This window comes from Stigmatopora argus, chromosome 4, assembly GCF_051989625.1.
Source record: "Stigmatopora argus isolate UIUO_Sarg chromosome 4, RoL_Sarg_1.0, whole genome shotgun sequence".
Lineage (NCBI taxonomy): Eukaryota > Metazoa > Chordata > Actinopteri > Syngnathiformes > Syngnathidae > Stigmatopora > Stigmatopora argus.
The window spans coordinates 4,496,159-4,640,337 of NC_135390.1; the positions used below are offsets into that span (position 1 = coordinate 4,496,159).

Below are 144,179 nucleotides of genomic sequence, written 5' to 3' on the forward strand. Positions count from 1 at the left end.
GGCAAAACCACCTCTACATCAACACCAGTAAGACAAAGGAAATGGTAATCGATTTTAGGAGGAATCCTCAACAGACCACTCAGGTGAACATCCAGGGTACAGACATTGAAATTGTGGAGAATTTTAAGTACCTGGGTGTTCCCCTCATTAACAAACTAGACCGGTCCACAAACATAGTTGCCCTGTATAAAAGGGGCCAGAGCCGCCTCTACCTACTGAGAAGACTACGGTCCTTTGGAGTGTGCAGGACACTGCTGAGGACCTTTTACGAGACTGTGGTGGCATCTACAGTGTTTTATGCAGTGGTCTGTTGGGGATGCGGGAGCACGGAGAGGGACAGGATCAGGCTGAATAAGCTGGTCAGGAGGGCCAGCTCTGTTCTGGGCTGTCCTTTGGACTCTGGAGGAAGTGGGAGAGCGGATGATGCTGACCAGGATGATGTCCATCATGTACAGCACCTCCCACCCCCTGCATGAGTCTGGAGTCCGTCCAAAGCTCCTTCAGCAATAGCACCCTCATTGCAGAAAGGTGTGCTTCCGCAGATCATTCCTCCCATCAGCTGTCAGGCTCTTTAACAAAACAAATGGCTGAGTGTTAAGACCTACCATATGTACAGTTGTGGTCAAAAGTTTACATACACTTGTGAAGAACATAATGTCATGGCTCTCTTGAGTTTCCAGTTATTTCTACAACTGATTTTTCTCTGATAGAGTGATTGGAACAGATACTTCTTTGTCACAAAATACATTCATGAAGTTTGGTTCTTTTATGACTTTATCATAGGTGAACAGAAAAAAATGATCAAATCTGCTGGGTCAAAAATATACATACAGCAGCGCTAATATTTGGTAACATGTCCCTTGGCCATTTTCACTTCAATTAGGTGCTTTTGGTAGCCATCCACAAGCTTCTGGCAAGCTTCTGGCTGAATCTTTGACCACTACTCTTGACAGAATTGGTGCAGTTCAGTTAAATTTGATGGCTTTCTGATATGGACTTGTTTCTTCAGCAATGTCCACAAGTTCTCAATGGAGTTTAAGTCAGGACTTTGGGAAGGCCATTCGAAAACATTAATTCTAGCCTGATTTAGCCATTCCATTACCACTTTTGATGTGTGTTTGGGGTCATTGTTCTGTTGGAACACCCAACTGCGCCCAAGACCCAATCTTCGGGCTGATGACTTTAGGTTATCTTGAAGAATTTGAAGGTAATCCTCCTTTTTCATTTTCCCATTTACTCTCTGTAAAGCACCAGTTCCATTGGCAGCAAAACAGCCCCACAGCATAATACTACCACCACCGTGCTTGACGGTAGGCATGGTGTACTTGGGGTTAAAGGCCTCACGTTTTCTCCTCCAAACATATTGCAGGGCATTGTGGCCAAACAGCTCGATTTTTGTTTCGTCTGACCACAGAACTTTTCTCCAGAAGGTCTTATCTTTGTCCATGTGATCAGCAGCAAACTTCAGTCGAGCCTTAAGGTGCACGGCAGCCTCTCAGTCCATGGAGATGCAAAACACGCTTGACTGTGGACACTGACACTTGTGTTCCACCAGCTTCTAATTCTTGGCAGATCTGCTTTTTGGTGATTCTCGGTCGAATCTTCACCCTCCTGACCAATTTTCTCTCAGCAGCAGGTGATAGCTTGCGTTTTCTTCCTGATCGTGGCAGTGACAAAACAGTGCCATTCACTTAATACTTACAAACAATTGTTTGCACTGTTGCTCTTGGGACCTGCAGCTGCTTTGAAATGGCTCCAAATGACTTTCCTGACTTGTTCAAGTCAAGGATTCGCTTTTTCAGATCCATGCTGAGCTCCTTTGACTTTCCCATTGTAGCGTTTGTGGGCGTTTGCATCCAATGAGCACTATTTAAATGGCTTCAGAGAAGTCACCAGCTGTAGTCACTCATAATCACTCACAAGAAGTTAAGAGGCCATGCTATGAAACTCATTTCACTGACACAACTTTCTAAGTCACCAAAATTGCTAATTCGTGTTGCTGTATGTATATTTTTGACCCAGCAGATTTGATCACTTTTTCTGTTAACCCATAAAGTCATAAAAGAACCAAACTTCATGAATGTTTTTTGTGACAAAGATTGTATCTGTTCCAATCATTCACTTTTGACCACAACTGTACATCTATGTGTATGTATGTATATGTATGTATGTGTATATGTGTGTATGTATGTGTGTATATATATATATATGTATAAATGTATGTATATATGTGTGTGTGTATATATATATGTATATATATATAGACATATATATAGACATATATATATACAGTGGTACCTCGTCATACAAAATTCTTGTCTTATGGCGGAAATTTCGATCGAATAATTCGCCCGTCATGCGATCAAAATTTCGTGATGCGACCAAGCCAGGTGGCCATGGCACTGTCTTTTTTGCATATCTTTCGTTATAACAATATCTACGAGCACGAACGATTAATTCAGACGAGTTTCTCATACGACCAGGAAACGCACAATGCGCATGCGCGGGCAAAAAGAGGGCTTTCTGGGTAATGAAGTATACTCGTGCACACAACACCCATAGGCAATGGCAACCTTTCTCAGAATATAACTTCATTACCCACTATCAATACGTGGGTAAGCTCAACTATTGTATTTCCTGTCATTCTTTCTAAGGAAAGAAGCTCCCGCGATCATTCTTTAAAGACTATTTCTCGTTGGCAAGTGGCCGTGCGTTATCCTATTGTGAGGACATTTGTGTGCATCATTTTGGGAATATTTTGAAGGCAATACAACAGCAAACAGTCCATCGATAGCGAACGTGAGGGTAGAGGCGTGGCAAACCGCCAACCCGGAAAACGAAGGTAACAAAAGATTACAACAAAATTAGAATTCAGTTTTGTGTAAAGTTACATTAAACGTATGTTTGAGTGTCTGTATATATTAATCCAAGTTAATTTAAATTTGTTTGTTCCGTTTACGAGTGCGTTGTCGTGGAAAAAAAAAGAACCCCAGCCCCCCACGCCCCCAAACGTCTCTGTCTCCTGTCGGCGAAATCTGCCCAATTTTAGTTAGATTAAACACATTTTATTACTATTAAACCACTAGTTATGTGTTACTTTGTTAATAGATGGCGAATTAGAAGAAATAAAACATTTTTTCCAATCCAATATCCTGTTTTTGGTGTTTTTTCAGAGGGCTGGAACGAATTAATTTGTTTTCCATTCATTTCAATGGAAAACGTCCGCTCGAGTTACGAGAATCTCGTCATACGATCTCAGTCTCGGAACGGATTACGATCGTATGTCGAGGTACCACTATATATATATATATATGTATATGTGTATATATATATGTATATATATATATGTATATATATGCATGTATATAAATATGTATATATATGTATGTATATATGTATATATGTATATATATATATATATATATATATATGTATATATATATATATATATGTATATATATATATATATATATATATATGTATATATGTATGTATATGTATGGATATATGTATATATATATATATATATGTATATGTATATATGTATATATGTATACATATATGTATATATGTATGTATATATATGTATATATGTATGTATATATGTATATATATGTATATATATGTGTATATATGTATATATGTATGTATATATATATGTATGTATATATGCATGTATGTATATATATATATATATATATATATATATATACTTACACATACATACATACATACACATACATACACACATACATACATACACATACATATACACACACACACATACACATACATACATATATACATACACACATGTATACATACACACATATACATACATATATACATACATATACATATATATATATTTGTGTATGTGTGTGTATGTATGTGTGTGTATGTATGTGTATGTATGTGTATGTATGTATATATATTATGTGTATGTATGTGTATAGATAGAGATAGAGAGAGAGAGAAAGATATATGTATATGTATATGTATGTATATGTATATATATATATATATATATATATACATATACATATATACATATATATATACATATATATATATATATATATATATATATATATATATATATTTCAGCAACACACTTATTTATTTATATATTTATTCATGTATTGATTGATTTATGAACTTACTTATTACCTATCTATTTATGTCTAAAATGCCTTTCCTGTATCTGCATTTTCACCCTCTTGCTACTGTGACAATGAAATTTCCCAAATACGGGATAAATAAAGTTATCCAATCCAATCCAACATTTAGGTTTGTATTTAACCCTTAAAATTACATTTTTTTATTTAACATTTAAAAGATCACTTATTTGACAAATCTTGTTAATGTGAAAAAAGGGTGACTCAAATATTCACATTGCTCGACGCTAAATGTGGCAAAATGTCACTGTTATTTTCATCCTGAGCCACTTTTCCAAATGGCACTTTATGGGTATGAAACTAACGATTAACTGTGCCTCCGCTAGATGGCAGGATTCGAGATCCGTTTCTATTCATAAATGAATTCATTTGCTGCGAATCGTTATTTCTCCTTGTTAACTATATTGAACGGCTTGAATTTGTCAATGGCAAGAAATTAGTTAAGTTTTGTGTTTGACTTGACACATTTTATATAAATAATATATATAATATTAACTAGTTTTACTTTCTAATTATAAAAGATCATATATAATATTTGCCCATTTTTTATTTTAAAAAAAGTAAATAAATTTAAAAATCAAAATTAGAACAGAATAGTTGCTAATAGGAGGCTCAAAAAAGGGATTTGGAAAAAAAATAATCCTATAAATGATTTATCGCCTAGCAGAAAAACCTGTCAATTCCATAGTCGATCAATATCTGTAACCACGACGTGGCGTGTCACAAAAATTAGTCCAACACCGCTGGTCTATGCCAAATGTGTTGGCTTAATAAGATGGGGAGAGATGTGTAATTTCACTCCAGTATAATTTAATTTCACTGAAACATGATCATTCACTGTCAGGCTTCCTACATCAACTGTTTTAGACACTGTCAATGGCAGCCTTGCATTTAGTGTACTTTTTCCATTTTTGAGAAATTGGTGTGTTCCGTGACAATTTGTAAATACGTATCCCTTTGCCTCTGTGAAGATTAGGAAACAGAATAATGCCGTGCTGAAATCTCAACAAATACATACAGACTTCGGTAACTGTGTGTGCCAAACACACAATGTTAACTCATTGGCTATCATAGATGGCGAGAAATGAGCCCGAGTTGCTTTTACCCATTAAAGGGCACTCGCTATACTCATTTTGACCGTTAATCCAAATAGATTTGTTGTCTAGCTCCAAAGAGTTAAGTGACAAAAACAATCCTTGAGCTCATCTTGTGACTATGGTATCATATTTGCTGAGGTCTGTCCATTTTGGAGATGTAAAACTGGACCGACAGGTTGTGTGAACAAGTGCAATCTTCCGTTTCACCCTGAAGACAAATACCACAAGCTCACACCTCTTACCACAGGAAACATACCACAACTTGAAAGTGCAGCTCTACAGACGATCTTTGTAGCCTGTAAAGAGACACAATGCAAAAATCAAAAGGACAAACCAAGTAGCAGATATTACTTCTGTATTGGATGTGGACATTTTTCCCCCTAAGTACAAAGGATTATGTTACACAACACGAGTTTTAACCTTTACCTATTCGTCGCTTGTCACCCAAAGTCTTTGTATTCCCTAACGAACTCTCCGGTATATTAAATATTAATACATTGCTGCATATAATACCATGTGAACGACATAAGTGATATAACTGCAGAGGGCATGTTGACCGTTTCCACACTTAGTATTTTTCAAGATAAAGTCATGCTCATCATTTCATCACTAGATAGTCAAGTAGCTAATGCACATTCTGTGTGTGACTGTGTGTGAATGAGATTAAAGGAATTGAAACTGGTTTAACTGGTCAATTATCATTCCCTGACTAAAGCTCTTTTGTCTTTTTCTGAAAATTCCCTTTCTTTCTCATGGAACCATGCCTTGACAAGTAACACGAGGGGTTCTTTTACGCAACATTCCTTTCCTTTTTAACACTGCTTAGACTTGTTAGGGTCGTGGGTCGCTGGAACCAATCCCATCTGATTTTGGGCAAAAAGCAGACTGCACCTTAAACTGGTCGCCAGTCAGTCACACAATCCTTTGCACTCACAATCACACTTTCAGGTGAATGAACTACGACACCATCAGGTGTCTTAAAGCAAGATTTTGTGTTTAAAATTTTGCCCAAGTAATGTGGGCTTGTCTTATATTGCAAATAATTACTTCTTATTACCCTTAGAGGTCAGGCAGAATGCTAAAAAATATATTAAAATGAAACCTTGACTACTTTTTTGTCTCATCTCATCTTCCACTTATCCAAGTTCAGGTTTGCCGGGCCAGCCAGGAGACAGTCTCTCCAACGTGTCCTAGGTCAGCCCCGTGGCCTCCTCCCGGGGGACGGGCCCGGAACATCTCCCGAGAGTGGCGTCCGGGCAGCGGCGGGCCGTGAATTTCAAACCGACGCCTTCAGTGCCATGTCTGAATCAATTCAACCCTCAAAAACTATTTTATGGCTATAAACTTTACTGCAGCTACAGCTGCAACTCATAAAAAAGCATCAATAATAACCTCATACAATTGAAATATTATTCAGGAATACAGCCATATTTTACTCACCAAAAATCATTTTTATTTGTACACAAAATCCATCCTCCTTTCTTTCCTATCGCCATCAAAGCTAATGCTGAAAGTCGAGCCTGTCCTGTCGTATTTCTGGCATAGGTTTTTATTCGATTTAGTACTGAAAATGTTTGTTCCCGGTTGTGACAGGATGTCCAGCTTTTCTTGAAAAGTCCGTCTTGAAAATGGCTTTGACAGTAAATCTGCAAACAAATCAACTTCTTCTCCTCCTTCAGCCATCGCGGGTTGACAAAACCACTATTAAATCAACGCAACAATATATTTGCTTTTGCAGCTCGCTCCAGATACAGTTTGGTAGCTCTGGCTAGTCCACTCTATCACTAGCCAATCATAGTTGGTGAAAGCAATGACGTATCCCTACGGCTGTGAGAAGGCCTTTGTGTCGCCAACTCGAAATCTGATTGGTTAAAGCAACAGTTATCGACGCTTGTTTTATGCAGCAGAGGCTGCAGAACTGATTGTGAAGGCCTTAAGGCAGTTTTGTGACCCTGGCAACAAATAATGGCTGAAATGTGATTGTTAGATGCTTAAATATGAAAACACTCATCTGGAAGCAGCGCAACCAGGGGAAAAGCAATGAAAGGAAGCTGACAGACAATTCGGAATTATTTAATAAGTATACATGGACAAAACATAATTAACATCGGTCTGTGATTCAGATATTTTTTAGGCCAGCACAGAAGGCCTTGCAGGCCCCGACGGTCCACCACTGCGTCCAGGGGATTCCTTGATCAGATGCCCGAGCCAACTCATCTGGCTCCTCTCTACTCCGAGTCCCTCCCAGATGACTGAGCTTTTCACCTTATCTCTAAGGGAGAGTCCAGACATCCTGCGGAGGAAAATGATTTCATCCACTTGTATCCGGGAACTTGTTCTTTCGGCTACAACCCACCCCACAGCACGTGACCATAGATGAGGGTGGGATTGCAGATCGACCGAAAGAGGGCTTCAGATTTTGGCTCAGCTTCTTCACCACAACGGACCGATGCAGATTCCGCATCACTGGAGACTGCATCGATCCACCTGTCAATCTCCCGCTCCATTTTTCACTCACTCGTAAACAAGACCCCAAGAAATTTAAACTCCTCTACCTGGGGAAGGACCTCATCTCTGAGGGCATGCCACCTTTTTCTGACTGAAGACCATGGTGTCTGTCACATTTTGTTGGGGTTTTGGGTGGATGTGCAGGTGTGTTTTTCCTTGCGTGTGCTGTCCGGGTGATTGTGTGCGTTTTGCCTTTTGCGTCCCTCGGGGCTCCCCTTTGAAGAGCACAAGGAGACGGACAGACAACAATTCACGCTCACACTGGTACCAATGATTCAACTGGATATTTATTATCTCGCTAGTTTTTATCTCATCATTTTCTAAACCGCTTTATCCTCGCTAGGGTCACAGGGTGTGCTGTAGCCTATCCCAGTTGACTATGGGCCAGAGGCCGGGGACACCCTGAATTGGTGGCCATCCAATCGCAGGGCACAAGGAGACAAACAACCATTCACGCTCACACTCATACCTAGGCGCAATCTAGAGTGTTCAACCAGCCTAATCTGCATGTTTTTTAGATGTGGGAGGGAACCGGAGTTCCCAAAGAAAACACACATAAGCCCAGGGAGAACATGCAAACTCCACAGTGAGGACCGAACCCCAGAAATGTGAGGCCAATGCGATAACCACTTAACCGCCGAGCTGCCTTGAGGCAAATGATATTACATATTTATTAAAAAGATAAGGCGGCCCGGCGGATGAGTGGTTAACACGTCGGCCTCACAGCTCTGGGGTCCTGGGTTCAAATCCAGGTCGGTTCACCTGTGTGGAATTTGCATGTTCTCCATAGGTCTGTGTGGGTTACCTCCCGGTACTCCAGTTTCTTCCCACATTCCAAAAACACGCAGGGTAGGTTGATTGGACACTCTAAATTACCCCTAGGTATGGGCGTGAGTGTGCATGGTTGCCCTGCAATCGGCTCAGCTGGGATAGGCTCCAGCACCCCCTGCGACCCTAATGAGGATAAAGCGGTTCAGGAAATGAATGAATGAATGAAAATAAAAATAAAGCGACCCCTGGTCTTTCAAGTACGTGCCTCACTCAGCTGGCCGTTCGTGAATCGTAGACATTCAGAGGGTTGTCTATCTAAACTACATCTCCCATGAGTTCTACCAACCAGTTGCCATGGTGATGTTGACGTCAGCCACACTTGCACGGGCAGCGCCTTCAAACTAACCATACAACCCCGTCGACTGTTCACACCGACGACGCTAGTGTGAGAAACAGCTGGAAGTCTAAAGCCAAAACCCCTCTTCTATCTACTCTCACACAGGTAGGATTGGACATAAACCTTTTGCGACCGTTTGACTTTAGTCGTTTAACAAATCTTTGTCCTCGCTGTCTGTTACTGACCTTGGGTTTGCTGCCAAAGCGCCGTCTGAACTACGAACAATGACTTGCCTTACTACAGTTGAGACGTGTCTATTAGCTGCTTTCGACAATAGCATGACTTAAGGAAGGCGTGTCATGTCGAAACTTGGAACTAATAGTTCCTACATAGTTTCCCCCCGATCATCTAACTATAAACTTGTTGTGCTGTGTTTACTGTTATTCTTTGGTAAATCGAGTGGTAATTCATGACAAGATTCTGTTGTTAGTTACCTGTAGTAATCAGGGGTGGCCAAACTATTCCACAAAGGGCCGCAGTGGGTGCAGGTTTCCATTCCAACCCACAAAGAGGCCACCTTTTCACCAATCTGGTGTCCTAAAATGCAATCAGTGGATTGCAGTCATGTGCTTCTTGTTTTCTGCCGAAATCTCATTGGTTAAAGTGTCTTTGCCGGATTGGTTGCATCAAAAACCTGCACCCACAGTGGCCCTCGAGGACCGGTTTGCCCACCCTTGCTGTAGTTCATTAGGTTGGTTGGTTGCTTGCTTGGTTTAATGACTACAAAAACCTGACAAAAATTATGGAATCGCCACCCTATGGAGTTGTTAACTTAGTTGGATACTTACACAGACCAAGAAAAGGTGGATCATGAATGACATGGCCCCAAAATAAAGTAATTTGAAATGGCAACTCTAAACATAGGAAACACAAAATAAATGTGTGAAATAGGGATGCCCCGATCACAAATTTTTGCATGTGTCCAAGTCACCAGATTTTGAGGATCTAACGATACCGATTTTTTTCTTCTTATACCAATTTGAACAATGTACCCCAACATTATAACTAGATGGATAGTATAGTGGTTAAATAAGTTAATACATAAAATTAAAAACTCACTAATCCCCTAACCAATTGCATAAGCTAAAAAGATAAGGTTGCTCAACCAATGTGATACATTGAACTATCTTTTTGGACATTTTCTTTATTCTGCAAAGTTTATTTCATTTGTGACTACAGTGGTATGTCGATGTACGAGCACCCCTACATACGAGCATTTCGAGATACGAGTAAAATTTCGAGCAAATAATTATCTCTAGATACGAGAAACCCAGGTGGCCAAGACATGAGAGGCTGTTTATCATTGTAGCGCACTGTCTTTTTTGCCGCATCTCTTTCGTGTATAACAGATATCTACGAGCACTGGGCAGAGCGTTGCATTTTTAAGTGTTTTTTCCGTCACTCAGCGCGAATGCCGGAGCGATCGCTAATACGAGCAGTATATATTACTTCTCGTTGGCTGCTCATAAGAACAACAGGGCCACTGGCTCTCTCCCCCGCAATTCCTCGTGTAATATCTCCGATCCCAACTCCCTCTTTGTAATGTCTCTGCGAGCACTGGGCGGATAGTGAACGTGAGGGTGGAGGCGGGGCAAACAGCTAACCCGGCCAGGAGAAGGTATAAAAATGTAAAACAAAATTAGAATTAATTTTAGTGTAAGGTTAGACTAAACTTATTTTTGTGTCTCTGCATCGTAATCCAAGTTCATTTAAATTTGTTTATGTTATATTACGATTCACCGGTGCAAAAAGTCTCCCCCCTCTCTCTACCCTCCGCGAAATCCGTCTAATTTTAGTTCTATGAAACACATTTTAGTAATATTAAACCACTAGTTATGTGTTACTTTGTTAATAGATGGCGATTAGAAGAAATAAAACATTTTTTTTCCAATCCAATATCCTGTTTTGGTGTTTTTTCAGAAGGTTGGAACGAATTAATTTGTTTTTAGTTCATTTTAATGGGAAACGTTCGTTCGAGTTACGAGAATATCGACATACGAGCTCAGGCCCGGAACGAATTAAGCTCGTATCTCGAGGTAGTACTGTACATATATTGCCATGAATGGCAGCCAATGAGTTAATACCGTATTTTCACGACTATAAGGCGCACATAAAAGTCTTATTTTTTCTCCAAAATAGACAGTGCGCCTTATAATCCAGTGCGCTTTATATATAGACACATACTAAAATTGTTATCACGATAAGATAAAATAAATCAGTCGATAGGACAACTACGGCAAGCAGCCCCCGACTCCACTATTTTCTCGTGGATAAAGTAGTGCGCAGTGACTGCTGGGATATATAGTTTTTTTTTGTCAATACACTCAATGGATTGTGGCCTGGCTATCGGCATCAACAGAAATGCCCCCAAATCAACAGGAAGTGACACAGAAATGCCCCAAAATCAACAGGAAGTGACACAGAAATGCCCCCAAATCAACAGAAAGTTACATAAAATGCCCCAAAATCAACAGAAAGATACACGAAATGCCCCCACATCAACAAAGAGTTACACAAAATGCACTCAAATCAACAGAGTTACACGAAATGCCCAGATACTGTATCGCCAGATCACAAAATATTGATTATCGTGAGTAACCCACAGGTTCCACTTCTAATTCTTTAAGAAGGAAAATAATTACACAATGTTGCAAAGTATGTTGGGCGTTCATAATTACTTGCGATTAAAATCTGGACCAAGTATAAACTATAGGCGAAGGCTGTTAATACATACTGAACAGATATCAAATTGGTAATGATAAAATCTTTCTTTAGATTGCTACTGTACCTTGCAATTGAGCAAAACCTGTGAAAACACACAAGTTCAAAGTTGTGGCTGCAAATAATCTAGCTCTCAAGACAACACAAGAAGAAAATGGTCCATAGCAAGCCTCCAACATGCAAATATGATCTGGCATATTCAATAAGAGAATGGTGAAGCCAGATTGACAAAGAGCACAGTTCATTAAAGCTCATTAAAGTCATCATCACCATCCTTACCGCGCATCCTCGAAAGGGTTGCGGGGGTTGCTGGAGTCTAACCCAGCTGACTTTGGGCAAAAGGCAGGCGACACCCTACTGATCGCCAGTCAGGTGTAGGGCACACAGCGAGACAGACGATCACACGCACTCCCAATCATAGCGCCGCTACCAGCGAGACTCGAGCCCACGCTTGCCCGCACTGAAGTCGGGCGAGTGAACCTCTACACCACGAGGTGGCTCAATAAATTTGACGACTTGTAAAATACAAGATGGTATGAATGCCAGAGGTGGTGCAACAAAGTATTAGGTCTATATTTCAATGATCATTTGATATTTTTGGTGATGCGATTTGAGTCATTCCATAATTTTTGCCTTTGCTTGATCTGTCAAAGTAATTATTAATGGTGTTAGCGCGTCGGCCTCACAGCTCTGGGGTCCTAGATTCAAATCCAGGTCATGTCCATCTGTGTGGAGTTTGCATGTTCTCCCCGTGCCTGCGTGGGTTTACTCCGGTTTACTCCCACATTCCAAAAACATGCACGGTAGGCTGATTGGACACTCAAAATTGCCCCTAGGTATGAGTGTGGTTGTTTGTCTACTTGTGCCCCTGCGATTGGCTGTTTCAGAAATTGAGATGAGAAAAGATTATTTATCCACTTGGTTTCTTCTAGTGTAGTTTTACGTTAATTTTTGTCTTTATCTACTCAATAAAACACCATCACTACTGGTGGTTGCAAAAAAAAGTACTTAATTGATTAATAAATTTTCATTACCACTTTTCCACAAAGACCAAGGGAGAAGCCATTTAAATGTTCTATAAACAATATTAAACGGTTTCTGGGGCAGATTTTTAACAAAATAGGAGGTCCCATATTGCAAACAGGTCCATAATTCTCACTTAAAATTTGTTTTTCAACAGAAAATAGTTTGGATATGTGAAGTATCATCGTTGAGTTCTTTTTTTGCAGGTTAAGCTTGGTTCTAAACGTTTTCTCTTCACACCTTTCTTATGAATAGATTAATGGGTGAGACCGGTATAGGAAGGAATGGGTGTGGTGTACCTTATATATACTGTATTTTCCGCACTATAAGGCACACTGCATTTTTAAGGCGCACCACCAATGAATCACACATTTCAAATTATTTTCCGCATATAAGGCGCACCGCACCGCATTATACGAGTCTACAGTAGAGGCCAAGGTTACGTTATGCATCCACTAGATGGTGCTGCGCTAAAGAGAATGTCAACAAAATAGTCAGAAAGGTCGGTCAAACTTGATTAATAGATTACAAATCAGCTTTCTGAAAACTCCACTCACTCCCCAAATGAATTAACAACTGTTTTGTTATTTTCTCCCAGGTAAAGTATTAGTATTTTCGTGACACGGTTTATCTTTTAACAAGATATAACATGTAAGTGCAACATTTATATCACAAAGGGGAGGGGAACTTTTCCTCCATTCAGTAAACACGTAAAAAACATTCTGATTCTGTTAGTGCAATCACAATATAGTAACACTCGTAATAGTGCAAAACAATAACATTAATAACTCAGTTGTTCACGCGGGTGAAACGTGCGTGCTCTCACGTACACAATGAGGCATTATAACATTCAGCTGTTGACATCCATATTCACGATATGACCAATCTTGTTCAACTGTAAACACAAAAGAAACACGTAAAGCTCACTTTATCCGTTCATTCCTCATCTATGAATCCCTCGACTTCTTCGTCTTCAGTGTCCGAATTGAACAGCTGGGCGAATGCATACACAGAGAAAAGCTTGCCAGGGACACAGAGGTTGAAATGGGGCATCCATCACCCAGGCTCCATTTCATCAAAGTCGTCATTATTTGAGTGTTTGTCGCTTTGGTTGTCTGGCAGCTGAGTGACAATTGCTGCCTTCCTGTAAGCTCGAACCACAGTTGAAATTGATGTATCAGCCCAGGCATTTACGATCCACTGGCAGATAGTGGTGGATGTTGTCCGGTGCTGTCTTCCAAGGAGGATAATGGCCTCGGCGGCTGCTTGCCGTAGTTGCCAGACCTGTTGCGGGTCAATATTGATCCATATATAAAATATAATTCGCAGTCTATAATGAATGCTCTCTTGACGCCAATCTAGCTGCTAGAGTTCTTTTTTCAATCCACCCGGAATGATGCCGAATACCGAATTAGTGTACTCGCCGTTAGCGGGTGGATTGACAAAAGAACTATGTATCCCAGTATTCGCAGCGCACGGGGTGAAAACGGAGTCTCCGGCTGCTTACCGTAGTTGCGAGACCTGTTGCGGCTCAATATTGATCCATATATAAGGCGCACCAGATATGAGGCGCATAGTCAGCTTTTGAAAAAATTGAAGGCTTTTAGGTGCGCCTTATAGTGCGGAAAATATGGTGTGTATATATATATATATATATATATATATATATATATATATATATATATATATATGGAAGAAGAATACATGTGGTTGTGGGCTGATCTGTCTTTGCACAACAGGTTTGTGCGCAATTTGCTATGTATATGGCATCTTCCAGACATATAATACTTTCCAGTCATATCCTTAATTGTAACTATATAAGGTTGAATGTTTTAGACGAGTCCCAATTCCTTCATTACAATGCAGTGTCATCAGACACCAGCTGCAGCCAACACTGTCAAGATTATTAAATCAGACACTGGAATGCTCAGGAAAATTGCTGAACATTTTGCAATGTTGCTAAGTTACCAACACTGAACATACCAACAAAAGAATCACAAATTTTACTTATCTTGATTACATGATGTCTGCAAGAGCCTGTCAGAAAAGGTGCATGAGCTGGGTGCTTGAACACTCTTCCCAGATCCGCCTTTACACTCTGCCAGGGTTGGTGAACAAATTTTTAAATTAATTTCAAACTGAGTCAGAGCCACACCACGCAGTGACCTGCCAAAACAGTCAAACACACACACACACACACACACAAAATACACAATTAAAACCAGATTATTCACCATAACACTTTCTTCCCCTTACAAAACAACAATGTTTTCATTTCAAGGTAAGTGTCCACTCTCAACACACACATCAAATGCAACTTTGCCAGAGTTAACACCGTGTGCGGTCGATTGGTCGCCGGTCTTTTGGTCGCGGTCTTTTGGTCGCCCCGACCGCGACAACGGGCGACCAAAAGACCGGCGACAAAACAAGGTAAAACAACACGGTCTACGCCGCATCAATAAAAGCCAACAATGGCCATGAGCAGTTTCACTGAGCCGACGTGTGAGTGTATAAGAGTTTGTATGTACCGTATTTTCACGCCTATTTGGCGCATCGTTTTTAACGCCGCAGTGTCAGTAACGAGTGCTATTTCTGTATTTTAGACACACAAAGCACGCACCATTTCATTAGACGCATATATATTATATATTATATATGGATTAACACCGAAACGCAATAGCGCTGGCTACCGGAAGCAGCTTATTTCCGGGTTCCGGTGCGCAGTGACTGCTGGGAAATATAGTTCTTGGACGCTACACCCACACGCTAAAAACACGCTTTAAAAAGGCAACGGAAGCAAAACTGAGTTCGGCAGTGCTTTATTTGGACATTTTACAACTTACTCACGTCATCATCACCCACAAATCCATCAAAGTCCTCATTTTCTGTGTCCGAATCAAACAATTGCCCAAATGAGTCTTCCAAAACGCTGGGTCCCGCGGTTGTAGTTCTTAAGCCTCCGGGAATGACGGCAAGCTCCGAGTTATTATATATAATATATATACATAGTTCACAGTCTAGCTTTGAATGCTCTGTTGACGCCAACATTTAGCGGCAGGATTTCTTTTGTAAATACAGCCGAAATGACGGCCAGCACCAAATTAGTGTGGTCGCCAGGGCAATTTGGGTCATTTGGGCAATTGTTTGATTCGGACACAGAAAATGAGGACTTTGATGGATTTGTGGATGATGATGACGTGAGTAAGTTGTAAAATGTCTAAATAAAGTACAACCGAACTCAGTTTTGCTTCCGTTGCCTTTTTAAAGCGTGTTTTTAGCGTGTGGGTGTTGCGCACAAGAACTCTATATCCCAGCAGTCACTGCGCAGTACTTTATCTACGGGAAAATAGTAGAGTCGGGCTGCTTGGCGTAGTTAGTTGTGTGTGTGTATATATATATATATATATATATATATATATATATATATATATATATATATATATATATATATATATATATATATATATATATATATATATATATATACATACATACATACGTATATATATACATATATATATATATATATATATATATATATATATATATATATATACATAGTTCACAGTCTAGCTTTGAATGCTCTGTTGACGCCAACATTTAGCGGCAGGATTTCTTTTGTAAATACAGCCGAAATGACGGCCAGCACCAAATTAGTGTGGTTGCCATCATACTAACTGTATTGAAGAACTGGGTGTATTAAGGACTCTATATCCCTGCAGTCACTGCGCAGTACTTTATCTACGGGAAAATAGTAGAGTCGGGGGCTGGTTTCCGTAGTTGTCCTATTGACTGATTTATTTTATTTTATCGTGATAACAATTTTAGTATTGGTCCATATATAAAGCGCACTGGATTATACGGCGCCCTGTCTATTTTGGAGAATTTTTTTGACTTATGCGCGCCTTATAGGCGTGAAAATACGGTACATGCGTTGTCCTTTTAAGAAGCTACGTCAGTCAGGGTCTTAACAAGTTCTCCAACAAAAAACAATATAAGTCCGGGAAATTTGGCGCTTTTCTTTAGCCTAATAATTACTAGGGCATTAATTATGACTAAATAGTAATTCGCAGTTTGTATTTAGGGAATTTGAGCATTGATTGGTAATTATCACTTACCTTCTGGGCGACCAAAAGACCGGCGACCAAAAGACTGGCGACCAATCGACCGTGTACCAGTTAAAACATCAACTACCCTGTAGGTTGCTGTGGCAAAGAGCCGCCTTCATTTTGGCCAGGAGCCACATGCAGCTCGAGAGCCACGTGTTTTGTCATATTGACATAAAAGGGAGTGATATAACAAAACTACAAAACAGAAAGTTGCCACATGTTTGAGAAGCACAGCATAGTGCCAGTGGTGAAAATTTTAACTGCTGTGTCAATCTGCATTGCTTTGGCTAGTGCTGTTTAAAAGTCAAACACAACTAAAACCAATCTCTGCTGTCATGTCTGTGAAAAACAAATTTACTAGGAATGAGTAAAGGTCTTAAGAAAAACTTGGTTTTCTTCAGACTTTCACCTAGGTGGTTGTCCCATTCCATATTCACTTCAACCATGTTTCTTTTTCTCTTTCCTCGTGCATTTGTTTGTCCAGTGAGCAGGCATGAGTGAGGAATCCAAGGAGCAGTTGATCTTAAAGGCCAAATTGGCCGAGCAAGCAGAGCGATATGAAGACATGGCTGCAGTGATGATGGTGGTTACAAAGATCGATGATGGCAAGGAACTGACCTGTGAGGAGCGCAACCTACTTTCTGTCGCCTACAAAAATGTCGTCGGGGCCTGTCGTTCATCTTGGCGTGTTTTGTCAAGCATCGAGGCAAAAGCTGAAAATGACAGAAATAAAACATTGGCCAAAGATTACCGAGAGAAAATTGAGACACAACTCAATGGAATTTGTAAGGATGTTCTGGTGAGTGTTCATTTGTAGATCTATACCCAATTACATTTATGTGAAGTTTAACTAAGACAACGGTCAGGCTTTCAGGCTTAAACATGCTTGGTTTATCGCATGGTATGTTATTGTGCTCATTCTAAAATGGACGTTATCCTCTCCCCGACCACTTCACGTCTTTCACCTCCTTAAATCTGGATTTACAGTTCTTTTACTCAACACAACTCATTTTCTGAACTGCTTTATCCTCATTAGGGTCGCGGGGGGTGCTGGAGCCTATCCCAGCTGACTCCGGGCCAGAGGCGGGGGACACCCTGAATCGGTGGCCAGCCAATCGCAGGGTACAAGAAGACGGACAACCATGCACACTCAACACCCATACCTTGGGGCAATTTAGAGTGTCCAATCAGCCTACAATGCCTGTTTTTGGAATGTGGGAGGAAACCGGAAACCCACGCAGGCACATGCAAACTCCACACAGATGGATGTGACCTGGATTTGAACCCAGGATCCCAGAGCTGTGAGGCCAACGCGCTAACCACTCGCTCCACCGGGCCGCCCAGTTTTTTTATTTGTATATTTATTTTTTATCTTAATGATTACGGTCAACCCAGCCTCTGGTTGAAAAGACTAACTCAGGCCACCTGCTAAAGTGGAATGCTTTACCTATCGCCCCTTTCACCTTTAATTTGTTTCATTTTATTTATCCACCGCTCCGATTATCCGATGTCGGCAGCACCTTCGGTAGGACGCCCAGACGTATTTTTCCCCAGCCCATTTTTTCAGCTCTTCCGGTAGAACTTCGAGGTAGTCGCAGATCAGCCGGGAGACAGTCTCCTCAGTGTGTCCGTCGTCTGAGCAAGGCTACTTCCCGGTGGGATGTGCCTGGAATACCTCACCTAATAGGTCCAGGTGGCATTCTAATCAGATGCCACAGCCACCTCTTCTGGCTCCTCTCAATGTGGAGGAGCAGCGGGTGTACTCCAAGTAGAGGTAAGATCGGGCCTAAACAATCCAGCCCAACCTGACCCGTCCCGCGGGTATTAAAGCTCTACCCTGTCCGAGCCCGACCGACCAATTAACTTGATTTGCAGGCCCGAGCCCGAAGCAAACCCGAAATTTCATATTTTATTTGTGAGGACTCAGGAGGACGAGGTGTGATTTATGATAACAAATTAAAGCCTGTCTTTTGCAACAAAAGTTAAACAAGCCTGTATAAACATTTACTTTATTTGTGTCTGCAGAGGTTACATTAACATACCTGTCAACCTCTGCCGATAACTGCCCTTATAAATGATTATGATTTCCCCTTACAAACCCCCAAAAAACTGTACGGTGTTTGTAAGTTTTTTGGGGGGTTTGTAAGGGGAAATCATAATCATTTATAAGGGCAGTTATCGGCAGAGGTTGACAGGTATGCATTAACCAACAATTTTCCATCATTGACAGCTTTTTTTTAAAGAATTGACGGGTTGAAAATTGGGCCATAAACCAAAATCAAATCAAATCAAAAGCCTTTATTGTCATCATACACAGCTGCGTATAACGAAATTGGTGGTTCTACTCCACAAAGTGCGTTTTCCCAGTAAAAAAAACATAAATAGTAATATAACAGTATAAAAAGTCACATGCCGGCTAGGTAAATTCTAAAATATTGCACAGTCTAAGATATTGCACATTGTTATTGCACACCCCAAAGTTATTGCCCAGAAGGGATTGTGTGTCGTGCTAACGCAAGTTCAGAGTCCTGATGGCTGTGGGAAAAAACTGTACTTAAGTCTATTTGTCCGTGCTTTGTGAGACCTGTAGCGTCTGCCAGAGGGCAGCAGGTGGAACAAGTTGTGACCAGGGTGGTATTGGTCCCTGACAATGTTCCTGGCTCTGCTGAGGTAGCGAGGGCCGGCAATGCCAGCCATAAACCACAGCAGCAGTACGTCCTTAAGAATCTAGTGCAGCACTTTAAGAGAGAGAGGCAGAGAGACAAAGAAGAACAATGACGGGTTGATGAAGTAACATCTGTCAATTTTGTGGTTTAATCTGGTCCCCTTAGGATAATTTTTTAAACACATGAGCTAGTTTTTCCCAAGAAGTAACAACATTTTTCCAGTCCTTCCATATTAAACACATTTATTTTCTAGCAATTCAAACCAAATTTTACTTTTTGAATTGGATACCAAGGAAATTCCATTCCATTTTTACCCATGTAACCCTTTCCTTCCCAAATCAATTAATGATATTGTAGAAAGCTGTTATTTAGATGCTTATGTGGAAAAGGCACCAGGGGATATATTTTTTACAAATGAATGTGATTATTTTTGTAGACAGCTAAATACTTATTAAAAAACAATATACATTTTGTTTTTGGCTCAGGATCTCTTGAAAGATTATCTCATTCCAAAAGCTTCTGCGCCAGAGAGCAAAGTCTTCTATTTGAAAATGAAAGGTGACTATCACCGCTACCAGGCTGAAGTGGCAACGGGAGACGACAAGCAGGGTATGTAAAGGAATTGTTTATATCATCTGTGGGTTTGCTTGTTTTTCGCTGTTCATATTTCACCATTTGATTGACAATGTGAAAGTTGGGTTGTGTGAATTGATGTCTTTAGAAAATGTTTTAGGCACAAAGACCCTTCCCTCTTGAGGCTTTGTAAGCATTGGCCTTAAGTTGAACAATTGCTTGAAGTTGAAGTAGTAAGGTAAACAACCTCCTTGGTTAAAGTGAGAAAATATTGATATCTTAATTCCTTTAGTTTTCATTTGTAATTTGTTCAAATCACTTTCTTGGCATTAAAATATTTTCTAATAAGTAGTCAGTCCAGTCTTTCCCAACCAATGTGCCACGGCCTTCCAAGAGCTCATACATAGTAATATTCCAAGAGAAAAATTGTAAAATTACGAGATTTAATTTGAAATATGATGAACAATAAGTCCATATTGTAATACTACAAGATGTAAATCGGAATAATACAAGAAGATAAGTGTAAAGTAATCTTCTGAGAAAAAAAATCATAAAATTATGAGAATAAAATCTGTCCAATCCATTTTGACTAGGAGAGGCTGCCAGGGAATAATCGCTGGCAGACCTTCAGGTGAGAAAGTAAAAATGAATGTGATGTCCTTTATTTTCAATGGCAGACAGTAAGGTGATAACAGAAGGAGACAATGGAAGGCTTGCTACTGTAGCCTTGACTGTGTGATGCATTTGTTTAGTTTACCTGGGTGTGACACTGTCTGATAAATTGGCATGAGCAAAAAATGTTTCACAGCAAATGCCTTGGTCGGTTTTATGTTTTATGGGTAAAAACCCAGAATGTAGCGTCGGTGCTATAAAATAAAATTCACATCACTAATTTAAATAGTAAAAACCACAAGCAACTACTTACTACTGGATCAGATCTTGTGACAAAATCTATTGCTGTCCAATACTCAAAAAATGGCGGTATCCGTCGCCGATACCAATATTGAGTATTAAATCGAGACTAGTTGTCACTAGTACCACTATTATCACTAGTTTTCAGTTGTGCTCAAGATAGCACTCAATGCTTAAATTACTTGCGTGTATGCGTTTCTGCGTGCATACAGAAGCATTTACTGATTATTATATATGTCAAACATTTGATCAATATTGAAAATATTATTTTGTGATAAAGGTTTGCAAGTTAACATTATAAGTTTGTGTAGTTTTATCTATCTAGATCTCAAAAATAATTTTCATTCTCTTTGCTTGGAAAGCAGTGTTTGGGACATTTTTACTATTAACCAATTTGGCATTACTAATTTTTTATGTTTGTACATATGGAATAGGATTAGGGTCAGTAAAAAAATAAGAAGAAATTGGTCAGAATTCTTACTTTAAAGTCGAAATTTTAAGAATAAAGTCGAAATTCTAACTTTAAAGAAAAAATACAGACTAGACAGAACTACTTTAGAATCAGAATTCTCACCAGTTGTATTTGTTCTTCACTGGCCATAATTGCCTCCCTAGTTGGTGAATATAACAGGTAAAACATCCTTCATTCAATTTTTCAATCTTTTATGTAACTTCAGAAATCATCAAAGCCTCTGAAGAAGCCTACAAACAGGCTATGGAAACCAGCATAACAGAGATGAAGCCCACAAACCCAATCCTCCTTGGTCTTGCACTCAATTTCTCTGTATTTTACTATGAGATCCTCAACTCACCTGAACAGGCTTGCGAACTGGCAAAAAAAGTATGTACAAAAAATATATTTTCCTGTTGATAATTCTGTTGTTGCTATTCATTATATTAGGGAAGGGGGGGCTAGGGAGGAAGGAAGGGAGGGAAACAAGGAGAGAGCAGGAGAGATCTATCATTAGATATATGGAGATAATACAGTTGTACCTCTACGTACGAAATTAATTGGTTCCAGAACTTTTTCCATAACTTGAACATTTCGTAAGAGCAGTATGTAATATGTAATATGTAAATTTTCTAATTCGTTCCACACAACTACCAACTAAACCCTTTAAAATTGGTCAGTGTCCCAATTTTGTATTAAATCTGTGAGAAACACACAAAAGTGAGAGAAAATTATAAGAAAATGATTTAATGTCTTAAAATGAATAACAAGCATACTAAATCTATCCGTGTTGAAGCATGACATGCGCACGCGCATTTCCTTATGACCCCACGGCGTCAGAAAGTCTTCCACTTTGTAGTACATTTTAGACTTTGACGTGTGCCCTATATGTGTGTGTGTGAGAAAATATGTGCTGCGTTACATTTCTATTTTTTTTTAAATCGCGTAATAAGGGGAATTGCAATCATTAATAAGGGCAGCATTTAGCCGAGGTGGACAGGGCATGATATGTGCAGTCGCATTCCCCTTTGACCCGTCCGTGTCAGAAAGTCGCCTATTTTGTAGTAAATTTTAGACTTTTACATGTGCCTTATGTAAGTAGATATGCGCCCTGTGTGTAAATATGTGCCGTGTTGCATTTCTACATTTTTTTAATCACTTAATAAGGGGAATTGCTATCATTAATAAGGGGACCATTTAGCCGAGGTTGACATGTATGTAAGAGAGAATCTTGGAACATGGATAGTGGTTGTTGTAAGACAGCCAATGAGAGCCCAGTAGACTGTAGCGAGGTTGTAAAGTGAGAATCAATGCATCCGTGACAATATTTTCAAAATAAAATAATGGATAAGGAAATGCATTTTCTTTTGGGGGGATTTCGTAACTTGAATTTTTTTTGTAACTCGAGGCACTCATTTGCATTTATAATATTTTCCATTACTCTGTGATATGTGTTTCTGTTTGACACTCTCCACCCAACATCAGGAGTAAAACAAATCATTCTTAGAATGTAAAAAAGATGGATGAGATAGATGTTTTCATCTGTCAGAAACGTGTTTATTCAATGCTTCAAAGACTTGTTGATGTCATTTAAAAGTCACGGAGGTTATTTAAAATATTAGGAATGGCAGCATTTTTAAGGGGGGTGTTCACTTTTGCACCAGCCAATTTCCATTAAATTGTTCTACTATCCTTTGTTTCATGGTAGGAGTCAAGCAAGAAGCAAGCAGTGTATAAAACTATTATATTGAAATGGTAAAAACTGTTCTAGTATTCATTGAGTCCCTAATTAAAATCCTACTCGCAATGGGTTGCTCATTTATGCTTTGCATTGTAATTTCATTCTTTGCATACTTTGCTATTTTTGCTGCCTCCATGTGCAAATATCAGACGTCAAACAGACACTGCAAGTTATAACCATTATAATCATTCTAATTATAATATAATGTTATTTAATCTTGCAGGCTTTTGATGATGCCATTGCTGAGCTGGATTCACTGAATGATGACTCATACAAAGACAGTACACTTATTATGCAGCTACTGAGAGACAACTTGACAGTAAGTTTCTCAATTTCCAATGCTATGGGCCACAGCGGTGTATTAGCACTAATTTATTATTAATATAATACAAAGCTTTTGAAAAGGAGTAAAATATTTAAGTATCATTGATTGGTTTTGGATTACCAATGTGGTTATTGAGGGAAATTCAAAAGATCGTGTTTAGACAAAGACAGCATAAGTGTGGCCTCTTAAGCCTCTCCCACATGACAGAGCTTCTCACGCTTGCGCCCTATGTAAGAAACTCATTTCAGTTGCTTCTTTAAATTATATAGTGCTTTTTCTGGAAGTTATTCTTCACACCATCGTCCCATACTATACTTTTATCTCTGAAGATCACCAAAATGTTTTATATATTCGCCTGCCAATATACTTTTACTACCATAGGCCAAAAAACTGCTAAATCACTGGTTTCATCTTGGCCACATCCCTCATCATTGGTGGGATTCACTGCCTCGACGGGCACCGTCCTCTTTATAGCCACAGGACCATCAGCCACCTCAAAAGTGGAGCAATATGGGTCATTTGAACTCCATCACCCCTAAAATTGATAAAAAGTTCTTTCTGAGGCTGTACTGTCATCCTTCACCACTACGCAGCTTCAACTTTTTCGGCTTCTTTTTTTATATTAAGTATCCAAATAAAAAATGTTCATGAAAATGTCAAAATTCACGCTGAAACTCGCAAACAGGAGACAGGAGATGAAAAATGGCGGAAATTAGGGCACCGCTTCATCTTCGGTGCTTAGTGCCACCCAACTTGGTGCTGAAGAAGCAAAATTTCACCGTAAAAGTATGACGCGCTGTATTACGAAAAGGCGAGAAGGACGACGCCTTACCTTTTCCTGTTTTCTTCCAATTGAATTTCGTATCGCGCTACTCGTGGAGGAAGACTACGCCAAGCCTATTCCAGCAACAATATCCCTTTGCTAGGTTACCAAGCGAGTGGTAACCCTTGGGAATAACAAATGAACCAGGATTATGAGGGATTTATGCCGTAGATAGGACCATGAAGCTGTCATAAATTGATTTTTCAATTATGGAGTTACATAGGTTGGTTGTGTGGCTGTGCTATTTGGGATGGAAAAAAGAATCTCTGGTATTGCATATTTCATGGAGGTGAAACTTGCGCTATGATAAGAGGGGAAACAAATATTTTTTAATTGCCTGTAGAGAAAAAATTACATCGATATTTTACCCAAGTATTGTTAAATTGTGTTGTCAACAACAGAAATCAAATGCAGTTAAATACAAAAATGGCATATAGTATCTTATGTATGTTATGTAAGTATGTTTAGATATTAATGAGTTGAGTTTAACATTGTCTGCAAAAATTAAATTAAAAGAAATTTTGTATTGTGTTTTTATAAAAAGAATCGTAATATTTTGAATATTTAAAATAGAAACCCTTTAGGTTTTTTATCTGGTTCTGTCACCTCCTTTTTATTTTATTAAACATGTTTTGCTCTGGTACTGGTAATTTATGCAGATATTGTTAGAATTTTAAAATAAATTAGAATTAGGCCACCTTGTGCCTCATCATGGCATTTTTAAGTTTCCGGCTTAGCATAGAAGTCCATTAAACAGGCACCACCAGGTTGAGATCATGGTGGCAGTTCCTTCCAGTCACACCCTTACAAGTTCCACTGTCATTGTTTAGGTAAGCATGAAAGTGTTCCTGAATGACAAGGTAGCGCCTGGGTGGAGAGGTGCACAGCGCAGCTATTTGCTGCATTTAATGTACATTCACAACCCGTCTGTCACCTAAAGCAAAAACTACAGATTATTTGGAACATACTGGTAGAAAGCCTCAGATGTGCATCGAGGAAAGCACAACAGTCAATTTGGATCCTCTCTACCTGGCACACCAGCTCTCGCACCTTCCCTGTCGGAAGGGTGACATTCCAGAGTCCTAGAGTCTGCTGCTGTTGCTGGTGATAGGATTACCTTCTGCTCCCGCCTAGTTTACAATGAACTTGACCTCCTTGCCCCCCCCCCCCCCCCCCCCCTTCTTGTTAGCGTGCCCATGGAAAGGGTTGCTGCTAAATATGAAATAAGATAACTAGAATGGGCGGCCCGACGGATGAGTGGTTAGCGCGTCACCGCCCTGGGGTTCTGGGTTCGAAACCAGGTCGGTCCACCTGTGTGGAGTTTCCATGTTCTCACTGGGCTTGCGTGGGTTTTCTCTGGGTACTCAGGTTTCTTCCCACATTCCAAAAACATGCATGATAGGCTGATTGGAACTCTAAATTGCTCCTAGGTATGAGTGTAAGTGTGAATGGTGGTCCGTCTCCTTGTGCCCTGCGATTGGCTGCCCACCGATTCAGGGTGTCCCCGGAGAGACACCAACACCCCCCGCGACCCCAGTGAGGATAAAGTGGTTCAGAAAATGAATAAATAGTAACTATTATTGCTTTGGAATTAATGTTTTTTTTTTCTTCCTCAACCCTTCACCTCTGCCTTTTCCTCTTATCCTTTCCTTGCACCTATTTTCCCAGTTGTGGAAGTCTGAAGGCCAATGTGAAGATGTCTAGCAACTCAGAGAGAGAGCATACCTCTATGTCATTCCTGCCTACATCATGACTCATCTTCATCAGAAACAAGGATGCTGAGACCACCAAGATGTAATTGTTGTTTCAGCTCACTCCAAAATGACTTTTTTTGTATTCAGCTCTGATTAAAAGCTCACCTCACTTTTGAGTTTACTTTCTTAATTATTTTTCTTTTTTTTTTACATATAGAAATGGAAGATGGGGTTATGTGGTACCTTTTGGAATTTATTCGGTGTTAATATTATAAAACTGACTGCAAATCTGACTACTTTTTTTCCTGTTGGATGTAAATTATATACTGTTTATGGGGTGGTCGGGTAGCAAGCTTTCAACCCTATGAAGTAAGCAGTTAGTCTATGTATCTCAGTCATGTGGTTAGGGCTTGCATATCTTTTTGGGTTAAGGGTGAATATTACAATAAAATGCTTGCAAGAGGATTTCTTTGCGTGTAATTTGAAAAGCGGAATGAAAGCTCACTATGAAACAAAACACAAATAACAGCCAGGTCAGAACTCAAAGTTACATAAGATCCTTGTCAATGCTTGAAATTTCCACTATTTGAAATTACTTTTTCCTTTTAAATGGTTTATCTTTTTATATTTCAATGTACCAGTTGGTCTTTTGGTCGACACTTTCACTTGACTTTTTTTAGGGTGGTGGCGGGGGTACACAAAGAAAATTAGTACTTTTTTCTACTTCAGATTGTACTGCTCTTTCTATTGTCCATCCAATTTGCGTCTGATGAGAGTACAATTTATAATAGAGATTAAAGAATTTTTGTTCTCCGGTTGGCAAGCCTTGTTCACTTGATTTGAAATCTCATTTACTGAATCGCTTTATCCTCACTTGGGTCGCGGGGGTGCTGGAGCCTATCCCTGCTGACTCCGGGCCAGAGGTGGGGGACACCCTGAATCGGTGGCCAGCCAATCGCAGGGCACAAGGGGACAAACAGCCATTCACGCTCACACTCATACCTAGGGGCAATTTAGTGTCCAATCAACCTACCATGCATGTTTTTCGATTGTGGGAGGAAACCGGGTACTCCGGTGAAAACCCATGCAGGCCCGGGGGAACATGCAAACTCCACACAGGTGGACCGACCTGGATTTGAACCCAGAGCTGTGAGGCAGACTCGCTATCCACTCGGCTACCGGGCCTGCTAATATAAGTTCATTAAAGTGAACAGTCCCGGGGAGAACATGCAAACTCCACACAGGTGGACCGACCTGGATTTGAACCCAGGTCCCCCACTGTGAGGTGGACACACAAGTAATGCCTGTTTTACTTGTAGGGAGTATTAGTAAATTGAATAGAATTATTTTTCCACTGGACTATCAATTTAGAAGGGTGACAGGAGCAAAGCAGTGTTTTTATTCCACGGAAGTCTTTGTATTCAAATGGAATCGAACCTAAGGCTCGCAAACCATACATGGCTAAAATGTGGAACCCACTGGTGAGAGTCCTGAATGCATCGTTGGGAGTGTCACTTTGGCGCCGACACGACTTTTAGCGCCACTAGTCATACTTTTTGTAATTTTAAAGTCTTTTTAAAATGCACACATTTTCATATAGTTTTACTTTTAAATTCTGAGTATGGCTCTCAAGCAATGTTCCCTCTAATTTTTCGTTGGTCTGAGCAGAAAGACAACCTCCCTGAGCGCACTGAGTACCAGTGTGAGCGACATCATCGGTACTCAGATGATTTGCCTAAAGACGTTTCGCCGACGGACGTTTGACAGACGGGCAGGTCGCCGAATGGACGTTCCGCCGAACGTTCATTCGGCCGAACGGAGGTTTCGCCGAAACGGGATTCGCGCGCTCGCCCCGCCCCCGGATCGTGTGTGTACAAGTTTTTCAACCTCGGCCCGCGGGCCGTATACGGCCCGTTAGGATTTTTAATCCGGCCTGCCGCCGGTGTTGTCCAAATTATAGTAAAAATCAATGTTAGTCTACCATCAATGGCAGCCCGGAAATAAGCACTCTTGGGGGGGCATGGCAGTCCGGGAATAAGCACTCTTGGGGGGGCATGGCAGTCCGGGAATAAGCACTCTTGGGCGGGCAGATGTAGCAGAACCGAGCCGTAAAATGACAGCAATTGGGTCGAATCCATCCTAAAACAGCATTTAATGATTAAATACAAATACTGGAGCTCTTTGGACATTAGAACCGAGCCCAGGGAAAATAATTCCTCGGTAAAATGTCGCGATGATATTGCGATGGAGGCAAAAAAACGTCCATATATGTCCATTCGCCAAACGGCTCAAAATGCTCTCAAATTCGGTCAAATCCAGCTGAAAACAGTGTTTAATGAAACTAACAAATACTAGTATTTGTATTTAATCATTAAACACTGTTTGAACGAACGTTCATTCGGCGACCTGTTCGTCTGTCAAACGTCTGTCGGCAAAACGTCTTTAGGCGAATCATCCGGTCACGACATCATCATTGCTCGCTATGGGCACACCAGTATCACACCTGCCACAAGCAGGTGCATGTCAATGTTCACTCTAATTTTTCATGTAAAACATGCTGTAAAACACAAAAAACATAAGAGTGGACAGAGCTACTGCCACTGGCTGCCGCTTAAACGGCGCCATCATGGGGAAGGGTAAAAAAAAAAAAAAAAGATTTTTTTTTTTTTACTGCGCGCCATATGATTGCTGCTGTGCAGAGAAGACGAGAGTAGTGTGCAATTGCGCACGCGCGCAGCTTAGAGGGAACATTGCTCTCAAGGAATAACATTAAAATATTAATTGTTTATGGCGCTCACTGTCAAAAAGGTTCCTGACCCCTGAACTTTAGGATTTTAATTTGTACGTTATGTACTGTAATTTCTATTTAATTAATGGCATGATTGAAATACTGGAAACCACAGAAAATGTGTACTATCATAAACATCAGTGTTTTATGTAAAATCTTGAAAGCTGCTTCACTGATAAACTATGGTCGTACGTAAAAGGCAGATGGAACAAAATCTGCTGCTGAAGTTGAATGGCAACTACACCTGTCCCAAACAAACCATATGCCAGGGTTACAATGACAAGAACTTAAATTTAAAATTTTAGTGTAGTACATGTACAAAGGGAGATTTTCCCAGGTTTAAGTGGGAACATATCTTTGCTTCTTAGATTTTGTATATATATTCTGTAGCTCTTTGCCTCATTTCATGTCTCTTATTTTTATTCTCTATTAAAACTCAAATTCATCAGGGGCCATTAAAAACAAATTATATTTTAAAAAAATAATTTGGCAGATTGGATTTTTTTATGCTGGTTCTGATTCAAGGTGTGGCTCTTTCACTCTCACAGTTTAAAATGTATTGATGGACAAAATATAATATATCATTCAGATATTTCTTAGGCCAGCAGAGAAGGCCTTGAAGGTCCTGACGGCCCACCATTGGTGGGTTTCCTCCGGGTACTCCGGTTTCCTCCCACATTCCAAAAACATGCATGATAGGCTGATTGGACACTCTAAATTGCCCCTAGGTATGGGTGTGAGTGTGCATGGTTGTCCGTCTCCTTGTGCCCTGCGATCGGCTGGCCACTGATCCAGGGTGTCCCCCGCCTCTGGCCTGGAGTCAGCTGGGATAGGCTCCAGCACCCCCTGCAACCCTAATGAGGATAAAGCAATCAGAAAATGAGATGAGATGAGATGAGGCTGTGGCATCACATTCTCCCTAGACTGGTTTTCTTTATGAGGTTTATGCTGACCACTGTGCACTGCTCATCACAGACATAAATGAACGTGTGTAATGCATGTCTTTGCGGCCAGCAAAGCTCAATCCCCCTACTAGTATATAAGTAGTCAATACACTTTTTCATGGGAAAAAAATAAATATTAGCAGTTATCCTGACCATGATGTTAACAAGTCATTTGCGGTAGTGCAAGACAGTGTTCTGAAAGAGTCTTATTGTATTACATTAGCTAAATGGAAACGTTTATTCATTTATTGACTAATGAGCCTCAAAGATTTTGGCAGTACTACGGCTTTTCACCTACTTTGCCCAGGAGTCAGTCAAAATATTTTAGGAATAAATAAAAACCAAACCGCGACCTTCGTGAGGATAAAGCGGTTCAGAAAATAAGATGAGATGGGAACATAATGCTGCCACCACCTCCATGCTTTACATTTGGTATGGTTATCTCAGGTCTACAACCTTCCCCAATTTTCTTCTTTTAAATTTTGTGTGCGTGTGTATGTGTGTGTCTTTCCATTTGTATATATAAATACAATGTAATCATAATAATCGCGGTATTTTAAATGCCCAAACTATTGGCAACCATATGCGTCACGGAACTGTATCATCGATGACAAGCGCATCTATTATCTCATGAAAAAGTAATTGGGTGGGGCTCCGTCGAGGTGTCCCACCCGTTATTGGATTTCACATATATAAGGCTAGATGTCAATGCCTGAAAAAAAATGTTGAAAATTATATTAATTTTTCGGTGTTATGTAGTTACTTCACCGCATTCCCTGCCTTTATAAACACGTTTACATTTACAGTTGAAATTGAGAAATTCTTAGGTATTTGAAAGTATACGTTTCATTCACAGTAATGTTATATTTATTGAAGGGCGCCGACGCAAAATGGCCAAAAAAGTGCCAATTCTCCTCCCTGTCGGCTTACCATGAGTATCTGACATCTAGTTTTCTATATATTATAGCCACGTAACCAGCTGCCAATGATGAATGACATTATACAAGATATCGCGAGATGTTTGACGTCATATACGACGTTGGACTAGTATCGGGAAACAACCTCGACCGACCTTCCTTTCATTCCTGTAATCCGTCTGCGTCGGGTGTGCTCCGTAGCTAGCCACGGCACACATTTTATTATGAAACAAACCAAAAGCTAGAGCGCACACGCGGACATATTTTTATAAGAAAAAAAATCGGTGAAGCAGGATTTCATTTGCCAACTAAAGCAACGTGAAGAGGGAAAAGAAGAACCATAGACGTAGCGAGACGGACGGTTTAGCTACAGAACCGCCATTCCTCTAAACGTGGGTGGCAATTCAATCGCACTTTTCGAGCAGCGCTGTCAGTCCTACTTGTTAATCGTTATTAATCACTTAAAAAGCTTGACGGAGCATTTACTTGTTCCCGTAAACGGCGCCGATAGAAATTAGGTACTAGTGTTGCTGGCTAGGCCGCGCTCTCATAGTCCGCTCCGCTAACCAGGCCGGCTAGCCCACGTTGCGCCGTAGGGAGGAAACATTAAAGGAACAGCTAGTTTGGGTGATCGGTCGTTTACGACGGGACAAAGAAGATAACAGCTTAACTTTGAAGACTGGCCTCTTCCAACACACTCAAGAGCGTCTATAGCCATTACGTGTCGTTGTGTCTGAGCACGCGTCGTCGTCATGAACCCCAGCGCGCCTAGCTATCCCATGGCCTCCCTCTATGTGGGGGACCTGCACCCGGACGTGACCGAGGCCATGCTCTACGAGAAATTTAGCCCGGCCGGGCCTATCTTGTCGATCCGGGTTTGCAGAGACATGATCACACGTCGATCTCTGGGTTACGCCTATGTGAACTTCCAGCAACCCGCTGACGGTGAGTCTCCGATTGGGCCAGGCTATCGACTCCATGTTGAATTTCTGTACGTCAGTTGCCTTATGTTCATCACGACTCAGCAAAATGGATGTAATTGCCGATAATTATCGCGCTAATTGTATAATGAATGCGCGCCTCTTTTCAGCTGAACGAGCTCTGGACACCATGAATTTTGACGTGATCAAAGGCAGGCCTCTTCGCATCATGTGGTCTCAGCGGGACCCTTCACTGAGGAAGAGCGGAGTCGGCAACATTTTCATCAAGAACTTAGACAAGTCCATTGATAATAAGGCCCTCTATGACACCTTCTCGGCGTTTGGAAATATCCTGTCCTGTAAGGTAGGTGGAACACCTGCCTTGAGTGCCATTTGGCCTGTGTCTTGATTTTGCATACTCACCACTACTTTGCATGCCATTAAATGCACATCAGAATTCAATTGTTGGTCACCTGTCTTTTGCACGGTGTTCTTGATTGTGACTGAAGTGCTCAAATGTTCCCTCTCCAAGGTGGTTTGTGATGAAAATGGCTCAAAGGGTTACGGCTTTGTGCACTTTGAGACCCACGAGGCTGCTGAGCGGGCCATTGAGAAAATGAATGGCATGTTACTCAATGACAGAAAAGTGTAAGTCGAATTACAATGACACCTTGGATGATGTCCCTATCTAATTATTTTTTTCTAAAATTGAATGAAATGTCAGTAACTGCGTTTTTGTACTAACCTGGAATGCATTTGAGCTATACCTCATAAGTATTTACAACTGTTCTTTCATCGGTTTAACCACACCTAACTTGAAACAGAATTTTTAAAAAAAATGTGTATGCGAGATGTATTAAATGAAACATTACTACTTATTTAACCAGCCAAAATATGGCTTTTTCAATTTAAACGATGCCTAAATTACATAGTTTTATGTACTGAGAAATATTTGCCTATTTTTAAAACAACTTCTCAGTTAATTCCAATTCCAGCAGCTTCTGGTACTTGGCGTGTGTATTTTAGTGGCTCTCGGACTCTTGCCCCTTTTTGCCAATTTTTCTTAGTAGCAGGTGATAGCTTTCAATTTCTCTGACCTTTGCAGTGCCATGCGCTCTGTACTTGTTTGTTTGCTCTTGTCAAATGCAGCTGTTTGCGAGCTTTTCCTGACTTAAGTAAATATTTCACGTTTTTAGGTCTGCCCTGAGCACTTAACTTGCTTACCATTTGAGCATGTGAATCCAGTGAGCCTTATTTAATTTTCCTTCGAGACATCATGAGATGTAGTCACTGATAATAATTCACATAAGTAGCGAGGGCATATGAAGAAACTCGACTTCTTTTATCCAAATTTCTGAAGTGTGGAAGCTACCGTAGTCTAGACCCAGTAGATCTGGTAATGAACCCCACATTATGAATCATCCAATTGCGTCAAGTGAGAAATTTTGCCATTTTGATTTTTTTTTTTTTAATGACAGGTGTGGACAAGGGTCTAGGGGGAAAAAACCTTGTTACCACACGTGAAACTATCACGTTAAGAGAATATTGGGTCCAGTAGAATAAAATCCTTGAAATTTGATGTAATTTGGTCAATGTCACCTTACATCCGTACCTCTACTTACAAAGTTGGTTACAGAACTTTTTTTGTAAATAGAGCAGTACTTTTTTTAAATCTGAATTCTGTAATTTGCTCCACAAAAAAACTACCAACTAAACCCTTTAATAATGACCAGTGTCCCACTTTTCTATGAAAACTGACAAATGATAATCATTTTATAATGTATTAAAATTAATAAAAAGCATGCAAAATCATGTTCTTTGTGTAGTAGTACAATAAGGGAGAAGCTAACTTAAGCGCACAAACATGCATTTTAAACAATTTAGATTGACGAATTCAAAACGATTTAGAATTATATAGAACTCCAAAGTTATACAAGTGTCCATCTCGTCGTTAAGTACAGAGGCCATGCCAAGGAGTCGTCGTTAATGCTTCAGTTTCAATAGTGTAGCGAACGAGGTGGTGGGTTACGTGCGGTCATATTGCCTTGCAATAACAGTCAACCACATGCCACTTATCCTTTGTTTTTTAGTGAATAATGGGACTTCAGGGTTCTACGTTAGCTTAAAGCCTCCTTCCCTTTTATTTTTTGTAAATGTGCCTTCAAACCAAAAGTTGCAGTGAAATGTGATATGAATAAAATAATCAGCTGTAGACGTCACCATTGGCATGCAGACTATTTTCAGCATCACAAAAAGAAACAGTACATTTGCCATTATGGCCTTTTACAAAAAAAAAAGTTGGATGAACTTATTACCCCTGGGATGACAAGTTTTAGATTTTTGCAATGTTTTCAGAACATTAACAAAATGGGAAACATCTTGACATCAAGTAGGAAAAATATTAGTCTGTCTTCAAATGAGTGGGTTAAGGACATTTTCAATAAGGCTGCTCTGTGTGCTCAGATTTTTACGAGGCATTTAAAAAGAGAGAGAATGCCAGGGAGAATTCACTTCAATCTTTTAGTGGGTCGGCTCGGTGTTGTCTTGCATCTCATAATTACCCATTTTAGCCGTTATTGTCCTTTTGGTTCATACTGCGTTTTATCCTCTTGTGAATTTGGTCTGGAACTAGTGTTCATCTTGCGCCGGCGCCCCCGTTCCCTGTAGTGGTCGGGTGGTTTAATTACAGTTTAAAATAATCAATTTTTTTCAAAAGTTTTTAATAGTAGTGTTGACAAAAATTTCACGATAATTATCGTTATCGTTTTATCGCCCAGCTCTACATAACATGATCGAAACGTTACCTACCCTTTCGGGCAGCTGTCAAAACATAAGTTGCTGCCCGGAAAGAGTACTTTGCTCCCCCGGGCATTTGAGCAGTTGTAAATGTCGAGCCCTGGGCCCACTCATTCATCTCATTCACACCAATAATTTTAAATAAGAACTCTGTGATGACAAACGAGCGGCCAAGAGACAGTTGTTCTGAGAGGCTCCAACGGGAAGTAAAATGGCCGCAATAATATTGCATGGAAAATTTCAAAATAAAATAACGTGGGAAATGCATTTACGTTCTGGGGACTTTATAGCTTGGATATTGTTTTCGTAATACGGGAGCATATAAAAGGGAAGTAGAAGTACAACTGTATTTCCTTTTATGATAACCTGTCACAATATGCACACGGCAAGGATGTGTTCTGTTGACCTAGAAAACTGGATAAGAAATAATTCCAAATCGGAGAATACAGCCTGCGATGTAATCGTCTTGCTTTACATTGAATCCATATGATTGGCTAATGTTTTTCCCCCCTGGTTTAACAGATTTGTTGGACGATTCAAATCACGTAAAGAGAGGGAAGCTGAACTTGGTGCCCGAGCAAGAGAGTTCACCAATGTTTATATTAAGAATTTTGGGGAGGATATGGATGATGAAAAGCTCAAAGAATTGTTTGGAAAATATGGTAAGTGTTGTGAATCCAGGATTCAGTGATTGTTAAAAATCATCTAATATTGTTTGGTCGGACAGACGCCCCTCTCCAGTGCCCCTTATTCACTATTGTCTCTAAAGCAGTGACTTCTGATGTGCTTCTATATGAAAAAAATAGAGATGCGCCAAAAACTTAGTTGCCGTAGAATTCATCAGCCTCTCTTGGCAATGAGAGGCACATTTAACTATTTCATTAATAGGAACACAAGGGGAATCTCTATAGAGAATTGTTGTAAACTGGTGTATTTTTAATATAAATGGAAGCTATGACTCAAATTTAGGATTCTATTAAAAACTAGTTGGTAAGCTTGGAGCGTAAGATTGTTGAGTTGGGGCACATCTCATGGTGTGGCAGCCATGAAAACTGGTCCAGTTGCAACTAATTCTGTTTTGTGAATTTGTCTCCATTTTTTGCATTTATTTCCATAGGTCCAGCACTCAGTATCCGTGTTATGACCGATGAGAGTGGCAAATCAAAAGGTTTTGGCTTTGTCAGTTTCGAGCGACATGAAGATGCTCAGAAGGTAGAAATAACATGCCAATTGACAATAGGCTAGGTTTGCCAATGTTGTTGAGTGTCTTATAGAGTATAATTTTTTCCTTTTGACACATTTCTCTTTGTAGGCTGTGGATGATATGAATGGTAAAGAACTGAATGGCAGACAAGTTTATGTGGGTCGTGCACAGAAAAAAGGAGAGCGCCAAAATGAGCTAAAGCGTAAATTTGAACAAATGAAACAAGATCGCATGACCAGATACCAGGTGGGTTTCGAATAGAAATTTTATGACTTGTAGTAAATTTTAAATGTCACTTGATTGTAGCATCTCAAATTTTGTAATGTTTTTCTTTTTGCAGGGTGTTAACCTATATGTGAAGAACTTGGATGATGGTCTTGATGATGAACGGCTACGTAAGGAATTCTCTCCATTTGGAACAATAACAAGTGCTAAGGTGTGGAGTTGAGGCATCTTTTAAAAAAAAGTTTTTATTGAAAACTACAGGCAGTGTATTAAAGAGGAAGGACGCTTGTTTTTTTTCCCCCACCCAGGTTATGATGGAGGGTGGCCGTAGCAAAGGCTTCGGTTTTGTGTGCTTTTCATCTCCAGAAGAGGCTACAAAAGCCGTCACTGAAATGAACGGGCGTATTGTTGCCACTAAACCATTATATGTGGCCCTGGCTCAACGGAAAGAAGAGCGTCAAGCCCATCTAACTAATCAGTACATGCAGAGGATGGCTACAGTCCGTGCTGTTCCCAACCCTGTTCTCAACCCTTATCAAGCAGCTCCACCTTCTGGCTACTTTATGGCAGCTATACCTCAGGTGAGTCAGTGAGAGATGAGAGTTTTGGAATGGGGATTTGTACACTTGGATTCAAGCAAAAATCCTCGTGGTTCCTGCTGAATAAATCACTGTTAAAATGAAACCCCAAACAGATCTGTTTAAACACCTGCATACTTACTGTGTTTGGAGGTTTACAGAAAATTGCTGTCAGCTTAGCTGCGATTGTTTTGTATCCCTCTTGAATCTGTTTTTGTGGCTGACTGCCTCTTCCTTTGGAATTATCTTTTAATGATGTGGTCATATTGCTGTTTGCTCTCAGGCCCAAAACCGTGCTGCATATTACTCAGCCAACCAATTGACCCAGCTGCGCCCCAGCCCTCGATGGGCCACACAGGCAGTTCGCCCACAACGTAAGTGTAAACATTTTTCTTTTAAAAAATGTTTTTGTCAGTAGATTCTAAGATGTCTTCCTGCAGACTTCCAGAACATGCCCAGCGCCATGCGTCCTTCAGCTCCCAGGCCTCAAACTTTTGGCACCATCCGTCCCACTGCCACCACCAACACCCAGGTCCCACGCATGATGGCCTCTCAACGCATGCGTAAGTAGAACGGAAAACAAATGTTGAGGTTTTTTTTTTCTTTTTTTCCGCTTTTGACCAATTTATGTGCCGCAGCCACGCAAGCCCTGAGCCAACGACCTGCCAGTGCTTCGGCCACTGCAGCCCCTGTGCGAGCAATGCCCCACTACAAATATGCCGCCGGTGTTCGCAACCCTCAGCAGCACATGGCCTCCCAGCCACAAGTCGCCATGCAGCAGGTTCATACTGTAGATAAATGTATTTTTTTAAATCACCACAAATCCAATCAAATTGTTTTAAAATGTACTGTTCTTGATATTTTGGGAGTATATGTACATGGAAAAGATGTGTCTAAATGAGTTTTGTTTTTTTTTTTTAGCCTGCTGTCCATGTCCAAGGACAGGAGCCTCTGACTGCATCCATGTTGGCTTCCGCTCCAGCTCAGGAACAGAAGCAGATGCTGGGTCAGTTTTTAAATACGCTCCTTTTTAATTAAATCAATGCTAACAAGTCATGTGTCTCCTTAACTTGTTTCCTCAGGTGAGAGACTGTTCCCCCTGATTCAAAATATGCACCCCACTCTGGCTGGCAAGATCACTGGCATGCTGCTGGAGATTGATAATTCTGAGCTTCTGCACATGCTTGAATCACCCGAATCTCTCCGCTCAAAAGTAAGTTGCCTTCTTAAAATCCACATTGATTACAAACCCACTGTTTTGGGGGATTGTCCATCCCCTACCCCCTCAGCCTATTGACTGATACTGACCGATAAAGCGTTGCTTTTGTCTAGGTGGATGAGGCCGTTGCTGTGCTACAGGCTCACCAGGCCAAAGAGGCTGCTCAGAAGTCCACCACCCCCACTGGTGTTCCCAATGTCTAAGGTGTGCACAAAGTCCTTTCTGGTTTGACTACAATTCCCAAATTCACATATCAATGTGTGACGGTCCATTGATTATTCTTCCCTTCAGATTGAGCCATTTGAAACCTGCTTCACCGATGGAAAAAGAGAAAAAAAATTAAACATTGAAAAACCTAAAACACAGAAAACATTGCAAAATGATAAATTTTTTCTTAAAAAAAGGAAAACCATTTACTCTGCCAGGTCTAGGGATGGTTTGACTAGACCTTGTTTCACATACAAAAAAATTGAAGAAAAAAAGCAAAATGGTAAAAAATGAATTAAATTTGAATTCATTCCTGTTTTATGTCATTTTATTGTGTCAATGCTCAGAATATCAGCTGTGGTAAGGAGTGGAGATACAAGAGCATTTTTGAAAGTTTATAGTTAACTTCTGCTTAATAAATTCATTCAAACTGTGTGAATTCCTGTTTAACTTGAAAACATTTTATTGAGACTTTAACAGCGGTTCACATTTCTGGATTTTTTTTACATTGCAGTGATACCTCAAAATGAGTTTCATGCGTTCCGGGACTGTGCTCATGTCGATTTTACCCGTAACTCAAATGAACATTTCCCATAGAAATAACCTAAAAACTAATTAATTTGATCAAACCCTCTGAAAAAACACCCAAAACAGAATATTGGATCGGAGAAAGTTTTTTTGTATTTGTTCTAATTCACCATCTATTAACAAAGTAACAAATAACTAGTAGTTTAATACTACTAGTGTGTTTAATAGTACTAAAATTTGAACGGATTTCACTGAAGCAGAACAGAGAGACTTTGCATGGCAATGCCCTCGTAGCAAAAAAACAAATTTAAATGAACTTGGATTATGATGCAGATGCAATCAAAAATAAATTAAATCTAACCTACACTATACTTCTAATTTTGTTTTAAATTTTTATACCTTCTTGGCTCTATTTGCCCTGCCTCCACCTTGACACTCATGAGAAGTAGAATATACTCAATAGCAAACAAGTTCTGCCATTTGCACTGACTAATGGGGAAAAAAAAACACTGAAAAAATGCAACACTGCCCAGTGCTCATGGAGGGAGGGGGAGTTGTGACCAGAAAGACAGTGCCCATGATCAATGTTTCCTCTAATTTTTTTGTTTGTCTGGGCAGAAAGACAATCTCCCTGAGCACACTGAGTACCAGTGTGAGCAACAACATCATTGCTCGCTATGGGCACACCAGTATCACACCTGCCATAAGCCGGTGCATGTGTACTACACAAATGATTTAGTAATAATAAATCGTAATGATTAATATCTATGAATGGGTGGCCTGGCGGATGAGTGATTCGCGTGTCGCCCTCAGCTCTGGGGACCTGGGTTCAAATCCAGGTCAGTCCACCTGTGTTGAATTTGCATATTCTCCCTGGGCCTGCATGGGTTTTCTCTGAGTACTCTGTTTTCCTCACACATCCCAAAAAGATGCATTGTAGGCTGATTGGACTCTAAAATTGCCCCTAGGTATGGGTCTGAGTGTGCATGGCTGTCCGTCTCCTTGTGCCCTGCGATCGGCTGGCCACCGATACAGGGTGTCCCCCGCCCCTGGCCCAAAGTCAGCAGGGACAGGCTCCAGCACCACCCCGCGAGTGATAAAGTGGTTCAGAAAATGAATGAAAAAATATCTATGAATAAAACATCTTCATGAATGCCATTAGAATATGCACAAATCCGACTTAAATTTGACCTTATTTTACACATCTGTCCTTCTCACTTCTCGTTCAAATGACTTTTCTGCTGAACGTGTCACTTGAGATAGTCAAGTTTCCATTTACGTATATGCAATATTTTTCCATGATTTTGCTTTGATTTAATTAATAAGGGATAGCACGTATTAATGAACATTTATATTCATGTTAATGAACATAAATATGTAAGATTGTAGCCGAGGGCTAATTTCCATTTATAGTCCATAGTGTAGGTCACGTGTCAAACCGATTCCGCCGAGGGCCGCAGTGGGTCCTGGTCTTTGTTCCAACCGATCCAGTGCCGACATTTTAACCAATCAGGTGTCTTCTAAAATAAGTGGCACCTGACTTTAATTAACTGATTACACTTGCAAAAGGTATCCTCTTTTTGAGTTGGAATGAAAACCTACACCCACTGCGGCCCTTTGAGGACCGGTTTGACACCCCTGGCACTGTGGGTTGAAGACAAATGATCACACATACCAGACACGCACGCACGCACGCACACAACCACACAGTAGATTTAGACAGTTCTCACCCGATTTCACCACTTGTTCTTCTTGTTCTCTTTGCAAAGTAAAGTAAAAAGGAATGTATTAAGAAATATTAAAATGTAATGAAAAAAAGATAGAAGGGCTAAAAAACACGAAAAACAAGAGTGGACAGAGCTACTGCCACTGGCTGCCACGTTAACGGCGCCATCATGGGGGAAAAAAGGTTGGATTTTATTTTGTGCGCTCCATATGATTGGCTGTGCGCGGAGAAGACGAGAGTAGTGCGCAATTGCGGACGTGCGCATCTTAGAGGGAACATTGCTATGAGTGTGAGCATGAATGGTTGTTTTTTTCCTTGTGCCCTGCGATTGGCTGGCCACCAATTCAGGATGTCCCTAGCCTCTGCCCCAAAGTCAGCTGGGATAGGCTCCAGCACCCCCGTGACCCAAGTGAGGATAAAGCAGTTCAGAAAATGAGATCAGATGAGAAATTTACTAGTCGAGGCCCTGTTTATTTCCCACCAAAGCTGGAGGTAACTGCTACCAGCAGTGAAGAATACTAGTTACTTTTCTGAAAATCTTTGCAAAAAAAAGTTGCAATAAGTGATATATGAAATTCATTTATCCCTTTTTGTAACTTTTCTCCTGATTGCCTCCATCTGCTGATCCTATTTAGCTCTGTAAGTAACAGTAGGGAAGGGGCTCTCAACCGTACACAAGGAATTAACAGAGATACAATCATCATAATTAAAAAATGTTGACGTTAATCTGAATATTTATTACTAACTCAAATTCTAGCTCCATTAGATGAAATTTGCATCAGATGTTTTGTGATTAATTTATTTTTCTACAAATTAATTAGGGTGGGGGGGGGGCTAAAGAATATTTTAGGGTTGACTAAAGACCCCCTAAAATAGGTTTAGCGACTTCACTGCCAGTGATTTACTATATTAATTGAACAGCCCCGACACAAATGGCCGACAAGTGGCGACTTCCTTGCTCTTTGGCTCACTGCGTAAATCAAACATCTACGTTTATTTACATCTCTCTAAAATACAAATTATCGCCTGTTCACTCTTAGCAGTGCTATCACATTTACCGCTAGATGCCTGGTGCGCTCTGTGGTTCAATAGGGAGGAGTTTATGAACTGTCGGCCATTTTGTGTCGGTGCCATTCGCTAAACATCACTGTAATCAGGGGAGTGTCTACTTAGACATTTTTTGCTCAATTTCCGACCAATTTCAAAGGGATTGGGTTGTCAGAAACATCAGAGATGTGGTGATTTTAATGAAAAGTATAACAATACACCCTGAATCATACTGAAACTCAGAAATAAGTTAACTTTATGTCCTTGGCAGTAGTAGTAGTATACAACGAAAATATCCTCCGACGCAAGATGGCCGACACTTGCTTATGCGCTAGTTTCACTAGCAGTGACGTCAGCCCAAACGGGATATCAGCGCAAGTATAGTAGGAGGAACTTTGCGGTATTGCAACGGGATTACGCCTTCTTGATTCTTTCCCCCTTTTTGTTACAAAAACCGATTCGCCGTTAGTGTCGGGGGGAAAACGAATGTCACCAGACGGTATGTACCCTCTTTTTTTTATTTTTTTTTATTTTTTGTGGGGAGGGAGGTGTTACCTTGCTTGCTCGATGCTAATGCTATTGGTGGTTGGCAACATTAGCTGTCTCAAACTCAAGCTAATGTCTTTAGTAAGGGCAGCACAGACAGTGCTGTATACTGTTGTATTTAATTACCACAGTTTGATGTATTATATTCCGATGCATTCGTACTCTGTCTCTTAAATCAAAGCAAAGTCAAATTGAATTGTGCGGCTTTTTATGACACTATAAACATTTAGGAGAATACAAAAGCCCGTGAATAGTATAGCACCATTGGTGTTGGCTTACTATTCCGTCATGAATCATGCCATTTACTTCAGAATAATCTTTTTTTTAATTAGTTAGTTTGTATGTATGAGTTTGAGCAAAAATGGTTTTAATGTGGTAAAATTTTGTGCCTCAACTACGCCCATTAAAACTACGACCGGATGAGAGAGACTCAAAATCGGAGGAGACTTTTGAATTCCTGGGTGTAATGTAGAACTTATATTTGTTCTTCGTGTTGGAGTGTAAAGATTTAATGCGACACTTTAAAACCACAAGGATAGAGTTTAAAAACCAGAATAGCTGAAGCATAAGTCACCCAAAGCTCACCCTCCTTTACCATCTAAATATACCGCTATAAGTTCAATATTTAGTATTTAATGGATGAATGAATACGACAATTTCCTGTGTACCATTGCGATTTGAAAATGACATTTCACAAAACCCGTCATTTTTTTTCCAGGCGATTTCCTACTTGCTTTCTTATTTACCGTATTTTCACGACTATAAGGCGCACTAAAAAGTCTTAAATTTTCTCCAAAATAGACAGGGCGCCTTATAATGCGGAGCACCGTGTGTAAGCTCTAAAGCAGGGGTCCCCAAACTTTTTCCTGTGAGGGCCACGTAACTTTTCCCTTCTCTAGTGGGGGGCCGGTGTCAGTTTATAACAGAAAAAGTGTGACGATCGTAGGGGAGCTTAATTTTTTTATTGTTTTCCAGAAAGCCAGATTTTGCGGAGGGGAGAGAGAGACGGACAGAGAGGGGGGGTGGACTTTTTGCACGGCAACGCGCTCGTAACATAACGTAAACAAATTTAAATGAACTTGGATTACGATGCAGACACTCAAAAATAAGTTTAATCTAACCTTACACTAAACAGAATTCTAATTTTGTTTTAAATTTTGATACCTTTCTTCTTCCATTATGGCTCTATTTGCCCCGCCTCCACCCTGACTTTCCGATGCAACCTATCGAGGGTTGTTTGCTTTTGTACTCCCTTCAAAATATTCCGAAAATGATGCACACAAATGTCCTCACAATAGGATAACGCACAACCACTTGCCAACGAGAGAAGTAGTATATACGCCATTGGCACTTGCGACCAGAGAGACAGTGCCCATGATGTTCTTATGAGCAGCCTCTCGCGTCCGCTGTATGCTCGTATATCAAAATTTGTCTCATAACTCAAGATAAATATTTGCCCGAAATTTTACTCGTATCTCAAATTGCTCTTATGTCGGAGCACTCGTATGTTGAGGTACCACTGTAACCATTTGAGGCTCCTAATGCTTTTCAAAGTTTAGGGTTAGGTTGGGGTTTATTTTTAGAGTTAGGCTAACCCTAATGTTGCCTATTGCTTACTTGACTCCATCCAAAGCTATTCGCCTTTTCCTTCAGATGACAGTATTTACTGCCTGAACAGCGGAAGGAATGAGGCGTCTTTGTAAACAAAACCTTGTACTGTCATCTATCATCACATTGCTGTATTTTATATTAGTATCCAAATAAAAAATGTTCATAAAAATGTCAAAATTCACGCTGAAACTTGCAAGCGATAGACAGGAGATAAAAAATGGCGGAAGTCAGGGCACCGCCACCTACGTTGAAGAAGCAGCAAAATTTAGCTGTAGAAGAATGAGGCACCGAATAATATAAAAGGCAGAGAAGAATGACTTTTTGCCTTTTCCTGTTTTGTCCGGATTGGATTTCATATCACGCACATCACTTCGTGGAGGAAGTCGACGTCTTGCCTTTTCCTGTTTTGATTGGATTGGATTTCGCATCGCGCACTCACCTCGTAGAGCAGGGGTAGGGAACCTATGGTTCGGGAGGCATATGTGGCTCTTTTGATATGTGCATGTGGCTCACCGCTAACCTGTGAGCTAAAATATGGAAACCGTTGGTGAGAGAGCTGAGACCTAAACGCACCAATAGGAGCGTCACTCTCGACACTCTCTGGCGCCGCGTTAAACATTTTATTTTCATTAGACTCTTCTGCATGCATACTCCCATTGATACTTATTGATTAGCAACAGTGCGACAATGTTGTCAGAGTCTTTTTGTAATTTAAAAGTGATGAAAGTTCTAAGGAGGGCACAGATTTTTATGTATTTTTACTTTTAAGTTCTGCTCTCAAGTATAGCAACGCTGTAAGTCTTGTACACATATAAGCCGCATCCTTGATTCAGTCATAATTTTTTTTAGTTACAAATACGGCTTATATACGAGAAAATACGGTATTTTATGAAAGGTTAAAGCAAAAAAATCCCAATTAGTGGATACTTGACATGCTCTTATTTTCTATTTGATGTCCGGCGCTTTCAGTTCTGTTTGCGAAGAAGAAATACCAGCAAGCTTACTTCATTTCCTTCTCACTTTAGTAAAGTGAGGCAAAGCCTGAAAGGGCTGGGGATTGGCCGCTACTCGTTGAGCTGGAGACTACGTAGCCATTGTTTTTTTCCCCTCATTTTATCCCAGTCATTTTCTTGCATCTGTTTGTGAAGTGACCTGTCTGTCAATACTGCGTTTGTTGTTAGAATAATACCGTAATTTATTGCACATGTTCACGTTATACATTAGTTGTGTAACATGTTAAGCCCAACTTATAAGTACAATACATACAATCCATTTTACAACCAAAAGAAATTGTGCCTTCTTGTAAATGTACACTGCATGATAATGGAAATATGAATGCATTTCAATGTTACTATAATACAACAGTTAACTCACAGTTTAGTAAAGTGTTTGGGGTTGTTGAGGTCAAAGTCATTTGATGATTTATTTATTTTTTTGTAAAGCAAAATTGTTAGACTAGAGATTAGAATTAGACCTTGCTTCAAATACCGTATTTTCACGACTATAAGGCGCACTAAAAAGTCTTAAATTTTCTCCAAAATAGACAGGGCGCCCTATAATGCGAAGCGCCGTATGTATGCCCCGAGTTCCAAGTTCTGACTGAGCACTTCTGGCTGACACGCTTAATATATAGAGATAAGGCGGATGTGGGTGGGGTCAGGCATGTGGAGGGTGTGTGTGTAAGAAGACGCTAAAGGCACGCCCCTACCAGGTACCCGTATAGTGTGGGCATGTGCTTTATTGCAAAACAATTTCGGTTTGGTTTCTAAGGCCCACCGAAAATGAATAATACAAATAGACACGCTTACGAAGCTCAGTTCAAACTTCAAGCCATCAATTATGCAGGGGAACATGGGAATAGAGCAGCCGCGAGGGAATTTTAGATCAACGAATCCATGGTTAGCAAATGGAGGAAGCATTTGAACTAGCTTCGCCAAGTCAAGAAGAAGCTGAGTTGATTTGCGACTCGAAGCGTGCCCATCTCACAGCAGCGATGAAAAACCATGTCACGAAAATGAACTCTGAGCTCGCCGTCATTCCCGGAGGCTTAACTAAAGAACTCCAACCGCTGGACATCGGCATCAACCGGGCGTTCAAAGCAAAGTTGCGAGCGGGATGGGAACAATGGATGATAGGTGGCGAACACAGCTTTAGGAAGAGTTACGCCACTATTTGCAAATGGATTGTGGCCGCTTGGACTAATGTGTCTGCTTGCACTGTTGTTCGAGCTTTTGCCAAAGCCAGCATCATTTCTGTGTAGCCACATGGCAATGTGAGTGACTCCGACAACGAAGAGAGGGAACCTGGCATTTTTGATGAATCATTTGGAGAATTGTTCAATTCGGACACAGAAAATGAGGACTTTGATGGATTTGTGGGTGATGATTGATAAAAAAAAAACGTGAGTACATTGTGAAATGGCTAAATAAAGTACAACCAAACTCAGTTTTGCTTCCGTTGCCTTTTTAAAAGTGTTTTTAGCCTCTGTCCGTATGTTTAAGCTGGTGTATGTTTTGCCATGCCTGGCTGCGTTTATTAGTGCGGTGCGCCTTGTGTGTGTGTGTCAAATACAGAAATAGCACTTGTTACTGAGACTGCGCCTTTAAATGCGGTGCGCCTTTAAATGCGGTGCGCCATATAGTCATGAAAATACGGTACTAGAGTCGAGAAATAAATCACCATTGCGCTTTTTGCTGTTAAGTAAATTGCACACAGAGTAAAAAAGAGAACAGTTCCAAGTTACTAGTGTAGACCAAAACTTTCCACCAAAGGTAAAGCTCTCTGAGACTGATTACAGTGGTACCTCGACATACGAGCGTAATCCGTTCCGAGACTGAGATCGTATGACGAGGTTCTCGTAACTCGAGCGGATGTTTCCCATTGAAATGAATGGAAAAAAAATTAATTCGTTCCAGCCCTCCGAAAAAACACCAAAAACAGGATATTGGATTGGAAAAATGTTTTATTTCTTCTAATTCCCCATCTATTAACAAAGTAACACATAACTAGTGGTTTAATAGAAATAGTATTTAATCTAACTAAAATTGGGCGGATTTCGCCGAGGGGAGAGGGGCACAAAAGGGGCGGGGGGCTTCGTTTTTTTTTCTCCACACAACGCACTCGTAAACGAAACAAACACTCCACCCTCATGTTCGCTATCGTTGGGCTGTTTGCTGTCGTACTATTCCCTTCAAAATATTCCGAAAATGATGCACACAAATGTCCTCACAATCGGATAACGCACGACCACTTGCCAACGAGCAGCAGTCTTTTATCAGCGATCGCTCCGCTGCTCATGGGAGCTTCGGGGGCACTGGCTAGCGGCTCCTTTTAGCTTGTAGCATCTGTGGTCGCATCCCCTCGAACGGCGAATATGATAGAGTTGCTACCGGGGATGCTGTTGCGAGCCAGTGCCCCTGATGTTCTTATGAGCAGCCAACGAGAAGTAATATAATACTCCTCGTATTAGATAAAAATAACAGGAAATGCAGCAGCTGAGCGTACCCACGTATTGATTGTGGGTAAAGTTTTATTCTGAGTGCCATTGCCTGTCGGCGTTGTGTGCACGAGTATACTTCATTACCCAGAAAGCCCTCTTTTCCCCGCGCATGCGCGTTGTGCGTTTCCTGGTCTGAATAACTCATCCGGTGCTCGTAAATATTGTTATACACGAAATATATGCAAAAAAAATGCCATGGTCACCTGGCTTGGTCGCATCACGAAATTTTGACCGCATCACGGGCGAATTATTCGATCGAAATTTCCCTTGTAAGACGAGCATTTTGTATGACGAGCGGTCGTATGACGAGGTACCACTGTATTTCATGCTTAATATCGATTGTTATCATAAACATTTTCTTCGCACTACGCTTCGTTGCACCTGCTTGCCTTGGATCCATTGTTTTTCCCTTAAATCTCCACTGACTGAACGCAAAAAAATCAGTGCTCCACCCAGTGCTCGTAGATATCTTTACAGGAGGGAGATGTGGCGAGAAAGACAGTGGGCAAAATTTTACTTGTATCTCAAATTTCTCGTATGTTGGGGCACTTGTATGTCAAGGTATTACGATATTCATTCATTTATTTTCTGAACCCCCTATCCTCACAAGGGTTGCTGAGGGTGCTGAAGCCTATCCCAGCTAACAATGGGCACCAGGCAGGGGACACCCTGAATTGGTGGCCAGCCAATCGCAGGGCACAAGGAGACGAACAACCATTCACGCTCACACTCATACCAAGGCCTACCTGTGTTTGGAATGTGGGAGGAAACCGGAGTACCCGGAGGAAACCCACGCAGGCCAAGAGGATAACATGAAAACTCCACACAGGTGGACCGACCTGGATTCGAACCCAGGACCCCAAAACTGTGAGGCCGAAGTGCAAACCTCTCATCCGCCGGGCAACAGTTCATAAAAAAATACCTTACAATAATCTTAATGTATAATTGAAAAGAAAAATGTTTGACCAGCCAACAAAACCGCTAACGCAAAGTTTAAATTCCCCCCCCCTCCCCAATCACTAAGACTAGTCGTGTCATTTCCGAAATCTGAAACACTATCCTCTGTCCTGGATGGCCAATAATCAGGGCATCACTTTTCTTACAGTAAGAAGCAAAACGTTACTGGGCTAAGAATTGCTAACTTAAATATAATTAGTGTCTTATTTACATGAGCTATTAATAGAAATTGGACAAAAATGTTTTGCGTGATGATTTCAATCATAATGTACGCTATGAGTTCATGTACATTTAAGATAGTATTTATTAACACTGTTTTGCTTATCACTCCTCTTTTTATTTATTTCTCGTTAGGTTTTATTGCCGCTGTCTTGGAAGTCACCACTTAGCCACAATCATTTGACATATAAATGCAACCGTGAGGTAGATGAGGAGAAGTTGTCATGTCTTGAGTACAGAAGATCCCTCTGGAGCCCTCTGCTTCCACCCTGGACTACCTTACCCCTCCCCCATCCATCCCCTTAACGCTTCTCCTGCCCTGTGCTACTTAGAGAACTCACTGCCAATGTGAGGAAGGATCAAGCTTCCCTACCGTGGCTCCTCACTGGCCCACACTGCTGGAGGAGATGAGCCTACCTAAGCACCATCAGTTTGCTAATAGTAGTGTCAAGGTAATGGGCTCTGACAGGGATCGCCAATCCACGGCCTCCTCCATTTCCCTGTCCTCCATGAAGAAGGCTCCTAAGAAAAGGCGTTTATCCCTGGCCTCTCTATTTCAATGGAGAGGACGAGAGTCCAAATCAGTACGGAGAAAGTCTCGAGAGTTCCAAAACCCTGGTCCAGGTGGGCTTTCAGGCGTCGATGGCATAGCTAGCATTGAGAGCATCCATTCGGAGATGTGTTATGATAAGAACTCTGCCTTCTCCACTGTGGTTGGGAATGTGGCTCTCTCACCTGCTTTTTTTGGTGCCTCCAACTCATCTGCCTCAGGACCCTGTATGTCTGCCTCCACCCCTTCTTCTTCAAAGCTGGTCGGTGGAGTGGGGTCAGAGCTTTTGGAGTGCCCCCTGTGCCTTCTGCACCACTCTAAGGAGAGTTTCCCTGACATCATGACCTGTCAGCACCGGTCTTGCATTGACTGCTTACGTCAGTACCTGCGCATTGAAATATCTGAGTCGCGTGTCAACATCTGTTGCCCTGAGTGCTCGGAGGGTTTTAACCCACATGACATCTGCATGATTCTTGGTGACCGGGGTCTGATGGAGAAATATGAAGAGTTTATGCTTAGAAGGTGGTTAGTGGCTGACCCTGACTGCCGTTGGTGTCCTGCACCTGATTGCGGGTAAGTTCTTTTCTCTTTATAGGGCACTTTTAGGCCACTTTGGTGTGAAGGGCTCTATTGTAATTCTAAGTATTTTTTATTTTATTTTATTCATGGAAAGCAGTCACCTTTTTGGAGGCCTTAACATATTCAAATGTTCATCCACATTTACCATATCTTTTACTGTTTGCAGAAAAATCGTTAAAAAAATGGCTCAACGGCAAAATTGGGTCGCTCTCCCCTTTTTAACGTGGAGCTACAAAAATCGGTAGACCAACACTTTGTGCCAAACATCCAAACTCAACACAGGTGGACTGACCTGGATTTGATCCCAGGACCCCAGAGCTGTGAGGCCGACGTGCTAACCACTCGTGCCGCCAGGCCGCCTAAATTTCATTCATAGACATCAAAATAAATTTTGTTAAGCATTGTCTTGCGTTTTGGCGTTTCATCTTTGTCACATCGCAGTTCCGTGCATGTCAAGTCTAATTTGTGCGCATCTAAGCCGTATCCTCGATTCAGTCATAATTTTTTTTAGGGGAAAATACTAGCGTATAAGACAATTCCTTTTGATAGCTCTATTTGACTGGGCAGTATATAATGTTATTTTTCTGGTCTATTTTTTTAGGTATGCAGTTATTGCTTTTGGTTGTGCTAGCTGTCCCAAAATCACATGTGGGAGGGAGAGTTGTGGTACGGAGTTCTGTTATCTTTGTAAGCAGCTGTGGCACCCCAACCAAACCTGTGATGCAGCACGACAACAGAGAGCCCAAACCCTTCACCTGAGAACAATACGCTCGTCATCTCTTAGCTCCAGTCAAGAAAGCGGAGCCACAGGTTAGCTAACACGACAGACAAACATCTGTAAGGGCTGTCCAGCAACATATCAATATAATTTACAATATAATATTCCATTTTCAAATACAATTCAATTTTCGTATGACACAGACAACCCAAGGAAAGAGAAATTCTGTTTCTAAATGATTTTATTTACCAAGGCAGAAATAATTACAAATATATTTGGCCCTCTGTGAAAAAGTAATTGCCCTCCTTTGTTAAATCACAAAATAACTGTGACTAATCACCATTGTAGGACGGCTGAGTTCAATTTCACAGGCCACACCCACACCAGATTTCCACCAAATGTGTGGAATCAAGAAAACACTTAAATAGAATGTGTCAGACAAAGTGAAGTAAAATTGGTTTGATGGTCTAAAACCAAAGCTGCCTCGTATTGTAGAGATTCACTCGCCTGACTTCGGTGTGGGCAGGCGCGGGCTCAATTCCCGCTGTTGGCAGTATGATTGGGAGTGCGGATGGTCGTTTGTCTCTGTGTTCCCTACTGCCTACTGGCGACCAGTCTAGGGTGTAGTCTGCCTTTTGCCCGAAGACAGCTGGGTTAGGCTCCAGCAACCCCTTGGAGGATGGGCGGTGTGGAGAATGAATGAATGGTCTAAAACCTTTGTGTGTGATAAATATGCAAGAAACACAGAAATCAGGAAGGGGGCAAATATCTTTTCACGGCACTGTATCCTCACAAAATGAATCCTATTTTCTTACACATTTCGTTTCCAGGTTGCTGGTCAGCCCCCGATTTGCACAAGTCTCGTGCAATGCAATACATCACACGTCTTTAGATTTGTGCTCTAAGCCATATTTTCCTGAAATGTTTGCTATTTAGCAGCACGGTGGTTGGCGCGGTAGCACATCTTCCAAGAGATGACTTCCAGAATAGAGTTTGCATGTTTTTCCGCTACCTCCATGGATTTTTTCCCCAAATACTCGGGCTTCCTTTCAGATCCCCAAAATATGCATTGTAGGTTATTGGAACATCAACACCAATTCTCCTTTAGGTGTGTACACAAAGCTGTGTTGTTTATGCTTGTTCTGTTCAGCATGTTCTCAGCTCCAACGGCGTCGCGAATGCGTTTTTTTCTGTTTTTGTTCTTGCTTTTAGTTTTTTTATGCTTAAAAACTAGCTATTGTCCAGCTGCTTAAACACAGAAAATGGGAATCGGTGAGTATTTTTAAGCTGAACCCCTTTAATGTGCTACATAGAAGTTTGGTGTACTCCCATTGTTTTTTATTGGGTTGTTTATTCAGAGAGCAGCTGGACAACAAAAGGTTTAGAAGGGACGGAGAGAAAGAAAGAATAGTGATACAAAAAAGAAATGAATATATGAACTACATAATAAAAGGAGCTTTGCTGTCTACTTCTACTAAGACAGGGGTCGGCGACCCAAAATGTTGAAATAGCCATATTAGACGAAACAAACAAACAAAAAACAAATATGTCTGGAGTTGCAAAAAAATTGAAAAGCCTTGTATCAGCCGTATAATTAAGGCAACACATGCATGTATTTATATTTGCCTACTATCAAAATGACTGAATTGGCTGCAAATACAACATGAGCATTCTTGATTAAATGTTTATTTTCCAGGCAAAGCATTCTGTAGATAACGACACACCACATGACTGCTCTGTTGTATGATGCTGCCTCAAGTTTAAATTTATTACAATATTAATGAATTATGTTTCATTGCATTGATAAAATCAAGAATGCAATAAAGAAATCCGATTTTTGATGTCGTTTTTATTCGGAGAATTCGACAAAACCACAACAAAATGGAACTTGTACAACGTGCCTCTCCGCCATCTGTGAATGGTTTTCCAAGCTTTATTATCACATGGGTTGCAACAGAACTTTGTTTGGAGATGCAACCCACTTCTTAAATCTATTTTTGCGCTCTATTTTCTCCTGCCAGCAGACATCCTTTACGCCTTTTTCTTTGTTTTTTGACAACTTCTTGGCAATGAATGCAAACGATTCCCCTTGGGATCCATGGCCCATTACACAGTTGCCGGTTTGTTTAGAACAATGACCTGCCTACCATTCGCCCTGCTATTAGAAACGTGTGTCGCAGGCTATGATGCAACTCATTGTTGACAGAAATGTTGAAATTTCAGATTTATTCTACACGCTCTTACAGCATTGGAAAATGTAAACAATGTTTATATCATGTTTGTCCTACAGAAACCATATTACAATATAAATGATATTTCTCTAGGGAGCCATTACGGCAGCATTAAAGAGATGCATGCGGCTCCAGAACCTATGGTTGCCGACCCCAGACCAAGGGCACACTGTGGGTAGGGGATATTGAGTTAATGAAAGAAAGGAAGAAATCCTGCAATGTGTTAATTGGCACCTAAGGATGTGCAAAACCACCCCTTAACGTGTGTGTTAGTCGTGTGGAAAATAAACTGCAGTGCTGGAGCTGAGGGAAGCCAGACACCGCCCAAGCCTCTTCAAAATAAGTGGGATATATAATGTTTGGTCTGTTTCCAAAGTGTATATAACCTTAAGGGTATCAAAATATTGATGTTCCACCAAGTTATGTTTGTTTGATTCGTATTATGATTTTTCTATCCCAGTTTAAAAACAAAAATTCTGATTGTATTCATTTTCTTTTGGTTTGTGCTGCCCACAGCTGATGATATTAAGCCATGCCCACGGTGTGCTGCTTACATTATCAAAATGAATGACGGAAGCTGTAACCACATGACCTGTGCTGTCTGCGGTTGTGAGTTCTGCTGGCTTTGTATGAAAGAGATCTCAGACTTGCATTACTTGAGGTTAGTAACGGCAAACTTAGGACCACTTATATACTTGATTTTTGTTGTTGTTGGGTGAACTTCCTAGATATGTGCAATATTACAATACAGTAGGGCTGGGCAAATTAACAAGTTAATTCACTGTCATTCACATAGATAATTATATATGAACAGCGTATTAAGATCAGAGCCAGCAAAGAAGTAGCTGAAGCACTGCCATCCATTCATTAAAAAAAGGACAATGTATGTGTAGTGATTTTACTAAATAAGACTGAAAACCACCTAAAAATGTTGTTTTGCTTCACTTACCTACTTATATTCATGTTTTATTTTCATGGTCCCACAAGCCTCCGTCATCCATGCCGCTTTATGCAAATGCAGGTTTCAACTGTTATAGCTTTGGTAAATTCTCCAGCACTAAAAATGTTACATTCCGTTGACACAGCTGTTGGGAGTATCGCTGTGAGGTCATTGGCGAACAACAAAAAACGGGCAAAAATTATTGGAAAAACCTTTGCTGTAATCGGTCTGTTCTTGAGGCAATAATCCATGTTTTGTTGGTGAATTTAGTCATTTGAATGTACTGCCATGAATTCACAGATTAAACCAGGATTTTCACACATAGCTAGGTCGAAACTAAATACTTTAAGGCCTGGAGGAAGTACATCATTTATGAAAATATTTGCCTACTTGTGAGAGAGTACCATATTTGAGTTCTGCTTCATCTAAAAAAACATTTGGGATACACTGAAAATGCCCTTGTTTATTACCCCCCTACGTTGGTACGAAACTTATACAAGTTTATTTTGTTTTCCACTTTTAAGGTAACCTATGATAATGACAACTCAATAAAAATATTTCACTTTTTTTTGTGAAAACTGCAAAATTAAAGAAAGAGATACTGTTTCCAGTTAAAGTTGACAGGTCAAATATTTCTTTACGCCAAAGAACTAAGAAAGAGCTATATATGATTTACAGGAAAGCAAACTCCTCATCTATTTTTTGTTTTGTTTACAGTCCGTCAGGCTGTACCTTTTGGGGGAAGAAACCATGGAGCAGAAAGAAGAAGATTCTCTGGCAATTGGGAACACTTGTTGGTGCCCCTGTTGGCATTGCACTGATCGCTGGCATAGCTATCCCTGCCATGGTCGTTGGCATTCCTGTCTATGTGGGAAGAAAAGTGAGATAGCAGAAATTTACATGAACTGATTTGAAAAATGTGACGTTTCACTGCTAATTATGTGAAAAAGAGTTCAAATAAGTTTAAAAGTCAGACCATTTTCTAAATGACGCTATACTGTATATCTTGTACACTGATTTTTCAGTCTTCATTTTGTAACGTATTTTCTGAACCGAGATTACTTTTATAACACAGGATTGTCACGTTGCATTCTCTCTAATTAATACGATTTATCTTGATTTTCCTCAGATTCACAATCGCTACAAAGGTAAAGATATGAGCAAACACAAGCGGAATCTCGTGATTGCAGGTGGCGTGACGCTTTCTGTCATTGTGTCTCCAGTGGTTGCAGCAGTCACTGTTGGTTAGTACATACTTCTGTTTCTTATGTTCTGTTCTTCCTTCTTTGACTTTACTAAGTTGAGTAGTTGGGGCGCCAAAACAAGTTGGATAAAACCTCTTTAAGGCCAAATGACTCACTCTTTTATTACTCATAAATCTGGAAAGATAAAGGTGATAGGAATAACTGATTTTTTTATACCCAGTCTTGTTGGTACTTTTTTAACATGGCATTGTGTGTCTCTTTTTCTGTTGTTGGTTTTTAGGCATTGGAGTTCCCATTATGCTCGCGTATGTTTATGGTGTAGTGCCTATATCGTTGTGCCGGAGTGGGGGCTGTGGTGTTTCCACGGGCAAGGGAAAAGGTGTTCGAATTGAGTTTGATGATGAGAATGACATGAACGTCGCCACTGGGACAGCAGCCACTGGTAAATCCTGGTCACAACTCACCATTCCATCTAACCTGCAAACCATAAACATTATAATTTGAATTATGTTACAAAGAAATTACAGAAGGCCGATAGAAAATATATTACCCATACTGGCATGGACATAGTGAATGTCGCACTCTTAACATTTTACCATTTAATTTTTTTTAAAAATAATAAATAAATAACACGACGCCAATCACAGGCCCTATACAAAGTTAAGAGACAATAGCTTGCGAGGAGCAGCTCTTTTATGGGCCCATCCCGAGGTTCTCCACCAATCTCTACTGGAGGGCCTGTGGAGACAACTCATTTGGGCCACTTTTATTTTGGATGTTGTTCTTTTCAGTCACAACTTAAAGCTTCCTCTCAACAGACTGATATAGAGTCCGTATCCCACAGACGTCATAACAATTGGAGCTGGTAAAACTCGCTCCATTTTTCCATCACTCGACCCCAGGATACTTCAACTTCTCAACTTAGGGCAGGAACTGATTCCTGACCTATAGAGAACATTCTACCTTTTTCCAACTGATGCAATCAAAGATGAAGCCACCAGAACCACAATGGTTGTGAATTGCACAGATACATGCAGTGCTGAAGCCACCAATCTGGAGCCTCTAAATGTTGCAGCTGTTCTTCAAAATGTTGTCTATAAAGGTTTTGGACAGAATTGGAATGGAATAAACTTTAGTAAACTAGGATCCAGGGCACAAAAACCTCTGGAAAATTCACTCCAAGGATAGATGGAGCACATAAACACCTCCCCCATGATACGCTTATGACTCACATATATTTGCCCCCTTGCTTGCCTGACAAGGAATTCTGTATATTTTGTGACTTTGTTAATGTTGAGGCCAAAGCCGGATAATTGTACCTATTTTCTTTCCAAGATCCAAGTACATATCTATGAAAATTTTTCAAGATCAAAGTCTAATTTGGTTACAATCTGTCTAATCCACATTTACTTTACCGATGATATTTGTAGATTCAACATCTGTAGCAGACACAAGAAATAATCCAAGTATCAGTGAAGGCAGTGTTGGGGGTCTCACAGGCAGTTTGAGTGCCAGTGGCAGCCAAATGGACAGACTCGGGGCCATCAGGGACAATCTCAGTGAGACAGCATCCACCATGGCCCTTGCCGGAGCCAGCATCACTGGCAGTCTCTCTGGCAGCGCTATGGTCCATTACTTAAGCAGGTATGTCCACACACGCTGCAGGTTTTTATTTCACTGTTACGGCTTTGTCAAAACGATTCTCCGACACGATGACAGGTTGGAAGTGCAAGCTGATGTGCAAAAGGACCTCTGCAGTCTTAGTGGTGACTCTGCTACTGTCAGCCTTGGAACAATCAGCGACAATGCAAGCACTAAAGCCATGGCCGGATCGATTCTAAATGCTCACATCCCCCTTGAAAGGTAAAAATACAAATGCTTTGTACTGTCATCCTTCACCACTTCGCGGCTTCAGTACATCGTTTTTTTTTTTCATCATCTCATTTTCTGAACCGCCTTATCCTCATTATGGTCGTGGGGGGTGCTGGAGCCTACCCCAGCTGACTCCGGGCCAGAGGTGGGGGACGCCCTGGTCGGTGGCCAGCCGATCGCAGGGCACAAGGAGATGGACAACCATGCACACTCACACAATTACCTATATAAAGTATAATAAAAGTTCATAAAAATGTCAAAATTCATGCTGAAAAAATGGCGGAAGTTAGGGCTCTGCATCTTTGGCGCTGAAGAAGCGATATTTCACCGAGAGAGGAAGAATGACACGCCAAATAATATAAAAGGCAGAGAAGGACTAAGTCTTGCGTTTTCCTGTTTTATTGCGAGGGAATTTCGCATCGTGCAAATCACCTGTGGAGAAAGACTACCCCGACCGAGCCTTTTCCAACTTTTTTGAATTTTGAGTCGCTGTTGAAAATGACTCCTAAGCATCCTGGGCCGTCTAAGCCATCCAATAAGCCCAAGAAAAAACTATACATGATGACATTGACCGAAAAAGTGACGTTCCTAGTTATGCTAAAGGAGTAGCACACCATTGTAGCATAAATGAATTTACTGCGCGTTATACCAAGAAAAAAAAGCGAACATTCGGAAAACGGACACAATATCCTTTTCCAAGGACACCAAGCGAGTGCTATCCACTAGGAATATAAATTCATTACCAGCGTAATGAGGGTTTTACGCCGTAGATCAGGACGTGAAGCTGGCATGATGCGAGAATGTCAGCACACTGCTTGAAAGCCACTCATGAATCCCCCCTCCCCTCCAACCAATATGGACCTCGTCAAAATGATGCCATCGGGGAGTGAGGAAGAAGAGGCAGCGGACAACGACGAGGATGAATAACGTGGTCTACCTTTAAGACATCTTCTGGGGATCTTCAATATGGTAGGCAGTTTGCAACAATGGGTCCAGGGGATTGATGACAACATGGTCGGAGCCATGGAATTTGGCAATCGTCTTGACAGTATCATGTCCTTGTACTAAACCATATTTGTACAAGAAAAGAAACTGCGGTAGCCATGTTCCTTGTGTGCCAAAAACATTTCGCAAAAAGAAGCTCCTCCTGTTGCCTCTAAGGCCTCCCTTGAAGATTTCATTGATGATCCAATGCGTGCCTTTCAAATCTGCTGAAGAGGACTTGGAATAAAGCTCCCAATAACCTGTTTAAAAAAAGAAAATTATATCAAGCAGAGAGGAATTCTTTTCATTGTGAGTACAGTACTTAAATCAGTGTTTCTTAACCTGTGTTCGATCGAACCCTAGGGGTTCGGTGTCTCAGTCTTAGGGGTTTGGTGGAGCCTCTGCCACGGAGGTCAAGACACATCGACTCATGTCTATTCACGATAACATGCCCCGCTTGACCATCACTGGCTGCAGATGTGACATTGCTTGGCCAATCAGTGCTGCGAGGAATTTATATATGTTGAATTTGAAAAATAAATCACATTTTATTTTACACTTAAGTAGGGTTCGGTGAATGCGCATATGAAACTGGTGGGCTTCGGTAGCTCCAACAAGGTTAAGAACCACTGACTTAAAGTATTTACAGGTTATATTTAGATGTTAATACATTACAGTCTTCATATGCATATATAAATGTAATATTTAATAAATACATGTCTTGATAATTTTACTTGTATTTTTGTATAGGTGTGAAAACATAGTATGGTTATAATAATAGCATACCTGTCAACCTCTGCCGATAACTGCCCTTATAAATGATTATGATTCCCCTTACAAACCCCAAAAAAACCTTACAAACACCGTACGACTCGTATGGTGTTTGTAAGGTTTTTGGGGGGTTTGTAAGGGGAATCATAATCATTTATAAGGGGAGTTATCGGCAGAGGTTGACAGGTATGTAATAGGGATGCTCCTACTTTGTTTTACGATTATCGCAGCCATGCCTGGTCTACATCATCCGCGATATTCGAGTGATTACTGAGTGTCTCTTTAGCAGAAAGTCCTCTAAGATATTTAGCTGTTTGGTAGATGGTGTGCCAAATCAATAATCAATGCATGTCTTGTGCTTATTTTCTGTCCTTAGAGATGGCAACAATATGGAAATTCAGGTGGACATTGAATCCAAACCAGCCAAAGTGCGGACCCACAGCGGAAGCAGCAGTGTGGACGATGGCACTCACACGAACCGCTGCGGTTGGACATGCTCCCCGAACGATTCTGTGGCCTTGGAGCATCGCATAACATCTGCCAAGTGTCCATCTTCCACCAATTTGGGAGGCAAAAAGAGCAAAGGCAAACTGCACAAGAAGGCGGACAGAGGCACAAAGATCAACGATACAAGGGAGGACATGGACGCTGAGCTTTTGGAGCAGCGTAGCAACAAATCTTTGAACTTTGACTCCCCTCTGAGTGGCAGCTTGCCATCCGTTTCGGACTCCCACTCCAGCCAGTTTTCTGAGTTGAGCGGCTCGGATCTGGAGGCCGGGAAGACATTGTGCGGCCATGTCTCCGCCGGAGGCGACTACCACGGACGCTTCGCAGTCGTCAGCCCCTTGCCCGAGGTGGAAAATGACTGGCTGGAGACCTGCCCCACCTCACGGATCCCGGGGCGGGTTCTCCGCTTGCCTACATCCTCCCCAGCTCACGCCGCAGAGCTCTCACCTTTCCGCCATCTGACAGAGGAGAATATCAGCTTGGTGTGCTCCACTGAGAGGGAGTTTCATAGATGCGCCGCACATCTTATAAAAGAGACGAACAACAATCACCACTCTCCAGAACATACCACTCAAACCCAGCACAGGAATCCTTGTATACAGACTGACATATAAAAAATATCAATACCACAAGTGCTCCATAAATGCTCCGTTTTGTCCATCATTTCATCATTCATGTAACAATCTCATTAAACCTGTAGTTCACTAAAAACACCTTGGATTCAAAGCCTTGCACCTCAAATGAGTGCAAACTGCCTTCTCATCATTGGTGGAAACCATTGTACTTTTTGGTCTCAAGGTTTTGAGATTAAACCACTCTGTTAGTTTTGGTCCCATTTGTCTGTTATACCTGTGAGGAGATGAACGTCAATTGGGGGCTTCTCTGGAAGCTGCGATTGACAACAAAATTATCATTTTTTTGAACTGGTCATTTGTATGGAAAAATGTTTATAAGTGCTTGGTCTTACCTCACACGGTAACAAGAATGTTTGATATCTGTTTTGTTAACTCATGGTGCCTTTAAAAGCAGCTTGTGTTCTCTGTCTCTCACTCACCAGATTCCACTGTGTCTTACAAAACCTCCCCTTCAGACTATACTAAAGAATGTTGGGGAAGCTAATAAACCGACATATTGAGTGAGGTACAGTCAACATGGTAATCAATACTTTGCAATTGCCTACCAAAGACAACACTCAGGCACCTGTTAATCTTTGACATGTTGCCAGTATACACACTGCATTTTTTTAAAAAACAAAGAATCGTCCAGAAATATTAATATTTCATACACACTTTAATAATCGAGGACACAGCAGCCAAAGGCACCTGCACTGTTACCTGTTTTTATAGATATTAATGTCGCTAAATAAGATTCATAGACATACTGCATACTGTAAAGAGTTATCTTCCCTGAATCCCCTCGTTAACGTTATGTTGCAAATCGGTGCTAGCACACAGATTTTGGGGAAAGAGGTTATTTTGTACAGATAAGCGTCTGCTGTGGCTGCAATTAAATGGATTTGGATGCATGTATGTTGCCATTGGTTAAAGGATAATCCTATGCTGAAGGTGTTTTGTTTCTGTATCACCAAAAATTGCCCAGACTTTACACACTAGTGCCAGATGGATTTGTGGAGGCTATTTGTGTATTCATTTGCTTTATCAAATGCGTGTAAATGCAGATCAAAATTAAAAAATGTTTGGTTCTCATCTTTACTCATGAACTGCTCTTCCTAAATCCATAAATAGTATTTGTCTGAATGTTTTTACTGGTCCACTTTTGGTGACGTGTTGGTCTTTTTTGTTAGCAACACTTTTTTTTTTCATTTGCTCAAAGCAGTCTTCAGTATGATGTTTTGTCCAAAACAACAGGATAGGCTACTTACCAGGTGGTCCACGTCCTATTTTAATCCACTCAGCTCACCTCCTGGTCAGACGAAAACAGAGGCTTAAATCAGTAGAGTTCGTGTTGCGAAGAATGGTAAATATGTGTTGTGTAGGGAATTGCTCCATTTCATTTCTTGGAAAAACACAAAAATGCCAGCCGTCACAGCAACGAAACTAAACGGATGCCTTCTACTACTTCACTTGAGTTTGATTTATTTAATAAGGGACTTTGTGGAATAGCACCACCAATTTTGTTATACGCAGCTCTGTATGATAATAAAGGCTTTTGATTGATTGATTTTACAGCATATATTAATGAACATATTTATATTTATGTTAATGAACATATGTAAATACGTAAGATTGTGGGCGAAGGCTAATTCCCATCTTTAGTAGCTTGTGTAGGTTGAAGATAAACGATGACACATACACACTTAGCAGTTTTGTACAATTTTGTTCATCTAATAGCCCGGCTTTAAGATGATTGGCGAAGAGATTCAGAGCCGGGAGTTCACGTATGTTACTTTGTATTGAATTCCAGGTAAATGCGGCAGGGACAGAGAAGGTGCTTTGGCTGAAAGCGCTCTTTTTGAAAGGAGCTACACAGTCACCTCTAGAGCCAGCCCTTGTTGTGTTGGAATTTTTTTGTACAAAATCTTGCAGTGGAGGAGGAGCTTTGTGTGGGAAGATTTTGTAAACTAAGGGGGAATCTGCATTTTTAACAGTATTGTTCCAGTTCAGGCATTTGTGTTTTTTTAAATGTCCGACAATGGAGGTGCGTTTTTGGCTTTCTGTCAAATACTTTCAATGACAGAGTGACCTGATGTGACTGACCTGACTTCCGATAACAGAATCTGGTTTTCTGCTCAACAGTAAAATGGGATTAAAACTGTTTTGCGCATTGCTTTATTTTATCAATACGACGACTATGGTTTGTGGAAGTGAAGTCCACTCTATACATTTCAGTAAAGTACCCTCAGATGTGTTATTGTGACCTTAAGCCAGTTCATGTCAATGCACGTCCCGTTGGAAGTTTGCGAGAGATCATTTGGGTAATACAAATGGGAGGATGTCTAATGAAACCAAAACATGACTTTTTGTACCGTTGTCTTTTGAGTAAAAACCTCCTTCCATTAGCAAGGCCATAGAAGATGAAATGTTGCCAGGTCTTTCCTAGGATCCCAATCACACCCATATTTTAAAGGTCCTTGATTGGCTTAGGCAGTGTACAGATCTCAAACGACGATATCACTGCTCCAGAAGAGCTCGGCATGGAGGAATTGGCCCAAATACTAACAATAGTGTATAAAAGTCTTGCAGAATCTCGCCAGCAAAGGATAGTCATAACTAAAAACCTTTTTACTATAATTAGCAAATAAATTCTTTAAAATAAGAAAATGTTTTTCTGTATTTTTTCTTCTTTTCTCATAGTTGAGGTATACCTATGAAGAAAATGACCTTTATGTAGAGAATGAATAATTATTATAATACGACTGATACCATGATGCTTGATTTATTTCTTTTTTTCCTCTTATTCCACCTTTTATATCGCAGCTATGGCATTCATAAACATTGCTACAAATGTTGGGACTGCTTGCCGGCTAATCTTAGGCTGATTTGAAAGTGCAGAGTGACCCACTTTACTCCTGAATGTTACTTGGAATTAAAAAAAAAAGTAATTTCAAGGTTCAAATTGTATTTTCACCAGGTTAATAGATACTGTTGCCCTTTACTACACTAAACAGATCTAGGACGTCATTCCAATCCATGTCAATTCATCATACACAGTTGTGTTACTTTATGATCCTCCCCTAAAACAGGAAACTTTTAAATAGTTCCATAATCTCTAAATTGAAAGTATAATCGTGCAGTTTCAGCTGCCTAATCAGCAATCATTCATCAACATTCTGATGTGAAAGGACGAAAACTGCAAGAACCACATGTGCTGTACTAAAATGAGAACAGTTGGCTCATGTTTTGCCAAATTGACCAGCAAGGTCCGCAGTACTGTGCCCTTACTCCATAAATAGTTGTACATGGTGATACAAAATTAATTCTCCATAGCAAAATTGTCTTCAAAGAAAATATATATTTCTTGTACGCTCACTTTAAACATACTGTACAATTTCATCTCATTTCTAACACACAACAGTGAATGTGTTTAATCTGGGACACATTCTTCAGCAATTCGCATCTTTTTTGAAGTTTTGCATAGATCTGAAAGATGTGATGATGCAGCAGCAGCAGCAGCTCATGCGGTCCATCCGGGCTGGGCAGGGAAGATGCTGACAAGTCAAATGTATTTGTTGGCCAGGTTCTGAACATCATTATTGGTGAACTCAGTACTCTTAACAGATGCCAGGTGCTCAAACAATTGGCTCACGTGGCGCCGGTCTTCCTTCTCCAGCAGCATCAGAACAACCTGATGAGAGCACAAAAGCTCATTTTGAACCAAAGCACAGTTTTTTTATTTTTCTGATGTGAAAGGATACAAATGCCAATTCTGTGCATACGTCTCAGTAGTAACATAAGAACTGGACAAACATTGGGTGTGATTGGGTGGCCACCAATTCAGGGTGTCCCCCGCCTAGATCCCTTAGTTGGCTGCGATAGGCTCCAGCACCCCACGCAACCAATGTTCCCTCTAATTTTTTGTTTGTCTGGGCAGAAAGACAACCTCGCTGAGCACACTGAGTACCGGTGTGAGCAACATCATCATTGCTCGCTATGGGCACACACCAGTATCACACCTGCCATAAGCAGGTGCATGTCTACTACACATAAATGATTTAGTAATAATAAAATGTAATGATTAATATCTATGAATGGGCGACCCGGCGGATGAGTGGTTCGTGCGTCGGCCTCACAGCTAAGATAAAAAAAAAGGGATTTTATTTTGTGCGCTCCATATGATTTGCTGTGCGCAGAGAAGACGAGAGTAGTGCGCAATTGCGCACACGCGCAGCTTAGAGGGAACATTGCACGCAACCCTTGTGAGGATAAGCGGTTTAGAAAATGAACGATACTCAACGATACAGGCCAATAAGACAAACTAACCCCCGAGATTGCAATATTTTGTTAAGACTAAAAATGTCTGGCAGCCCAGTGAGGGAGTGGTTAGCAGTCAGGGACCTTTTTAACTGAGAGCCATAACCAATTCATATTTTTACATGTTTAATCCTAGAGAGCCATACCCAGAGTGTAAAAGTAAAAATACATGAAAACGTGTGCATTTTTAATCATTCCACCACTTTTAAAGTACATAAAGTCTCTGAATTCTTTTGACAACATTGTTACACTGTTGCTAATCAATGAGAGAATGGATGCAGAAGAGGTTAATGAAAAAAAGAATTATGATTAAAGCGACGCTACAGGTAGTGTTAGCGCCTGAGTCCTGACGTGACGCTCCTATTGATGCATTCGGGACTCAGCTCTCTCACCAACGGTTTTAATTAGGTTAGCAAAGAGCCATATGCGCCCATCAAAAGAGCCACGTATGGCTCCCGAGCCATAGGTTCCCTACCACTGGGTTAGCGCATCGGCTTCACCGTTCTGAGATCGAAGTTTCAATCCCAGGTTCAGAAACTTCCTGTGTGGAGTTTGCATGTTCTTCTGCGTGGGTTTTCTATGTGTACTCTGTTTTCCTCCCACATCCCAAAAACATGCTTGGTAGGCTAATTGAACACTCTAAATTGCCCCTAGGTGTGAGTACGTGCGTGAATGGTTGTCTGTCTCCTTGTGCCCTGTGATTGGCTGGTCACTAATTCGGGGTGTCCGACGCCCGGACCCATAGTTGGCTGGGATAGGCATCCCCTACGACCCTTGTGAGGATACCTAGAAATGTTGGGTTCTAGGGCTAGTGAAAACTGACACGCTGATTATTGGTCCGGCTAGACATGGGCTAATAATGTTTAAGTACTAAACTTTGATATTAATACTTTTACTTACTTTTGTTCAAAGAGACTCACCTTGACTATTGTGTCTGTATTACAAGTCTGCAATTAGTACAAAATGCAGCAGGACAACTTTTGATTGAACCATTGACCTCAGAACTGTGAGGCTGCAGTGCTAACCACTATCTGACCGTGCCCTTTTTAAATTGAAAATTTCTGTCAACTATTTTTGAGGTCGTTGGCATCTATTTGTATTTTAGTTGGATATAAATAATCTTAGAAGAATTTTACTCTTTACTCTTACCGAGAACCTGTCAGCAGTATGAAGATGACACAGGTGTTTGTAAACGAGGTTGGGGTCCTTTTCCAGCAGGTAGGTGTCTAGCACTTTCACAATGAAGCTGATGGTCTGCCCGTTGAGTTGAGTGCTCAAAAACTGCGGCAGAAGCTCGGGAGCCGTCGACGTCAACATATCGGCGCAAGCCGCCATGTTGCCACTGCTGCAAGCGTTGTTTAAAGCTTGGCCAAACTCATAGGCGTTGTTTGCTTGGAAGTTGTTGCTCAACTCATCTTTCAAGCAACTGTCAGATTTTGCAACCGTTGATGTTTTCTGATCACCGTCCACCTATGGAGGAAAACGAAGCAAAGGCGTTGACTAACTGATTAAACGTCGTGTTAATGTCGATTAGAAGTTAAGCTAATACAGTGGTACCTCGACATACAAGCACCCCGACATACGAGCATTTCGAGATACGAGTAAAATTTCGAGCAAATAATTATCTCTAGATACGAGAAAAAATTCTAGCAAATAATTATCTCTAGATACGAGAAAAATTTCGAGATACGAGAAAGCCAGGTGGCCAAGACATGAGAGGCTGTTTATCATTGTAGCGCACTGTCTTTTTTGCCGCATCTCTTTCGTGTATAACAGATATCTACGAGCACTGGGGAAAGCGTTGCATTTTTTTCAGTGTTTTGTTTTCCGTCACTCAGCGTGAATGGCGTAGCAATCGCTAGTACGAGTATATATTACTTCTCGTTGGCAAGTGGTCGTGCGTTAGTTATCCTATTGTGAGGACATTTGAGTGCATCCTTTTCGGAATATTTTGAAGGGAATACAAAAGCAAACAGCACATCGATAGAGAAAGTCAGGGTGGAGGCGGGGCAAATACAGCCAACCCGGCCGGTATCAAACTTACATACAAAATTAGAATTAAGTTTAGTGTAAGGTTAGATTAAATTTATTTTTGAGTGTCTGCATCGTAATCCAAGTTCATTTAAATTTGTTTGTTATTAAACGAGCGTGTTGCCGTGCAAAAAGCGCCCCCCCCCCCCCCCTCTGCGCCCCCCTCTCTCTGTCCGTCTCTCTCTTCCCCGCTTCGAAAATTAGAATTACGTTTAGTGTAAGGTTAGATTAAATTTATTTTTGAGTGTGTCTTCATCGTAATCCAAGTTCATTTAAATTTATTTGTTATTAAACGAGCGTGTTGCCGTGCAAAAACTGTCCCCACCTCTCTGCCCCCCTTTCTGTCCTTCTCTCTCTTTCCCCCCCTTCAAAATCCGTATAATTTTAGTACTGTTAAACACATTTTAGTAATATTAAACCATTAGTTATGTGTTACTTTGTTAATAGATGGCGAATTAGAAGAAATAAAACATTTTTCCAATCCAATATCCTGTTTTTGGTGTTTTTTCAGAGGGTTGGAACGAATTAATTCGTTTTCAGTTCATTTCAATGGGAAACGTTCGTTCGAGTTGCAAGAATATCGACATAAGAGCTCAGTCCCGGAACGAATTAAGCTCGTATCTCGAGGTACCAGTGTATTCACTGCCAGCTCCTGCCAATTCAGATGAATTTGATGTCAGTCGCTGCCAACAGGATAAGACAGATCAATGAAATGCAAAACTGTACCTCTGTAACGGGGATAATCTTTCTGGATTTGGCAGGTGATTCAATAGCCAGACTTTGTTTGAGCAGAATTGTGACCTCCTCCAATTCTTTCTCTGCCTCCTGCACATTGGGATCTCTCTGCAACACCTCCTGGAGGTCTGTACTGCATGCTAGGTAGTCCTGGTGCAAAGAACAATAAACCAATATAGGCTTTTACATATCCAATCATATTTGACCATCTAACCTCACCTTTAGCCCTTTATTGGCTAATGCTCGTCTGTAATAGGCCTTCTTATTCCCAGGCTCCAGTTTGAGGGCTGCATCACAATCTTGCTTTGCCTCAGCAAACTTGTCCAGCTTCAAGTAGCACAGGGCTCTGCCAATACACACATGCACACCCGTGTTAGAATCTCATCTCTTATGACTCATGTAATCATACAACTATGAACACAACAAAAAAGGAAAGGGCTATTGTTGCAGAACACTCATGCCTTGTGTAATCATGTGTCCAGTGTGTATTTGCTCAGGTGTGGCTTCTAGGTAAAAAACAAACATAATAGAGTAATACTTTGACATACGAGTGCCCCAACGTACGAGGAATTTGAGATACGAGTAAAATTCCGAGCAAATATTTTCCTTGAGATACGAGACAATTTTTCAGATACGAGCATACGAGACAGCCAGGTGGCCGAGATGCGAATTAATTTGTATTTACCGTATTTACTCGCATATAAGCCACCTGCGCGTATTAGCCGCACCCTGAAAATTGCCTTGAAATTTTTAAATTTTGCAATTTCTCGCATATAAGCCGCCCCCTGATTCCCAATTTTCACCTCCATATTCACGGTTTTAAAAGGGAGTACAAATGTGTTACTTTGAAGGGAAAATCTTAAGAAAAATAATCACAAGTGGTATTTCTGAGATACTGTATGAATCAAAAGCACATTATTAGGGTCAATATCAAAAGGAAGTTAATATGCCGTCTTTGTAAATGCAAAATATCAAATTATTCAATTTGAAAAAAGAAATAAGTCTATCTTGATGAGAACCTGATGCTTTCTAATTGCAGAAATTACTATTTTCTTAAGTTTAAGATGTTGTGGCAGCCATATTGCTTCTAATGTCAAAATACCTCAATTATTTCGATGGTTCATATTACTCCAATAGTTATCACTTTCAAACAAGAAATACAATGAAAAAATCAAGGTGGACTTTTGTTTTATTTCAACATCAAAGCTATGCGCGTCGGAACACTCAGAGCATGTTTAACTAGGTTTAGACGGCAATGCCCTAGGTAAGATGTCTTCCTGGGACCTAGGTGAGATGGCTGTGCCCTGAGCGAGCAGTGACGGGAACGTTTTTGTAAGATCTGTACGTTTTTTTTCTTGAATTTCATTCATAGACGTCAAAATAAATTGTGTTTAGCGTTTTATCTGTTTATCTTTTCTCTATTTTGAAATAAATGACCGTATCGGCCGCATTCGCTTGCGTTATGATGTCACGGCGCCATTGCGTCATGACCCAACGCCGCCATTTTGTCGTGACATCATCGTGTCTCGGCGCAGTCAACTTGCAATTTTTTGGTATGTTGTGTTTTTATGCGCATATAAGCCGTACCCTCAATTCAGTCATCATTTTTTTGTCCGACAAAAGAGGCTAATATGCGAGTAAATAGGGTAGTTCATTTCTATGGGAAAAGTGGATGTAAGATACGAGTAAATCGACATACGAGCTCAGTTCAAGAACTCATTAAGATCTTATCTCAAGGTATTACTGTACTAGGTACTATTCCCGTTGGCTGCATCAAAATTTCCCCAATGGCATAAGCTAACATGTTTTCCTGCTTAGCACAATCATTGTATGTGTGCATAAACAGAAGGGGAAAGTGGTTTATCTGGGAATGCAGATTAAATAGGGAATTTGTAAGTAGCACAGCTTTAGTAAAAAGCTGTCTCAACATTTTCAGTGGGAGGATAGTTCACGTCTAAAATTAAATATTTAAAACACAAGCACATTCCTTTCAGCAGAGATTCATGTTCAATAAAGTAAAAAAACATGGAATTTGTTTTTCTGATGTTTACTAGTAGGAACAAATGTAAAAGCAGTGAGACTAAACTACTTTATTTTCATATATGAGGCGGACCTGATTAAAAGGCACATTCCTGCATCAGTGCACTGCATTTCTCATTTGTTTTTATCTTTTCAAATTGTAAATAATGATTAATTTGGCAAGTTATCATTTGTTTTGTTTGCAGGTTTGGTGAATGTCATTTATATGTGGTGAAGTCTTGCACTTTAATGATTAGATACACTACAGGAAAGAAATGAAACATTTGGCATCTATTCAATTTTAAAGAAGATATATGCCAAATAAATTGAAGTGTATCTAACCTGTTGGTGTAGATAGCACATTCCTCAGGCTTTATCTTAAGGCAGTCCGAATACTTTCCAAGGGCATCCTTATATTGGCCTTTTTTCACAAACTCGTTTCCATCTTGCTTCAAATCTGCAAATCGAGCTTCTGCTTTCCTTTCTAGACAAGAACAACAGGAAAAGGGTACTCAGCAAAACCCAAAGAAAAAACCCCACTATATTTTCATGAGAAATCTCTCAAATTATTAATAATAAGAGTATATATAACCAATTCACACTTTACAGTGGGGGAGTGGTGGGATAATGGTTTGAGGGTAAAGGTTTGTGTGACCAAATCTGGTTGATTTCAACAGGGGTGTGTATAAAAGAGGATTACAATAAACTGCAGTCCTACAAATTTGGGACATTTCTAACACACTCTATTCACATCGTGCTAGGGAACTGCTTTAAATTGCGAAATCTTCTATAATATCCATTCATCTTCTGATTATTCTCACGAGGATAATGGGGGTGCTGGAGCCTATCCAAGCCAACTATGGGCCCAGGCGGGGGAGACCCTGAGTCGGTTGCCAACACAATGAAACAGACAATCAGAATCACACCACCAAGGAGTGGGAATGGATCCCATTCTGCCCACACCAGATTCAGGTGGAATTATCACTGGACCATCGGGGTCATATTCATTCATTCATTTATCTTCTCCACCGTGCATCCTCGCAAGGGTTGCTGGAGTTGATCCCAGCTGACTTCGGGCGAAAGCACCGTAGGGCACACAGAGAGACGAACGACCAACCGCACTCATAATTATACAGCCACCTGCGGGAATCGATCCCGTGCCTGTCGGCACCAAAGTCAGGCAAGTGAACCTCTAAACCAGGGGTTCCTCTACAACACCTGTCAGGAGCGCCCCGTTTTGTCCCTCCTGGCCTGCCGTAGAGGCAGAGCAGCTGGAATCAATCTGTTGATGACTTCCTGAGTTAGTATTTAAACACCAATTAGTTCTATTATCATTGTCGGATCGTTCCTGCAAGCTCCTGCACAATTCCTGAATGTTCCTGGAAGTCACTGCATGGACTCAGTAGCCATGGAGCCACGCTACCTTTCTCCTCGATACCTCTCGTTCTCCTGTTTCCGGTTTGGTATCGCTTTCGTTTTCACAAGTCCTCGTTGTGTTGTAAGATCCCTTCTGAGTTATTAAAGATATTGCTTTGAAGCTAATACCTCGTCAAATCCTACTTCCCCACACCTGTGTCCCATTCCATTCCCGATCATGCCACGACGACGCGGCGCGATCGTAACAACACCTAAATCAAATGAAATGATCAACTCATCAGCAAGCTGTCCAGAAGCTTGATACCGATCCAGATTATTTGATTCAGGTGTGTTAGTGGAGGGGGATATGGAAAACCGACCGGAAAGGGGCTCTCGAGGACCCGACTTGGCCACCCCTGCTCTAAACCACAGGCAGTATAGTGTAAATAAAGACATCTCAACTGTACTGTCATCATCTGGCTTTTCAGTGACTTAGTTGATTGTCTGTTGTTTTGATCTAAGTAGCTATGAACAATGTAATTTTGTGTAAAAATTCAAAATAAATTGTGCCTCTTAAAGGTGGGTGGCCCGGTGACTGAGTGGTTAGCGCGTCTGCGTCACACAGGGTTCAAATCCAGGTCGGTCTACCTGTGTGGAGTTTGCATGTTCTCCCCGGGCCTGCGTGGGTTTTCTCCAGGTACTCCGGTTTCCTCCCACATTCCAAAAACATGCATGGTAGGTTGATTGGACACTCTTAATTGCCCCTAGGTATGCGTGAGCGTGAATGGTTGTTTGTCTCCTTGTGCCCTGCGATTGGCTGGCCAACAATTCAGGGTGTCCCCCGCCTCTGGCCCGAAGTCAGCTGGGATAGGCTCCAGCACCCCCCGCAACCCTAATGAGGATGAAGCGGTTCAGAAAATGAGATTAATATTATTGTACTGCTTTAATGATTGCGGTATATACTGTACAGCTAATGTATAATAGCATAAACAAGTAAACAAGTCCTGCTAAGATCATTCAAGCAGAGACAGTCAGTGAATGAATGAATCAATCCCAGCTCAGAACATGCCGACGTAATAGCAGCGAACATTTATAGCCTCCTTTCATACTAAAGAGTTTAATCCACCAGCGTATCTGTGGAAACGTAAGTCACCTTTTATTTTTAAATCACAAACCTGCATCCTTAGCAGCCTTCTCGGCTCGAGCCTGAAGAACCTCGACACTGGGTGGCTCTTCTCTGCGGTGCTGTTGGGCCGAAAGAGGAACCAAAGGAATATCTGGGAGTTTCTCTCTCCACTCTGCACCATCCTGCTCAATCAGCAAGCGAGTGATCCTGAATGAGAGCGAGTGTTAAAAAAAACTGAATGTGTATGGTCATTAGGGCACTATTTTAAAAAGTCTTCAACAATAACTTATGTAAATGAATGTGAGGATATTCCGATGAAACCGACCTCCCAAACAGAGGACTCATTTAATTGATACCTATTCACACTGTCATGGGCTGCCTGCACGCTGACGTCTATCTGCAGAACAGTCTTGTAATCCACGTAGGCCTTGCTGTAGCGCTCCAGGGACTCATAAGCCATGGCCCGGCGCAGGAGGGGCTTGAGGGAGAATGGCTGTAGCTCCAGGGCTCTGGTGAGTATAGATAGATGAGAGGACATAAGAGCAAAGGATCAAGAAATGCTGGTGTGAGAGATTTGTCCAACGGGATATACCTGCTTGGAGTTTAAACGCTTGGAAAAACACTGTACTGTATTTTACGGACTGTAACTCACACTTTTACACACAGTTTGACTGGGCTTGCCACTTATATTATGTTTTATTTTCTCTGACGACCGAAAGTCTGTTATGTTGTTTTTAAGTTATACAGTTAGGTAAATGAAAAACTGTTATGTTATCAGATGTGTGGCCGGATGATTCGCCTAAAGATGTTTCACCGACGGATGTTTGACAGACGGACAGGTCGCCGAATGGACGTTCCACCGAACGGCCGTTCGGCCGAATGACCGTTCGGTGGAACGTCCATTCGGCGACCTGTCCGTCTGTCAAACATCCGTCGGCGAAATGTCTTTAGGCGAATCATCCGAGTACCAACAGATGCCTATTTAGCTTTTTCTTCTCCATTTTACTGTTGTTACTTTAACTTATGTTTGTTCTTGGTTTCTGATTAAATAAAATAAAAATTGAGCTCCAAAAATCCCACACAAAGTTTTGGCCTCAAACATTGATTCTGGTTGTACTTAAAGCGCTCAAAACCTACTTTGTTGAGGCAAAACTATAATACTGTATACTGTTTCAGTAAAATGCTCACGACACATTCATCATTCACCAAATCATTACGTACTTCATTTTCCACACCACTTATTCTCACAAGGTTCGCAGGGTGTGCTGGAGCCTCTTCCAGCCAACTATGGGACCATGAAATGGTGGCCAGCCAATCGCAGGGCACAAGGAGACAGACAACCATTCACCCACTTACTCATACTTAGGGGCAATTTAGACCGTCCAACCAGCTTACCATGGATGTTTTGTGTTGTGGGAGGAAACCATAGTACCCAGAGAAAACCCACACAAGCCCAGGGATTACATGCAAACTCCACACAGGAAGGTCAGAACCTGGTATTGAAACCCTTGACCTCAGAACTGTGGGGACGATGCACTAATGACTCGGCCACCAGGCCGCCCCATTCACTAAATCTATGTTTAAAATAAAAAAACAATAATTACACTGTTAAAGAGAACAAATGGAGTACATTAATGCATCATTGCGGCATATAGTCAAGTGCACCTTTTTTGTCCAAAAAATACGGTAATACTAATGATATGTCATTCCTGGAGGTTACGAATATCACATTGCTACTTCGCAATATTCCCTCAAACTAAATGTCCAAACAAGTGCACCAAGCATTCACGGTATGACTCACTGTGTGCAGTCCTGTATGCAGTCTTGACTGTTACCATCCTTCAGGTAGCAAGCTGCTCTGTTAGAGTACAAAATGCTCAGGTCATCTGGACTATCAATACCTGCAAGGAAAACAAAATAATTTTAGTCCATTTCACAATGTAAATTTGTCAACAATGTGTAATTGTCCACCAAATACAGACATGACAAAAAGGAAAGGCGCTGGTGTATCATAAACGTAAATAATCTTCTGATGCCAAGGACGATGATAGACCCCCAATCATGTGGCCCTTTTAATCATTCTGATGTGAATTGAAATGAGTTTGTTGGCAGCGGTTGTGCAGGCTACCAGGCAAATATCCACACCTTGGTATTTAACCTCTCTCTCTCAGACAGAACACTATACCCCCTGACCAAACAAAATATCATTGTACCTCTCCCCAAGAAGATCCAACCAAGCTGTCTAAATGATTACAGGCCAGTAGTGCTCACTCCAATCATCACAAAGTGCTTAAAGAGAGTAGGTACTGGCTCAGATACAGAGCATCATTCCTAACACATTGGACTCCCTGCATTTTGCACACCGGGCCAACAGATATGTATCACAAGCTTTTCCGCTCTTAACTTGGAAAACAGAGACTACTACATCGTGTACTGGAGGAAGGAAAAGAGACATCATTCATTCACTTTCTGAACCACTTAATCCTCATTAGAGTCGCAGGGGGTGCTGGAGACTATCCCAGGTGACTTCAGGCCAGAGGCGGGGGACACCCTGAATCGGTGACCAGACGATCGCAGGGCACGAGGAGACAAGACAACCATTCACGCACACACTCATACCTAGTGGAAATTTAGAGTGTCCAATTAGCCTACCATGCATGTTTTTTGGAATGTGGAAGGAAACCGGAGTACCCGGAGAAAACCCACGCGGGCCCGGGGAGAACATGCAAACTCCACACAGGTGGACTGACCAGGATTTGAACCCAGGACCCCAGAACTGTGAGGCCGACGTGGTAACCACTCATTCGGTCATTATGAGCTTTGAATGTTGGTCAGGACCTCGTCAGAACATTGAGAATCGATGTTGTTAGGACTACCAGTATTTCACTGCTCTCTCTGCAGAGGATCCACAATCGAGAGTCCACAGGTGAGCAATCTCAGTGGTCAAAGACCCCACAGTGTAGGCTGTTCGCACTTCTACTTTCAGATTTTAATTACAGGAGTGTGAAAATGAAAAAAAATTCCAGAGTAAAACAAAACTCAGTCTTCAGACTCATGAACGATAGACATTAATCATATTCTCTATACTGTATGTGGTATAATTTTCACACCACATATTAATAATTCCCTCGCGACCCTTGAGAGGATAAGCGGTATGGAATATGAATGATTGAAAATGAATAATTCCCTGTGTTTTGGAATTTGCCGAGTGTTTACATAATGACATATTTTGCGATTTGCAGACCCACACCAATGGATCTGCCACATATTCCAGTCGTTTTTGCACATTATTTCAATGGCACATGGGATATTGTTCATTCATTCATTTTCAACACCGCTTATCCTTGTAACCGGGGTGCCAGAGCCTACCTTAGCTGACCTCAGGTCAAAGGCAAACTATATCTCAAACTAGTCCCCAGTCAGTCGTAGGGCATACAGAGACACAGACAACTCTCCGCACTCCCAACCAAATCACCAGTGAGTGGGAATGTATGCCTCTTTATGCCTGCATTGAAGTCAGACGAATGAACCATCACACCATCAGTTACCACGCTGTATAGTTCTTTCTACTTATTCAGTACTTTATTATTTATATGCATGCTGTTGTTTAAACTGTAAAATGCTTGCTTTCCCCTGAACATTCACTCTTATCTACACTACCGCGCTTCCTTGTGAGGGTTGCGGTTGTTGTTGGAGTTGAGTTCGGGTGTAAGGGAGACTACATCCTAGACTGGTTGCCTGCCAGCCATAGGACACACAGAGTGACCATTCACACTCCCAATCATACCGCCCTCCAGGGGAAATCGAACCTACGCCTGGCCGTACCAAAGTCAGGTGAGTGAACCACCACACCACCAGGCAAAATCCCCTGAACATTTAATACATAGCATTTTATTAGCTTTGTGCCACCTAATAGTGGAGGGGTTCACTCGCCTGACTTTGTTCTGTGCAAGCGTGGGATCGATTCCCGCTTGGTATCGATATGATTGTGAGGGCAAATGGTTGTCTGTCTCTCGGTGTGAGACAGACTGGCGACCAGTCTGGGGTGTAGTCCGCCTTTCATCCAAAATCAGCTGAAAAAGACTCCTCCAGCAACCCCCGTAACTCTTGCGAGGATAAGCTGTATTGAAAATGAATGAATGAACAATATACTGTGTGCCGTTGAAATAAGATGATGAAGTATTTGCTAGTTTTGGTACGGATGATGATTTATTTGCTACGTAATTTGGTAATGGTGTAAACAGCAATGTAAGCATTTCATTGTATGCAGACAATTGTTTTTGGAAAAATGACAATAACACTTAAATATGTAATCTTTGGCTGGAGCAACTTAGGTGCAATTCATAGTCCAAAAAACTAGGATACATTTACAAGGCAAAGGGATAGCTGGTCCATTTTAGTTTGCTTTGGTTGGATAAAACTGACGTTTTTCAAGATTTGTAGATGGATATGGAAATATGTGCGAATTTATAATCATTTCTAGTTCATCGATTGTTTTGTGTGGAAAAATGTGAGAACTGAAAGTTGCACATATGCAAATGAAAGCACTGATTTATTAATTGTTAAAATGGCAATAATTTTTGCTAAGCTTTTTTTTAAATAAAAATGTTTGCAACAAGATAATCATCAGTGAATGGAAACATTTAGTACGTGATTGTGCTACTTTAAATGAGCTGTTTATGATATATTTGAAAAATAAATACTGATCTGACCCACTTGAGATCTAACATCAGTAAATGTGCCCTGTTAACCAAAATAAGGTAAGGAGTAGGATTACTGTAGCCTATAGTACCTATTTAACCATCTAACCTTCCGTTTCCTTATCACCTATCCTCATTCGGGTGAGCTGGGGCTTAACCCAGCTGACTTCAGGTGAAAGACAGTGTACATCCCAGACTGACACCAAGCCTAATCACATACAATATAACCTAACCATTCATACTTGGTTGTTTTTTCATGCATACCACCCGGGAACCTTTTTGACAGAGAGCCATAAACAATTCATATTTTCTAATGTTATTTCTTGAGAGGCATTCTCAGAATTGAAAAGTAAAAATAAATGAAAATGTGGGATTTTTTTGTCATTTCACCACTTTGAAAGTACAAAAAGTATTTTGACAACATTGTTATGCTGTTGCTAATAAATCAGTATCAATGACATCATGCATGCAGAGGAGTAATAAAAAAGAAAATTATGATTAAAGTGGTGGTAGAGGTAGTGTCGACGCCACAATGACGCTCTCACCAGTGAGTTCCATATTTCAACTCAGGTTAGTGGAGAGCCATATGCACCCATGGAAAGCCACATATGGCTCCCGAGCCATAGGTTCCCTACCCCTGCTTTATAAATAGTTTTTAGAAAAATGACAGTTTGAAAAATGTAAAAAGACAACACATAATGCTTGAGGAAATTTCCTGCTCTATTTCTGGGGTCAGTCATTACAAGGTTAGCCCTACGCAAAGAAGCGAAATTATGAGGAAGCATCAGTTTCCCTTCATGCATCTATCTTTCTTCCTTATACATTCTCTTGCTTCCTCGGTAAGATTTACAGCAGCCGTCCCATCCAATTTCACAGAGACTGACCGGCAGTCATGTGACCTGGAGAGACCTGAGCAGAGAGGCTTAGTGGTAGACTAAGGCTAAAACCGAAACACCGTCCATTTCGATCAACCCCGAATTGTTGCATCACTCTTGGGTGACAGTCTCTCCATCCACTTGTGCCGATCGAAATTACTACTCTTTTTATGCTGAGTCACATAAGAATTACTTTGTACGTATTTCAATCAAAAGGATGGAAATTCCCATTATGCAAGGTCATGCCACCTAAAATACACAGTTGATCATTTTGAGCTATATTCATTCAGACGTTGCGAAGAATGAAAACATGATGGGACACATACCGGCATCTTCACAACACGTTCACCAGCTAATCAGTACAGTAGTGACTTTAATGTCAATGTGCCATAACAAGCGTTGCTTGGGGGTAAAAACATACTCCGCCTTACCTGCATCACTGTAGCCTTGAATGGCTTGCGAGTATTTTTCCAGTGCATCACCAAACTGTCCATTCTTAAACAGCAGGTTCCCTCCATTCTTTAAGCGGCATAGCGACAATGGGAGGGCTCCACATGGTGCATCGAGATTGACAGGTTCAACATTCGTACCCGCTGAAGTCTCCTTGCTGCTGCTACCGACTTGGTCAGCCTGAGGTGACATTGCCGAGCCCCTCTTAGCTATCCCGTTGGCGACCTTTTCCTTGGATTCTTGCGCAACTTTGTACTTGTCTGAAGTGCCACCTTTACCCCTCCAGTGTCCATGATGGGAATTAGAGGACTCGTTGTGCGGGGCCCCGTCCCCTTTGCCGTGGGGCCGCTTTTGCGCGTTACCCATGTCTCCCCTGTCCGCAGGAACTGATGAGCACCAGTCCCCTCCCACAGGCTGGCTGGCTTCTACCGGGCAATCTTGAAGGGAGAAAGAGAGAGAGGGAGAAAGAGCGTGTGAAGGGAGACAGGATGAAACACACCCACAGGAAGCAGTCAGTGGTTACATCATGGTTGGGGGAGGGTTGGGATTCACGTGACACAGAACCACATAAGAGGAGTTTCAGGAAGCGGCGTTAGGAATTATAGGAGGACTGGTTGGGGGTAGGGCGGAAAGCACATGCGTGCATACAGTACTGTGTCACGTGGCCCTGTGGGAGGGGAGTTGTGGTCAAAATGACAGAAATAAGGTCGCAAACTAAGAGGAGGATTCAACTCAAAGAACTATAACTAAAGGATACATTTTATGTCAATAACATCACAGATGGGCATTCGAGCCTCTGCTGGATTCTACCTTTAGAATATAATATTGTCACTGTCAACACAAAGTAAACACAATGCACAATTGTTGAAAAACATTTAACTATATACAGTCGTAAAAACTGTAGAACTAGGTGTAGTGTCAGGTGCAATGATGAACTGCTGCGAGTATGTGACTGTGTAAGTCACCTTTCATGGTGATACGATATCGATTCTATGGACAACAATAGATATTTGTTGATATTACACAGTCTGTCGCAACTTGACTCAAGAACCTACTATCGATTTACATTAAATATATAAAATATATATACATATATATATACATATGTATATATATATATAATGTATATACATATGTATATACATATATATATACACATACATATATATATATATACATACATATATACATGTATATTCATATATACACACACATACATATATATATATACTATAGATATATATATATATTATATACACATAAATACATATATATAAATATATATATATATATATATATATATATATATATATATATATATATATATATATATATATATATATATATATATATATATATATATATATATATGTAGTTGTGGTCAAAAGTTTACATACACTTGTGAAGAACATAATGTCATGGCTCTCTTGAGTTTCCAGTTATAGTTCTACAACTCTGATAGAGTGATTGCAACAGATACTTCTTTGTCACAAAAAACATTCATGAAGTTTGGTTCTTTTATGACTTTATTATGGGTGAACAGAAAAAAGTGATCAAATCTGCTGGGTCAAAAATATACATACAGCAGCGCTAATATTTGGTAACATGTCCCTTGGCCATTTTCACTTCAATTAGGTGCTTTTGGTAGCCATCCAGCTGGCAAGCTTCTAGTTGAATCTTTGACCACTCCTCTTGACAGAATTAGTGCAGTTCAGTTACATTTGATGGCTTTCTGACATGGACTTGTTTCTTCAGCATTGTCTGAAGTTCTCCATGGGGATTAAGTCAGGACTTTGGGAAGGCCATTCGAAAACCTTAATTATAGCCTGATTTAGCCATTCCATTACCACTTTTGATGAGTGTTTGGGGTCATTGTCCTGTTGGAACACCCAACTGCGCCCACGACCCATAGTTAGCGTTTTCTTCCTGATCGTGGCAGTGACAAAACACAGCCATGCACTTTATACTTACAAACAATTGTTTGCACTGCAGCTGCTTTGAAATGGCTCCAAGTGATTTTCCTGACTTGTTCAAGTCAAGGATTCGCTTTTTCAGATCCATGCTGAGCTCCTTTGACTTTCCTATTGTAGCGTTTGTGGGCGTTTGCATCCAATGAGCCCAATTTAAATGGCCTCAGAGAAGTCACCAGCTGTAGTCACTCATCATCACTCACAAGAAGTTAAGAGGCCATGCTATGAAGCTCATTTCACTGACACAACTTTCTAAGTCACCAAAATTGCTAATTCGTGTTGCTGTATGTATATTTTTGACCCAGCAGATTTGATCACTTTTTCTGTTAACCCATAATAAAGTCATAAACGAACCAAACTTCATGAATGTTTTTGTTACAAAGAAGTATCTGTTCCAATCACTCTATCAGAGAAAAATCAGAGTAGTAGAAATAACTGGAAACTCAAGAGAGCCATGACATTGTTCTTCACAAGTGTATGTAAACTTTTGACCACAACTGTATATATGTGACCCCTGCCTCTGGCCTGAAGTCAGCTGGGATAGCCTCCAGCACCCCCTGTGACCCTAATAAGGATAAAGCGGTTCAGAAAATGAATATAAATATTATGTATATTAATGGTTACTATCTACATATTGACAACGATCAGTTATATTTCACACAATGCTATAAAAATACAAAGCAATTTTGACTTTCAGACGTTCGAATGAAAACCATTCAATTTAGCAAAACGACTTCTCACTGCTGATAAACCAATTGATATATTGATCCTGGTCGATGCTTTGTTACAGCCCATAAATGTATGTGTAATGATGACATACAGTGGGGCAAAAAATATAGTCAGCTGCCGATGCGTGTAAGTGCTCCTTCATAAAATGATGACAGATGTGTCTGTCTATGGGTAAACTTCAACTGTGAAAGACAGAATACGAAAGAATAATCTAGGTTTTCTCATCTCATCTCATTTTCGGAACCGCTTTAGCCTCACTAGGGTCGAGGGGTGTGCTGGAGCCTATCCCAGCTGACTTCAGGACACCCTGAATTGGTGGCCAGCCAATCGTAGGACTCAAGGAGACAAAAGACCATGCACGCTCACACTCATACCTAGGGGCAATTTAGAGTGTCAATCAGCCTATCATGCATCTCTTTGGAATGTGGGAGGAAACCAGAGTACCCGGGGGAAACCCACGCAGACCCGGGGAGAAAATGCAAACTCCACAACGGACGGCCGATCTTGGTTTGATCTCAGGACCCCAGAACAGTCGCCGGGTCACCCTAATTTAAGATATTAAATATTAAAACAATCCAAATATTATACTTTCAAAACAATTCGGTTGGAAATCCTTTTGCTTTAATACCTTTGTAGGTTGAGCCAATCAGAATTATAGGAGCCCATTATTGCATTGTGGAGAGATTCATTTTTAATGGGTTTGCATAACGTTGGCTATTACATCATTTTTGGTGTATTTTGTAAAGATATCTACATTTTAAATTATGCGGTTTAAAACTTAAATGGCATCATTGAGCTTCATCTAATATTTTTGTTTAGTCCTCCCTTAGCAAAAAGGATGACCTATCCCTCGGTATGACACATTTTGTATATATCATTGCATGCATAAAATTAAAATTACGGGTGTCAAAAATAACATAGATCAGTACTAATAGACCATGTTATCTAAAAGCAGAAGTTTGGATCCAGGCCTAACAGAAAGTCGCCAAATTCATAGTAGTTTGTGAATGAATTCTGCAATATTTGGACCACTTTTTTAGACACAGGATTAAATAATTAGCATACCGACACATGTTGCAAAATACAGGAAAAATAATTGATTTCATGAGCGTACCTTACGTCCTCTGGTCCTTCGTGATATGAAAGTCAATATAACTGTTTATACTGTACGAGGGTAAATCTGTAATACCGTTTTTTAAAATGCTGTTTATATATTTAATAACTCTCACCAGTATGATCCGGTGTAGACTCTTCGAAATGATCCTCTTCCTCTTGGATGATGATTTTTCTCCCTTTTTTTGCTTCTCCCTGTCGCGCTTCTGTCATCTTCTTTGTAGTTTCAGACAGAAGTTGCTACATCACAAATAATTTCCCACATCAGAATTTGTTATGACACATGAAGACAGGCTATTACGTCAGCAAATATAACATTTCGGGGGGTCGTTTGGACATTTTTGTCAACAATTTTTCGTTTGCCACAAGACAAGCAGCGACACTTGGTGGACAAATAGTGTAACTGTACTAGGTAAAGGGTTGACTGTTTTGGGACATTAAAAAAACTGTTTTTCTATTAATATTATTATAGTTAGGATTCTATTAATAGTATTATAGTTACGAATAATTTTATAAATTAATACAATGTTAATAAGGAGTACTAAATACTACAATTAAAATTAATAGAACAGAAGTACGCTCTGCTTACGACCCCAAGTGGTAAAACTTTTAGTTGAAAATAAATACATAAATAAATGAATAACAACAATTGTGTATGTCAGGGCTAAAAATATAAACGTTTTCAAAAGTAATTTAAAAAGTAGTGTTTTCTGAAAACAGGAAAGAAATTTAATTCCTAAGAATACATTAGTGAATAGGGTGGCCTGGCGGCTGAGTGGTTAGCACGTCGGCCCCGCAGTGGGGGTCCTGGCTTCAAATCCAGGTCGGTCCACCTGCGTGGAGTTTGCATGTTCACCCTGGGCCTGCGTGGGTTTTGTTCAGGTACTCCAGTTTCCTCCCACATTCCAAAGACATGCATGGTAGGCTGATTGGACACTCTAAATCAGGGGTAGGGAACCTATGGCTCGGGAGCCATATGTGGCTCTATTCATGGGTGTATATGGCTCTCCGCTAACCTATGGTAAAATATGGGAACCGCTGGTGAGAGAGCTAAGTCCCGAACACACCAATGGGAGCGTCACGCCGGCAATGTGGCGCCGACACCGATCTCTAGCACCTTTTTAATCATAATTTTCTTCATTAGACTCTTCTGCATGCATACTCTGATTGATACTCATTGATTAGCAACAGTTGAAAAAATGTACTCAAAAGAATTCAGAGAATTTTTTTTTTACTTCCAAAGTGGTGAAATGATTAATAAATTTCAAACATTTCATGTGTTTTTACTTTTAAATTCTTAGTATGGCTCTCAAGGAATAATGTTTGAAAATATGAATTGTTTATGGCTCTCTTCGTCAAAAAGGTTCCCGACCCCTGCTCTAAATTATCCCTAGGTATGAGTGTGAGCGTGAATGGTTGTTTGTCTCCTTATGCCTTGCAATTGGCTGGCCACCAATTCAGGGTGTCCCCCGCCTCTGGCCCGAAGTCAGCTGGGATAGGCTCCAGCACCCCCCGTGACCCTAGTGAGGATAAAAGCGGTTCTGAAGATGAGCTGAGATGAGACATTGTCAAAAATTATTTTCTATATTCAGTTAAACTGAGCATAAAAGTTAGCAATCACGCCTTGATAAAACATTTCAAACTTCTTTAAAATGACTTACAATGGCTGAAACATTCTGCGGCTCTTGCCTCATCACCACCGCCAGGTCTTCAACAGCCTGTTCGAAGTTCCCCAATTCATTGTGCACAAAAGCCTGGCGTAGCAGAGCTGAAGAAAAGGTACAATGAAAATGACCGTTTCTCAGCAAGGTACTAAAGGCACTTTGTATGTTTGTGACTCAATTACCTTTTACGTTGCAGGGTTCTAGCTCCAATACGCTGTGGCAGTCGTCCATGGCCCTTTTCCACTGCTTGAGCTTGATCTCTGCCTGGGCTCTGTTATTGTACGCAGCCACTGTAGGCCTTATGGATATGCTCCTGTGACGACATAACTTTTATTCCTTGAGGTTAGGCAAAGGCCCAGCATATCAACTAGGAAGATTTTCCAAACCTGACCTAGAGTAGTACGCAATTGCCTCCTCATAATCATTTGCTCTGAAAGCATCGCTTCCTTTGTCTTTTTCACGCTCTGCTAGAAGTTGTCTCATCTCTGTTGTCAGTGCTGGATGTATTGTCACAGGACAATCACGTTAGAAGCAACTTTGTTGTAAACAAATCAAAATCAATGGGTTCAGCGCTAAGCAAATGGAATAGATTGGAATTACATGACGTGTCCAGTGTTGTCTTGAGATCTGACTTGTTAATGGCAGGCTGGTCATTTTTAGTAACATCCTCATCAATTTGCTGACATTCTTTCTCCACATCAAACCTAGAGAAAATTGTTTATGTTAAAGGTGCTATAAAATGCTACAGCAAGTGACTTTAAAATGACAAGACCATCATTTTTTACACAAATCCATTAGTGACAGAAAAGGTTAATTATTCCAAAGAGACTTAATAATGACAGTAGATCTTAATTTTAGTCTCCCAAAAAAAAAAAAATCAGAAGTTTGTCACAACCAGAATAGTGATGTCCTGATCCAATACTTAGTATAGTATCGTCACCCGATCCAAATATTTTGGGAGGATCGGACATTATTATTTTTGGTCACAAGATCCAGCCGTCGCGCGTGTTTTCAGTAGAACTATCATGCTTTTCAACCACTGTAAATCAAACCACCAGGCTAGCATCCACTGAGTGGGGCTACATCTCTTTAGACACTAACAGATCATTGAGTAATATCATAAACAAAGCATATCTTGAATTGACTAATACTACAAACAAAGTGATTTATCATTTACTGGTTACAATATAGGCGGCCTGGTGGGTGAGTGGTTAACGCATCAGTCTCACAGTTCTGGGGTCAAGCGTTCAATCCCAGGTCTGTCCTCGCTGTGTGGAGTTTGCATGTTCTCCGGGCTTACATGGGTTTTCTCCGGAATCTCCGGTTTCGTGGTAGGCTAGTTGAACACTCTAAATTGCCCCTGGGTATCGGAGTGAGCCTGAAAGGTTATCCGTCTCTCTGTCTCTGGCGATTGGCTATCCACCAATTCAGGGTGTACCCCGCCTAGTCCCCATAATTGGCTGGGATGGGATCTAGCACCCCTGAGATCCTTGTGAGGATAAGTGGGTCGAAAAATTCGCGAATGAATGGTTACAGGGCGGCCCGGTGGAGCGAGTGGTTAGCGGGTCGGCCTCACAGCTCTGGAGTCCTGGATTCAAATCCAGGTCATGTCCACCTTTGTGGAGTTTGCATGTTCTCGCCGGGCCTGTGTGGGTTTACTCTGGGTACTCAGGTTTCCTCCCACATTCCAAAAACATGCATGCTAGGCTAATAGGACACTCTAAATTGCCCCTAGGTATGAGTGTGTGTGAATGGTTGTTTGTCTAATTGTGCCCTGCGATTGACTGGCCACCGATTCAGGGTGTCCCCCGCCTCTGGCCCGGAGACAGCTGGGATTGGCACCAGCAACCCCCGCGACCCTAATGAGGATAAAGCGGTTCAGAAAATGAGATGAGATGAGATGGTTACATTAGATATTTTGCATATTCTTACTGGTCTAAAAATATGGTCATCAGTTTGGCATCGGAACGGTATCGGCAAAACAAATCTTGAGAAAAATCGGATTGAAAGTCAAAAAGGCAGGGGGACATTCCGGAATCAGAATGGGCTGCAGATTTTTGCAGTATGCTAACATGCTATCCAGAGGCTTTCCATTCTGTTGCTGTGTCACGGTTCTGTCCAGGGGCGGAAATTAGGGGTTGGGGGCACACCTGGACCTTGGCGTCCAGGGGTCCTGGTTTGAGGGCACAAAGGGGCATTGCGCATTCCTTGATGCATTGTTTCAGACGGAAAAAAAATATGACTGTGAGACTTGACTGTCGAATTTGTTTTCTGACATGTTCACCATTTCCTAGAACACTATGGTTGTGAAATTTAAGCACAAAATCACTCACTTCTCCCATTCTCGATAATCACGGGGCTGGAGACGTTTTTGTTTACGAGCTGAGGTCTGTGCAGAAAGAAAATTCAGTTATCCAAACTTATCAGAAAACATTGATAAGTACTCTTTAGACAGAATGGCATGGCTACCAAGCTAAGTGGAACAGAGCAGTTGGAACCTCTCACTGGTGGCAACATTTGGTCCATAACATCCTCAAACATCAGCTGTCTTTTTAGGGAGGTCTCTGTCATTTTGGTTTCGTCTTGCCAGTTCTGTAAAGTAAAACTTTTTGATTGGTTTTTCATGAGGTAGCCACATCACTAAGTAAAACAGTGTACCCTTAAATCATCTTCAATGTTGCTCCACTCATCTGGTGGAAGGCTAGAGGATGTGGCAAGGGGAATTTCCTTCCTTAGAGCTCGGCTGTGAGGATTCAGTTTTGTCAGTCGGGTCTCGCAGTAATTGATCAGATGGGGATAGATGCCTTCCTTGCCAGACCTGTCCACGATAAGACTTTTTAGAGGCTACAATTGAGATTGAGAAAATGCATATTTTAACTGCATTGTCTTTGGGCAACCACATCGTTAGGTTTTAAAAATCAAATTGTTGTGCACTTTATACTGACAACATTGGCTACATGCATATTGTCAAAAGTTGTATCAATTAGGTTTAAAATGATGCATTTTTTTGTCCTCCAACACTTGCCAGGGAAGGACTGGTTTCCTGATATTTTTGTGATTGTATATACATACACCTGTAATACTGTCACATATCTAGCCATGCAATGAGATAAGGCGGCCCGGTGGAGCGAGTGGTTAGCGCGCCGGCCTCACAGCTCTGGGGTCCTGGGAGAACATGCAAACTCCACACAGGTAGGCGTGACCAAGATTTGAACCCAGGACCCCAGAGCTGTGAGGCCAACACTCCAACCACTTGCTCCACCGGGTCGCCCACTATACTATATACATATATATAATATACTATTTTTACCTGAGTAACATAAGGATTTTCTCCATGTACTTGGCATCCTTGCATTTTTCAATGTAATCATAATCCAGGTGCTCCACTGGTATCTTCGTTGATCCAAAATCAGAATGATTTTGAAAAAAAGATGCTGCACTCATGGTTATAAACCACTGGAATCCGTCCAACTTTTATTTAAAAAAAAAAACCCAAATAAAATATAAATACCCGTTATTGTCTAAAGATACTTTTGTCAGTGTAAATACAAAGACACAACTCTAAAATCTCGTTCTTTCTCTTAGTCCCAGAAATGGCGTTATAAAGAAGAGTGTTTGTAGCGTTGCCCGTGGAGACGGGAGATTGGTGCTACGTCATCAGTGAGCATCAGTGTGAGACTTGGTCAAACCGTAATCTAATATTTCTGTATTTAATAAAAGTAATAAGAAAAATAATGAGTCAAATTTCCTTAACAAAATGTTTCAACCCTGTTTTTTATTTTTTTATTTTTTTAAAGCTAAATAGATTTAACACATCTAAGACTAGATGTATAATGAAAAACGATGGCGTACAACACAACAACAACAATGCAACACCTCTGCGTGTAGCCATTCCATATAATATATGTAACCCACTTTTACGGGCGTCCATCTTTCCCCGGTGCAGTGGACGTAAAGTTAGACATTTTCTTCCCTAAAATAATAGCAACGCGATGATTTCTAGACATATTTATACACAACTTAGTTTATAAAATGTATTTATGTGGCTTTAATTCAAATTGCGTGTTGAAACACAAAATTATTCGAAAATATGCAGTAAAATTGTGATCTCTCTAAAGTTGATAAGAACCCAAACCATTTTTAAATCGCTTGAAAATTGAGCAATCTATATCTATTTTGATAGATGCGCTTCTGTGATTGTAATTATATAGCAGTATGGTTATCGAATGCTTCTGAGGCAAAATGGCCGATAGACAATGACGTTCTTTCTTTTTGGCTTACAGTTCGCACAAGACATCTACTAGCCTTACAGGATATTTATGCTTTTAAAGCCCCTTTCGGTCGCAGCGGTAGATCATCTGACCCAGGGGCGGAAGTACGTAATCTGTGCTAAAGTTGGCTCCAAATTCGAAAACGTGGTGAGCTTCAATTTCAGTCGCAATGTTTGCCAAAATGCAGCTGATTGAAACAAGGTCACACTGAGGTCCAGACGAGCCCGGCTGAGGTATTTTAGAGTGTCTTTTTTAGGTTTTAACTCTCATATTCTTCCGTCCAAGTAAATTTTGGACCAGAACGCTTGTGTTTTTGGCCTAACTTAAATTTTCTCTATAAGCCTCTCTTATGAATTATTTGCTATAAAAATTAACTTAAAGGTTTGTGCCATATTCAAAAGATATTTTGTAAGTTACTTCATATTTGCAGACTAAAGTGATTGCTTCTATCTGAGTATTGTCTGGGCAAAGTCTTCACATCAATGTGTGAAAAACAGCAGATAGCTCTGGGTATTTGGTGTATAAACAATTTAGCTGTGTTCTGGCAGTCGTGAAGCTTTTACTAATTTGATCATTCCTGGCCTGTCTAGAAATCTTCTTTTAGTTCCTTTAGTTGAAAGAAAGGTGTTATACGTATCTTGAGAATATTTTACCTCAACAAATGTTTAGTTTAACCCCCACTGAAAGAATTTAAACATTGAGTCAGATAACACGAGGGTACATTTTCCCCAAACAAAAACCATTGAGAAGTGACCACTGAAACTGATCCATGTCTTGTCTGCGTTCTGTCCAAAATTCTTTCAGAGCAAAGAAAAGAACACTAACAAAGCCTAATAAATGTGAAAGGTAATAGCGAAGTAGACATTTTGCATTTTAATTACTGTATTTATATCTGACCAGAACAGATGGTATACTGCACGGGTGGTCGAACCGGTCCTCGATGGCCGCTGTGGGTGCAGGTTTTTGTTCAAACCGATCCAACACAGACACATTAACCAACAAAGTTTCTGCTGAAACAAGAAGCACCTGATTGACGGTAATGCATTTATTGTACTTCTGAGATACCAGATTGGTGGTGGAACAAAAAGCCCACCCACTGCGGCCCTTTGTGGAATAGTGTTTAACCTTTTCAGAGACTCTACAGGGGACTCGCACATCCCAAAAACATGCATGGTGGGCTGGTTGTACTCTAAATTGGCCCTAGGTGTGAGTGTGAACGGTTGTTCTTAACAGTATGACCTGGAATTGGCTGGAAACGAGTTCAGGTCCCATCTGCCGAGTGGCTCCAGCACCCCTGCGAACCTTGTGAGGATAAGCGGTATGGAAAATTAATGAATTAAATGCATAGAAGGTTTAAACCAAAGAAAAACAATGAAGATGCAATGTAGCAGGATATAACAGTTATACAATGTTGTGACTGAAGCTGTTCCAGTGTGAGTTAAACAGCCACTTAACATGAATTTCATAGTTTTGTTTGGCGGGTTATATGTCTACACATCACCTAACATCTGTAGGGGTCCAGTTCATTGACAGGCATTTTAATGGTGATGCCATTGAAGCCCCAAAGAGTATCTTTTGGGGATGTGGGGGGAAATGGAGTACTTGGAGAAAACCCATGCGAGCCCGGGGAGAACATCCAAACTCCACACAGGAAGCTCTGGATCAGGGTTTGAACCCTTGAGCTCTGAACTGTGAGACTGATGCGCTAAACACTAGGCGCTGGGATCGCCTAACCTGATTATATTGATTAGAATACTATACAGCAGAGGTGGGCAAACCGGTCCTCAAGAGCTGGTGTGGGTGCAGGTTTTTGTTCCAACCGATCCAGCACAGACATTTTAACCAATGAGATTTCTGCAGAAAACAAGAAGCACCTGACTACAATCCACTGATTGCACTTGTAGGAAACTCGATTTGTGAAAAGGTGTCCTCTTTATGGGTTGGTATGAAAACCCGCACCCATTGCGGCCCTTTGTGGAATAGTTTGCCCACCCTTGCTATACAGTATGTGACTTCTGTTGATGAATCAAACTACTTTTTAGTGTCAACTTGACTTCACAAAATTTACCATGTGGAATTGTATCATTTAGTTCCCCAACAAAACATTGTCAGTTGATCCACATAAAATCAGTCACACTTGAGTTCTAATAACACTTAGATAATTCACAGGGTTATACTACATTTTTTCTCAGCAAAATAAATATTTCAGACAATGTTGAGGAATCACATACGCTGTATTCTGTATGCTGTATTCCAAAAAGTTACGTTGGAAATCTCTCACCAGAAAGAGTACAGCTGAAGACTAATGAGCAACATGTAAAAATCTATCTTACATTTATTTGTTGGTCCAAACATCATATTATTAGAACCTGTTTTTAAAATGAATGCTGTTAAGATTTGTGTGATTTTTGGAATGTAAAAGTGAGTGGGGCTTTTATTGTACCTCAAATGGCAGCCATGTTATTAATGAAATATTCTGAAGTTGGACCTCAAACTGAAATAAATCCATGTAGAACAATCTAGAACTTAGCATACAAGTTTTGGAGCCATACAGACTTCTAACATTTCTTAGAACAGTCAATTATCATGCAATTTTTAACCAACATTTCATTTTTGTCATCTGCAGGTCCCTGTTGGGGCGAAACAGGAGGACAACATGCAGTTTACTCCCGAGTCCCAAGACAGCATCAAACACCAACCATGTTATGGGTGTTTTGATAGTGGCTACTCGGGTTCATTCCAAAGTCCACAGAGCATCCGTGGATTTGACTCTGGTGGATCTTATCCTTCTGACAATGGCAAGGACACATGCAAAAAGAACCTCCTCACCCCCTGGGAAACCAGCAGGGGCAGATTTTCACACGCTGACACCAGTGGGGTTCAGCAATCATCCACTCTAAGATTGTGTGAAACTCCAAAAATATGCAAGAGATATGTCCCACTGCGACATAGACTAGTTATGTGCAGTGCCTCTAAATATGTGAAAAGTATCAGCACAAATTCCCCTTGTGATGGACGGATGGAACCATCAACTAGGTCTAATCGGCAGCTCAGTGTGTCCTTTGACTCTTTTGACACTGCGCCACAGACTCCAAGCATTTTAAGTTTGGAGCAGGATTTAGCGTTATCTGTTAAAAAACGTCGCCTGCTCTTCTCTCAGGGAAGGACCTCCACTCTTGAGGATGAAACCTTCAGCTTGGGGGATAGCAACAGTTTGGATAGACAGATTTCACTCTTGAATCTCAGTGAGCACCGTCATGCCTCGGATCAATTACATTCAGAAGCCCACCGCAAATTCCTGCCAGTTTCTTCCAAGGAAAACTTTCAGTCACCAGTGAACAACCTGTCAAGTGACCTGTATTACTCATCCAATGTATTGTGCACGCCATCATCAATGCATACACCTAAATGCATCAGGTATGGGTTCTCTCCAACTCGTTTACAAACAATAACACATTTTCTATATTTATGAAAATCATGGTTTTTATATTGTTTTTGTTTGTTTACTTAACGACTCTCTAACCTGAGAATATGTTTGAACCCCGTCACAGGTTTCTGCGTGAGGACAGTGGCTTCAGCTCTCTCGATAAATCTCAAGACTCTTCTGTTGATCATGACGGTTCGTTCCAGGAGTTGTTGCTTTCTGCCACAAAAAGAAACTCAGAAACGCCCAATCTGACCGATACAAAGCGGCGCTCCCGTTTGCAACGTCAGAAAAGACTGTCCACTTTAGAGGAGGGTGGGTCACTGTCTGATGAAGACCAGTCAGACAGAAAGTATCAACACAGCCACAGTTCTAACAATGAGGTTTTCAAGGAAACCCCTCGCAAGATTTTGTCTGTGAGATGCATCAACACAATCTCTGAGGGGCTGGAGTCAAGTAGTCGAAGTTATACACCACCTCTGCGTGAAGCCATGCCAGACAATAATCCACCTTCTAGTACCCCATCTGTTAAAACCAATACGACTCCCAAGCCCACAAAAACAGCCAACCTCTCGCTGACACCTGCTTTGCAGCTGATACATAATTTGTGTGAGGAGAGGATAAAGATGTTTACCAGCCAAAGTCCAAGTCTCAAAGTCCATCTGAGGACCATAGCAGCACTTGCTGAAACCCCCACAATGTTTGGGACGTCAATGCCCTTGGCGGGGCTGATCGGCCGGAAGATGGGCCTGGGCCAGGTGGACATATTAACGGAGCTGAGGAAGAAGAACCTCAGGCACATCCTGGGTGTTATTTTTAGCCACTTGTCTGCTGAGTGCATCTACAGGTCAGCACTAGTTCTCAGTGGTAAACTCTGCAAGTAGTGTTTTTGTTGTGTTGTAGCTATATTTCAGAATAAAACCCTGACATTTCCATGTCCATCCATATAGACTGCATGCCAGTCTTTTTCACATATAAACAATTTGGATTTTGTGCCATTGCAAGGACATCATTGATTTTTAAAGTGAACATGTGTTGGTTTATGTGTGGTAACTGTAGTAATGTTGAACTTTTATAATTTTATTGAAAAAAAAAAAAAGAATCAGGAATTTGTCCTAAATATTGCCGTTTGATGAAAGCGGCCTGATTTATTCATTTGTTTTTGCAGATGTGGTCAAGTGTGTAAGCACTGGAATGAGATAATCCAGAATGACAAGCAAGCTCACTTGAAGAGAGAAATTCACCGCGGTGCAGTGAAAGGTGCCTTGGAGGTATTGGCCAATATTAAGTTCATCACCACCAAATAGTTTGTCTGTTTGTAAATGTACCTTTTATGTCTTTTATCCCTTTCAAATACAATGGTCACTCCAGGTCCTCGAAAGATGTTAACGACAGCCGTTTCTGACCACCATAACAATATTTCAACTCTCTATGTTGCACGGTTTGGACCAACGTAGCAAGAAAATCTTAACATACACACACGCACACACACATCCATCCATATATCGCGCTATATAAGGAATATAGATAAGCGCCACGGCGTAAGGTTGCATGGGGCTCGCGTTTCTGATAAAAATCCACCCTCACGGCGGCTCCCGGTCGCTCAGAAGCTATATATTCAGATAAAAATGATGGCCGCTGCCCATGTGTTTTTCTTCAGTGCTGAATACTGTCTTTTGCAATTTTCCTAGTGGCAAGCGGAAGACAGGGGAGTGGCTTCTGCTTGCGAGTTTCAGCGTGGATTTTTTACATTTTTGCGAACTTTTTTTTATCCCGAAAAAAATCTGATAGTGAATCCGTGAAAGATGTAGCAGCGTTATTCGAGGGATTACTGTACATCCATTTTTAAGTGTGTATAGTAAGCGAAGTTCGTTTAAGTTAGTTTGTTATGTTACGTAGTGTCACAAAAGTGTAGCGAACTGTCAAGTCTCTCCTCCGCCGTAAGCCGCTACTGTCTGTCTCAAAGGTTAAAACGTGTTTCCATTGTAATATCCTATGTATTTTTTTTCAGAGGATGGGAACGAATTAATTTGTATTTAGTAATTTTATATGTGGGAAGTTGATTTGAGATACGAGTAAATTGACAAAGAGCTCGGTGCCAGAACGCATTAAGCTCATGTCTCAAGGTATTACTGTAGGCATATCAAATGAACATGTATTTAAGACAACTCGGTACAAGTCTTATGTTATGCTATCTTTGGTAACATTTTCCCCAGTTATAATGTCACAAATGATCTTGAAATCTTCACATTTATTTATTTTTTAGCTTTGTGGCAGTGGTTATGTGGCTAATGCTGAGAACAGAATGTCTCTGCATCAAAGGTCAGCCCTTAAGACCGTGCAGGTCCAGTCCAGTACCCCCACTTATAGGACCCCACAGTCGGGAAGCCGCAGTTCGCAATCCAGCACATTACCTTTGGGCAGCAGCAGCAAACGGGACAAGTTCATAGAAGTATGTTAATCTTAGTCTAGACTGTAATTGTCGCTAGGCTTTTTTAGTATTTTATTCATTCATACAAAGATGTTGATCATGGTTAAGGAGACCAATGTCTTTCAGGTGGCCAAAACTCTCTTCAAGGACGAATGCCTCAGAGAATGCCCTTGCTGCCAGCATCCTGCAAAGTGCCATAGAGTTAAAGGTGAAGGTGTTTGCACCAGACCTGACTGCGCATTCCGGTTTTGCACAGCCTGCTTGTGTACCTTCCACGGTTCCAAAGAATGTAGAAGCCAGTCTGCAGGTCGCCACAGAAAAGACATATTACTTCCAGGAAGTGCCCAAAGCAAGCGAAATATTAGGAGATTATGATAAGTCAATGAAGTGTATCACTCATCACTGTTGTGAGAGCATTTTAGAATTCAGTATTTTTTCACACTGATTAGTGAACACTAAATTTAACCATGTATTGTGTGTGGCACATGTGCATCACTCATGCCCTCCCATCAAGTTCGTGTTTTTAATCCCAAATCTGGTAAATTTTACTTCACATAACATCTTTGATGTACCTATCAATTTTATTGTTGTGAGCCTTTTTCCAGTGTCTTTCAGACCGTTTTTAACTTTTATGTTTTTTTTTCTAGGTTTGTATTCTTTTTCTGTTATGATTCAATCCCTACTTTAGTACTACTTCTGTAGTTTGTCATACGTAGATGTTTGGTGACATCTAGTGGTCATGTTCTTGTTTTGAAAATATAAGCAGTAACATCATTTTGGACAGAGGTGCTCGACACGCACACACAGCAAAATTCCTTACCGTATACATTGTGTATTTTCTAAGATAGCCTTCTGGAAGAAAACGTATTGTTTTACATTCCTCCATGCTTTTGTTAAACTTTTCCTATCAACCAACCCCACTTGTGAAAAATGCATCCACTACCATAACAGCCTGCAATGTGCAATTACAGAAAGCTTGGTTGCCCTCAAGTATTGCGTAAGTAGTTTTGTTTTTGGATACACCAGAAATGTATAGTGAAATATCAACAGTTAAGAATAAGAATTTTACGTTTGACATTAATCATTAAACAATTTTCCTACCAACCCTTTACCCCCTGTTTTATATTTGTCTAGCAGAATTTCCCCAAATTACCATTCACAATTTCGTAAGTTCAAGATTTGACATTGATTGTTCAAGTTCTTGAATTTATTCTTTTTTTTTTTTTAAAGAAATAAACATTTTTATACTTTTTACATGCATACAGGAGAACTTCCTTTCTTGTTTGTTCATAGGCTCAACAACTTTTTAGGTCTTGGTAAATTCTGAAATTTAAACAAAAGGCTCTGATGAAAAATATTTTTAGACTCCTGCATATTTCAGCAAAACCATCTCTTGCAGTGTTTCCCGCAGGGTTTACTTTATAATCAGGACATACAGTTGTGGTCAAAAGTTTACATACACTTGTGAAGAACATAATGTCATGGCTCTCTTGAGTTTCCAGTTATTTCTACAACTCTGATTTTTCTCTGATGGAGTGATTGGAACAGATACTTCTTTGTCACAAAAAACATTCATAAAGTTTGGTTCTTGTATGACTTTATTATGGGTGAACAGAAAAAAGTGATCAAATCTGCTGGGTCAAAAATATACATACAGCAGCGCTAATATTTGGTGACATGTCCCTTGGCCATTCTCACTTCAATTAGGTGCTTTTGGTAGCCATCCACAAGCTTCTGGTTGAATCTTTGACCACTACTCTTGACAGAATTGGTGCAGTTCAGTTAAATTTGATGGCTTTCTGACATGAACTTGTTTCTTCAGCATTGTCCACAAGTTCTCAATGGGGTTTAAGTCAGGACTTTGGGAAGGCCATTTGAAAACCTTAATTCTAGCCTTATTTAGCCATTCCATTACCACTTTTGATGTGTGTTTGGGGTCATTGTCCTGTTACAACAGCCAACTGCGCCCAAGACCCAATCTTCGGGCTGATGACTTTAGGTTATCTTGAAGAATTTGAAGGTAATCCTCATTCTGCATTATCCCATTTACTCTCTGTAAAGCACCAGTTCCAATGCCAGCAAAACAGCCCCACAGCATAAAACTACCACCACCATGCTTGACGGTAGGCATGATGTACTTGGGGTTAAAGGCCCCTACCTTTTCTCCTCCAAACATATTGCTGGGCATTGTGGCCAAACGGCTCGATTTTTGTTTCGTCTGACCACAGAACTTTCCTCCAGAAGGTCTTAAATTCAGTCGAGCCTTAAGGTGCCGCGTTTGGAGCAAGGGCTTCCTTTTTGCACGGCAGGCTCTCAGTCCATGGAGATGCAAAACACGCTTGACTGTGGACACTGACACCTGTGTTCCAGCAGCTTCTAATTCTTGGCAGAACTGCTTTTTGGAGATTCTCGGTTGAATCTAAACCCTCCTGACCTATTTTCTCTCAGCAGCAGGGGATAGGTTGTGTTTTCTTCCTGATCGTGGCAGTGACAAAACAGTGCCATGCACTTTATATTTGCAAACAATTGTTTGCACTGTTGCTCTTGGGACCTGCAGCTGCTTTGAAATGTCTCCAAGTGACTGCTGACTTGTTCAAGTCAAGGATTCGCTTTTTCAGATCCATGCTGAGCTCCTTTGACTTTCCCATTGTAGCATTTGTGGGCGTTTACATCCAATGAGCCCTATTTAAATGGCCTCAGAGAAGTCACCAGCTGTAGTCCCTCATAATCACTCACAAGAAGTTAAGAGGCCATGCTATGAAACTCATTTCACTGACACAACCTCTAAGTCACCAAAATTGCTCATTCCTGTTGCTGTATTTATATTTTTGACCCAGCACATTTGATCACTTTTTTCTGTTAACCCATAATAAAGTCATAAAAGAACCAAACTTCATGAATGTTTTTGTGACAAAGAAGTATCTGTTCCAATCACTATCAGAGAAAAATCAGAGTTCTAGAAATAACTGGAAACTTGCCATGACACTATGTTCTTCACAACTGTATGTAAACTTTTGACCACAACTGCAGATCAGTTTGAGTTCCGAGCAAGGCAGCAGAGTTCATCTTTAACAAAATCAGACCTGGACGCGAACAAAGCAAATCACAGGTCCATTGTAACGATGTCAATACACTAGCCAAAACTGCCTTAGTGGACAACCATTAATTACACTGTGTGAGTAATGGATTTTTCCTATTTGCATAGCAAACCAGCGCATAATTAACTGTCTTTGTTCATGGAGCAATGTCTATTTTTTTTAAGTCCCTACATTTCAGTGTTTGGATTGACAACAAGGGATTCAGTGGATCACAAAGGAAAGATTGACATTTTTCCTTCGAAGTAGATTATTCCATGAGTAGAGGTATCTCTCGTCTATCAAATAAATGCATCACAAAGTACTCATCGATTTATACTATTGTTTTAAGTGATTTTTAATGGAATAATTATACAATATTTTATATATTATATTTACTATATTAATTATAAAACCTTTTTTTTTCTCAGTGTGCAACCTGGAATTGATGGGATTTTTTTGATTATATTGTACTTCATCTGGTGTTTGGCAGACTATCAAAGCTGTTGTTTCAGCAGGTTGGACATCTACTAAGAAAATGCAGCTCTCGTCTAGCCTATGCCAAGCTCAGCGACAAAGAAAACAGCAAAGCCTTGGATTCACAAGCAGGATTGTGTGCTCACAACTGCAAAACGTCAGATCAAGGTTTCTGTTTATTTCATGTTTTCCATACATAACATAACCATATTTCTATATGTTTAACAGCTGAAAACTACTTACAGGGACAGACAACACCTTTATCATGTGCATCCCAGTGGAATTTAAAAAATATATAATCAATCAAAAAAGTACATTCATTTTACCTTAGTAGAAAAAAAATCATAAATTTCCAAGCATTGCTTGCCTGACACAGGTAGACATTTTATGAATGCCTCTAGAATCTTAGCGACTATCGCCAATTGCCCTTCCTCACAACATCATTAATACTCATTATCACATGTACAGTTGTGGTCAAAAGTTTACATACACTTGTGAAGAACATAATGTCATAGCTCTATTGAGTTTCCAGTTATTTCTACAACTCTGATAGAGTGATTGGAACAGATACTTCTTTGTCACAAAAACATTCATGAAGTTTTGTTCGTTTATGACTTTATTATGGGTTAACAGAAAAAGTGATTAAATATGCTGGGTCAAAAATATACATATAGCAACACAAATGAGCAATTTTGGTGACTTAGAAAGTAGTGACAGTTAAATGAGCTTCATAACATGTCCTCTTAACTTCTTGTGAGTGATTATGAGTGACTACAGCTGGTGACTTGTCTGAGGCCATTTAAATAGGGCTCATTGGATGCAAACGCCCACAAACGCTACAATGGGAAAGTCAAGGGAGCTCAGCATGGATCTGAAAAAGCGAATCCTTGACTTGAACAAGTCAGGAAAGTCACTTGGAGCCATTTCAAAGCAGCTGCAGGTCCCAAGAACAACAGTGCAAACAAATGTTTGTAAGTATAAAGTGCATGGCACTGTTTTGTCACTGCCATGACCAGGAAGAAAACGCAAGCTATCACCTGCTGCTGAGAGAAAATTGGTCAGGAGGGTGAAGATTCAACCGAGAATCACCAAAAAGCAGATCTGCCAAGAATTTGAAGCTGCTGGAACACAGGTGTCAGTGTCCACAGTCAAGTGTGTTTTGCATCTCCATGGACTGAGAAGCTGCCGTTCAAGAAGGAAGCCCTTGCTCCAAAAGCGGCACCTTAAGGCTCGACTGAAGTTTGCTGCTGATCACATGGACAAAGATAAGACCTTCTGAAGTAAAATTCTGTGGTCAGACGAAACAAAAATCGAGCTGTTTGGCCACAATGCTCAGCAATATGTTTGGAGGAGAAAAGGTAGGGGCCTTTAACCCCAAGTACACCATGCCTACCGTCAAGCACGGTGGTGGTAGTATTATGTTGTGGGGCTATTTTGCTCCCAATGGAACTGTTGCTTTACAGAGAGTAAATGGGATAATGCAGAATGAGGATTACCTTCAAATTCTTCAAGATAACCTAAAGTCATCAGCCCGAAGATTGGGTCTTGGGCGCAGTTGGATGTTCCAACAGGACAATGACCCCAAACACACATCAAAAGTGGTAAAGGAATGGGTAAATCAGGCTAGAATTAAGGTTTTTGAATGGCCTTCCCAAAGTCATGACTTAAACCCCATTTAGAACTTGTGGACAATGCTGAAGAAACAAGTTCATGTCAGAAAGCCATCAAATTTAACTGAACTGCACCAATTCTGTCAAGAGGAGTGGTCAAAGATTCAACCAGAAGCTTGCCAGAAGCTTGTGGATGGCTACCAAAAGTGCCTAATTGAAGTGAAAATGGCCAAGGGACATGTTACCAAATATTAGCGCTGCTGTATGTATATTTTTGACCCAGCAGATTTGATCACTTTTTTTCTGTTCACCCATAATAAAGTCATAAAAGAACCAAACTTCATGAATGTTTTTTGTGACAACAAAGTATCTGTTCCAATCACTCTATCAGAGAAAAATCTGAGTTGCAGAGATAACTGGAAACTCAAGGGAGCCATGACATTATGTTCTTCACAAGTGTATGTAAACTTTTGACCACAACTGTACCTGCCTGAGTCTAGCAGTGGTCGTGCTCAAAGTAAGTGGTGTCTTTTTGTGTGTTTAAAATTTATTTTCGATGAAAAGCTAGTGAAGATATTTATGTTGAGCAGTTATGTATTACTATTTATTGATTATTTATTTATCATTACAATTTATCTTTGTTTGCTTGTTATTGAGTCCATAGACTCAGCAAGTGGTGCGCTCTCAACAACTTGGCGGTGAACATATCCAATTGCTGTGCTGATTGAGACTGCCTACCTCCCCCTGCTGGACAAAGGAAAGATTCTGCTCAGTAGAGCCCAACCTTCTTGAGTCAATCTCCTACTGGTGATATTTTTGTGATGCTGTTTCTTTTTGTATGCATAACTTCTGACTTTAATTAACTCTTATTTCTCTTTCTTCTGCCTCCACAGGGTTCCTCCATACTTGACATCCCGTGTGCAGGTTGACCGTGATTACTATGACATAGAGCGGAAGAGCGAGTGCTGCGTTAGCCCTCATTTTGCCCTGTTGACCCTTCAATCTATTATCCCTGAATCCTGGATGTCCAGATCTCTTCACAAAGAATTTACACAGGTAATTTACATAATCATAATTTTACATCTACATTTTCATAATCACAAATGTACAATCATTTCCTTTAAAAAAAGGAAGTGACGTAAATACAACCAGGAACTGTGTCTTTAGCGGTATAGTGTTCACCAAGTCTCTGGGTGCAATAATGGCATAGGATACACATTACTCAGGTATCAAGGCTGATATTTTAACGATCGACCGCAAGACCTTTGATCAGGATTAACAACTAATTGGGATGTGCTGACCTGATAAACAATACAATCACATGTATCTAGGCCACTTGCGTCTGGCCAGTCAGAGCACGTTTAACTACAGTAAGATGGTGACGCCCTGAGCGAGCAGTGACAGGCACAAGTGAGTTTTTTCACGTTTTATGCAAGATATGTTTTTTTCTTGAATTTCATTCATAGATGTCAAAATTGAAATGAATGCTTTTATTCTCATTATACAAGTATATAATGAGATTTAAAGATTTCACCACATAGTGCACAAATAACAACAGACAGACAATCATATAAATGAGTAGTCCAAGAGAGGCAGAGTAAAGCCGGTCTGAAGTCCAGGATGAGTTCCATGGTTTTTTGGAGACATTCAGCGCCAAGTTGCACCACTCGCTGAGTCTATGGACGCCACAACAAACAAGCAAACACATAGAAAATCAATATATATAGTAATAATAAATAAATAATCATTAAATAGTAATGATAAATAAAAAATAATTAAACAGTAATGGATAAATAAGTGGTCAACATAATAATTTAGTATAATTAGTAGTAATAAGTCTTGATTAGGTCCCAGGTGCAGAACTCGAGTTGAGTACTGTGACAGCTCTTGGGAAGAAACTGTCCTTGAGTCTGTTTGTCTTGGCAGTTATAGCTCTGTAGCGCCTTCCAGAGGGCACCAGGTTGAAGTGGTGCAAGATGGGAGGCGTATTGTCTATTGCGTAATAATGCTCTCTGCCCTTCTAAGCTTTTATCTGTTTATCTTTTCTCTATTTTGAAATAAATGACCGTATCGGCCGCATTGTCTTGCGTTATGGCGTTCCGTCTTTGTCACCTTGCAATTTCGTGCATGTCGTCTTTTTATGTGCATATAAGCTGTACCCTCGATTATACAGCTTATATGCGAGTAAGAAATGATACATCTGGCTGTGTTTCTGGAGTTTGATGTTGTGTAAGAGAAGTCCCGCTCAAGAAGTGAACCACATGGGTCCACAAGACTGGAAGACAATTTTGCAGGCACTATCTGTCGACCCGAATGATGGTTCATACTTCACTCACTTCTGTCAACAGTCTGGAAACCAGGTAGTACCAGATATCATGTGGATCTCATAGTAAACGTGTTTCTATGACAATGGTTTTGTAAATCTGTTCATTTCCCCCCCCCCCCCCCCCCCCCCCCCCCCCCATACACTCCTAGTTATGGGAGAATGCAGTATATTTTTGGAATGATCTCCAGCATTATCATGAGCACTTCTACCAGGATGGGCTACATCCCAAGAGTGCAGAGAGTGGCTCAGGTATACAAACACACCCACAGAACATCCACCACCCTCATGCTATATGTAATACAATGTATGACTTGATCAAGACTATATGCCATTAAAAATGGTGAATATTATCAAAATTGTGTGGTGATAAGGCTTTGGTGATGTTAAAAAAATGATACCAGTACCAGACAAGCAGTTTCAACATGTGACCTTGTGTTGTACAGTGGCACCTCGACATACGAGCACCCCGACATACAAGCATTTCGAGATATGAGTAAAATTTCGAGCAAATAATTATCTCTAGATACGAGACAAAGTTCGAGACACGAGAAAGCCAGGTGGCCCAGACATGAGAGGCTGTTTATGATTTTAGCGCACTGTCTTTTTTGCCGCATCTCTTTCGTGTATAACAGTATCTACGAGCAGTGGACGGAGCGTTGCATTTTTTTCAGTGTTTTTTTTCCGTTACTCAGCGCGAATGGCGGAGCGATCGCTAATACGAGGAATATATATTACTTCTCGTTGGCAAGTGGTCGTGCGTTATCCTATTGTGAGGACATTTGTGTGCATCATTTTCAGAATATTTTGAAGGGGATACAAAAGCAAACCGCCCATCGATAGTGAAAGTCAGCTTGGAGGCGGGGCAAATAGATTCAACCCGGGAGAAGAAGGGTATCAAACTTTAATGCAAAATTAGAATTAAGTTTAGTGTAAGGTTAGATTAAACTTATTTTTGAGTGTCTGCATCGTAATCCTAGTTCATTTAAATTTGTTTATGTTATGAAACGAGCGTGTTGCCGTGCAAAAAGTGCCCCTCTCTCTCTGTCCGTCTCTCTTTCTCACCTCCTTCGAAATCCGTATAATTTTAGTACTATTAAACACATTTTAGTAATATTAAACCACTAGTTATGTGCTACTTTGTTAATACATGGCGACTTAGAAAATAATTAGAATTAGAAATAAAACATTTTTTCCTATCCTGTTTTTGGTGTTTTTTCAGAGGGTTGGAACAAATTAATTTGTTTTTAGTTCATTTCAATGGGAAACGTTAGTCCGAGTTACGAGAATATCGACATACGAGCTCAGTCCCGGAACGAATTAAGCTCGTATCTCGAGGTACCACTGTATTCATTAGGTTGTTACAGCTCGGATAGGTGGGAGAAATGGGAGAAACACCTTTCTTGGGGTATTCCCAATTTCTACTGACACACAGTGGAAACAAAGAGGACTGTTTTTGAAGAGAACAGTAACCTCAATAAATATACAAACCAGAGGATGAAATAACATGTTCCCCACTAAAATACAACTAATGGGAAAAGACTAACTCAGACCAACATTAACTCTTACCACAGCTACTATATGTTTTTTTGGGGTACAGGTTTCATCTCAAAATTTGTGATAGCCTCATCCAAGCTACAACTCTAGGTTCGGCAGTAAAAGCCATCAGGAGTATAAAAACAGCACTGCTGTTTTTGTATAGCAAATATAGGAGGCTATGTTTTTACACAAACATCTCGCTAAAGACATGAAAAGAAATGCTTCAAATGATATCCTTTTTCAAATCTGAAATTACAGGGTAGGAAAAAAGTCTGTCTTTGATGGCAGAATGGTGGAAACTACTAAAATATCAAATAGCTACTGTAATTTTCAGACAATAAACCACTACTTTTCCCCCTCCGCTTTAGGGTGTAGTCTTATCTATAGGTTTTCACAGGCAAAAGAACTCCATGTCATATGCATGTAAATATCCCATATTACCATGTGAATACATCTGTTTTATAGGAGGATGTTTTGTAATTTTTATATTTCTCATTTTGCTTTGTGATAGCGTGGGGCAAGAACGTGTATTTTACATGTACCCTAGTTAGATTGTTTTACATGTTTGGATGAGGATTTTGAGTGGGGCAAATTGTTCATTCTTGCTGTGTGTTTGATCCAATATATGGCATTTTAATGTATTCATTCACTCATTTTCTGAGTCGCTTATCCTCACAAGGGTCACAGGGGGTGCTGGAGCCTATCCCAGTTGACGTAGGGGACACCCAGAAATGGTGGCTAGTCAATCGCATGGTTCGAGGAAATGGACAACCATTCACGCGCACACGCAGAGTGGCAATTTAGAGTGTTCAACCAGCCTACCGTGCATGTTTTTGGCATGTGGGAGGAAATCGGAGAACATGCAAACACGGCCAATGCACTAACCGCTCATCTGCCTCATTTTATTTTATTGAATTTTAATAATATACTTAATACATATTTCATCAATCTGCATTTTAAAAGAAAATACGACTTCTTTGGCTCTTGCAGTCCTGCCACAGAAGAGCAGATTGTTTGAAAAGTCAGAATGCAGAATTTCTATTATACATTAGAATGTCAATTATTACATTTGAGGGAAACTACTCTGGATTGAGGGGTATGAACATGCTGCCTGTGATATGGCAATGCAGATTTGGCCTGTAAGCTCCTGCTGAGATTTCAAATCACATCCAATAACCAGAGAGACCATTGCAGCTCGTGCACATTGATCCACCTCTTCTTTTGTACTTTTATGTAGAATACTGCCGACAGTTCTGACATGGTTTCACTAGAAGATCTGAGGATAAACGACATGGTTGAAATTAAAATGAGTTGGGTTAGAGTTCTGTGGTTTGGATCCACAAGACAAGAGCAGCTGGAGTAGGGCAAAGTCGCTTGTCTAGAGTTAGGTTTTTAAATTGAAGTATAACTGTAGGGGGGCATACTGTGCGAGGACATTTGCCCCTTTGATTTTGCAGATCAAGGGACTTTAGAGTATGTTATTATTTTAAGGCACTGGCTAAAACATTAAATTCAACTACACAATGTAATGCAATGCAGTGCAAAAGCTGCCTCAAGCAATAAACCTTAAAGATGGGTTAAGGAACATTGTTTAAAGTGAGAGGGAGCAATGCAATGGCAAGTGTTTGATGCACATCTGGGGCTGAGTTGAAATTTTCTTTAGACATGGCCACAATTCAGTTTCTAATATTTTATATTGTTTAATTCATACATTAGGTGAAAATTAGAATTAATTAACTAATATATGTAAGTTTGTAACTATTTTAATTCTGATGTTGACCAGCAATCGGGTTGCAAATGTTTTCAGAGAACCCCTTGCCTTTACCCAGGGCCGGTCTGGGAGATTTTATTAAAGCCTAGGGTCCATTCAGGCCACCACCTGCATTGTCCCCACACCAGCACACAAGCATGCACACACTATATATTTTTGGCTAATTGACAGTACACCTGCACTGCAATACAAGCATAAAAAGCACTACTATACTCACCCTAATGTCATATGGATGTTTTCAGATCAGGACTCAGCTGCAAAGGTGTTGACGCGCTATATATTTTGAAACAAAAATAAATTTAAAATAGACTACCATCATCAGTAGGGCTGTGACAATAAATCGAAATTGTGATACATCGTGATCCCAAAAGGTTATCGATAGGCTCCGAGCAGGAATCAATATATCATTTTCAACAGGTGTCGCTGTTCCAAAAACTGTCATTTTTAGTCCAAGTTCCCATAGTGCTAAGTTGGACGAGACGATTTACCTTTATGTTAATTCAATAACATTAGTCATCCACCTTTGACGTGACTTTCCTATGTCTGACACTGGCTTTATAAATTATATGTATGTTTGTGTGTGTGTGTGTTTGTAAATGTGTGTAGATATTGCACCTGGCTGGTGGACTGGAGCGTCTGAAATATGTGTCTCTCAAAGACAGTTACTATGGAGATCCAGAACATCATTAGAGCTCACATTGAGGAAACCTGGTTGCCTCAGTTTTTGGCTACAGCAGAGTTCTCAGAATGTCAAAAAGGCAAACCTAAGGTAGATAACAATTAACCAATCGTAAAATGAATAAACTACTAATAAGTATCAAACTAATAACTACTGATATTTTATATCTCTGAAATGGCAAACACCAATATACCGTGATAACATATGCATTGAAACTACACAACATCTGAAACCCAAACTAAAAACTAATTGTTAACATACTGTATCTTTAAATTAATCACTAACATTGCATATGCCTTAGTGTTCTAAACATAGTCTGGTCTAATGTCACTCTATTTACATCATTGAAATGTTCCCTCTGCTAGTGTGCGACCTCAGAAGCCTTTGTATACATGGGAGTGGGGGGGTTGGAGAGCTTTGTAACTCCTGGCCCCGGAGCTCAGACCCCCTTAATCCATCCTTGCTAAGATGCATTTACAAATTCTAAATTCTATCCATGAAGGTTGTGAACTGAAATGTTGATAAAAGGCAACCTTAGCGCAGCCAAGTCCTGACTGGAAACAAATTGTTTCTATTGTAAGCAATGTGAGCCTAAACCAAACTCTGACAGTCGCCCGACGGGGACTGAGAACTCTTGTGTTTTGTGGTCATGTACATCACACCCTTAGAACACGATCCATAAGACCTCCTGAAGGAAACTGACTGTGACTCAACAAATTTCATGTAGACTCTGGGCAAAACCTCAATCACTTCATGATGATGCAGCATCTGGAGAAACCTGATGTACAATAGCTTGCTCAATGATATTTCAACATGGTCATCAGGATCGGAAATCGAGTCCACAACCTTTGGGTTGGGTTACAACTATACTACCTCAGACCAGTGCCGCTCAAGTAACTAGAAATTAATTGAAGAACACATTACAATGTACTTTTATTTTCTCACTTGACATCTAACATTGGCCAATGTAGCTATCTTAAATGACCTTTGCAGGATGCTCTAAATGAGCAATGAATGTTGTGAGCACTATTTTAATTTCAAATCAGTAGATGGAAAACCAGATAACCCCAAGATGCTGAGATCATATCTTCCGTTTTTTTTTTAAATTTAATTTGGAAGACAAATGATTGCCACCAGCCAGTTTTGCTGCCATACATGTTACTAATATCATTTAACTCACACACATCCTTTTTATTGAGTAGGCTTTTAACATTTGCTGAATGTCTTGCAGTCTTGCCAACCTTAACTTTCTGTACATAAACCATGCATCGTTTTCTTCCTGTTGCCTAAATGGCCTCGAGATAAGACGTCAGGTTCACATTAGCAGCTCTGCTACATGTGCGAAACCACAAAATGCCATCACTACTGCGTCTCACACTCGGGTTACCTCATCAGGTAGCACACGGGATACAGATTCTGCTGCTCTCACTCATTATATTATCAAGCCTACATAGTTTGGCAACATGAATCCTCTCATTACGTAGAAGGAGAAGTTGTGGTAGTTTAGCATAATGTGCCAGTGAAGAGTCGAGTAGAAGGCTGTAAATGACAGGTAGGGGAAGCTTGGATTACCTCGACAAGAGCAAAAGAGAAAAAAAACGCTGACGGTAAGGTATTCAGTAACTCCTCTGGAAGTCATCTCTACAAGACAGTGCTAAAGCATAGAAGTAATTTATATCAAGGGTGTCAGACTCGGGTTGGTTCGCGGGCCGCATTAACATCAACTCAATTTCATGTGGGCCGGACTATTTTAGATGTAATATTTAGATTTGTTTAAATAAATGCATTAAAAGAACTGGATTAAAAGCAACATTAAAAACAATGTTTATTTGAGTTTCTTTTCTTAGTAAGGGAAAATCTCTTTTAATCATTTGTTTTTCATTTCAAAAGGAAACCAAATTTTTCTTTAATTATTTTCCATATTAAAGTGGAAAACAGAATTTTTTTTAGATATTACCAAATGATTTTTGAACTAAAAAAGCAGAAAAAAATGATTAAAAAAATATAAATATAATATACATCTACAATCTTCATTTTGATTTGATCCTAAAACAGAGTCGGCACTCATGATTGACTTTCCCGGGCTACACAAAATGATGCGGCGGGCCAGATTTGGCCCCCGGGCCGCCACTTTGACACCTGTGGTTTATATGTTGACTACTTTTTGCTCTTTCTCAGCCATTTGTGTATCTCTCGCTGTCTTTCTTCTTTTACTATCTCTTTTTTTCAGGAGACCTCTCAAAGGCTAATGACAAGAAAAGACTAGAAGGTGAAGCGACATCCACAATGTTAGAATGCAGAGGCGTAGAGCATTTTGAAACCAGTGATTTACTTCACCACTTGGCTTTCAGCGCTGGCCTTGTCAAACTCCATTTTGGACCAGTGGTTAATTTTCCCTTGTGGTGGCCAGGATAAATAAGATTAAAGCATCAGCATTACGAACCTTGTGATAATGGTCTTTGGATTGTTTTCAACCAGTGGCATGTCACAGATAGAAAACAAGAACATTTGAAACAGGTTGATTGCAAGAGAGAGTTTTCATACATGATTGGGACTTTGATCTTAAACATCATGATGTCACCACTAGACAAGCGCAGCTCCACGAAGGTAGCGTGTCATTATTTGGTGATGAAGAATGCCTTTCCCAGCATGATGGAGCAACTTGCCATAAAGCAAAGGTCATAACAAAATGGCTTAGGGAACAAAACATTAAGATTTTGGGCCCTTGCCCAGGAAACTACATATCTTCATCCCATTGGGAACTTGTGGTCAACTCTCAAGGGGTGGTTGGACAATCAGAAATCCACAAATTCTGACAAACTCAAAACATTGATTATGCAAGAATGGACGCCCATCAGTCAGGATTTGGTTCAGAAGTTGATCAACAGCATGCCAGGAAGAATTGCAGAGGTCTTGAAAAAGAAGGGTCAACACTGGAAACATTGACCTATTGCATGTCCTCATACAATAAAAATATATGGCAAACACCTAAAAAACCTGAAGGAACAGACTGTGAAAATTTAACATTTGTGTCATTCTCAAAACGTTTGGCTATGACTATACATGAAGATCAGCTATTGGAAAGGCTTCTGGACGAACGAGTCAAACACAAAACCAAAGTGCGGAGACAAAGAAGGAAGGAGGAGGAAGAGGAAGCAAGGAGAGCTCAGGTACATTACACCATGATGTTTATGTGCCTGTATGAATTTTAAACAAAAGTTTTCTTGCTGATCTTTTATAGGAAAATGTCAAATGTCTAGATGGCAGTTCCAGTGGGGATGGATATGTGAAAAATGATGAAGGCAGCATAGAAAAATAAGGTGAAAATAGAGATTCAAAGACCCCAAACGGCCAGATGCCATTTTCCCATATACCAGTAAGATCATTTTGTCAAAGAATCATTCCAGCGAAAATCAATTTAGTCCACAGCAGCATTCCAATACTATTTCTGATCAAATAATCATAAAAATAATTTGCCCCCAAAAATCTGTACTATATGATGAAAAAAATCCCTTCTTTATATATTAACATTTAAACTTTCATATATTCGGGGTCCACAATTTCAATTCCTTTTTGTGTGGGTTTTATGAGCTTAAACCCTAAATTGTGTAAAAATAAACACTTGAAACAGTTGAAATTGCGAGCCCTAATTCTAATCTATGAACGTTTTTACATTTTAAATTAATTCACGGAAACTAACTTTCCCATGATATTCAGTGGTTTTGGAAAGGGTCTTTAATTGGACTGCAACTCATTTCCTCAGTTGTAGTGGTCTTACTCAAAATACGTGGCAACTCTCAAGAGAGAGGAGGGGCTACTTAAGCAACGCACTCTAGAGCAGGGGTGGCCAAGTCCGGTCCTTGAGAGCCCCTATAGAGCCTGTTTTCCATATCTCCCTCCTCTACCACACCTGAATCAAATGATCAACTCATCAGCAAGCTGTCCAGAAGCTTAACACTGATCCCGATTATTTGATTCAGGTGTGTTGGTGGAGGCAGACATGGGAAACAGACTGGATAGGGGCTCTCGAGGACCGGACTTGGCCACCCCTGCTCTAGAGGAAGCATCATTCGCAACATACTCGGGTATGTTATATACTCCTACTTCGGTAAGGACTTGTCGGCATGAGGTCAATTCAATGTATAAATGCATATATTTGGGTTAGAATTCAATACCAAAACAATATTTTTAAAGACAACAGTTTAATTATGATTCCATTTCATTTGGAAGCATTACAAAAAATTCAAGGTGTAAGATCTTTTTCACTGGCCACTTAATTAGGCTCACCTATCGAATTGCGCATTAACACAAACTGAACATTGCATGGTTATTGGTGCCAGATGAGCTACTATTTCACAAACTGCTAATCTATTTTCATGAACCACCATCTCAGGGTTTCCAGGGAATGGTCAGAAAAAGAAAAAAGCCAGTGAGTGGCATTCTTTATGTCAGATGAGAATGGCCCAACTGGTTCAAACTAATAGAAAGGCAACAATAACTCAAATAACCACTCATTTCAACAGAGTAGGGGTAGGGAACCTATGGCTCGGGAGCCATAGGTGGCTCTTCGCTAAACTGTGAGGTAAAACATGTATTTAAACCGCTGGTGACAGAGCCGAGTCCCGAATGCACCAAGAGGAGCGTCATGTCGGCACTATGGCGCTGACACTGCCTCTAACTTTCATTCATCTTTTTTTTTTTTCCATTACACTTTTCTGGATGCATATTTTCATTGATTAGCAACTGCGTAACAGTGTTGTCAAAAGAATTCATTTAGTACTTTAAAAGTGTTAAAATGACCCCCCCAAAAATCACATCTAATTTTCAATTTTTTACCTTAAATTACGAGTATGGCTCTCAAGGAATAAAATTTGAAAATTGGAATTGTTTATGGCTCTCTGTGTCAAAAAGATTCCCGACCCCTGCAACAGAGATACGCACACAAATTCTGAGCTCTTTCAACACACAACACGTGGAACCCTATGGCAAATGGGCTACAGTAGCGGAAAACCACACAAAACCTCTCCTGTCAGCTAGGAATAGGAAACTGAAGCTGCAATTTGCACAGGCTCACCACCAAAATTAGACAATAGAAGAATGGAAAAACAGCCTGGTTTGATGGGCCTTGAGTTCTGCTGCAGTATTACGAGGGTAGGATCAAAATTTGGCATTAACAACAAAATGGTATGCAAAAATAAAAGCATTTGATTCCGTATGTATAGTATGAATGAGCTACGAAATATATGTCTGCCAGAACAACCCTGCAGTTGGATCGGACCCGCAGGTGGGCTGTACATTTGATACCCCTGGTTTATACAGTGGAACCTGAATCAAAACATTTGCTGCAGTGAGATTAACGCTACTTCTCCTGTCTCTCAGTATCATCTGACAGCAGTGTGAGATCAACAGGAAGTAATCACTGCCACTTGGCGAACTCCCGGCACTGCTTCAGATCACGTGGAAAACAATGGCAATAATGACACGGTATGTAAAAACAAATTTGCAATGTGGTGTTGCAGGGTTACTCAAATTCATGTATTTGAATCTCTGGGATGTCTGATGGGATACACAAATATGTAAACAGACAAGTGAAAGAAATGTGATTTTTTTTATTAGAAACATTCTTCAAATATAATTTTAAAGGCATAGTCGCAAAATCTTACAGAGAACCCAGAAGTGCAGTAATGTTTTAAAAGGCAAAAACATGATTGCTTGGCATAAATGTGTAGTGACAAACAGCGTTACTGTGAAATATATTACATCATTTGGTTGGCAGCTGGTATTTGTTGCTTAATTTACGTTTGTGTTTTATGTCCTATGTAGGACTACTACTTTATACAAAGTTAGTCTATGTTAAACTCTTTGTACACATGTATGCAATTAGATTGTTTTCTGGTATTTGCTTTCAAGCTCTCTAGGAGCAGTACAGATCTACAAAGGCAGTTTTTAGAGGTATATCAGCACACAAGGTTGACACTTATTGAGCAAACAGTTCTTGACATGAATGTTTTGCATTCATAGGGTAGTTTTAAATAGTGCAGCAGTTCGTCGTTAATATGACAGACACTAATGAAATCCGATTTGCAAGGCTCTATCCTTGACCATGGTAAACTTGCTTACGAACACCTTGGCGAAAGCTGGTTCGACCAGGTAGCGGTACGACTTGCTGACAGAGGGTGGTGGTTCAGCGAGCGTGACCTGAGGCTGCAGCTGCAGTGACGAAGCAGAAGGGGGAAAGTAGTGGGAGGCTCGCTTGATGTATTCCACCAGACGTTGATACTGCAGCTCCGACAGACGCTCTCGCACACCTTCAACCTGAGGGAGGACAGCCCACCACAGTTATGTGAACTTTGGCATTCTAGCATCTGCACATACCCTAAGAAACACTACCCAAGACGGTTGCCTGAAGTTCTGGAATTCCTCAGATACATTATTCATGTAGAACACAGTTCTCTAAACTCCCCCCAAAAAGATGCTCTGGTGGTCTCACCTCTGTCTCACGGGCTACTGTCTGCTGCTGTAATGTGAGAGTGAGCTCCCCTTGCCGCCCCGCTTCCTGATGACACTCCACCTGGACAGGACAGAGCTTCAACATTGAAGACACTCATACCAAACAAGAAAGCATTCCTTCAGTCATGCCGTTCTTTACTTCTGTGATGGGGAAGGCCTGCTGCTGCGTGTCCTCGCTGAGGCTGACCACAAAGAGGACCTCCGAGGTAAGTAGCAGACACCCAGCATGCTCCTGACCGGACCCGCTGACAATAGTCACTTCCAGCGCCATGTGCAGCTCCGGCCGGCCTAATGACTGCAGCATTTTCCTGTGGGCACCGAGAACAGGGAACGAGTTACCATCTGTCATTACACACTTAATCACGATGTAACAAAATATGCAATCATATGCACATATTCGGTTGAAGACCACACAAGATGCTCCAATTGATTCCACACACAGACAAATGACAGCATTTTTGGATACATCTTATAATTGACACGTCTGCAGAACGTGTGGATCCTATTAGAGACATGTTTACTTTGGAGGCAGGTGCTCCAATCGCAAAGCAGATGTGAGAAGCAGCAGGGGACACTTTGTTCCTGTTCAGTGTAACTGGGCTCAAAATGCCTGACCCTTCAAGTGCCTGCGCTACCTGCAGTAGTAAAACAAATTGATGGACACCTGATTGAAACCAGTTTCAGCACAAAGGCATAATTAACAACGCCTACAGGAAGAACTCTCTGCTCTCGTGTAATAACTAACACTTCATACCACAACACCTCTGGTGTCGACATCTACGGCAGAGAGTTCCAAAGGAATATTGGATTTAGATTTTGTCATTTTCCATTCCCAGCTGGTATTTAAAGAACACTTTTCATTACTTTGGGAGCCAAACTACATTGAGGAAAGATCATTATAAAAATGCAATCCAGTCTTCCTCTCTGGAGAAGGGCCTCAGATAATCTTTGTTAATATTAGAAGCATTCCGCTGAGAGGAAAGCGCAGAGCGGAGGCCAAAATGTGATTCGGAGCTGTGTCTCTGATCACGTTTCAATAACACAGAAGCTGAAGGTAAGCACGCCTGCTTGGTGATGTAGGGCCAACGCATCTGGGCCAAAAAGGAGCTGTCCCTCCTCCATGTGAAGGCATCTCTCTGGATCCACTCACACCTTGCGACTTTGACCTGCAAGCTTTGGCAGCGTGCTTATAAAAACCTTTTAACATGGCTTGATGAGAACAAGGAAGGGCAGGCTGGCTACCATGTGTTGAATCAAGGTCAAACAGACTTTTCGGGTAGTGGGGTGGGTGTTAATGAACCCTTCAAGATAGCCAAAATGATGAGAGGTAAGTGGGAGAAAAAGAACACAGGATTCTGGAGAGAATCCAATAAAAACAAAGGCCCACATGGCCCACTTTCAGCACTTGGCTTTAACAGTCAAAAAGGTGTCTCTCTGCAAGAAAGAGCAATGTGGGGGAGCATACCAAACATATTTAAGGTGGCTGTTGAGGGCTTCGGCAGATTTCTCCTCTGTTGGGAGGTAGAGTTGTTTAGGAAGCTGCCACAGTCCTGCTCCATGAAGGATACCTGGCAGGAGACAAAGTAAGAACATCACATATCATTGAGCCTGATTAGACAGAACATACATTCCAATGTGAGGGTGAACCTGTATTAGGTGGTGTGAACTGCTGTAATGCACACTTCTTACATATGCGCATTCGCTGAACCCCACCAGTTTCATATGCGCATTCACTGAACCCTACTTTAGTGTAAAATAAAATATGATTTTTTATTTTTTTAAAGATATATAAATTCCTCGCAGCACTGATGGGCCAAGCAATGTCACGTGATCATCTGCAGCCAGTGATGGTCAAGCGGGGCATGTTATCATGAATAGATATGATGAGTCGATGTGTCTTGACTTCCGTGGTAGACGGTCCACCGAACCCCTAGGGTTCGATCGAACCCAGGTTAGGAACCATTGCTCAAAGGACTAAACATGATATTTTACAAACAAATAAAATTGAAATGAAGGCGAAAGGATATGAACAACCATAACAAAGTCTCCAACGAAAGAAATATCTAAGTCCGAGCTACAAAGCAGAATGACAAAAGTGTGTTGGCATGTGCCCCGTCAGTGAGCCAGGTCCCAGCAGGGGCTTTCATGGAAAGGGGCCAGTACATGTCCAGAGTGGCAACAAATGACTTGAAACCAGGCCGTGTTATAGTCCTTAGGTAGTCATCAGTACGTAAAATATATAGTAGTAGCTGAAATATTTTACATTTGTATGACATTTTAAGATGTTGGCATGTTTCTAAAACCTCTGTACAGTTAATAAAGGTTTTATTATGTCGACACTTTGACTCTGGTTGGGATGACTTTGCTTTTCATTATTGTCTGACGGAGAAAATACATGCGGTTTCTTCGCTTTTCCCAAACAATATCACATTTGCTTTCCCAGGTTAGAAAACAAGACACACTTGGCATCTGAGTTCATGTGCGTGACGCGGGTTTCCCATCATGCCGCTCTCTCATTTCGCAGTGGAAGCAGCAAGCCAGTGAGGTCATTGAGTGAAAAAGAGCCATAAAGAACACAGAGCGCTCCATTGATGATGTCACTACAATGGTACTCATGGTGCAGAGCCGGTGGGCGTTGATGCAAAGCACTGTTAATACGACACAATGCGGACGAGCCCATTACCCTGACTATCAGCTCAGTCCTGCAAGCAAACTTGATACACATTCAATAAATTTAAAACAATACTGTTACATACCACATGCATACTTATAACTAATTAAGCAGAAAAATGATAAACTTAACAATTTACACAGCTTCAGCACTATCATTTTGGATTAAATCCCATGAAAAAAAGCCACCAAAAAGGTCTGCCTGCATGTACAGTACACTAATTGCTTAATACCTCTGAATGGAGATTAGACCAATGGTTCTTAACCTGGGTTCGATGAGTCGGTTTCAGGGGTTCGGTGGCGCCTCTGCCGCAGAGGTCAAGACACATTGACTCATATCTATACACGATAACATGCCCCACTTGACCATCACTGGCTGCAGTTGATCACGTGCCATTGCTCGGCCAATCAGTGCTGCGAGGAATTTATATATCTTGAATTTGAAATGATTTATTTTACACTGAAGTAGAGTTCGGTGAATCCGCATATGAAACTAGTGGGATTTGGTAGCTCCAACAAGGTTAAGAACCGGTGGATTAGACACTGAAATTTCTTGTGATAGCATCATGATGATTTGATTTGATCGTGACTATTAAACAGCACGACAACAAAGTAATTTTCTAAAGGAATCAGTAAGATCAACTTTGAACACACCATATCCAGTTTGGGAGACGAGTTCAGCAGCGCCCCCGATGGGTTTCGTGAAAACTCCCACAATTCCTTTCCCCATGCCAGAGATGACGCCTTTGGCTTTGCTACCAGCTGTGCTTTGCGTCTCCCAATTCTTTTGGAAATTCTGCATGGGCTGGTCCACGATGCCGGCTATTGCTCCTGGAATGAACACAAACAGGCTTTGGTCTTAACATTCACCAATTTCTATACAGCTTGTCCTCATTAGCCTGTGCTGGAGCCTATCCCAGTTGACTTTAGGCAAGAAGCAGGGTACACACTAAACTGGTCCCTCCCTAGCCACAGGACATGTGCTTTTTGAAATATACTGGCATAAAAAAACAGGCCATGTATCCATGTGCTTTTCATAAAATACTGTATTTTATGGACTATAAGTCGCACTTTTTTTTCATAGTTTGGCAAGCCTTGCGACTTTTATGAGTGACATGTTAAAATATAGATTTTTAATTCGTCTCAAATGTTATTTCACATTGGCTCTGAGAGCTAATAACTATTATCAATTTGGAGCTGTGGCATTTAACTTAGTTGTTGAAGTTCTCATTTCTATAATTGGCTAAAACTGACTATCACTAACCAGTCTATTGCTACACAACATTTGGTCTCTTGAAAACAAGAAGGCGGATTAAGTTAAGAAATAACGTAATTATGCAGGGTCTACTATCTTTTGGGAAGGTGTTATTTGGCACCACTTTGACAAGTATACAAAGTACATCCTCACATACCTAGCAAACTAATGCCAAGTCGCGAAAGCCCCTGCCTGAGTCCGTCTCCCAGATTCTCCGGAAGCTGCCGTCTCCATTCCTCTTGCCTCGTGTAGTGCTCCTCATCCAGTGATAGACGGTCCATATTTCGGGCTAGGCTAGTTGCTAAGTTTGTAATGGATGTCAGGGTCCCTGTAAGCAGGTACATGCATTACAATTAGGAGAATATTCTATAGAGAAAAAGAAAGTCTCCTCAAACATTTGTTTTACCTTTTGAGATGTGCTTTACGAAGGAAGTTGTCCCCCTGGAGACGCCACTGACAAAGGCACCAGGTCCGCGAGTGAGACCCTCGTATGGCAAGCGGAAGAAATCTGACACGCCGTTACCAATGCTGCGCACCAGGCTAGCAGGGCTACCAAGGATCTCTAAAGACCCCACTACCCAGCCTAAACCCCAGGAACAAACACAACATGCGGATACTGTAAACTCGGGCTGGGAAATGTGAATTGTGTCACAAAATGAATAATGTAAAAATCTCATATTTAGATATTATTTTGAATTCACTTTCTGCAGCTCCCACCGCTTTCCATTCACTGGCTTGCCATCAAAAGGCAACCAATCTAAATTAAATTGATGAATTGGTTCACTAAATGGCAAATATATTGTTTTGTGTAAAAAAAAAAGCTTTTGGTAACCTTAATTTCTCTTCTTTTAATGAGGAAATTTAGTGCATTTCTGATAAAATTACAGAAATGGACCCGTCTACAAGAACTGCTTCGAACTCGGGCATTGTATTCAACCGGATAATTGCTTCCTTGTCGCGTCTGCTGCCCCTGCCATCCAACCCTGTAACAGCTTGCTGTCCTACACAAGTGTAAAATGTGATGTTGGTGGAAGCTAATACAGTTTTATAAGGGAACAAATAAAGCAACATTACCTGCCCCCAGAAAATAAGCCACCTGAACAGTTTCTTTGCCAAAAACTATTCATAGAGTTTCTATGGAAAATGGTTGACATTTTATAATTTGATCATTACCCACACCTGTGTGAACTAATAGTAGTAAGCCAGCTGTATCTACTGTCTTGTAATGTCTTCCCCAAGTGTTCAACCAAGGGTTTCCTGTATTTAACGACTCACTCGTACTCATACACTATTTAATGTGTTGTTAAAATGTCTTGCCTGGTTTTATGTTCTTCTCAGGTGATCATGTTCAGTAAGGGGCCTTCACGGCTATACTTTGAAACCACAGTTGTTTTAGTCAAGCACGAAGCCCAATCATAAAGTGGATATGAAAAGTGTGCACGCCCTTGTTCAAAACCAAAATAAAAAGGGCAACAAAAAATATTAAGAGTTTTCCACCATTATTATGACTGTGAACAGCTCAATTAAAAAGGGATTGAATTGAAATGATGACCACACCCCCAGGGTATATATAGCGGGTGTGCACATTTGTGCGGCCTGATCACTTCAGTTGTTTATTTTTGCTTTTTAAAATGGGGTTTCAAGTTAAAGGTCATTTTGATGGTGGAGGATGTTTTTCAATGAATTCTTCAGGCCCAAAACCACATTGGCTATATATAGATAAGCATGTGCCTGATATCCATGTGCTTACATTGTGTGCATGTTTAAATGTAGTATTATACATCCTGAAGCTAATCAGTGCCAGAATGCAATGGTTGCCCAACCTATTTGACTCAGGAAGTGGAGAACATGGTAAGGTGTTGAAATACAAGCAGAAACGAGGGCTGTGATGAAACACGTCGGAAAAGGAAGAACCCAGCCAGAACAATCATTTCTGATGTGGAAATGGTCGGTTAAATCAGACCACATGTGGAGGCTTTGACACGACAGGACGAGAGAACAGGCCAGAGGGCCTGATATCCAGACTTCTCCATGGCGAATGGCCTGCTAAGAAGAACCATCATGTATCACAATAACCTGTCAAACATCGGGAACCCTTTGCAAGACACGAAGGGCTTCAGATTTTGTTTCTTTTCTTCAAGACAAGACATGTCAAACCCAAAGCCTGCGTGCCACATCCGGCCTGACTTCCAATTACAGTATTTCTGGCCAGCAAGAGCATTTTAGATTTAATCCTCATTTATAGAAGTTTTTAAAAAAGTAATTCCATCCATCTTCTATATTTTCCATACCATTGATACTACCAATACCCTCAAATACACATCTTCTCCATTTAAATCTTTAAATAAGACCATTAAAGGGCAGGTTGGAGTCTTAAGAAGGAAAAACACATAACTCCACGAGGAACTCTGGCGCTGAGAGAAGCCCTGAATCTTAAAAGTAAAAGGCGAACCTAAGGCTAATGACTTGGATACCAGGCTGCAACTTAGCAAAACTACGCCCAACCCTTTACAAAGCGTTACATGATCATGTGGCATTTCTTACGTCCATACTAGCAATTGCCGGGCAAATTTAAGTTTCAGCAAAAATACTGCTGCTGATCAAGCATGCAAGCTTACCCTTTATTATGTTCATCACTTGCTTTGCATTGGATCAATGGCATGACTGACTGCACAATTGGCCATATTTATCTGTGGAGTTTACTCTGGTTTGTGCATTACAGTTCAATCTTCGAATACTTTTAATACATTGCCTGTCATCATCCCAGCAAAAATATATTTGAAACAATGTGTAAAATGTGAAATGACTTTGGAACAAATTTGTGAGCACTTTCAAAAAGTGTTTTACTTAATCCATAATGAGCAAAGGTTATGTGGCAAGGCTATGATTAAAACAAAGGAAAAAATATTCAAATATAGTTTTCCAATTTGGGTAAATATATGATGAGGAGATGATGAAGGGCTGAACATGTGAAATTAAATGTTAGTTTCGATTCACCATCAACATTTCTCATGACATACTTTATTACAAATTAAAAGACAAAAGAAAGATAGCAATAAAGAACTACATTTGCCTCACCAGGACCTGACTGTTGTTTGCTCTTATGCAGCAAATAACAGCTAAGATACCCACTGATTTTGGAGTCTTTGGAAGGGGTGCTGGAGAGTTCTCCTGGGGACTGCCTTGTTCTGATGGGGGACTTCAAGGCTCATGTGGGCAATGACAGTGTGACCTGGAGGGCTGTGATTGGAAAGAACACCCCTCTGATCAGAATCCGAGCGATGTTCTATTAATGGACTTCTGTACCCTCCGTGGATTGACAATAATGAACACCATGTTCAAGCATAAGGATGTCCATATGAGCACTTGGCACCAGGACACGCTAGGCTGCAGTTCGATGATAGACTTTGTAATCGGACTTACGGCCACATGTCTTGGACACTCAGGTGAAGAGCGTGGCGGAGCTGTCAACCGATCACCACCTGGTAGTCAGTATTCTCCGATGGTGGGGGAAGATGCCAGCCCAGCCTGGAAGGCCCAAATGTTTTGTGAGGGTCTGCTGGGAACGCCTGCTGGGTCGGAAAAAGTGTCAACTCCCACCTCCAGCAGAGCTTCTCCCATGTTCAGTTTTGTGGGGGATGGGGCGTTGCTGACCTCAACTCAGGGTGTTGTGAATCGGTGACCATGGTCCTCTGGCGGAAAAAGGCGGCATGTCCTCTCCGTGTCCGGGATGAGGTTCTCCCCCAAGTAGAGGAGTTTAATTATCTTGGGAGCTTGTTCACAAATGAGGGAACAATGGAGCGGGAGCTCGACAGATGGAGCAGTACAGCGTCTGCAGTGAGGTGGACTATGCATCAGTCCGTTGTGGTGAACAGGGAGCTGAGCCGAAAGGCGAAGCTCTCTATTTACTGGTGTATCTATGTTCTTATCCTCATTATTGGAGCTGTGGGTCATGACTGAAAGAACAGGATCCTGGAAACAAGTGGCTGAAATGAGATTCCTCTGTAGGATGTCCAGACTCTTCCTTAGACATAAGGTGAAAAGCTCGGTCATCCGGGAGGGGCTCGAAGTAGTACTGCTCTTCAGTATCGAGAGGAGCCAAATGAGTTGGCCCGGGCATCTGGTTAGTATGCCTCCTGGACGCCTTCCTGGTGAGGTGTTCCGGACACGTCTCACTGGAAAGAGGCCGCAGGGCCAACCCAGGACACGCTAGGGAGATTATGTCTCCCGGCTGGCCCAGGAAGGCCTTGGGATCCTTCAGGAAGAGGTGATGAAGTGGCTGGGCAGAGGGAAGTCTGGGCACCCCCCTGCTCCTGCCCCCACGTCCCGACCTCGGATAAGCTGAAGATGATTTGTAGGTAAGAAGCTAGCATTGTGTGTTATTACTGAAGTGTTTGGGTTTTGTTTAAAATTCAGCTAATTTATAATTTAAAGGGACAGTTCCCTCTGTTGCGTTGCAATTTACAGGTGACATTTTTGTTTATCATTACATTTCTTGTGCTTGCATGTTATAATAAAAATGTTCTTACTCAGTTGAAAAAGGCACAATGTTTATATTCATTAAATTTGAGGAGCTGAAAATGATCTTTAATTTGGGTTGCAGCTTCTCATGGAAGGGTCCTAGTGGGTCCCAAAGTGGGAGCAGTTTAGCATCATTGAGTTGAACTGTACGATGTAAATTTTTCAGTTTGTCATCATAAATAAACTTACTTTTTAAAGGGTGTGCTCCTTATGCTGACCACTGTACTTTAAAAACGGTATCACAGTTGCAAGTGGTTGTTTAACTCCCATTAGTCTTCTGATCGGATTATAAATTCCCAACTACGCAAACTACAAAGGCCAGGAGTTTGTGGTCCTACTCTTCTCCTGTAGTTAGTCGAAAATAAAATTGCCATACATAACTCACACATTTATGTCCAGGAGCAGATAGAATACAGATTTAACGTCACCTCAGTTATCTTGAGTCAGGTTAAGACAACACAAGTATACAAGGACATACCAGCTCTGAAGAGGGCCCCGGCAGCATAATGCATGGCCAGAGCGTGGACGAGCTGTCTGGCTGTGGTGCAGAGCGGTCGTCTCTCAAACAGCGAGAAGGCAAGTGGAGTGTGGTCGGAAGCAATGTAGAGTTTGAGGGACGCATGGATGCTGACCAGCAGGTTGATTGGCTGAATAGTAAGCCTTTGGATACGCACGGGGTGGACAAGAGCCTGTATTGACTGAAGTACCTGGAGGATATTTGCAAAGCAACACATTAGCGCCTATTGACTAAATTCTACCTTTACTGTTAATAGTGCGGCAGGCACCTGCTCAGGGACAGCACGGGCTAATCCAGGTTCTAAGTTACAGTTGTGAGGCTTGACTGAGGAAAGGGAGGCTACAGGAATGAAGGTGTGGAACAGGGTTTTGACATAGTAAACAAATGTGTCTTCAAGATATAATCGAGCAGGCTGGACTTGGAAGTTGACCTGTAGAGGCACAAGTAGAGACGTTGTCAGACAATAAATTGAAGAGGGACTGATTTTGTATAAAATGTGAGAGACCCAACACGGAAAACCGGTCTTTCTGTGAAAAAAAACAACAACAACCTAAAAGACGCGAAATCTCATCTTGGGCATTAAGTGAGTTAAGAACAAATTCCAACCTCTTCTAGAGTGGATCTGTCCGCATCCAGGACCAGGCTCAGCTGGAGGAAACAGGACTTTTTAAACTCCTCTAGGAGTTCAGAGGTCTCCGTGGGAATGTCGTGGTTACGCCACTGATTTCCGAGCTCGGCCCCCACTCTTTGCTCCTGGCACAGCAGCACGGGGAAGTGGAAACTTGCACGGTTGTACAACTGGTTGTCCACTTGCAGGCACAAGCAGTAAACCTCCAGTAGGGTTGAATCGGGCATCAAAGAATAAATGGACGCTGGAGATGCTCTGGGCTCGAGGGTCACTTCGGGGGTTAAGGAGCTAGATGCTGGGGCCAGTCTTAGGAAAAGGTTGGTGAGTGTGAGTCTTAGCAACTCCACTGAACCTAAGGGGCTAGTGATGTCATCACTCAACACCAGGCTTGCCTCACTCAGAAGGATAGTTAAGGACAGTTTAGTTGAGCTGAAAAAAAAGGAGTGACAAGAAAATCACTTTCTCCATCTCCCACACAGATTGATTAAAGCATTCCGACTGTTTGTAGAGCATAACATAAGTGAGTTTCCTACCAACAGAGCATAATAACAAACAGTGTGTGAGGTAATTTGCTTACATTAACCTGATATTTAATCACATCAATCTCCTGTGATTTAACATCTAATGATGTTTAGTGTTGATGTAATGGAATAAAGTAGTAAGAATCATGTTCTGAAATACAATGTCATGATTACACAGCAGGTTTTTACCCCACTCCTCTGGTGAGAAAGACAGCAGTTTGCATGTCACAGTATTTAATGATTTTTTTTCAGGAGCAGGAAAAATCTATGCCAGGCTCCTATCAGGTTAGACAAAAAATGCATTAAAAGAATCGCCACAAAGCAAGTAAGCACATACCTCCTGTGATGGTCTATTAAAAAATCTACATCGGTCTCTGGTGACAAAGACAGAACCAAAGTTCCTCTCTCATAGCCCACATCAATGTAAAGACAACCAAACCCAGGCAGGAAGACCACCTGAGTGACGGGAACATGAGACAAAAATTGGTTAAAATCAAAACTAAGAAAATAAACAGATTGCCGCAATATGATCAGATTCATAGCAGTCTTTATACGCAGATGTTCTCTAAAAAATGCATGTGTCAGATTTTAACCTCATAACTCCCAGTTCAACATGATCAACTCCTCATGTGACAAAACATAGCACAGCTCACTGAACACTTCACTCAGCAGCCATAACAAGCCTGAACTTTGAGCTCTCACCCCTACCAAAGAGGTCAGATGAGGACCTCATAGTAATCAGAGATGCACGGCCTTAGCCTCAACCTCAGCCTGCGGCTGGCTAGACGCAACACTAAACATTACACACCTTGGTTGCGTTGGTTCCTGCGCATCTGATGAGGATAACCTTCAAACGTTTATCGATCTGATCGGACTAACATTAATACATATTCCCGTTATAATTTCATATTGCCTTTTCATGTAGCTAATGCAAGATTGTGTTTTTAAGTACCAGCCTTACAGAGTTTGTCAAAAATAAAAGACATATGAAGGAAAAATTGTTACAACATAGCTTCATGAATTTTTGAAATTTTTTCATGTGATGACAAATGAGACTTTCACCTACAAATGGGGATTTTACCTGAGTACCAGGGTTGTTGATATCAATAGGGTCAGTCCAGTCTTTGCTGGCTACATCTGCAGTGCTTTTAAGCAACAACGTGGGCAGTGGTTCTTTTTGCCTGCAGTCAGGGAAAGTAGAAAAGTGGTGGTAGAGCTCATGGTACACAGACCTATTTGCAGGAAGAGGGCAACAAAACACCTCGCTCCTTGGAGTATCTGAAAAATATTTTGTTAAATGTTTTAGTAATAACTAGGCAATTCAAAGGGATGGTGGGAAAAGGTAAAACGCATTCTCACCCTTTATGTTTTCTTTTAGCAAAAGTTGGATAGGACATTTGTTGTGCACCAGCATGGGAGGGCAAGGATCCTCATTTAGAGTAATGTATGCCACACCGAGGTGTTCTTGGTACGTCAAGACTATGGCTCTGGAAGACACAAATGTGGATAAAGAGATCCATGATTCATATTATTGGAGTCTGTTATAATAAATTACAATTGTTTTAAGAGGCATCATTGACAGAACTCAATCAGAAGGAAGACTAAAAGGACCAGGTCTTTGAATCCGGCTCACACTTCTGCACATTGTCTAGTGAAGAAGGATCACAGTCATATCAAAGACGCAAAGGCGAAGGATGGTCTGAATTGCCAAAGTCAATCAACAGACCACCAGCAAAAACTAAAATATCATTGCTGACAGAGTGCATCGTTCAATTCAGCGCACTTTGCACAAAGAGAAGGTATGAAGCGTAAGAAGTAATTTTCTGCTCACAAGCCACAAGCTTGAGGTATACAAGAGAATATTTTGATAAGCCACCTTCATTTCAAACTTTCAGAGACTTTTGTATAGTGTTAAAAAATGCCCACATTCGCATGTATTTTAAATTTTAAATTCTGAGGATGGTCTCAAGGAATAACATTTGAAAATATGAATTGTTTATGGCTCTGTCAAAAAGGTTCCCGCCATCTGATCAAGAAGCTCTTATTTTGGCAAAAAGAAAATTGTACTGAATAGTATTTATTTTCTTCTGTTGGGGTGCCCAAATCTTGCACATGTATTATTTGGTTTTGATCGATATTATACGTCTTCTGTTAGTCCATTAACCTTGGTTTCACTTCAAAATATTACTCTGTTAAGCAGTTTTATGATGTATAAAAATGAAGTTGCTGATCAAATAATGATTTATAAATGAACATAATGGAAATTGTTAGGGGTACTCAATCTTTTCATACCACTGGAAATCCAACGCATGAATATTTGGATTATTATTGAAAAATCATAAAGGTTGTGGAAAACCTGGGATAAGATTAAATGAATCAAGACAAACTCATGACTGTTGCTTAGCAAGCAAGCTACACAGTGCTCAGCACCTCCTTTTTTGTCCCGTGCCAAGCTTGTTCAAGCACAATGCTTTAAGTTTGTGGTCACCGAGTCAACCCACCTGCTGCACAGGCCACCTCCAGAGTTTGTTTCACTAGGAACCGATACACACTGCCTGAGGAAGTCTGCTCGGATGAGCGTGGGGAGGCTCCATACTGTAGACCCATGTTTGGCATTGGGCTTTGATAATGAGCTGAAAAGCATGCATTTCACTGGCAAGGGGAATTCCACGTCTTCGTGGTCGCTGACCTGAAGAAGATCCCAGCATGGTAAAGAGTACGGTTTTGTCTGATATGGAGCCAGGGTGAATGCTGTAGTCTCTGGTACGTCACAAGCCTGTGCAAAGGATCGACCAAAAATTTAATATTCAAATCAGTGAAACACAAAAGCTAATTGAGCAATGGCTAAGAATACGATACAGAAAATACAGTGTAATATAGAGGTACGTCTGTTTACTAAATAATTCAGAATTTGGATTTTCGCGAGTAGACACATTCTCCATGAAAATTCTAATTCATTCCATCGTCCTCAATATACTAACAATTAAACCCCTTAGAAATGTTAAAAGTGTAGCAATTTTGTATGAAAGATGTAACACAAAAAATGAAAGAAGATAAGGAAATTATTAAGCCCTTAAAATGAATATCAAACACATTCAAAAACATTTTCTATTGTTGTTGAAGGGTGGAGGAGGAGGAGAAGGCAAACATTCGGAAAAAATGAAGAATAACATTGCTTTAAGCACACTGGAAAAAGTCTATAAACAACGTGTTAGAACTCTGTGACGACGAACACCATTTGAAAGCCCACTAAAAGCATCATGGACCATGGGACGTAGGTCCCTCTTAGTCAATGAGAGGTGTTGGCACATGTTGGGACATAATCAACGGGAGAGCAACTCTATCATGATTCTATCGTGATATCAATTTTAAAATAAAATACAGGTTACATGAAGCAGTTTAAAAATTGGTTTAAAAGCCATTGAGGTCTTAACAGGTGAAGAACAAAGACTAACAACTCTTTGGTAACATTTGCCCAACTTTGTTGTTATCGAAGGCATTTTGTTTTAGGATTTTAGTGGCGACTGGTAAGGTTTGGCATTTCTTTCTTTATGCACATCTGAAAGCTTAAAAAATGACATCATAACATTGTTGCTCCCTTTAGGGACATGCAGTCAATGAAAGCAAGAAGCAAAACCTGTATCCAATTGTAGATGTTCGTCTAATACCCCCACAAAGTGCCACTGACTCATGGCAAGAGCAGTGGAGGGAGAGCGGGGGCGCAAAATGATCTGATGGAAAATGCCTTACTGTGTCCCTCTAATCCATTTGTGTGGTCGTTACTGGGTGTGGATATGAGTCATGTGCACATTGCATTTACTGTACGTGTGAAGCTGTAGTAGGACGGGACAGACATAATGCAGTGCCATACCCAAGCAAACACATGTTGGTCTCGTAGGAACTTTGCGCTTACGTTACAGCATTGATGCGTGTAATGAGTTTGGAGGAGTTTTCTTTTTCAACAAAATCTCTGTACTATGCCGTTCTGTGTTCTCGTTCTACATTTTCTACGTTGGAAATGTAATTTACCGCACTGAGGTAGAGAAATAAATAATCATTCGAGCTCATTACCTGATTATCAATTGCCAGCTTGTGGTCAGTTAATAGAGGCCTGTAGAATATCGTGTAAGGAGTGCTGTTGACAAGGATTGTCCTGTCCTCTACCTGTAGTATCTGGATGCCATGCTTTATTGTAGATGACACAGAGAACTGGCAAAGCTATGGATAGAATAACAGACATTGAAAGTATTTGCTTGATCTAGTTGCTATTGTATTAAAAAACACCTATTGGCCTCGTCAAGAATCAAAAACGAGTTAACCATGTCCCTCACTTTTTGTCTTCCAGGTAAGGCTCCCAGGGTGATGTTTGCTTCTACATAACCTTCCTCATCCAAGGTGACCACCTCTGAATCTTTGCCCTCCTTCCATCGAGGTGAGGTTAAATCATGAACAAGTTTCATCGCTGTGGACTTGTGGACTGTGTTTGTTTGAGCCCAATAGATGCCAATTTGGAAAGCTTCCTATATCAGAGGCACACATGACAGTGTGAAATAAAAAGAGATGATAATCATTTTAGTCTAAAAACTATCCGCTATGCATGCGTCAATACCTTGAAGTTGGGAGGTACTATGACCTTGCCAGCTGGTATCTGGAGCACAATCGTCTCACCCTCAAAAAGCCACAGATCCCACTGGGAGTGATTAGCTAACAGGGCCCATGGCAGCAACTCCACAAGCAGTGTGTTGAGGCCCAATTTCCAGCATGATAACTTCACCTGCATGGGACTGTCCCACTGGGCAAGGGACTCCGGCACTGACCTAGTAGAAGCATAAATGGAAAAAATGCATTTGAATTTATTTCAGCCACATACATTTCATTTGACTACTGCAGCTAATGAGTGCATGATTAAATGAGCAGAAACAGACCATTATCTGGGGAAAAAAAGAAGGAATGTAGTAATAAATGGTTTAACCTTGATTGTCTTTGAGGTCATTTGTGATCCTGGCAATGTAAATGGATAGCTCTCGAGAATAAATTTAGCCAGATGACAAGTGTTTCAATACACTGGTGAGCTTGGTACATATGAAAACCACAGCACTGTTGACTTTTTTTTTAACCGTAAACACCCTAGACACATAAACAACAAGCGCATAGTACACAGAGAAAAGCACCAAGCTACCTGTAAAGCAGCTCTGATTACAGACAAACAAATAAACAAAAAACCTGTCACTGTTTTTTTAAAATAAAAATGTACTTCATTACTCAAAATAAGGGGTGAAGTTGTTTAGCCCGTTCGCGATGTTGTTACACTTTTGAAGTAACGCAGATGACCAAACGAGCAATAAAATGGAGTATATGAAGAGAAAATTATTTAATACTATATATATGTGTATATATATATATATAGATATATATATGTATATATATATATATATATATATATATATATATATATATATATATATATATATATAATAGTATACTAAAATGCAGTGGTGGGCCGTCAGGGCCTTGAAGGCCTTCCCTGCTGGCCTAAGAAATATCTGAATCATATATTTATATTATATATTTTGTCCATCAATACTTATTATTCCAAATGGTCTGTTAGCTTCCTTGCATTGCTTTTCCCCCTGGTTGCACTGCTTCCAGATGTGTGTTTTCATATTGAAGCATTTAACCAATCATATTTCAGCCATTATTTGTTGCCAGGATCAGATATCTGCCTCAAAGCCTTCACAATCAGTTCTGCGGGCTCTGCAGCATTAAACAAGACTGTTGCTTTTAACCAATCAGATTTCGAGTTGGCAACTCCACAATGCTTTTTCAGAGGCATTGCCATTTTGCTGGCTGGGATACGTCATTGCTTTCACCAACTATGATTGGCTCGCTATAGAGAGTAGGCGGGCCAAAGCCATAGTAAGGCAGCCAGAGATCGCAAACTCCACCCACAATGGCCGACAGAGCAAAACAAATGGATTTTGTTGCAGATTTGCTCACAAAGCTATTTTCCAGACTGACTTTTCCAGAAAAAAATGGACATCATTAAGAAAGGGCGGTCAACTCTGAGGCTAGCAAGCCTGTTACAGCCGGGAAAAGGGTGTGTGTGCCAGTTTCAGTGCGCTAACTACAAAGAGCTACCAAACTGTATTTGGAGCAAGCTGCACAAGCAAATATATTGTTGTGTTGATTTAAAGCCATTTTCAAGACAGACTGTCAGAAACATGACAGGACAGGCTCGACTTTCAGCATTAGCTTCGATGCCGATAGAAAAGAAGGAGGAAAGAAAGGAGGATGGATATTGTGTACAGTTAAAAAGGATTTTTGGTGAGTAAAATATGGCTATATTCCTAAGTAATATTTCAATTGTATGAGGGTATTTTTATGTGTCGCAGCTGTAGCTGCTGTAGAGGTTTTATAGCCATAAAATAGTTTTTGAGGGTTGGATTGATTCCGAGAGCAGAAGGCGCTACCCCAAAATGCACGGACTGCCACCGCTAAAATGTGTTTAATAGAACTAAAATTAGACGGATTTCGCGGAGGGTCGAGAGAGAGGGACAGAGGGGGGGAGAGGGGGTGGAGACTCGTAATATAACATAAACAAATGTAAATGAACTTGGATTTAAAAATAAGTTTAATCTAACCGCCAAGTCAAGAAAAAGAACCTGAGTTGATTTGCGACTCCAAGCGTGCCCATCTCACCGCAGCGGTGAAAAAACAAGGAACGAAAATGAACTCTGAGCTTGCCGTCATTCCCGGAAGCTTAACTAAAGAACTCCAACCGCTGGACATCGGCATCACCCGGGAGTTCAAAGCAAAGTTGCGAGCGGGATGGGAACAATGGATGATAGGTGGCGGACACAGCTTTACGAAGAGTTACGCCACTATTTGCGAATGGATTGTGGCCGCTTGGACAAACGTGTCTGCTTGCACTGTTGTTCGAGCTTTTGCCAAAGCCGGCATTTCTGTGTAGCCACATGGCAATGTGAGTGACTCCGACAACGAAGAGAGGGAACCTGGCAAACTCAGTTTTGCTTCGGTTGCCTTTTTAAAAACGTGTTTTTAGTGTGTGTCTCTATGTTTAAGCTGGTGTATGTTTTGCCATGCCTGGCTGTGTGTATTGGTGCGGTGCGTCTTGTGTGTGTGTTAAATACAGAATTAGCACTCGTTAGTTTGCTTTTGTATTGCCTTCAAAATATTCCGAAAATTATGCACACAATTGTCCTCACGATAGGATAACGCACGACCACTTGCCAACGAGTAGCATATATAACTCGTATTAGCTATCGCCTCGCCATTCGCAATGACTAACGGGAAAAAAACACTGAAAAATGCAACGCTCCGCCCAGTGCTCGCAGAGACATTACAAAGAGGGAGTTGCGACCACAGAGACATTACACGAGGGAGTTGCGGGGAGAGAGACAGTGCCCATGATGTTCTTATGATCAGCCTCTCACGTCCGCTGTCTGTTCGTATATCAAAATTTGTCTCGTATCTCAAGATAAATATTTGCCCGAAATTTTACTCGTATCTCAAATTTCTCGTATGTCGGGTCACTGGTATGTCGAGGTACCACTGTATATGTGAGCTAGGCATGACTCTAAAACTGCTGGTACTCTGCTTCAGCTACCTACTTCCACTGTGGTTAAATTTTATTACAGACTGTATGCACGTTTAATTGATACATTGGACTTGGAGTCGGGGCCAGCCAAATGAGTGGCTCATGGATCACTTTGTAGGGGGTCCATTAAGCAAAAAGAAAACTGATGCCATCATTAAGCTGAAGATGACATTTTGTTTGGCTTTTTAACTGACCCAGAACCCCAACACCAAAATACTAGATGAGAGCACACAAACAAAATTTCCACATTATTTTGCTGACATAACAAATGAAAAAAAATCCATAACGTGAATCATAATACTCTTTTTGCCACCCAGCGCTGCTGGAGGAGTTTCATTTAATGGCTCTGGAGCGTTCATTCATTTTCCGCTTAAGCTCAAAAGGGGCTTGGTGAGGCCAGAGCCTATTACAGCCAAGTACGGGCACTATGGACACAATCAATTGCTTGCCAGCCTATCGCAAAGCACAATAAGACAAACAACCATCATTCATCTAAAACGTATCAGATTAACATACCCGGTAATGTCTTTAGATACGTAGGGCCATGCTGGCCCAGCTGACACCTTTTGACCATAGAACTCAGCCAGAATGTGTTCAGTGTGGTCCTCAACTCCACTCTTGTCCATTATCTGCTTGATTAGGGTTGTGGAGATGGGCACAGCACAGTGGGATGCATCCTTAGATTCGCTGGAAAGAAATTTAAAAAAAAGTTTGCTTGAAATTATGCTGTATACTTGCACAACATTTTGTCCAGCTGTAAATTTAATGTAGGACCAATTTTAAAAGTAAAAATTCAAACTGCTTCACAAGAAACTTGAATCGCTATTCATAATCAAAAAGGCATATAAGCTGAAAACAGTGAACAATCATGGCCATTAATAAATTGCATCCATTCTAAAAGGAAAACGGGTCTTAGAATTTTTCTACATTCAGAACAGGAAATGAGAGGGGCAAGGTGTTGACAGGTAGTTTTTCATTTAGAGTACTTCCTGGAGGTTCAACGAAGAGACCGCTAATGTAAGCCATGGTTTTCTTTTGTGGTTGCCTAGATGACCTGATCAGGACATGGTGGTTATATTTGTGATCTGTGTTCTTCTCTTGTGTTGCACCCGCAGTTCTGTCCATTATAGCCCACAACTATGTGTAATTACAGGAAGGAAAGATGAGCTTTTGACCAGTGAACATTGAAAATTGAATCCATCCTTGAGGTTAACATGGTGTGTGTGCAGGGGTGTGTGTACAAGTAAAGGTACATTTCCACTTGGGATGACGCATGGATTGAGTTGCGAGACCTGCAAATGCAGAATGGAAGTGTGTAGTAAGATATGGTTTATTCAAAGGACATTAAGTAAATACAAGGATCATTGTGGTTGCAGCCAAGAAGGACAAGACAAATGTTTTTCTGTTCAATCTTTTTGATTTGAATGTTTTGAACATCAGGAACTAGTAAATATGTATTCCATTCTCTATTCTTGTGGTTCTTTTAAGGCAGCTTTAATCAAAACAAATTTGTGACCAGATCTACTGAAAATAACCTCGGTCAAATAGACTTAATCAGTAGTTGCTACCACAAGGACAAATTTCATTCCGTGCATCCTCATAAGACGACAGTTTATTCATGCACAGATGACAAATACGGTAGGAGTAGCTACCATACACTGTATACATCTGGTTGTAATTTCCCAAGGGGCCACCCACACCGATGCATAAACACCAATGTTACTGAAAGTCAAAGCATCTGACATTTATACATGCGTGACATGACACACGAGGTATCAGGGTGATGCTATCCAGTTATTACACTAGCTTTCTTTCAGATGGATTACAGATGCATGACAATTAATTTAGGGCAAATGTTGATTCAAATGACATGTCAGCTCTGAAGTACCTCCAATAATAAACAGTGAATGGTCTCTTAGAGGATGTTTTGAGCAAGTGACGACTGCTGCCCCATAACCCGCATACATAGCTAACCAATCTAATAAACCACACACAGAAAAAGGATCTTCAATTACAACACGAGTGAATACATAATATGCTATCCTCACCAAACACACGCAGAGCTAAGGTAGGAACAAAAACCTGCTCTCTGTTAGAGGTCATATGTATAAAATGGGTGTAATTATGGCTAGACCTGACATGTTGGAAGTGAGGTTGGGTTTCTACTGCCAAGCTCACTTCCTGTTCCCCTGAAATGGTGCTTGGATCTGCCTGAATTGTGAGCTAATGTTGGCTAACAGAAACCAAAATGTGGTGTAACAGAATCTTAAATGTCTCTCCCACTACACTACTCGGAACAAGTCAGAAAAGAATCAAACTGTCTTTGTAACACTAGCTAGAGACAAAATCATTAATGGCATGTCAAAATGAGAAAGGAGATCACAAATGTCCCTGGCTGTGTGTCTATCCATGGTTTGGATTTTAATCATTGTTATAAGTAAGGATGATTATTTACCTGGCCTGAAAAGTGAGGTGATGTGTAAGTTCTGCTTCAGTGTTGAACAGGGGCTCCTCGTGGCCCTGACCTGGAACCAGCTGGCTCTCTCTCAGTCCCAGGCTTCTCTTCTCAATGCAGATGATTACTGAATCTGGCAAATGGCTCCTCATAACAAAGAGTGGACTAAAAACGACCTGAATGAGGAAATTGATATGGGGACAGTATGGTGCGTCATTCATGAATTGTATTGTTTCAACACCAAGTTACCCAAGCAGTACAAGGCTAAATGAAACAGATATGTCACTTCAGAAATCTTATGACGATTTATACTTACATCAACACAAGTATCCTAATGTTATTTGACGGAAACAAACTCAGGCAGCAAAGTTAAAACATTAGGTCACTAGTGAAGCGTATTTAGCTCTAATCATCTGATCAACTGTAATGGAAAGTGGATCATGCTTCTGAAAGGAATGACGTATGCTATAGTCTTTAGAATTGCTGTATTGAAAAATGTAATTGTTTTAATGAAACGCCACATTTGATTTTGGGTAAGGGTAGAGCTGGGCGATAAAACGATAACTATCGTTATCGTGAAATAATTGTTGTCATCAATAATAATAAAAACTTTCAATAAAAAATTTATAATTGCAATTACAATTAAATTTTAACTGCAATTACACCACCTGGCCACCACAGAGAACGGGAGCGCTGTTGCGAGATGAACGCTAGTTCCATACCAACGCTCAGGAGAAGAGGAGGAAATAAATGTGTTTTTAAGTTAGCAACATAGGCTAACACGGAGCATGAAAGCAAAAGGGCAATATGAGCGATTATGAGATGCAGGACAAAAAAGATCAGTTCCACTAAAAGATCCAAGTGTTTTCTTCCTGCTGTTTCCTTACTTAAAAAAATATCCTGTGCAAAGAGCAGCCTTATCGAAAGTTAACCCACTGTTCTCATTTGAGGACAGCCTGTAATATTTTTCTTACTTGATATCAAGGTGTTTTCCCATACTATGTAAATGTTCTGAAAACTAAAATCTAAAACTTGCTATCTAGGGGGAAAATTGTTTTTTTACTTTTTCATTTTATTTTTTGTGAATGGCAATATGTGAGGTAAATTTACACCGTCTTTTTGTGAGGCTGAAAATAGTCTGCTTGCCAATGGTGATGATGTCTTCAGTTGATTACTCATAGATGCAGTGACTTTTGGTTTGAAGGCAAATTTATAAAAATAAAGACGCTTGTCAAAATTTATCCAGGTTTTATTCTTTACATTTAATTGTGTTGCCTTATCTTTGTTGCTCAACAGGACAACAAAAAATACTTTTTAAAATCATTATATTTTATATTCTCTTTTCTTATAAAGTAAGTGTATGTGTGTGTGTATGTGACATTGTTTACCTTCAACCTGCACAAGGAACTAAAGATGTAAATTAGCCCTCGGCTAAAATATTATATATATATATATATATATATATATATATATATATATATATATATATATATATATATATATATATATATATATATGTTCATTAACATGAATATGAATCTGTTCATTATTATGTGCTGTCCCTTTTTAAAGAAATCAAACTCAAACTTTCATAATTGAATAAGGAGGATAGTAATTTACTTACTCATTCACAGAAGTTTGACTTTTCAAATTTGAAAGAAAAACGATATGATAGTTATCGTGATAATTATCGATATCGACTGATATTTTTTTTTTAATCGTGATAACCATTTTGGTGATATTGCCCAGCTCTATCTTAGGGAATGCTATACAAAGACAGCAAATGGCAGAATAAAGCCAATATGATAAATATTTAGTTCATGAGAGGTGTTAAATCATTTCTTTGATCTATCTTCCTCATCTTTTTGAGAGGCAGAATAGAGTTAGTAATCTTTTAATGGCATCTCAGGTGATGAAAATCCAGTGAGCATATGAAACCTCAGAGATAAACCGGCTGAATCTATAGTATCTCTGTGCATACTTTGGACAAAAATCTTAGGAATTGTGTGTCAAAATATATCAACAAACTAACATGGTTACTCATAATCACAATAACCATATGAGATAGTGATTTTGTTTTCATACAAATGTAAAAAATATCAGCATGAATCCAAGATACTCACCACTCTTTGTTGCATTTTGGAATCAGGCTCAATAGTGATGAGATTACACCATACAAAGAGCAAAGAGCCATCATAACATGGGACCTGAAAGAAGTTAAAATTATTTTAGTGGGTCAAACTTAATACATGACTTGACTGGAATATGTGGTAGCTTTATTCGTAATTCAGTTAAGAACAGCAAACTCAATTGGATAGACAAAGAATGTTGTTAGAGATTTGTTTTTACAGAGTTAACATATTTATGTTGTTATGTTTAAGTTACAATTTCATGGTCTACTGGTGGCCATTTATTCTTGCTGTGTGCGTTAAACTGGGCTAGCTAACATGACCCTTTGTATGCAAATGTGCTGGTTTGACCTTGTGATCAATATTAAAACAGGTGAAGGTCTTCATTGGTAGATGAGCTTAGCTGAGCACTTACCATGATAGAAAAAGCTTGCTCCATTAAGAGCCAGATATTTTTCCAACGTAATCTCTACACTTAGATTGACATGAATCTAAAATGATAAATAACAAATGTATATTTCCCCATCCCATTCATAGTTAAAGTCATTGTTCTGCCAATTCACATTTTAGGTGGTAGTAAAGTATGTGGTTAAACGGTCAAGTCAATGATAGAGCAAGAGTGAAAATTGCAAACCAATCTTACAAAATAGGGTGTTCAACCTACTGAATGCAAAATAGCATTAACTACGAGATGGAGACATGGAAATGTGGTAGAAAGGATCAAAATGCAGGTTGTCAGAAGTGGAAATGGAAAAAAAAATTCAAGGGGTTAGAACATGATATTCAAGTTTGCCAATGTATGAACAAGACAGAAAAAGAACCAGAAAGAACGAGTTACAGAACACATGACAGCAAGGACTCATTGACAAGACAATTTTGTAAATTCCTAATAAATGATCTTTGCATCACAAAGGAGATAACAACAAAGGCTGTAGCGGAGTCAGCTGTGGAAGTTCAACATATCAAAACCAAAAAGAAAGTAGGACATGCAACGGAAAATTTAACTCCAAAATAGAAGCACTAACATCACTGAGAAAGAGACCATCTGGTGCAAATACAGTGTGTCTAATACACTGTCAGTGTCTTCAAAGCATCTGCCCACATATCAGCAAGTGTTTCCTTTTTATGATTTGTGATGTTCCAAGTGCATGAATTGCATTCTCTGCCTCTTAACATCCTTGCGTAACAAGGTACAAAAACAAAACACATTTGTTTCAAGATAGTCACGGTTTGTTCTCAAGTGATGTGCCACTGTGGCCACCCAGGAGAAGATGAGATCCGGTTGGTGGTCTGTGCAACAGCAACTAACGGCTGCAAGGACGAGGATGTGATTGCACAATAAGTGTGTTTATTTGTTTTCGCGTCTTTCCCATTCTCCTCCTTGCGATTGGAGCAGAAAACTATACATGCACTCTGATTGTGTGTATACTGTATACAGCGGACCAGAAAGACGGACGAGTACAGGAGTCTGTTTCTGTGCCTCGTCTAATCAAACCTTAAATTAGTCATACGGGAAGTTGATACCTTCTCCAAGGCCAAAAGAATTCTGGTTTGTCTCCGAGCTATTAGGGCAAGGGTTAAGGATATCAAAGGTACTTTAAGGGGACCACCTGTGGGTTAAGCCACCTTAGCATTAAATATAATGTTAAAATTGTCAAACATATCAAGCTTGATATCTGGCAAGAGTGACGTGTAAATGTAAGACAAAATCTAAGACGACAAAATGAGGGCATTAAAAAAAAAATCATACAGTGACACCCAGTTTAGGGCTTGACACAGTATTTTCCTCCCTGGGTGAAGGATGGCAACATTTGGACCCAGAACAATTATTTGTTCTAATTTATTTTAGTAGTGCTATTTAATTCAAAATCAGAGCAAATGTGAGGTGTAAATGGAGAGGTTTTATTCTTCCAAGATTGCAAACTGTGTCCAATGTACCTGTAGAATCGAGCTGCTGGTGCCCTTGTCCTTCTTCTCCAGCTGCACATCCTTTGACCATTCGTCATCTCCTCGGGCCCTTACACACAACTCTGTCAGCTCCGCATCTTCCAGAATATAGGAAGGTAACTTGGTTCCTGCTTCCAGGCAGTCACAGTGTTCTCGGACCACTGTCTGAGCATCAGGGCCAACGTAGTGCTGCACCAACCGTAGCTCAATATCTTCAGTCAGATAGCTACACATGACCTGCCGCCCACAGATGATTACCTGCAGAGGGAAAACTTAATACAATGTAAAGACTGAAAAGGCAATGGAAGACCACAGCCTACATAAAGACTGAAAATTCCAAACCCACCTTTATTGAGGAAATACCCCTTTATCATGAAGATTTATGCATTCTTCACAAATGAAGACTTGAAGCACTCCCACTTCCTCCCACATTCCAAAAACACTGAGTTATTTGTATATTCATGTATCATGCGACTAGCTGGCAAGGAACTTGATAAGTGTATTTTTTAGTCTGTGGCAGTAGCTCTGTCCACTCTTATTTGTTTTTCATGTTTTACAGCCCTTCTATCTTTTTTTAAATTACATTTTAATATTTCTTAATACATTCCTTTTTACTTTACTTTGTCCTTTAATGTTTTTACAACTTTCCTTGTTCTGTTAGCTTCATTCTGCTACTTATTTTTTTGGAAGCATTCAGCCATGCCTACATTGTCAAACACATGGGACTAGCTGTTACAATACGCAGCAGAAGGAGCAACACCTCAACGCCGCTGGAAATTCGGAGCTGGACAAAAGTGCCGGGAGAAGAAGCAACACTTCTGACCAACCATTCCATCATGGGATAAGATGGAAGAGCTGTCGGCGCTTACCAGGCCGGAGTCGAGCGGTTCTACTCTGCTACTATTGTCTTCAGCTCCAGACTACTGAGGAACTGTGTGGATAAGCTTGGAAGAGTGACTCTGCATATTCTCTACCTCGGTCACAGTCTGCAGAAGTTCCCCATCTTGTGGAAGTCTTCCTGTGTGTGGTTCCATGTTTTTTGTCCAACTTTACAACGTCTTTTTGAGTCTGTATCCGTTTTTGCTACCGCAACCAAGATGGCGCAGTTCAAGTGGCAGCCGGTGGCGGTAGCTCCGTCCACTCTTGCTCGTTTTGTGTTTTTGCTGCTTTTCTGTCTTAATGATTTGATCATTTACTTTGATTTGCTTTGTACTTTGTGCTTTTGCTTTGTTGTTCCGCGGCCTTTGCGACTGTACTTTCTAACTTATAACTATGCCTTTCCTCTTGCATGCAGAAACATGCAGCGTAAGCTGGTTGAGCACTCTAAATTGCCCCAAGGTATGGGTGTGTACATAAATGGTTGTCCATCTCCTTGTGCCCTGGGATTGGAAGCCCACTGAACCAGGGTGTCTGTCCTCTGCCTAACACCTTTAGTTGGCTGGAATAGGCTCTAGCACCCCTGTGACACTTGTTAGAGTGTTTCAGAAATGAATAAAGGAATTCTCAGAATTTAGTTCGTTTTGAGGCGGTGGTCCTGTGTAATGAAAATGAGCAACTAGCAAATCTACCTCAGAACCAAGAGAAAATACGTATTCCATTATTATGTGAACGGGATTAAAAAACTAACACTAACCCTAAAAAACTTTGAGCGCGCACGCACGCACGCACGCACGCACGCACGCACGCACGCACGCACGCACGCACGCACGCACGCACGCACGCACGCACGCACGCACGCACGCACGCACGCACGCACGCACGCACGCACGCACGCACGCACGCACGCACGCACGCACGCACGCACGCACGCACGCACGCACGCACGCACGCACGCACGCACGCACGCACGCACGCACGCACGCACGCACGCACGCACGCACGCACGCACGCACGCACGCACGCACGCACGCACGCACGCACGCACGCACGCACGCACGCACGCACGCACGCACGCACGCACGCACGCACGCACGCACGCACGCACGCACGCACGCACGCACGCACGCACGCACGCACGCACGCACGCACGCACGCACGCACGCACGCACGCACGCACGCACGCACGCACGCACGCACGCACGCACGCACGCACGCACGCACGCACGCACGCACGCACGCACGCACGCACGCACGCACGCACGCACGCACGCACGCACGCACGCACGCACGCACGCACGCACGCACGCACGCACGCACGCACGCACGCACGCACGCACGCACGCACGCACGCACGCACGCACGCACGCACGCACGCACGCACGCACGCACGCACGCACGCACGCACGCACGCACGCACGCACGCACGCACGCACGCACGCACGCACGCACGCACGCACGCACGCACGCACGCACGCACGCACGCACGCACGCACGCACGCACGCACGCACGCACGCACGCACGCACGCACGCACGCACGCACGCACGCACGCACGCACGCACGCACGCACGCACGCACGCACGCACGCACGCACGCACGCACGCACGCACGCACGCACGCACGCACGCACGCACGCACGCACGCACGCACGCACGCACGCACGCACGCACGCACGCACGCACGCACGCACGCACGCACGCACGCACGCACGCACGCACGCACGCACGCACGCACGCACGCACGCACGCACGCACGCACGCACGCACGCACGCACGCACGCACGCACGCACGCACGCACGCACGCACGCACGCACGCACGCACGCACGCACGCACGCACGCACGCACGCACGCACGCACGCACGCACGCACGCACGCACGCACGCACGCACGCACGCACGCACGCACGCACGCACGCACGCACGCACGCACGCACACACACACACACACACACACACACACACACACACACACACACACACACACACACACACAGATATAGCCAGTCAGTTTAGCAGAGGAGCCATCGCATCTATGAGTAATTAGTGAGTGAAGATATTATCCTCCTTGTCTCTCTGGAGATCAATTCCCGATTCTTGTGCTTCCCCACAGTTGTCACAGAGTATTTTGGGTTTTTTTTCTCAGTGTACAGAACATAATTTGACGTTGTGATTTTTTTATTGGGCTGGGTATATTATATTTATTATTGTGAAGAATTGTGTTCTAATGTTGAGCTATTATTTAAATGCTGCAGTTTACTGTATATACTTTAGGTCTCATCACTTTACTTTGATGGCATGATACCTCTTTCAAAATTCTGTGACTTTTGTATTTGTGGAAATAACATGATTGTTGGTATGAAAAGGCAGATGGCTTGTGACAGTCATGATTAGAACTAAACGGCAAACATTGTTTCATATTGCTTCTATTGGTAGACAGCAACATAAAAATATCAAATCCAGAGCACAGATGACAAAGAACAGTGTTGAAGCTTAAACAGCCTTCTCGACACAGCCATTAAGAGTGATAAATAAGAATGAATAAAATAAAACTCCAGGATGCACCAGCAACACCAAGCTAGTTGCTATGCCCAACATAAACGATTCCATGTTTTTGTTTTCTTCTGAAGACTCAAACTTATGTGGCAGACATGAATGAATTTTGTTTTCAAACACAGATGTTCTTTAATATTAACATACTTGAAATCTACAAATTAAATAGTAAAACCTGGAAGAATGGCGGAAATATGTTTCAGCTGATCTGGATTTGGAAGGTGCAACAATTTACAGCTAACTACTGCAAATATTTATGATGCTATATTTTTGAAGGAAAGATTGCTTTTAAGACGTTTTCCCTTTTTTAAACACCAATTATATAGATGTTGATCCATTGTTAATCAACAAATTGTCAAATGTTTGGAATAACCGACATTAATCAGGTGAACATTTTTAGAAAGATAAAGAAAATGTACTTTTTATTTTCAATGAGGAGTAGTGTACCTGTTTCTGGACACTGTTAAGCTGCAGCACCTTGATGATAAGTGAAGCTGTGCGGCCTTTGTACTCAATGGTTCTGAGCAGGGTGCCCACATTGTCCACACTAAAAGCCTCCGACCAGCGCCAGTTACCCCAACCTTCGATGCAGATGTGGAGCAGCTGCAGCACGGAACCCAGACAAGAAGACACGCACAAAAAAACAAAGACAGAGGCAGAGTTAACATTAGAGGGTAGTCAACTCACTATTTATTGCTGAGCAAAAGGGGCATAAACAATAGGATTCTTTGTTTAAACGATTTTGGTAGGGGGGGACAAACACAAAGTTCCTGTTTACTGGTGCAAAGCAGCCCTGCTGCTGTACAAAAATAGAAGGAGGCATACATAATAAATTGCTTGGTGGAAAACAGCTGATGTGGAAGCTAATTGTGGCTGCATGTGCGATGGATGTGGACAAGTCTGTTCTGCACACATCTAAATAGGAGGCAAATACTTTGGCCTGAAACCATTTTAGCTTCATATCCATCACTTCAATATGGAGGAAACCCACCCACGTGTGCGCCTGACAGTAAACACACAGCGTCCGGAGGACAATAAACAGATGGTGAACAAATTTACGTTGGATAACATTTTCCAACTGTGTTTTAGATAATTCCTTGAACCATGGGTCATAATATTGCGATATTGATGAGTATGACAACTTAATTCTGTGTCAAAACCTTGTTGGATGATGCAGTGCTGATGATGCAGTGCTGTTCTACACCACAACTTACACAATTACAAAATAATACTAATGTCCATCAATTGAGGGATGATTTAATGTTTAAAAGCAGATGTTTTAATATAACCAAATTGTTAACAAGTACTCTTTGGCGACTATATGGGTCATTCCATAGTCAGATGACAATTTGTGTTTCAAATTCTTGAATCTGGAATGAGCAGTGCAGCCCCTGTCTGTCCCTGCCAAACGTTGCATTTTATTTATTATTATTTCTACAGCCCTTATAAAACGTGTTACTTACTAGCAACAAAATGTTCCCAACGTTTCAGTCAAAAGTGATAAGAAACTCAGGTTATGTGGTTTCCGTCAGATGCAGATGTTTTGCTTAAGAACATACTGGATTAACACACTGACCAGTTCATAGATGCACAGAGCACATCTGTGCAAAAGCATTCAGGGACTGACCACATTTTTAATGTGAGCGGGACATGACGAGAGCTCGTGTGTCAAACAACGCAGTGTTTTCACGAAATGATAGCCACAATACAGAAGCTGAACTATAAATACGCAGGCCAGATCAAAAGCCCTCTCCTCTCTGGAGGCAACAAGACTGACATTCCACCTGAGTGAACTCTCTCCGTTAGTGTTGCCGCCAACAAACTTGTGGCTCGGCTCCGTCACACAGAACACGAGGCAGAATGTCAGAAAGGTAGAGTGTATGGAACTCTGAGAATGGCTGGCTTCAATATGTTCCCAGAGGAGAACAACCAGAATGAAACAGTGAGGAGTGGTTTTTAACTATTTTTAAAGATTTACACAACATTCTAATGTCCTGAACCTTTAAGCAATCATTGTGTGCGTGTTTTTTTTGAAGGAAAACAAATTTCCCCTGGGGTCAGAGAACATGGGGGAGCCCTGGTCAAGACCTTTTATGTTTCCCTCCACTGCAATCGTTCCTCAGTGTTTGAAGGCAGATATCTTTACAATAACAATCTTAATCAAAGCCTGAAATCACTTTATTTGAGATGGTTTTTACTTTCCTTTGGTCAAGTTGAAGTGACATAATTTCAAGGATCTCCTTCCTTATGGGCTTGACCAAAGAGAAAGTGGCAAAAGTGGTGTAAACAACCAGGTGGTGGAAGTTATGGTTAAGCTTTGGGGGTGAAGAAGTGCTATATAATCTCCTAAAAGAGCACTAGCGTTAGAATAAAGTACTTTAAAGTTTGAGCTGCTTTGCGAGCTTCACCCAGTAATGAAATTGAAACCTTTTAAGATGCAGTCAACTTAAAAGCCTGTTTTCATTCTTAGTATTAGTTTCAGTCTCAGTGAGTAGTTAAGAAGGACTGGACTGAAGTTAATTATGGCCCAAATCGTTTGGTAGTGAACTTACTGGAAGTCTATGTTGTTCCTCAGCACCATCTGCGAGGACTGTTTTGCTATTTCAACACTTTTGTCTTCTTTAACTTCGCCGCCCCTCCCTCCTCTCTGCACGTTATCGCGCCTGTGGCTCAACTTGACCTCTAAGACAGACGTCATAACTGTCTCTCCTCAAACTTCAAACGGTGACTACGTCTAAGTCATCTTGGCTCAGACTCAAGCAACGAAAAGCAAGAAAACATCACTAACAAAAGTTGAGCACGTAAGACAACAAGAATGAAAACTACAAAGCTGTCCTGCCTTTTTTTGACTTCTGCAACTTTTGTGACGGAGGGAAAAAAAGCCACTCTGCCACATGTGGTGGCTTTTATCCCAGGAATTAGGGGCTTGCTCTCACAGGCAATAAAGAGAGAGCCCTAAACGGAGAAATTATTATTGTATGGACGATGTTATTTTTTCTTTATTAATTTTCATAACTAATACAAATGTACACTATCTAGAGAATGCTATTGATGACAAGTTGATCCTGTTTTATAAGTAGTAATGATGCCAACAAACATAGAAGTAGTAATATTCAAGCCACTGAGGATTGTGATTGACAGCAAAATGAAAAATCTACTTAAAAGTTAAGTGTACAGTTATGTTTTGAGTACTCTTGCTAAATTTCTAGTTCCTCGAGAGACTCTCTTCATGGAGAAATGTCAAAATCATTAGGTACACAAATGATGTTCCATCCCTGAGGTGTCTTGATTGACTTTGATACCTTTCTCAAGGACTCTCCGACAGTAGTTGGGAAACAGACAAACATTTCTCCAACGAGTTGAAGATTTCAGTCCTAACGAATGATCTACCGCCTCGTCCAATAAACTCCAACAGTTGTGCCAAGCTGAGTCAAAATGTTTGCCAAAAATGCTTAATGAGTGAAACAATGAATGTGAAAGTCAAATCTCAAATCATTGTTCTTTTGCGTGAACCTATGGGAGATGTGATTATGGTTAAAAGATGGTGGTTAGCGAGTTTCCAGCAAATGACTGGAACCAACACAATGTATGTGTCACAATGATCTACACAGAGATTATGAAACTAAATGGCTGAATGTAATGGCACAATGGATGTTTACTCTGTATGTGCACTCAAGTGCACACTGTCTGTCATCTGGACACCGAGTGAAGATGCTGATTGTCTCAGGTTTCCTGGTTTTGTTGCACGAGCGTTAATCAAAATCATTTGGTAATTATGAGCGCGGCCCCTTTGAAGAACAAGATTTTCATAGATTTCTCAAACAAAGAAAATCAAATTTCCGTATCTCATAATAGTTTGTTTTTTTGCAGTGACACTTGTTCAATTATAATCAGGTTTTGCCAAATCTAGTGGTTTGTACTTATTTCTACAACGCTAACATTAATTTGTTAGTAACAAAAAAAATAAGGTAAATACCAAATGTAAACAACGGGCTGGATTTGAGGGATGTTTTGTTGAATTAAATATATATTAAAAAAGATTCACAAATGTGATAAACAACATATATGACATTTCAATAAATAGTGTCATCCTTTTTGTGTGATTTATGGGACCGTTCACATGGCAATTGTAACAGGAGTAAAAGCGCAAATACTTTTCTAGACAGCCCTATCGTTTACACAGTGACAGCGTGGGGCCTGAAAACGCAAAAATTTTGTTGTTGCCGTCTAAACTGTTGATAATGCAAAAGTGTGTTTCGGGCGATGGCGGGCCGTCAGGGCCTTCAAGGCCTTCTCTGCTGGCCTAAGAAATATCTGTATCATATTATATTTTGTCCTTCAATACTTATTATTCCAAATGGTCTGTTAGCTTCCTTTCATTGCTTTCCCCCCTGGTTGCACTGCTTCCAGATGTGTTTTCATATTGAAGCATTTAATCAATCACATTTCAGCCATTATTTGTTGCCAAATCAGATCTGCCTTAAAGCCTTCACAATCAGTTCTGCGGGCTCTGCTGCATTAAACTAGACTGTTGCTTTTAACCAATCAGATTTCGAGTTGGCAACCCCACAATGCTTTTTCATATGCATTAGCATTTTGCTGGCTGGGATATGTCATTGCTTTCAGCAACTATGATTGGCTAGTAGGCGGGCCGCAGCCAGAGATCGCAAACTCCACCCACAATGGCCGACAGTGGCAAAAACAAATGGATTCTGTTGCAGATTTCTCTCACAAAGCTATTTTCCAGACGGACTTTTCCAGAAAAAAATGGACATCATTAAGAAAGGGGGGTCAACTCCAAAGCTAGCAAGCCTGTTACAGCCGGGAAAATGGTGTGTGCGTGCCACTTTCAGTGTGCTAACTTAGCTGCACCATCAAATATATTGTTGTGTTGATTTAAAGCCATTTTCAAAACGGACTATGCCGGAAATATGACAGGACAGGCTCGACTTTCATCATTAGCTTCGATGGCGATAGGAAAGAAGGAAGAAAGAAAGGAGGATGGATATTGTGTACAGTTAAAAAGAATTTTGGGTGAGTATAATATGGCTTTATTCCTAAATAATATTTCAATTGTGGGCCCGGTTCTGATATCTGAAAAGCTCCAGTGTTTGTATTTAAGCTCCAGTGTTTGTATTTAATCACAAAATGCTGCTAGGAAGTGGATTTTACCCCATTTTACCCCAGTTTAATTTTTGGCGTTTCACCATTGACGTCCATCGCTGTCTTTTCCCGGGAAAAATAACCCCCTGGCCTGGTTGTAATGTCTCAAAAGCTCCAGTATTTGTATTCAATCAATAAATGATGCTAGGAAGTGGATTTTACCTAATTTTAGTGTATTTTTTGTCATTTCACGTATGGACGTATCGACGTTCACCGCTGTCTTTTTACCGGTTCTGATGTCTAAAAAGCTCCAGTATTTGTATTTAATCAATAAATGCTGTTTCCGGCTGGATTTTACCCCATTTTCGGGCAATGTTTGCCCGTACGCCATTGACGTTCATCGCTGTCTTTTCCCGGGAAAATCACACCCTGGCCTGGTTTTAATGTCTGAAAAGCTCCAGTATTTGTATTTAATCATGAAATGCTGCTAGGAAGTGGATTTTACCCCATTTTTGTGCATTAATTTATTGATTATTTTTATGTGTCGCAGCTGTAGCTGCAGTAGCGGTTTTATAGCCATAAAATAGTTTTTGAGGGTTGGATTGATACGTTGAAGCCGCTACCAGAAAATGTACCGACCGCCACTGGTTAGCTGTAGCTGCAGTAGCGGTTTTATAGCCATAAAATAGTTTTTGAGGGTTGGATTGATACGTTGAAGCCGCTACCAGAAAATGTACCGACCGCCACTGGTTTCGGGTGATGTCTGAATTCGTACTCCAGAACCGCCAGTGGCGATAATGCTCCAACATATATTTTTGCCTGTGAAGGAGGCGGCGTTGATGTTTACGTTATCCTCGCTATATGATTGGCCAAGGAGTCGAAATGCTCTCCTGACTGGGACCTGACTGGGACTCTGAACTGTTGTTTGGTCCATACGCACAAACAACAGTTCAGAGTACCATTTTTGGAGTCCTTGGAAGGGGTGCTGGAGAGTGCTCCGTTGGGGGAGTCCCTCGTTCTGCTGGGGGACTTCAATGCTCATGTGGGCAACGACAGTGACACCTGGAGGGGAGTGATTGGGAAGAACGGCCCCCCAGATCGGAACCCGAGTGGTGTTCTTTGTTGCATTTCTAAGAGATAAGGTGAGAAGCTCGGTCATCCGGGAGGGGCTCAGAGTGGAGTAGTACTCCTCCGGATTGAGATGAGCAAAGTGAGTTGGCTCGGTCATCTAATCAGGATGCCCTGTGGACGCCTCACTCAGGAGGTGTTCCGGGTCGACCTTGGACACAATAGGGAGACTAT

The 144,179-nt window shown here is 40.9% G+C and overlaps 6 protein-coding genes and 1 long non-coding RNA gene across 13 annotated transcripts in view; 5 read left to right on the forward strand and 2 right to left on the reverse strand.

The window, feature by feature from the left end:
- The first annotated feature begins 8,890 nt into the window (after positions 1 to 8,890).
- Positions 8,891 to 26,812, forward strand: LOC144073627 (14-3-3-like protein). Its single transcript, XM_077599624.1, has 6 exons — positions 8,891 to 9,056; positions 17,289 to 17,603; positions 19,956 to 20,079; positions 21,633 to 21,796; positions 23,371 to 23,466; positions 25,964 to 26,812. Exons 2-6 carry the CDS (start codon positions 17,298 to 17,300, stop codon positions 25,997 to 25,999), a joined length of 726 nt encoding a protein of 241 aa, XP_077455750.1. The 5' UTR covers positions 8,891 to 9,056; positions 17,289 to 17,297; the 3' UTR covers positions 26,000 to 26,812.
- A 3,937-nt stretch (positions 26,813 to 30,749) lies between these two features.
- LOC144072957 (polyadenylate-binding protein 1A) lies at positions 30,750 to 38,226 on the forward strand. The gene is made up of 15 exons (XM_077598400.1): positions 30,750 to 31,583; positions 31,729 to 31,922; positions 32,091 to 32,206; positions 34,877 to 35,016; positions 35,472 to 35,566; positions 35,667 to 35,804; positions 35,899 to 35,994; positions 36,092 to 36,364; positions 36,645 to 36,735; positions 36,802 to 36,924; positions 37,000 to 37,142; positions 37,283 to 37,367; positions 37,444 to 37,574; positions 37,694 to 37,784; positions 37,872 to 38,226. Exons 1-14 carry the CDS (start codon positions 31,391 to 31,393, stop codon positions 37,781 to 37,783), a joined length of 1,908 nt encoding a protein of 635 aa, XP_077454526.1. The 5' UTR covers positions 30,750 to 31,390; the 3' UTR covers position 37,784; positions 37,872 to 38,226.
- A 3,194-nt stretch (positions 38,227 to 41,420) lies between these two features.
- Positions 41,421 to 59,989, forward strand: rnf19a (ring finger protein 19A, RBR E3 ubiquitin protein ligase). 2 transcript variants are annotated; one of them, XM_077599622.1, is made up of 10 exons: positions 41,421 to 41,587; positions 48,056 to 49,043; positions 49,651 to 49,859; positions 52,515 to 52,659; positions 53,656 to 53,818; positions 54,068 to 54,182; positions 54,424 to 54,585; positions 55,574 to 55,787; positions 55,863 to 56,006; positions 58,147 to 59,989. In XM_077599622.1, the coding sequence occupies exons 2-10, from the start codon at positions 48,328 to 48,330 to the stop codon at positions 58,889 to 58,891; spliced, it is 2,613 nt and encodes an 870-aa protein (XP_077455748.1). In that variant the 5' UTR covers positions 41,421 to 41,587; positions 48,056 to 48,327; the 3' UTR covers positions 58,892 to 59,989. The 2 variants fall into 2 exon arrangements, with proteins under 2 accessions (XP_077455748.1, XP_077455747.1); XM_077599621.1 differs by having other exon boundaries at positions 55,574 to 56,006.
- A 2,240-nt stretch (positions 59,990 to 62,229) lies between these two features.
- On the reverse strand, positions 62,230 to 85,521 carry LOC144073625 (sperm-associated antigen 1-like). Its single transcript, XM_077599620.1, has 18 exons — positions 85,287 to 85,521; positions 84,635 to 84,794; positions 84,446 to 84,568; positions 84,310 to 84,365; positions 82,577 to 82,680; positions 82,368 to 82,473; positions 82,159 to 82,289; positions 81,974 to 82,080; positions 80,429 to 80,552; positions 76,482 to 76,937; positions 72,277 to 72,376; positions 70,832 to 70,984; positions 70,525 to 70,682; positions 68,336 to 68,477; positions 66,194 to 66,320; positions 65,966 to 66,124; positions 64,358 to 64,678; positions 62,230 to 62,582 (listed from the first exon to the last, which is right to left on the reverse strand). The coding sequence occupies exons 1-18, from the start codon at positions 85,418 to 85,420 to the stop codon at positions 62,454 to 62,456; spliced, it is 2,790 nt and encodes a 929-aa protein (XP_077455746.1). The 5' UTR covers positions 85,421 to 85,521; the 3' UTR covers positions 62,230 to 62,453.
- Positions 85,522 to 86,338: 817 nt separating this feature from the next.
- Positions 86,339 to 93,362, forward strand: fbxo43 (F-box protein 43). Of its 3 annotated transcripts, XM_077599797.1 has the most exons (7): positions 86,340 to 86,480; positions 87,148 to 87,283; positions 88,874 to 89,664; positions 89,799 to 90,518; positions 90,840 to 90,942; positions 91,938 to 92,123; positions 92,229 to 93,362. In XM_077599797.1, the coding sequence occupies exons 3-7, from the start codon at positions 88,904 to 88,906 to the stop codon at positions 92,475 to 92,477; spliced, it is 2,019 nt and encodes a 672-aa protein (XP_077455923.1). In that variant the 5' UTR covers positions 86,340 to 86,480; positions 87,148 to 87,283; positions 88,874 to 88,903; the 3' UTR covers positions 92,478 to 93,362. The 3 variants fall into 3 exon arrangements, with proteins under 3 accessions (XP_077455924.1, XP_077455923.1, XP_077455922.1); XM_077599798.1 differs by lacking the exon at positions 87,148 to 87,283 and having other exon boundaries at positions 86,339 to 86,394; XM_077599796.1 differs by lacking the exon at positions 87,148 to 87,283.
- A 14,196-nt stretch (positions 93,363 to 107,558) lies between these two features.
- Positions 107,559 to 124,826, forward strand: LOC144072842 (uncharacterized). Its single transcript, XR_013299952.1, has 3 exons — positions 107,559 to 107,660; positions 108,955 to 109,059; positions 124,543 to 124,826. It is a non-coding gene; the product is annotated as an uncharacterized LOC144072842 (long non-coding RNA).
- The window catches only part of vps13b (vacuolar protein sorting 13 homolog B), a 341,198-nt gene continuing 306,188 nt past the window's right edge, over positions 109,170 to 144,179 (reverse strand). For all 4 annotated transcript variants that reach the window (XM_077598167.1, XM_077598171.1, XM_077598169.1 and 1 more), the window contains exons 47-68: positions 138,222 to 138,377; positions 134,338 to 134,604; positions 132,394 to 132,477; positions 130,271 to 130,446; positions 128,332 to 128,502; positions 124,807 to 125,014; positions 124,529 to 124,717; positions 124,269 to 124,415; positions 122,699 to 122,973; positions 121,557 to 121,684; positions 121,279 to 121,475; positions 120,535 to 120,653; positions 119,655 to 120,105; positions 119,317 to 119,478; positions 119,010 to 119,238; positions 114,417 to 114,593; positions 114,168 to 114,338; positions 113,410 to 113,586; positions 111,551 to 111,653; positions 110,225 to 110,393; positions 110,066 to 110,146; positions 109,170 to 109,890 (exon numbers count right to left, since the gene is read on the reverse strand). In XM_077598167.1, coding sequence (XP_077454293.1) covers positions 109,642 to 109,890; positions 110,066 to 110,146; positions 110,225 to 110,393; positions 111,551 to 111,653; positions 113,410 to 113,586; positions 114,168 to 114,338; positions 114,417 to 114,593; positions 119,010 to 119,238; positions 119,317 to 119,478; positions 119,655 to 120,105; positions 120,535 to 120,653; positions 121,279 to 121,475; positions 121,557 to 121,684; positions 122,699 to 122,973; positions 124,269 to 124,415; positions 124,529 to 124,717; positions 124,807 to 125,014; positions 128,332 to 128,502; positions 130,271 to 130,446; positions 132,394 to 132,477; positions 134,338 to 134,604; positions 138,222 to 138,377 — 4,086 coding nt within the window. In that variant the 3' untranslated portion in view covers positions 109,170 to 109,641. The remainder of the gene's footprint in view (positions 109,891 to 110,065; positions 110,147 to 110,224; positions 110,394 to 111,550; positions 111,654 to 113,409; positions 113,587 to 114,167; positions 114,339 to 114,416; positions 114,594 to 119,009; positions 119,239 to 119,316; positions 119,479 to 119,654; positions 120,106 to 120,534; positions 120,654 to 121,278; positions 121,476 to 121,556; positions 121,685 to 122,698; positions 122,974 to 124,268; positions 124,416 to 124,528; positions 124,718 to 124,806; positions 125,015 to 128,331; positions 128,503 to 130,270; positions 130,447 to 132,393; positions 132,478 to 134,337; positions 134,605 to 138,221; positions 138,378 to 144,179) is intronic.

Coding starts and splice junctions, on each gene's coding strand:
- LOC144073627 (XM_077599624.1), top strand. CDS start 17,298: ATGAGTGAGGAATCCAAGGAGCAGTTGATCTTAAAGGCCAAATTGGCC. Junction 20,080..21,632: donor AACGGGAGACGACAAGCAGG/GTATGTAAAGGA, acceptor ATGTAACTTCAG/AAATCATCAAAGCCTCTGAA. Junction 23,467..25,963: donor TACTGAGAGACAACTTGACA/GTAAGTTTCTCA, acceptor CTATTTTCCCAG/TTGTGGAAGTCTGAAGGCCA.
- LOC144072957 (XM_077598400.1), top strand. CDS start 31,391: ATGAACCCCAGCGCGCCTAGCTATCCCATGGCCTCCCTCTATGTGGGG. Junction 31,584..31,728: donor CTTCCAGCAACCCGCTGACG/GTGAGTCTCCGA, acceptor GCCTCTTTTCAG/CTGAACGAGCTCTGGACACC. Junction 37,143..37,282: donor CACAAGTCGCCATGCAGCAG/GTTCATACTGTA, acceptor TTTTTTTTTTAG/CCTGCTGTCCATGTCCAAGG.
- rnf19a (XM_077599621.1), top strand. CDS start 48,328: ATGAGCCTACCTAAGCACCATCAGTTTGCTAATAGTAGTGTCAAGGTA. Junction 49,044..49,650: donor TGTCCTGCACCTGATTGCGG/GTAAGTTCTTTT, acceptor CTATTTTTTTAG/GTATGCAGTTATTGCTTTTG. Junction 53,819..54,067: donor CTGTCTATGTGGGAAGAAAA/GTGAGATAGCAG, acceptor GATTTTCCTCAG/ATTCACAATCGCTACAAAGG.
- LOC144073625 (XM_077599620.1), bottom strand. CDS start 85,420: ATGAGTGCAGCATCTTTTTTTCAAAATCATTCTGATTTTGGATCAACG. Junction 82,681..84,309: donor GATTATCGAGAATGGGAGAA/GTGAGTGATTTT, acceptor AATTTTCTCTAG/GTTTGATGTGGAGAAAGAAT. Junction 62,583..64,357: donor ATACTGCTGACAGGTTCTCG/GTAAGAGTAAAG, acceptor TGCTCTCATCAG/GTTGTTCTGATGCTGCTGGA.
- fbxo43 (XM_077599798.1), top strand. CDS start 88,904: ATGCAGTTTACTCCCGAGTCCCAAGACAGCATCAAACACCAACCATGT. Junction 89,665..89,798: donor CATACACCTAAATGCATCAG/GTATGGGTTCTC, acceptor ACCCCGTCACAG/GTTTCTGCGTGAGGACAGTG. Junction 92,124..92,228: donor AACGGGACAAGTTCATAGAA/GTATGTTAATCT, acceptor AATGTCTTTCAG/GTGGCCAAAACTCTCTTCAA.